We start from the raw sequence: 127180 nt of genomic DNA, 5'->3' as shown, positions 1-127180 counted from the left end.
GGAGAGACCTGTACAAGGGCTTGTTGATTTAGTGGATTTCTGTCTTTGTTTTTTAAGATTTGTTTATTTGAAAGGCAGAGAGATAGGGAGAAACACAAGAGGCAGAGTCAAATGGCTGCAAGGGCTGGGGCTGGGCCAGGCAGAAGTCAGGAGCCTGGACCTCCATCCGGGTCTCCCACGTGGGCGGCAGGGGCCCATGCACTTGAGCCATCGCCTTAGCAGGACACTGGAACTGGGAACAGAGGACTTGAACCCAGTCACTCTGATGCGGACTGCGGGCTTCCCAAGCAACGTCTTGACCACTGTCAAATACCCACTCCCTACTGCCTACTTGCTCGTCTGGTCCTTGGGTGTTGAGTCCGGTCTTTAGGGTGGCCCCAGTGAGTCTCACCCCTGCCACTCAGGCGCCTTCCCCAGTGAGGAGGGCTCACTGTAGGCTGCTGTGGAAAACATGACTCGTGACTGAGGCCGGGCTGCAAGACACTGTGCTCTTGGGTCATTAGGGGCGGGGGCAGGGGGAGCCAGCTGCCATGCTGTGAGGGTGCTCAGACAGCCCTAAGCAGAGGCCACATGGTGAGCACCTGAGGCCTCCCGCCAGGCACTGGCATGCAGGCCCTGGGCAGTCAGCCTTCCACTGCACCCTCAGAGCCCGAGTCAGCGCCCACCCGATGGGCTGCACCCAGACTCCCGACCCACTGCACCCTCGGGGAGAGCCCGAGTCAGCACCCACCCACTGGGCTGCACCCAGATTCCTGACCCACTGCACCCTCGGGGAGAGCCCGAGTCAGTGCCCACCTGCTGGGCTGCACCCAGACTCCCCGCCTTCAGAAACGGAGCCAGGGCACCAGCAGCCACTGTTCCTGGTTTCTGAGCTCCAGGGTTACTGTTTTGCAGCAGTAGATAACTGATAACACACGTGTGGCTATAGAAATCCAGTATGTACATGTTACATCCCGAAATAGAAATGGAAAGAAAAAGATTTCAAAAACCAGCATGTGCAGGGCCGGCATTCGATGCGGTGGTTAAGATACCACTGGGGGTGCCCACATCCCGGAGCGGGGTGCTGGTGTGCGTCCCGGCTGCTCCAGTGAACGTGTGTGGGTGGGCAGTGGCAGATGACGCAAGTCCTTGGGTCCCTGCCACCCGTGTGGGAGACCTGGACAGAGTTCAGGCTCCTGGCTTTGACCTGGCCCAGCCCTGCTTGCTGTGGTGGATGGAAGATGTCTCTCTTTTTCTATCTTTTCCCTCCCTCTCTGGCAATCTGCCTCTCAAATAATTAATTAGAAAAGCAGCCCTTCCCCTCCCAGATGCAACACCTAGTTGTGGAGCCCTGCCTAGGGTAAGCTGGCGCTCTCAGGATAATGCTGTTTAGCAGAGCTAACCTTATTTATGACCATATGTGTACATACATGAAGCTGTGCATACAGATGACCCGCACATATGCATGTGTGTGTGTTTTAAAAAGATTTATTCGAAAGGCAGAGTTATAGAGAGGAAGAGGCGGGGTGTGTGTGTGTCTGTTTCCATCTGCTGGTTCACTCCCCAAATGGCCATGATGGCCGAGCTAGGCCTTTCCAAAGCCAGGAGCCAGGAGCTTCTTCTGGGTCTCCCACATGGGTGCGGGGGCCCAAGGTCTTGGGCCATCTTCTACTGCTATCCCAGGCCATAGCAGAGAGCTGGATTGGAAGAGGAGCAGCCGGGACTAGAACTGGCGCCCATATGGGATGCCAGTGCTGCAGGTGGAGGATTAACCTACTGTGTCATGGCGCTGGCCCCAGATTTATTTATTTATTTATTTATTTATTTATTTATTTGACAGGTAGAATTATAGACAGTGAGAGAGACAGAGAGAAAAGTCTTCCTTCTGTTGGTTCACTCCCTAAATGACCACTACGGCCGGTGCTGCGCTAATCTGAAGCCAGGAGCCAGGTGCTTCCTCCTGGTCTCCCATGAGGGTGCAGGGGCCCAAGCACTTGGGCCATCCTCCACTGCCCTCCCGGGCCACAGCAGAGCTGGATTGGAAGAGGAGCAACCGGGACTAGAACCTGGTGCCCATATGGGGTGCCGGTACTGCAGGCAGAGGATTAACCAAGTAAACCTCTGCACTGGCCCCTCACATGTTTTTTTTTTTTTTTTTTTTTTATAAATATTTTTTAAAGAGTTGCAGAGAAAGAGAGAGAGGTCTTCCGTCCACTGGTACACTTCCCAGATGGCTACAATGTCCAGGGAAGGGGCCAGGCTGAAGCCAGGAGCCAGGAGCTTCTTCCGGGTCTCCCACATGGGTGCAGGAGACCAAACACTTGGGCCATCTTCCACTGCTTTTCCAGTCACATTAGCAGGGAGCTGGATTGGAAGTGGAGCATCTGGGACTTGAACTGGTGCCCATATGGAAATGCTGGTGCTGCAGGAGGCAGCTTTACCTGCTGTACCACAGCGCCAGCCTCTATGTGCGTTATACACACCGATGATGTAAGACTATACGTGTGGGCCCGATCTAATCACACAGCCCCTCTTAAAAGCTCAGAGGTGGTCGGGGTTGGAGCGTGGGCGAGAGGTGATGCGCTGTTGCTGACTTGGAAGGTGGAGAAGACCACCTGACTGTAGGGACCCCCGGGAGCAAAGAGTGGCCTGCGGTTTTCAGCCACCGGGGAAGTCATGTCCGTGCTGGGAAGGGGCTGGAAACTGGATTCTCCTCTGCCCCCAGAAAGGAATGCAGTCCTGCTGGCTCCTGACCCTGCCTTGGCGAGACCCCAGCAGACAATCGACAGTTGGACTTCTCCTTGGACGGGTGCACTGCAGGCTGCGAGCTGATAGACCAGTGTTGCTTTAAGCCACGTAGCGTGTGGTCCATTGTTACTCAAGGGTGCACAACCCACACACGAGACTTCTCCCATGAAGATCTTGCACAATTCAAGCTATATATTCTTAAAGGCATAAACGGACCTGCAGACAGGTCCCCAGAGTGCATAATCTGTTACTGTTGTAGCATAGCTTTTCGCTACTTTTTGCTTTCTCAAGTGTTACTCCTGGTATGTTGCAGAAGGCTTGCTTATAAATTCCTGGCCCCTGACCTACTGGAGCTCAAGGGCTTTGGAGGGTGTGGCTGCTCCCTAGTCAGTGAGCCTGGGGGGAAGCAGTGAGAGAGCAGGAGCTCAGGCGGCTGTTTTGCAAGCTGAACACCACCACGTAAGCAGCATCCAGGCTAAGATGGCAGATTCCATCACCGCCAGAGCCCCTCTTCGGCTCCCTGCCAGTCACCACGGCTAGGAGGGTCGCTGCTCTTCCGACTGAAGTGGCGCAGTTTGTCTGCTTGAATGACCTAGGTTGTAAGGGCCCCTATCAGAAATCCTGCCGCAGGCCCAGGGCATGTACACAGCAGGAGGGTACTGGGGAGCCAGACAGAGGAGCCACCACACTTTACACACGGGCCACGTGGCGGGATATCTCACAGCCACAACTGCTCACTGAAACGGCTTTGTGAAGCAGCACTGGTGTGCCCACGTTAGCATGGTGAATATCGCCCAGTTTGCAAGTTAGCATCACACACCCCTCTATCAGCGCCCCTCCCCCCGGGCCAGGAGGAGCCACGTTCTGCATCTTTTGGGACCCAGGGCCCAGCCGTGTCCGCAGGTGTGGGTCCTGGTGGTTCTAGGGGCAGCACACAGGGCTGGGAGTCAGGATGCCACAGTACCTTGCCACCCTTTGCTGCCCTCTTAGAGTGTGACCCTGTGCAAGCTCTTACCTGCAAAATGGGATCCCTGGATCCCAGCAGAGGCTCCTGGCCTCTCCTGAACCACGCCCCCAGGCCAGAGCTGCAGGGGGCAGGTGGGGGGGGAGGCTGGGGGCTTGGCTTGGCCCCACAGGAAGTTGGGACCAGTGGCTCCAGTGTCAGGGTCACAGGCCCAGATTGGGCAAGAGCAGGGAGCCGCTGCTTCTGATCCTGGTCAGGAATGTTTGGAGGCACCAGCAATTCCGGGCACTGCACAGGCAGGAAGTGAAGGGGGAGGGTGGGGGTAAAAATCGGCTCCTCTGGGCCTGGCTCCTTCTCTCCAGTGGTACAGCGAGGAACAAGGTGACTGGTGTGGGGGGGTAGGGGTGGGGTTCAGCTAGGAAACCCCCTCTCCCTGGGGAAGGGAGCTGAAACCACTCACCCCACTCCACCCCCACCCCAGTCCCAAATCCATTTCTACTTTTGTTTACCGTTCAAAGTCCCAGGCACGGCAGATGCCAGGCTCTGTATGCCGGGACACAGGGACACAGAGCTGGGGTTCAGCACCCTCGTATGGATCCTGCCCCCTTTCTCCCACTGTCCAGGGCTGTCCACCTAGCCCAGGCTTTGGCCCCTCCTTATCCTGGGATCTGCACGCCACTGAGGGAGCCAGGAGCCAGACGTCCAGACCTTCAGCAAGTAAAACGGGAAGATAAGCAGGGTGCCAGAGGGGGTGGGGGGACTTTGTCGAGGTGGGGGAGGGCTGGGTGGGAAGACATCAGAGGATGGATTTGGGGGGGGTCAGGCCTGGGAGGGGACGGAAGAGAGGACAAAGGTGTGCATGGAGCTAGGACTTGATGAGGGACCGCACCCCAAACTCCAGCCCCAGCCCTGTTTAGCCCCAGCCTCAGCCGGGCACCAGTGCTATAATGACAAAGGAGTACCAAGACCTCCAGCACCTGGACAATGAGGACAGCGACCACCATCAGCTCAGGAAAGGTGAGTGGCACCTGTCAGCCACACACACACACACACACACATGCCAGCACTCCATGCTCCTGCTGTGCCTGCAGCCCCTGGTTCTGTGTGGGTCTCTGACATGGGGGGCAGGGACTGAGGGGCCTTCTTGGGGGTTCGGTGCAGGACTTGGGGTTGGAGTCCTTTTCCTGGACACAGGTGCCCTTCCCTGAGTCCTCTGACCTTGGCCATGCCACCTACCTCCTAGGACCCTGGGGAGACTGGACTTAGGGGTGCGGGAACTGGGGAGATGAAGTTACTGTCTGCTTCTCATGGAGGGAACCCCCTCTTCCTTTGCCAACACGGGGTGGGAGCCTGCACCCTGTGCGTGTGTGTGCACTGTGGAGCTGAGACATCTGTCCCTGATCTTTGCCGGCATAAGGACCCCCCCCACCCCCACCCCGCCAACTTCTTTGCCTTGCCAAGGGGAGGTAGGAGGAATGTGGGGAGGGAGGGAGGCCCTCAGATTCCAGCTCATAGGGGACAGGCCTAGAGGGTTCTACTCATCTCCCTGCACGCAGCCCAGGACCGGTGGGATTCAGGGAACGGGAAAAGGAGCCACAGTCCCTTCTTTATCTTCGGTGGGAGCGGGGCAAGGGGAGGAGCGACGCCCCCAGGCGGCGGCGGCTGCCGCTCGCAGGTTCCCCGGACGCAGTGATGCCATCTTGCCACTAGGTGTCAGCAAAGACCCAGCGCCACCGCAGGGCTCGCGGGGGTCGAGGCTCCGGTCCGAGCGCTCCGCTTCGCTCCCCGTACTCCAGCGGCCTGGGGCTCGGCAGGGTCGCCCGCTGCGCAGATTTCATACTCTCTCTATGGCTCCTCGGCTCTCAGCAGCCTTAGCCTGTTCCCCTGCTGGGACCCCGGAGCTGCGCCAGGCTCCCCCGCGACCCTGGCTGAGCTCCCGGCACCCCCTCTCCTCTTGCAGGGCCGCCGGCCCCCCAGCCCCTCCTGCGGCGTCTCTGCTCCGGATCCCGCCTCCTCCTGCTCTCCCTGGGCCTCAGCCTCCTGCTGCTGGTGGTTGTCTGCGTGATCGGGTCCCAGAGTGGGTGCCCAGGGGTGGGCAGCGAAGGGAGCAACAGTGAGAGGGGTCAGGTGGTGCGGCTAGCTCGGTCATGGGGTCCCATCCATGCCTTCTCTTGCCCAGACTCCCACCTGCAGGAGGAGCTCCGGGCCCTGCGAGAGACCCTGAACAACTTCACCTCGAGCACTGGGGCCGAAGTCACGGCGCTGAGCTCCAAGGGTGAGGGGGGCTGGGAGGCTGGGGGGCCGGGGGAGGGGAGGGTCGTGCGGACCCTGAGCCAGCCTCTCCCTCAGGAGCCAGTGTGGGGAAAAAGATGAAGTCGCTGGAATCCGAGATGGAGAAACTGCAGCAGGACCTGAAGGAAGGTTAGAGGGCGAGAAGGGGAGAGAGAGAGAGAGGCAGAGGCGTAGGCGGCCATGGCGGGGGGTGTCCGCTCCTGGATGACGGACACCCCCCCACACTCCCCGCCATGACCCCGTTCTCCTCCTCGCCCCAGATCACTCCAGCCTGCTGCTGCACGTGAAGCAGTTCGTGTCCGACCTGCGCAGCCTAAGCTGTCAGATGGCGGCGCTCCAGGGCAATGGTGAGCACGCAGGTGCCCGGGCCCCGCCTCCGCTCCCAGGAGCGCCTCGGAGGCTTCAGCCGCGCTCTGCCCCCCCACCGCAGGCTCGGCGGGCACCTGCTGCCCCGTGAACTGGGTGGAGTATGAGGGCAGCTGCTACTGGTTCTCGCGCACGGGGAAGCCCTGGCCCGAGGCGGACAGGTACTGCCGGCTGGAGAACGCGCACCTGGTGGTGGTCACGTCCCGGGAGGAGCAGGTGAGGCGCTCGACCGGCGTGGGGCACGGGGCTGGCAGGTTGAAGGCACAGGTCGCCACTTCTCCCCTCTCCCCCAGAAATTTATCGAGCACCACATAGGTTATTTGAACACCTGGATGGGCCTCTCCGACCCAGACGGGGTCTGGAAGTGGGTGGACGGCACCGACTACGAGGCCGGCTACCAGTGAGTGCGCGGACGCCCGGGGTGTGGGGGGGCGTTCGTGGCCGAGGGTGAGACCTCGTGCGGCCCACACTGGCTTCCCGTCCGTCCGCAGGAACTGGAGACCAGGCCAGCCGGACGACTGGTCCGGGCACGGGCTGGGAGGAGGGGAGGACTGCGCCCACTTCACCAACGACGGCCGCTGGAACGACGACATGTGCCAGCGACCCTACCGCTGGGTCTGCGAGACGAAGCTGGGCCCGGCTGCCTAGGCGCCCCCTCCCTGCTAACTTATTTCCTGGGTGCCTCGACCTGCCGCGGGGGCCGGGGCTCCTCCCCATCCTGGGGAGGACCCTCTAGGATTTTAAGGGCTGTGGAAGAAGATGACCCCGCCCCGGGCTCTTTCTGTAGTTGGCAGGTTATTGTCACCAACATTTATTTTTTAGAGTTAGAGAGAAATAAACGTAGCCGTCCTACATTATCTGGTTTTGGGGGCCTAGGACCTGGAAGAAGATTGCCAGCTTTTGGGGGTGCCCTGAGAGCTGACTGGGGGTGGGGAGCAGCCAGGGCTATGATGCCCTCCCGAGCCCTCAGCGCCCTGCTTCCCATCTGAGGCTCCTGGCCGTGGCCATTGTGGCCGTCTGGGGAGTGAAGCAGCTCATGGAAGGTCTCTCTCTGTCTCTGTACCTCGGTCTTTCAGATAAATAGATCAATAGTTTAAACAAAGAGAATTGAATGGGGCTCAGAGCTGGGCGCCCGGGTTAGGAGGCCAGCTTTGTTATCCACAGTGTGCTGGGTTTAGGCAGGCGTCTCTGCTCTCTGTGTCTCAGCTGTAACACAATTGTTGGGGCTGGCATTGTGGTGGGAAAAGCCACTATCTTCGGCAACTGATTTTGAGTCCCAGCTGCTCCAGTTCCAATCCAGCTCCCTGCTGATGCGCCTGGGAAAGCGGCAGAGGATGGCCAAAGAGCTTGGGCCCCTGTACCCATGTGGGAGACCTGGAAGAAGCTCCTGGCTTCAAATCAGGCCCAGCTCAGGCCATTGCGACCATTTGGGGAGTGAACCAAACCAGATGGAAGATTTCTCTCTCTCTCTCTCCCTCTCTGTCTCTGTGTGCCTACCTTTCAAATCAATAAATACATCTTTAAAAAAATATATAGAATTGTGACTGGAGACCATCGTGGGGGAACCACCCTGATTGGTTGTGTGCTTTGGGAACTTGGAAGGAAGCTCTGTGGTGTCTGCCACGTTCGTTATGGTTAGCAGAGCGGCATCCCCAGCACTGCAACAAATACACAAGCAGTATCCCCTGCCGCCCACAGAGGAGGGAAGCCGGCGCCGGGGGAAGCCCGCAGCGGACGGCACCCACAGCCAAGGCGGGGGTCAGGGCGAGCGGAGGAGGGCTTTACAGATGCATAAGAGCTCCTTAAAAACTGGCAGTGTGCTCACCCATGAATGGGACCTCAAGAGGAGAAATACTCTGACCGCGACCAAGTCAGAAATGAACACAAAAGTGAAGCCGAAAATAGACCCCTCACCGGGCAATTTTCTCAATAATTTTAAGAGAAAACCATAGGGGGAAAAGGTCGTCTAGAACTGAGCAGTGAGAGCATACGCTGGAGTGGGGCTGGCCTGGAGCGGCGCTCAGGAGAGAGCACAGGTCTAACAAGACAAGAAAGTGTGAAAACGAACGGCCAGGTAAATCGCCCAAAAGAAAAGGAAGGTATCCGGGCGGGCACAGCAGGGTACGATCCCCCTGCAGCGCCAGCATCCCGTGTCCCAGCGCCAGTTCGAGTCCCGGCTGCACTGCGTCCCATCCAGCTCCCTGCTGATGCGCCTGAGAAGGCAGGGGATGATGCCCAAGCCATGGGTCCCTGCCACGAACCTGGGAGACCCAGATGGAGTTGCAGGCTCCTGGCTTTGGCCTGGCTGTTGTGGGCACTTGGGGAAGTGAACTATCAGATGAAGATCTCTCTCTCTCTAACTCTGCCTTTCAAACAAATCTTTAGAAACAAACAGCAAATATGAAAAATCCAGATCTTCCTGTTCTGCTCACGGGTGGACTTGGACCCCTTGGGAGCCGCGCCTTCCTCCTCCCGGACCCATAGTGCCCCCTGGACCCCAAGGCGGATTGGAGGCCTTCGCGGTGGCGGCAGCGACCCCTAGCGGCGCGAGCCACAGCGCTCTTCCTGGCTTCCAGCAGCCACATCGCTGCACCGGACAACCACACCTGCGAATTAACAGTGAGGTGGTTGGTGGGGGACCCCGCCTTGAGCTAGTCGGGGTTGGAGGCTGAAAATAGCCTTGGTCTCTTAGATGACAACCTGGAGATGACCAGGCCCTTCAAACCTCACGTGACAAGGCCAAGGTGGGCTCCTTGGAACGGGCAGGCAATGCCACAGCCAGCAGCCAGCAGGGTGCCTTTCCCAGGAGAGAGTGGATGTTGGAGGAAATGGGTCTGAGGAGTTGGTGTAGATGACCTGGACCGGGTCAGGGGAGCTTCGGGCCGCACTGGGTGACAACTGGTGTCATCTCGTTGTTCTAGATCAGGGGAATGATTAAAAAAACCCAGATGGGGAACCCCACTGGCCACCTCCCAGACAGCTTAGCAAAAACCAGCCAGGCTGCCCCCTTTACTTCCGGCAGCCTCTTCCCCCGGCCCCGGGTCCTATCTCCCGAGGAGAGAGGTGGCCGAGGAGAGGGGCAGCCGGCCAATGTGACCAGGACCCTGAGTGAGGCAAGGTGGAGGAGGCCGAGCAGGCTGCTCGGTAAAGATTTGGATGCCTGCTGGCCGGACAGCACCGTCGTGGCTGGAGAACGCGAATACCGGGGCATGAGGCAGGTTTTCACAAACCTCAAAGGTAGAATTCTCACTGTAATCACCAGCCACGGAGAATTCCTGTCTCAGGTAAGAGCTCATCCAATTAAACAGTGCATTAAGAGAGAACACGTTCCAGCAGCCCTTGCGCCAATAATTCAGAGATGGCTTAACACCAGCAAAACCTATTAGTGTACGAGATTTAGAAAGTACAGAGAATAATCAAGAGAACAAACAAGAACTACACAAAGCTGAGAAAGCGCGGGGCAAAGGTTCAGTTCCTATTTCTGATAAGGTCTTCTGCCTCGCATTCCCGGGTATCTGCCCCACTCTGCCCATGACCCATCCCATCCAGGACAAAGGGGAAGGGGCCAACGTGGGGCAGTGGGCTAGGCTGCCATCTGGGATGCCAGCATCTCATATGGGTGCTGGCTCGAGTCCTGGCTGCTCCACTTCCAATCCAACTCCCTGGCCGGAGCCAGGAGCCAGGAGCTTCATCTGGGTCTCCCACGTGGGTGGCAGGGGCTTAGACACTTGGGCCATCTTCCACTGCTTTCCCCCAGGTCGTTCGCAAGGGAGCTGGCAGCACGACGCTGGTCCTGGGAGCTGCCATGTCTGCCCTTTGGTTGCAGGCAGGGAAGGAGCCAGGGGAGTCACACCCTCACCTCTTTCTTCCGCCCTCTCAGTCCTTGCTGGGGCTGGGAGCCAGGGGGTGTGGGGCCACCTGATGCCAGCTCAGCCTCCAGACCCCAAAGCGGAGAAGGGTGGAGGGCGGACCCAGAGCCCAGAGACAGAAATAGCCAGCCCTGGCTGCTTGGGCCCTGGGGAGAGAACCAGCGGAGGGGACATCTCGCTCTGTCTGTCTCTCTGCCTTTCTAATAACATGAATAAATAAGAAACTTAAGAAGGAGCAGATAGAGTACCTGTTGAGAAAGTGCGACAGGTATAGGCAGGCAGATCAGACAGCAGGAACACCAGTGGTCTAACGTGCATAGTTCTGGCTGCTCCACTTCCAATATCCAGCTCCCTGCTAATGCGCCTGGGAAAGCAGCAGAGGATGGCCCAAGTCCCTGGGCCCCTACACCCATATGGGAGACCTAGAAGAAGCTCCTGGCTCCTGGCTTTAGCCTAGCCCCACCTTGGCTGTTGCAGCCATTTGGGAAATGAACCAGCAGATGGAAGACCTCTCTCTCTCTCTCTCTCTCTTTCTCTCTCTGCCCCTCTTTTCCCTCTCCCTCTCTCTCTGTTTCTGACTTTCAAATACATAAAAAAAAAAACAAAAAAAAAAAAACAAAAAAAAAACTTCAGAGGAAGCTGAATGCTGGCAAGGATGTGGGGGAAGTGAGAATCTTTTTCTAATGTAATTTAAAATATTTATTTATTTAGAAAGAAAGAGATGATGATGATGATGAGAGCCAGACAAATGGAGAGAGTCCCCTTTTGCTGGTCCACTTCCTAAATGCCCACAATGGTGAGGGCTAGGCCTCGGTTGAAGCCAGGAGCCACGAACTAGGAACTCAGTCCTGGGTCTCCCATGTCGTGCATTGTCAGGAAGCTGGATTGGAAGCAGAGCTGGGACTTGAACCCAGGTACGGAACGTGGGCATCCCAAGCAGTATCTTAGCCACTGCACCAAACGCTGACCCCAGGAAGGAGACTCCTACACACTGCTGATGGAAGCATGAACTGGAACATAGTTGGTGAAGTTACGAATGCTTGTACGTCATGGTTCCTGCGATCCTACACGCTAGAGGAATTCTCCCACAGGTTCCATGTGGAGGCTGAAGATGTCCACCGTGGTGGTGTTCAGGGAGCAAGGGGCTGGAGGCAGCTCAGGGGCGCCCAGAGCCCACGGGCGCCAGTGTGCCTGGCAGGTTATTGGCCGCCGTGGGAAGCAGCGGCCTGATGCACACCAGCAACATGAATCGACCTAAACTCAGCGTTGCACGAGGAGTATGGACCAGAACGCAGTCTAGAGCAGCACACTGACTCGAGTTGAAAGCCTGCCTGCACCTCGCTTATGCCATTTCGACGATCCGCGTGTTTTCAAGGACATCCGTCAAGCCTGCTCCAGCGGTTGCTTAAGGGAGGAGAATGGGTGGGTGCAACCCAGAGGAAAGGGCTCCGGGAAAATGAGGGGAGGGGGGGGACGACTCAGACCCCACCCACAGTGACCCTCAGTGGGCAGAGATGAGAATCACTTCCCTCCAGACAAGGCCAACGTAAGGTGTGCGTTGCCACCTGGACGAGTTCTGGAGGTTGATCCATAGAAAGAAATGCACATGGGCGCTTTAGAAAGGAGGTTGGATTGTACAAGTTTGCCAGGGTGCGGCAGTTAAGATGCTTCTTGGGACACACGCACCCCTTCTCTGAGTGCCTGCTCCATTTCTGATCCAGCTTCCTGCTAGTGAACCCTGGGAGGCAGCAGGCGATGGCTCAGGGAGCCCCTGCCACCTACGTGGGGGAGAGGGACTGAATCGCCGGCTGCTGGCTTTGGCTTGGCCCCGTTCCGGATATTGTGGGCGTTTGGGGAATGAACTAGTGGTTGGAAGATCTCTCTGTCTCTCTGCCTCTCAAGGAAAGTGAAAGTAAATAAATAAAATTTGAAGAAGACATTCTGTGCCTCCTGTGATGCAAGAGGGTCCGCACAACCCTGCTTGTGCAATGTTTTCATCAGATAACCTTGAACCTGATCTGTTAGGCTTCCACCAGTTCACAGGAAGTGCGGTGAGAGAGGAGTGTCCACGTGAGCAGGCCTGAGGGGGAGGAGTTCACAGATTTCTGGTCTCTGCAAAAAAAAAAAAAAAAAAAAAGGTGGGAGAGGGGTGGGCGCTTGCTCAGCGGTTTAGGCACTCGTGTCCCCCATCAGAGTACCTGGGCTCAAGTTCCGGTTTTGCTGCCAGTTCCAGCTTCCTGCTAATGGACACCCAAAGAGGCAACAGGTTCAAGTATTTGGGTCTCTCCCGGCTTTAGCCTGGTCAGGTGCCAGCTGCTGGGGGCACCTGGGGTGTGATCCAGTGAATGCGTGCTTCTCTAATTAAAACAGAGCGGGGAGGGCTCGCCACAGATGACAGGCGGCTTCAGAGGCCAGCAACTGCAGGCAGCGCTCGGACTTTGGATCCCGACCGGATTAAACCAATTATAGAAAGACATTATGGGGAAATCGGGTGCATGGGAATACGAACTGGGCAAGGCCCTCTTGTCGATGTTATTTTTGGGATGATCATACTGTAGCATTTGGTGAAGTTCAAAACCAAAGCTTCTACACTTTAGAGATTCATGCTGAAACATTTCCAGGGGCAACGGTAAGAGATTTGCTCTGAAATAACTTGATGGGGCTGGAGGAGATGGGAGGGGTACAGAAGAAACAGCTGTGCTCCATCTATGCAGCCCTCCCACCAAATACCCCACAGTAGCTGTATGCAGGTGTTGGCCCACTTACAATGGGGTTACTTCCCAATAAATCCAAATATCAAAGGTACCCTTAACCTACCAGGCATCCCAGCTCGGTGACACAACACACAGTAGAGGGGCAGCTGTGTCCCCTAAACCCAGCATCCAATAGAGCTGTCTGGGAAAAGATCCAAATTCAAAACTCAAGTGTGGGGGCTGGCGCTGTGGTGTAGCGAGTAAAGCTGCCACCTGCAGTGCTGCCATCCCATATGGGTGCTGGTTCGAATCCCGGCTGCTCCTCTTCCTGTCCAGCTCTCTGCTGTGGCCTGGGAAAGCAGTGGAAGATGGCCCAAGTCCTTGGGCCCCTGTACCCACGTGGGAGACCTGGAAGAAGCTCCTGGCTCCTGGCTTTGGATCAGCACAGCTCCAGCCATTGCGGCCAATTGGGGAGTGAACCAGCAGATGGAAGACCTCTCTCTCTGCCTCTCCTTCTCTGTGTGTAACTCTGACTTTCAAATACATAAATCTTTTAAAAAAAAAGTGTGGTTGCTACAGAATGCCATTGTTTTTGCACCGTGGCAAAGCTGAAAACCCTACACGGGGTGGGCATTGATGCTTGGAAGAGCAGTGAAGACATTGGTTAGGGTTCAAATCCCACTTCCACTCTGATCCTTGCTTCCTCCTCACGCACACTCCGGGATGCAGAAGGTGACTGGGCCCCTGCCACTCGTGTGGGAGACCCAGCTGGAGCTCCAGCTCCTGGCTTTGGCCTGGCCCAGCCCTGGTGTCGCATGCATTTGGGAAGTGAAGCAGTGGATGGAAATCTGTCTTTGAAATAAATAATGATAAATCTTTTTTTTAAAAAATATTTATTTGAAAGTCAGAGTTACACAGAGAGAGAAGGAGAGGAAGAGAGAGAGAGAGAGAGATCTTCCATCCTCTGGTTCACTCCCTAACTGGCCGCAACGGCTGGAGCTGGGCCAAAACAAAGCCAGGAGCCAGGAGCTTCTTCCAGGTCTCCCACGTGGGTGCAGGGGTGCAAGGAATTGAGCCATCTTTATTATTTTTTTAACTTTTATTTATTTATTTATTTTTTGACAGGCAGAGTGGACAGAGAGAGAGACAGAGAGAAAGGTCTTCCTTTTGCCGTTGGTTCACCCTCCAATGGCTGCCACGGCCGGCATGCTGCAACCGGCCACCGCGCTGATCCGAAGCCAGGAGCCAGGTGCTTATCCTGGTCTCCCATGGGGTGCAGGGCCCAAGCACTTGGGCCATCCTCCACTGCCTTCCCGGGCCATGGCAGAGAGCTGGCCTGGAAGAGGGGCAACCGGGACAGAATCTGGTGCCCCAGCCGGGACTAGAACCTGGTGTGTGGGCGCCGCAGGCGGAGGATTAGCCTATTGAGCCGCGGGGCCAGCCTTTTTAACTTTTATCTAATAAATATAAATTTCCATTGAGCCACCTTCTATTGCTTTCCCAAGGCATAGCAGAGCTGGATTGGAAGTGGAGCAGCCAGGACTTGAACAGGTGCCCATACAGGATGCCAGCGCTTCAGGTGGCTGCTTTACTCCCTATGCCTCAGCGCTATCTCCAATAATGATAAATCTTAGGAGAAAAAAAAAAATCAAAGACCTCCAGCTGACCTCTTGCCCTCCTAATTTCCCCCAGTCCACGGGGCTTTGGGGTGAAAGGGAAGGGCTGCCGTCTGGGTTGAGATGGGGGCGGGGGCGGCAGGCTGGGGCGAGGTGCAGCCTGTGGAGCTACAGTCCCATCAGAGGACAGGGGATGCCTGCGCTGAAAGCTGGCAGTAGGAGGGTGGCGGCAGGACCCGTGTGAGCACGGCTTCAGGTGCAGGCGGCGGAGTGACCCACCATGCTACAAGGCCCGCCCCATGATTTTGCTTTTTTAGGTCGTGGGAAAGGCAGTCAGCCTGGGTGTCACTGTGATGGCTGGATGAAGGACCGCCCAGCAGCCCGGATGCGTCTGAGGGGGCAGGGTGATACGGCCCCGCCTCGCTGTGGGCAGGCACCGTCAGCCCGCTGGGGTCGGCAGGGAATAAATACATAAATACGGAAGGTGGCTCCATCTCTTGCGCCCAGAGTTGGGAGACGCCAGGCACCTGCTAGGACTCCCGTGCGCTCCCCAGCGCCCCCTGCTTCGGAGCCCTTGGGGCTTGGCCTGGGCGGTGCTCTTGGTGTCCCAGGGCCTGCAGCCGGCGGCCAACGCAGGGTGGGACTCCAATCCCCCTAATACTGGCGTGCCTGGGTTTGAGTCCCAACTCTGCTTCTGATCCCCGGATACTAATGTGCACTCTGTGGGGGGAGGGGCAGCAGGTGGTGGCCCCAGCACCAAGTCCCTGCCACATGGGAGACCCGGATGGAGCTCCTGGCTCCTGCTTCAGCCTGGCACAGCCCTGGCATTGTGGCCATCTGGGGAGTGAACCAGCAGATGGAAGTTCTCCCTCTCTCTCTGCCTCTGCCTCTCTGTAACTCTGCCTTTCAAATAAAGAGATTTTTAAAAACCAAAGAAGAATTTCAATCTGCTGGTTCACTCCCCAGATGGCTGCAACGGCTAGAGCTGTGCCAACCTGAAGCCAGGAGCTCCTTCTGGGTGTCCCATGTGGGTTCAGGGGCCCAAGGACTTGGGCCATCTTGTACTGCTTTCCCAGAGAGCTGGATGGGAAGTGGAGCAGCAGAGTCTCGAACCAGCATCCCTATGGGATGCTGGCATGGCAGGTGGCGGCTTTATCAGCTGCACCACAGCGCCGCCCCCTTCCTGTGTTTCTGTTACATAAACATTTAAGAGTATAAGTTCTCTTCTGTGTTCTGCTGTGCTGTGTCTCACAAAGTTTCGATGTGTCGTATTTATAATATTCTTCAAGTCTAAAGACGCGGCTAGGATTTTGTCACTCATCTATTAGACGTTAGAATTGGGCTTTTAACTTTCCAAACGCACAGGAATATTTCTATTCCTGCATGTTAATGACACATTAGAGGTCTGTGATTTTCCTTGTTTGAAATTGGTTGAGACTTGCTTAGCGTGTATTGCAGGTGTGTTTGAGTAGAAGGCATCATCTTTAATCATTTGGAGCAAGGTTTTATAGAAGCCATTAAGCCAAGCTTTTAAATTACGTTCTTCAAATCTTTGTTCACTCTCTTCCTTTTTCTGATTTGACCTGTCAATCATTGCAGGAGTCATGGCGAACTCTCCCACTCTGCCGGTGGATTTGTCAGTTGCTGTCTGTACTTCTATCAAGTTTTTCTTTTATATTTGTGAAGAATGTTTCACTGAGAGGCCAGCGCTGTGGCGTAGCGGGGAAAGCCATGTCACCTGCAATGCTGCATCCCATTTGGGCGCCAGTTCGAGTCCCGGCTGCTCCACTTCTGATCCAGCTCTCCCACACTGGTGGCAGGGACCCGAGTGCTTGAGTCATCATCCGTGGCCTCCCAGGGTGCTCATTAGCAGGACGCTGGATTGGAAAGGGGAGTAGTGGGGACTCAAACTAGGCACTCAGATATGGGGCGCTGGTCTCCCAGGTAGCTTTTTTTTTTTTTTTTTTTTGACAGGCAGAGTGGACAGTGAGAGAGAGAGAGAGACAGAGAAAAAGGTCTTCCTTTGCTGTTGGTTCACCCTCCAAATGGCCGCCGCGGCCAGCACACCGCGCTGATCCGAAGCCAGGAGCCAGGTGCTTCTCCTGGTCTCCCATGGGGTGCAGGGCCCAAGCACTTGGGCCATCCTCCACTGCCCTCCCGGGCCACAGCAGAGAGCTGGACTGGAAGAGGAGCAACTGGGATAGAATCCGGTGCCCCAACCGGGACTAGAACCCAGTGTGCCGGCGCCACAGGCGGAGGATTAGCCTATTGAGCCGTGGCACCGGCTCCAGGTAGCTTTCTGAAAGACCGTGGAGATGGGTACCGGCAGCAGCCCTGCAGGCAGGGAAGGAAGACGTACATGCTGAGCAATGAGTAAGTCTGTATTTTGCATCCTCTGTGATGTGCGATGCCACTAACCTGCTGACCAGGGGTGGGACTGGCTGCTTCTCTCTCACATCCCCATCACCCATCAAGTCCAGCCTTTGGATGAGTTCTTCTACCAATCGCAGGCAATCTCAGGCAGCAGAGACCACCACCGAGGCCAGAGGATTTGAGCCAACCAACCAAACAAGCAATCATTAGAGCTTCCTCAGAGACTGACTAACCCCGTGAATGCATGATTGCTAGGAAGTGCACCGTATTGACACAGTAGCTGAGCGGCATACAGCCCTGGTTCTGTAATGCAAACGGGCAATGGCTGATATCGCCAATGCATTATCAAGGACAGTGGAACAAGATGATGAGCTTGGAAATTTGACCTTGAACAGACTAGAGTCCCTTCACGGTCAGAGCTGCTTTGCCTGTGGGTCACACAAGCGCCCCCTGGTGGCTAGGGGAAGGGCGCGCCACAGGCAGCCCTCCACCACGGGAACAGGTACTGCACATGTCCAGGGAACCGTGGGCAGGTGGAGGACAGCACGGTGTGTGTCTCCCAGGAAGAGTCGGGGTGTGGGCTGGACACTGTGGATTGCAGAGCTGTGCTCCACTCAGAGCGTTTATGACCAGAGATGTTAGGACTGGCGTGCCTGGACTACAGGGTCTGCCTCATTCAGGGGTTGCCTCATTCAGGGGCCCAAGAGGTCAAGTGCCAGTGCTATGTCCTCCAGTGTGGATGCACTGAGTCTTTTTTGGGGGAAGGGTATCAGTGGGGTAAAAGCCAAGGAAGACCTTTGCATCCACAAAGGTCGACCTACACCTCGTACAAACGCAGGTGCTGTCCCGGCCGGCAGACTTTGCTTGTCCAGGAATCCCATCATTGTGTTGGTCATCAGAACCCATGTTCATGGCCTGCATCTCTTCCTGCACTGGTGCACATAAAACACTCGGCCATCCTTAAAAATCTGAACTGTCAAAAAATAACCCAGTTGGGGCTGGCATTGTGGCGTAGAGGGTAAAGCCACTGTCTGCAGCGCCAGCATCCCATATGGATGCTGGTTCGAGTCCCAGCTGCTCCACTTCCAATCCAGCTCCCTGCTAATGTGCCTGGGAAAGCAGTGGGAGATGGCCCAAGTGCTTGGGCCCCTGCACCCATGTGGGAGACCCAGAAGAAGCTCCTGGCTCTTGGTTTCTGCCTGGCTCAGCTCCAGTTATTGTGGCTATCTGAGAGTGAACCAGCGGATGGAAGATCTCTCTCTCTCTCTCTCTCTCTCTCTCTCTCTCTCTCTCTCTCTTTCTGCCTCTCCTCTCTCTGTCTGTAACTCCAACTTTCAAATCAATGAATAAATCTTAAAAAAAAAAAAAAGTAACCCAACCTAGCAATAAAAATTTCTCCCATACCAGTTAGGATTATTATATAATAAAATCCCACAAGGAAAGAATTATCCAGCAAGATTTAGATCTGTGAATTTCTACTCTGGAATCCCTACTTGACTGACGCAGTTCCTCATTTGCCAGGTTTTGCTGTGGGCATGGGAGGCCGGCGTAGGATGCCGTTGCTGCTTCCAGCAGCGGCCCCTGTGTCTAGCATTGACGGTGGTGCTCAGGGCAGCTGTTTGCACAACAGTTAATACACCCACGCCCCACGCCAGGGTGCCTGGGTTCAAGTTTCTGACTCCAGCTTCCTGCTAATGCACACCCTGGGAGACCATCACGTGATGGCGCCAGCTGGCGGGCCCCTGCCACCCGCAGGGAAGACCTCAATTGATCATGGGGCTCCTGTCGGCAGCCTGGCCCCAGCCTTGGCTGTCCTGGACATTTGTGGAGTGAACCAGCGTGTAGAAGATCCCACCTGGGCTTAGCTGTCTTTTTAGGGGGCTGTATCTCTGCAGAGGGGTCCCCGGGAGGAAGGCGCAGAAGCTACAAACAAGCTGCTTCGCTGTCACTGGGTTTTGTCCCAACTCCCCTCTCTTCGCTTCCCCGTGGGTGCCAGGAGGTCCCCCACATCTTCCCTGCAGGGACCCTTTCCTGCTTTTGTGGGGGAGAAGAGAGTGACTTGCATTCTTCACAACTCCTGCAGAAACGCCTTCTGATTCGACAAAGGGCATTCTTTGTGCTCACTGTGAAGGTGCCTCCGGCCGCCAGCGCCAGGGGATGCTCCCGGGTCTAGGGTGATCGGTCGCTCCTGGGACGCCCTAAGTCCTCAGACAAACTTCACCTTTACGGCTCCACTGTGTTTTTAAGGCAAACATTTAAGGACCTCAGCAGCGGAGGGTCATGCTCCCCCTGGCGAGATGAACACGAGGCTTGTTTTGGGAACAAGTCAGCCCTTCATTCTGCCTGCACATTCTGGAGCTGCGAGGCTTCCTTGAGGACGAGCGAACCCGTGACAAACATCTCAAACACGGGTTTCACTCCAGAGGTGCAACCTATTCAGACATCCGAGCCAAATCTGCCAATCTGCCGGGGGTGGGGGGTGGGTAGGTGGCACAGCGGGGGTGGGGCGGGGCGTGCGGGGAGTATTGGGGCCACCCCTGCTTTCTGCGCAGTTTTGCTGTCAGTCTGAAACTGCTCTAAAACACGGAGCCTGTTGGGGGCTGGTGCTGTGGTGCAGTGAGCGAAGCTGCCACTTGCAACCCTGGCAGCCTCTATGGGTGCGCTGGTTCGAGTCCCGACTGCTCCACTTCCAATCCAGCTCCCTGCTAATGTGCCTGGGAAAGCAGCGGAAGATGGCCCATGTGCTTGTGCTCCTGCACCCACGTGGGAGACCTGGATGGAGCTTCAGGCTCCTGGCTTTGGTCTGGACCAGCCCCAGCCTTTACAGGCATTTGGGGAGTGAATGAGCAGATGGAAGATCTCTCTCTCTCTCTCTCTCTCTCTCTCACACACACACACACACACTCTGCCTTTCACATAAATAAATAAAAAATATTTTTAAAAGTCTGTTAAGCACAATTCCCCAAATTCCTACATTTATCATGTTTTCCAAGGTGGAGATTTTTATTTTTAATTAATTTATCTGTATTTAAGAAAAGTCATTTCTGCAAATAAGCCAATACCTTTTTTTTTTTTAAAGTATTATTTATTTTGCTTGAAAGAGTTACACAGAGAAAGAAGGAGAGGCAGAGAGAGAGAGAGAGAGAGAGAGAGAGAGAGAGGTCTTCCATCTGCTGGTTCACTCCCCAATTAGCCGCAATGGCCGGAGCTGCGCCGATCCGAAGCTGGGAGCCAGGAGCTTCTTCTGGGCCCCCCATGTGGGTGCAAGTCCTTGGGCCATCTACTTCTGCTTTCCGAGGCCATAGATAGAGCTTGATCGGAAGAGGAGCAGCCAGGACTAGAACCAGCGCCCATATGGGATGCGGGCGCTTCGGGCTAGGGTATTAACCTGCTGCGCCACAGCACCAGCTCCACTTTTTTTTTTTAAAGGCTCTGGACACTTGTGGTTGTGTAGAGGACCAGAACCAGGGCAGCAAGCAGACGAGGGTTCTCCGGGGAGGGAGGTCCCCAGCCCTGCCAGTCCTGGGCGTCCATGGGAAGCAGTGGAGATGGAGCAGGAAACCTGGGATGGTGCAGGTGTGTGTAGGGGGAGGGCGGAGAAGCAGTTGCCCCAGGCAGCAGGTGCAAGGGTGTGGCTTCCGGGTCAAGCAAAGGGCACGGACCAGAGAGAACACTTCCTGTCCCATCAGCGCTCAACACCTCTGGTCCCCATGTCTGGTGGGGTGTGCGGTTCCATTTTGAGGGTGAGACAAGATGGGGATTCTGGGAGTGAGATCAGCGCACCTCCACCGAGGACTAAAGGATGTGCTGGGTCTGCTGAGGAGCTGAGCAGAGTGGTGGTCCCTGCACTGAGGGCAGGAAGACACTCCTGCCCCCCAGGGCTGGGAGGGCCTGGCGTGCAACACGCACACTATTTATTTAGGTGAAGGTCAGAGTTACAGAGGGGGAGAGACAGACAGAGATCTTCCATCTGCTGGTTCACTCCCTAAATGCCGGCAACAGCCAGGCAGAAGCTAGAAGCCTGGCGCTCCATCCGGGTCTCCCGTGTGTGTGTGGGGGGACCCAGTTCTTGAGCCGTCACCTGCGGCCTCCCAGGGCGCATTTTAGCAGGAAGCTGGGAGGGGGAGCAGAGCCAGGGCTGCGGCTTCACCCTCTGCCCGAGGCACGGTTGTTACCCACGTGACTGCTTCGCCAGTTCGGAGTGAACCGAGGGAACCTCGCTTTCCAATACTGAAAGTTTTGTCCAAGTCCTCAGAAACCTAGATTCGTGGGAAGGCCCTTGCTTAAGTCCTTGAAAAATTGTGGGGACTTTAACACAGCCTACAAGGGTCAGACGGCGCCCCCCGGAAGGGAGAGCAAGCAGTGAGGACCGGCCCCGGGCACCGCCCTCCCTGGTTACCATCTCCCGTGGGCTGTGCCACACCCCTGGCTTCCATGTCCCCTCTCACCCCCTGCTGTGGCCTCCAAAACACTTCTGTCTTACCCATGGGGGTAGGGGCACCTTCAATCTGGTCTCCCTGTGCCCATTCCAGACCTCAGCACTGATTTCAGGGCCTGTGGGCTGAATGTGTGTGTCCCCCCAACTCATCCGTGAAGTCACCACCCCAAGGCCTGTGGGGGAGGGGCCCTCAGAGGAGGTCACGCAGGTGGTGCCCCGATGGGCTCAGACCTTGGAGCCTTTCTCTTCCTCCACGCGTGGAGTGGCCACTCAGCCGGCCGCAACCCAGGTGGGGGCGCCCCCCAATGGTCTGCCTTCGGGGGGCGGGGGGCTCGAGCTTGGATGGGCCACCTCCAGAACCGTAATAACCAAGTGTTTGCTGTTTAAGCCGCCCAGCCGAGCTGCAGGGCCGAGAGCTGTGCTTCCTTTTTCCTCCTGGCAGCATTAGCTGGGGCCTCAGGACCCTGGGGGAGGGGCTGGCGCCTCTGAGCCTCAAAGCAAAGGGGCCGGGGTCTCAGGTCTCTGGTGTGTCTGTGTGTGTGTGTGTGTGTTGTGTGTATCAGATCGATTTATGTACTTATGAAAGGCAGAGAGAGAGAGGGAGAGGGAGAGGTCTTCCATCCGCTGGTTCATTCTCCAGATGGGAGGGGCCCAAGCACTGGGGCCATCTTCCGCTGCTTTCCCAGGCACATTAGCTGGGAGCTGGATCAGAAGTGGAGCAGCTGGGACTGGAAGCGGTGCTCATGTGGGATGCCGACACTGCAGAAGGTGGCTTTACCCCTCTATGCCACAGCGCTGGCCCCCAAAGTTGTTTTTTTAACAAGATGATTTTGCCTTTTTTGTTTTTTAACAGCAATGTATTTACTTTTAAAAAACTTTTACAGGCCGGCGCCGTGGCTCAACAGGCTAATCCTCCGCCTTGTGGCGCCGGCACACCGGGTTCTAGTCCTGGTCGGGGCACCGGATTCTGTCCCGGTTGCCCCTCTTCCAGGCCAGCTCTCTGCTGTGGCCAGGGAGTGCAGTGGAGGATGGCCCAGGTCCTTGGGCCCTGCATCCCATGGGAGACCAGGAGAAGCCCCTGGTTCCTGCCATTGGATCGGCGCGGTGCACCGGCCGCAGCGCGACAGCCGCGGCGGCCATTGGAGGGTGAACCAACGGCAAAGGAAGACCTTTCTCTCTGTCTCTCTCTCTCACTGTCCACTCTACCTGTCAAAAATAAAAAAAAATAAAAAAAAAACTTTTACAAATTTAATTGAAAGGCAGAGAGAGAGAGACAGACAGAATGACATCTCCTATCTGCGGGTTCACTCTTCAAATACTCGCAACAGTCAGGGCTGGGCTGGGGACAGCGCTGAGGCCAGGAGCCTGGGGATTTGGAAGCAGGGCTGGGCCCCAGGCTGAGGCACTCCTGAGGGGCCGCAGGCATCCGAGTGGTGTTGTAACTGCTGAGCCCGAACCACTGCCAAATGCCCAGCTCAGTCACCCACACAGTTTTCTTTAAAGATTTTATTTGGAAGGCAGAGTTACATTGGAGGGGGTGATGGGGAGAGAGAGAGAGAGAGAGAGAGAGAGAGAGAGAGAGATTTTTCACCTGCTGGTTCACTCCCCAAATGGCTGCTATAGCTGGGGGCTGGGCCCGGCCAAAGCCAGGAGCCTGGAACTCCATCCGGGTCTCCCACGTGGGTGCAGGGGCGCAAGCACTCGGGCCCTCATCTGCTGCTTTCCCAGGCACATTAGCAGGGAGCTGAACAGGAAGTGGAGCAGCCGGCATTCGAATCGGTGCCTATTTGTGATGCCGGTGCTGCAGGCTGCAGCCATAGCCATACAGTTCTTCGGCTCCTGTGAAAAGTGCTCACCTCTTAAGGCCCACGGAGGAGTGCAGCTCCCCGAACCCCCGGACACGTCCTGCCTGCCTTCCCCCTGGCCTCTGTGTCCTCTGTGTCCTGCCGGCTTGCCAACTTACCCAGTTGTTCCAGCAGAGAAGGATCTCTGGCCAGGTCACTCAGTGACTTCACTTAGAGACGTCGTTAAAACGTCAGCTTGGGCCAACAAGCAGGCTCGAGTTCCATCTTCTGAGAGGAGACATTGCTGTGTGGGTCACAGGCAGGCCAGGGGCCTGGGACAGCCTTCAGGGAGGGGAGCCTACGTGTTCATGGGAATAGCTCCCAGCGAGTTCAGAAAGGGCAGGGCTTACCTGAAGGAGCACAGCCCCTCCTGCAGGTGTCTGCAGGCCATGGCAGGTGCACCCAGAGGGCAGGAAGGACCCTCCCAGAGCAGGGCAGGAGAGGAACCAGTCTGTCCTCGTTGTCCCAGCTCCAGGACTCAAGACCAGTTTGAGCCTGTCCCAAACACTTGTAAGTCGATGCCCTACAATCCTGATGGGGAAGACAAGTTTGCACCTGCCTGACACAGGGTGCTGTGTCTCCCGGGGCGGGCAGAGTGGGGGGAGGGGGACGGCTTTGATGGCGGCGGGGTAGGCCCTCTCATGTCCTTGCCCGCACTTGCTCGTTCTGTTACGGCACGGAAGGGTGACAAAGATCTGCCGGAGCAGAGAAGCTGAGGTTGGCATTAAGCACTTCTGCAGAAAGCACAACGTAAGAGGCCTCATTCACCGAACTCCTACAAACCCGGGGCTTCGAAATCCACTGGCCTGCTTGCAGCAGATCTGGGTGTGAGACAGGGAGAAGTTGTCGCCGTGTGAGGCCAAGGGGCCTGAAGCCGCCAGCCTGTGCTGTGTGCTCACAAGGGCGCTAAGGTTAGAGTTTCAGTAAGCAGGAAGTGTGGGGCATCGTTCCTAGATTGTTAGTAACAGTTACTAAGAGAAAAATGATCAACCGAAAAAGTTGCCAAGCTGTCTTCAGGAACTGAATTGTTGCAAACCTTTAGCTCTAAGAATGATCTCCTTACTGTTTACCACTTCACTTTAGCTGTTTGGAGAAGGGCGAAATACTGAAGACAAGTGGGTGGAGGCGGAGGTAGCAGACTCTTCGTAGACTCTTTGCCCACAGCTGTGACCACACGGGGGCGCTGCCGTCCTGCGTGTCCAGACCTGAGGAGCAAGAGAAAAAAAGTCAACTGTATTTTTCTTTTTTTTAAAGATTTATTTATTTATTTGAAAGTCATAGTTACACAGAGAGAGAAGAGGCAGAGAGAGAGGGAGAGAGGGAGAGAGGGAGAGAGAGAGACAGAGGTCCTCCATCCGATGGTTCACTCCCCAATTGGCCGCAACAGCCGGAGCTGCACCGATCAGGAGCCAGGAACTTCTGGGTCTCCCACATGGGTGCAGGGGCCTAAGGACCTGGGCCATCCTCCACTGCCTTCCCAGGCTACAGCAGAGAGCTGGATTGGAAGTGGAGCAGCCGGGTCTCAAACCGGCGCCCACATGGGATGCTGGCACTTCCGTCCAGAGCGTTAACCACTGCGCCACAGTGCCAGCCCCAAAAGTCAACTTTCAAAGAGGTGACAGAGCAGACCTCCAAAACACAAAGTGACGTTCAATCCCTGCTGCAATCATTAAACACTTTTAAAAAGTTTGTACTTTTTAAATTAAAAATTTATGCATAGCATAAAATTTATCATTAATTTTTAAAAATTTATCTACTTGAGAGGCGGGGGGGGGGGGAGAAATGGACAGAGAGAGCTCCCATCTGCTCAAATACCCGCAATGGCCAGATCTGGGCTAGGGCTGAACCTCGGAGCTAGGAACTCAATCCAGGTCGCCTGCCTGGTGGCAGCGTCAGCCTTGCCTTTCAGGTGTCCGCTGGTGGGACGCTGGTGTCTGGAGCTGGAGCTGGGTGTGGAACCTGGGTCCCGTGACGTGGGACACGGACCTCCCCACTGGTGTCTCAGCTTCTCTCCATTGTAACCATTTGAAGGCTACAGTTCAGTGACATTGAGAGCACTTATGTTGTGCTGCTGTCCACACAGCTCTGTTCATCTCGCAGAACTGAAACCCTGAACCGTTAAACAAAAACTGCTCACCCTCCCTCCCCCTGGCTTCCGGCTGCCACCATCCCACTCTCTGGCCCTGTGAATTTGGCGTTTGTCTACATAGAGGAATCATCCAGTGTGTGAGCTTTCGGGACTGGCTTGGTTTTCCGAGCCTAACTTCTGTAGGGTTCATTCTTGTTGAAGCATGCGTCAGAATCGCCTTTAAAAAAAAAAAAAAAGATTTATTGGGGCCGGCGCTGTGGCGTAATGGGTAAAGCTGCCACCTGCAGTGCCGGCATCCCATATGGGTGCTGGTTCAAGTCCTGGCTAATCCACTTCCAATCCAGCTCTCTGCTATGGCCTGGGAAAGCAGCAGAGGATGGCCCAAGTGCTAGGGCCCCTGCACAAGCATGGGAGACCCAGGAGAAGCTCCTGGAGGCCAGCTTAATGAGTTAAGGCCACAACCTACAGTGTCAGCATCCCATATGAGCACCGGTTCGAGTCCCGGCTGCTTCTCTTCTGATCCAGCTCTTGCTATGTTCTGGGAAATCAGTAAAAGATAGCGTAAGTGCTTGGGCCCCTGCACCCGCATGGGAGACTGTTGAGAAGCTCCTAGCTTTGGATCGGCATGGCTACAGCCATTGCAGCCATCTGGGGAATAAACCAGCAGATGAAAAGTTCTCTTTCTGCCTCTGCCTCTCTATAACTCTGCCTTTCAAATAAATACGTAAATCTTTTTTTTTTTTTTTTTTTAAAGAATAATAAGAAGAAGTCTTGGCTCCTGGCTTCAGGTCAATGCAGCTCCGGCCGTTGCGGCCAATTGGGGAGTGAACCAGCGGAGGGAAGACCTCTCTCTCTCTCTCTCTCTGCCTCTCCTTCTCTCTGTGTGTAACTCTTTCAAATAAATAAATCAATCTTTAAAAGAAAGGAAGGAAGGAAGGAAGGAAGGAAGGAAGGAAGGAAGAAAGAGAGAAAGAAAGAGAGAAAGAAAAAAGAAAGAAGAAGAGAGAAGTGAGCTAGCCCATCAGCTCTGGTGTGCTCCAGACGGCTTCCTGCAGCCGGGACCCAGCACTTAGCAGAGGAGAGCCAGGTGGGAGGCTGCAGACGACCTGTGTGAAAAATGAAGGCAGGTGCTTCTCAAACCGAGACTGGTCTTGGACACAAGCCATGCAGGATTGCCAGGACGTCCGTCCACGGTTCACTCCCCAGATGCCCACCACAGCTGGGCCTGGAGCAGAGAACTCCATCCAGGTCTCCCGTGCGCGTGGCAGGTACCCAGTCGCCTGAGCCACCACCTGCCACCTCCAGGGTTTGCATTCCCAGGAAGCTGGAGCCAGGTATGGAGCCCCAGGCACTCCGACATGGGACACGAGCATCCCAAGCCGCATCTTGTCCGCTAGCAAAATGCTTGCCTCCTCCGGTGATGTTTTAAAGGCGTGTGTGTCCTTTCAACATACAACCTGCATGCCACAGAAAGTCCGGTGATGTGGCCGCTGTGAAGCAGGCAGGGACAAGAGGCCTCCATCGGCGAGGCCCGGTCCTGTAGGGTAGAACGCGGCCGAGCGTGGCTGACCAGGACTTCTGGGCAGACAGAGAGGAGCCGGAGCCCCGGAGCTGGGAAGCCGGCGGCCCGCAGTCTCGCGCCTTGCCTGGCGGCCGGAGTCTGAGCAGCAGTTCCGTGGTTTTAACAGGGCTTCCTGTCCCGCACTCTGCCTTTCCCAGGGACAGTGGCCCCCGTGGTAGGGGACTCCGGAAGGAGATGCGGATGTGAGATCGGCAGAGCCGTGGTGGGGACCTGCTGGCCGGGGACGCCCCCCACCCCCCAGCCCTGGCCTCTCCCTCGGGCTCTCCCAGGCGCCTTAACCCACCAGCCCGCTGAGCACTTTTGCTTCCCCTCCCCAGCCTGCCCCTCTCAGCCACCCCTCCCCATCCTGGGTTCAGCGTCTGCAGGGCTTGGTGCTGGAGCCCCCGCACATCCGCGGATCCACAGACACCAGCATCCAATATCACAGGGCCTGGGCTTCCTCCTCAGCGCGGCTCCTGCTCCAGTTTCCCGTTGCTGTGCACCCTGGGGGGAGCAGGGGTGGCTCAAGTAGTTGGGTCCCTGGCACTCATATGTCTGACCTGGATTGGGTTTCTGGCTCCTGGCTTTAGCTTTGGCCCAGCCCCAGCCGAGCACCGGCTGTTAACAGGTATTTGGGAAGTGAACCAGTCAATGGGAGCCCCCTGCCCCTACTGTGGCTGGTTTATTTCACTGAGCCAGTGTCTTCGTGGTTCATCCATAGCAGGTGTCAAAATATCCTTCCTTTTTCAAAAAAAAAAAAAAATTAAACATTTGCTTATTTATTCAGAATACAGAGGGACACTCGGAGATGGGCAGAGATCTCCCACCTTCTGGTTCACTCCCCAAATGCTGCCAAGAGCCAGGACTGGGCCACACCAAAGCCAGAAGCTTCTTCTGCATCTCCCACGTGGGTGGCAGGGACCTAAGCACTTGAGCCACCTTCCACTGCTTTCCCAGGCACATGAGCAGGAAGCTGGATTGGAATCGGAGCAGCCAAAACTCGAAGCAGCACCCACATGGGATGCCAGCATTGCAGGCAGCGGCTTTACCTGCTACACCACAGCGCCGGCTCTGCTACCTGGCTTCTTAACCACTGTAGGGTAAACCTGCCCCTTCCCCTCTTTCTACAGGACGGCAGTCCGATTGGGTCCTGCTTTATGACCTCATTTAGAAGCCCTGGTTCCCGAAGCCGCCTGGGGGTACGGCACCACCGAATGGCTTCCGTGAGGGCTTCTTTGAGGGTGTGTCCCAGAACACAAGGCCCTTCAGATGGTTCTAGGTCTGCTCCCTATTGGAACTGAGTGGAGTTTGTCAGAGCTCGGGGCTGACTTCCAAGCATGGAGAGAGTGAGAGGTTGCATTTCCTTTCTCCGGGATGCTCTGTCCTAGAGAGCCAGCAGAGCTTGGAGTAGCCTTTTTTTTTTTTTTTTTTTAAGATTTATTTATTTATTTGAAAGAGATACACAGAGAGAGGAGAGGCAGAGAGAGAGAGAGAGAGAGAGAGAGAGAGGTCTTCCATCTGATGGGTCACTCCCCAATTGGCCACAACGGCCAGAGTTGCGCCAATCTGAAGCCAGGAGCCGGGAGCTTCTTCCGGGTTTCCCACATGGGTGCAGGGGCCCAAGGACTTGGGCCATCTTCTACTGCTTTCCCAGGCCATAGCAGAGAGCTGGATGGAAAGTGGAGCAGCTGGGTCTCAAACTGGCGCCTGTATGGGATGCCGGTGCTTTAGGCCAGGGCGTTAACCCACTGCGCCACAGCCCCGGCCCCGGGGTGGCCTTCTTAAGGCAGATAGGGCCTAATGCTGTGGTGTAGCAGGTGAAGCCACCACCTGCAGTGCCAGCATTCCCATATGGGCACTGGTCGAGTCCCAGCTTCTTCAGTTTATTGTCTGGATTTGTGTGACTCATGTTACGGCCGCAGCATCTCTGCTTTCCTGGGGGCCACCACAGAGGGCCTCAGCCCCCGTGGACTCCAGTGTCCAGGCCCCTGCACCCTTGCAGGGTTCAGTGTGACTGAACTTGAACTTCACTGTTTTCTTAGCTCCCAGAGCCCAAGTGCACAGCCAAGTGCACCCCCAGCCCATCGAGGACTGGGAAGACCCTCCTCCTAAGGGATCCCTCTTCCCTCTTCACCGGGCTTTGCCTTCCCAGTTTCTCACCGGTCCCCCCACCTGGCACTGCGTTTCCTCCCTGTGAAACGGCAGTCTTTGGGGCACCTCCCTCATGGCGGTGCTGACCGGTGACGCTTGACGCTTGAAAGGGAAAACAGCGCAGCTGATCGGGGACAGCGGTGGGCACAAGGGCAGGACTTTGTGGTCCAGAGGGCGGGGCCTCCCGCAGGCTGTCTGCCTCATTTTTCCCCTCTTCGGGAGGTTGGAGGTTTTACTCTCCTGCACAGGGCTGGGCAGGTCAGGCTGAGCCCACAGGAAGCTGAGGCCTGCGGCGCCAAGGCCAAGGTCACAGGTCTGGATTGGGCAAGAGCAGAGAGTCCCCCTGACAGTGGACAAGGGGTGTTTGGAAAGGCAGCAATTCTGGGAAATCAGAGGCAGGAAGTGGGAGGGGAGGGTGAAACAGCCAAGTGCACCCCCGGCCCCTCCAGAGCTGGCTCCCTGTCTTGAGCAGTGCAATACAGAGCCAGGTGACTGGCGTGGGGGGCAGGTGGGGCTCGCAGGGGAGGCCAGAGCGGGAGGCCACCTGCGCTGAGCGGAGGACAAACGAGGCTGTGTCTCCACCTCTCTCCACCTCGCTGTCTGAATTCCAGCCGCGATGGCCTCTGTTTACTGTCCAAAGTCCCGGGGGCAGGAGATGCCAGGTCAGAGTCACCAGGGCCTCAGACCCGGCTCAGGCCCTCACCTGCCCCGGCCAGCCCCGCCTCTCCCGCCTGGGCCTCAGCAGGACCACCTGCCCAGTTCTTCCTCTGCTCCGCCCTGGGGTCTGGGAGTCCGCTCTCCAGACCTCCCACAGGCAGCCGAGGTAGAGGAGGCAGGGGGGCCTGGGGATGCTGGGGATTTCAGGCTCCGTGGGGGCTGGCTGGGGAGACGTGGGGGGGTTCGTACCTGAGTGTGGAGGGCAAGGCCTTCGGCATGTCCTGAGAAGGGACAGGCCCCTGCTGCGTGGCACACCTCGGCCCCAAACTCGCCCCCACCTCAAACCCAGCCCCAGCTGTCGCCCCGACCCCTCGGGCGCCTACGGCGACCCCGGCGACCCCACCGTCAGCATCCTCCGGAGCTTGCGTCTTGGCACAAGCCCCGGCCCCAGCCCTGAGCACAGCCTCAACGCAGCCCAGGTGTGAGCCGGCCCCCGGCACATCATGGCCAAGGACTTTCAGGACATCCAGCAGCTGGACCCCGAGGAGAGCGACGAGGGAGCAGGCGCCCATGGGCAGACTCCCAGGAGAGAGGACGCGTTCTGGAAAAGTGAGTGTCTGCCTCCTGGGACCTCCTCCGTCTCAACCACCCTCCCCCCCTTGGAGGCTTCTGTTACGTCTACCCCTTCCCCGTGTGGGGCAGGGACTGAGCCCTCTGTGGGCTCTGAGGTGCTGGCACCTCAGCTGGCCCCAGCCGCATCTGCCTCTGCACGCCCAGGTGCCTGGGAGGGAGTGAGCGTGCACTGGCGTGGGGAAGGCGCTTCCTCCCTCCCAACCTGAGCCACATGCTCTTCTCGTAGTTTTTCTCTCTCTGTTTCATTTAAATAGTTATTGCTAGGTCTTTAATTATATGTTTACTTTCAAATTAAATATATATACATACATACATACATATATTTAAATGGCAGATATAGAGAGATCACATTCTTTTACCCATGCCCCCAGATACCCAGCCAGGGCTGGGCCAGGCTGAAGCAAGGAGCCAGGAACTTCATCCAGGTCTTCCATGTGAGTGGCAGGGATCGAGCTACTTGCTGTATCACTTGCTGCCTTCCAAGTTTACATTAGGGGCCGGTGCTGTGGTGTGGTGGTAAAGCCATTGCTTGCAGCACTAGCATCCCATATGAGTGCCGGTTCGAGTCCCGGCTGTTCCACTTCTAATCCAGTTCCCTGCTAATGACCTGGGAAGGAATAGAAGATGGCCCAAGTCCTTGGGCCCCTGTACCCATGTGGAAGACCTAAAAGAAGCTCCTGGCTCCTGGCTTTGGATCGTTGTGGCTGCAGCCGTTGTGGCCATCTAGGGAGTGAACCAGCAGATAGAAAATCTCTCGGCCGGCACCGCGGCTCAATAGGCTAATCCTCTGCCTTGCGGCGCCTGCACACCGGGTTCTAGTCCCAGTTGGGACACCGGATCCTGTCCCGGTTGCCCCTCTTCCAGGCCAGCTCTCTGCTGTGGCCCGGGAGTGCAGTGGAGGATGGCCCAAGTGCTTGGGCCCTGCACCCCATGGGAGACCAGGAGAAGCACCTGGCTCCTGGCTTCAGATCAGCGTGGTGCGCTGGCTGTGGCGGCCATTTGGGGGGTGAACAAACGGCAAAGGAAGACCTTTCTCTCTGTCTCTCTCACTGTCCACTCTGCCTGCCAAAAAAAAAAAAAAGAAAAGAAAAGAAAATATCTCTCTCTGCCTTTCAAATAAATAAATAAATAAATCTTTTTTTTTACAAATATTTTTTTTTTTGACAGGCAGAGTGGACAGTGAGAGAGAGACAGAGAGAAAGGTCTTCCTTTGCCATTGGTTCACCCTCCAATGGCCGCCGCAGCCGGTGCACCACGCTGATCTGAAGGCAGGAGCCAGGTGCTTCTCCTGGTCTCCCATGCGGGTGCAGGGCCCAAGCACTTGGGCCATCCTCCACTGCACTCCAGGGCCACAGCAGAGAGCTGGCCTGGAAGAGGGGCAACTGGGACAGAATCCGGCGCCCTGACCAGGACTAGAACCCGGTGTGCCGGCGCCGCAAGACGGAGGATTAGCCTGTTGAGCCGTGGTGTAGGCCATAAATATATCTTTTTAAAAAATATATATTTGAAAGGCAGAGTTACACAGAGAGAGAAGGAGAGGCAGAGAGAGAGAGAGAGAGAGAGAGAGCTTCCATCCGCTGGTTCACTCCCCAATTGGCTGCAACGGCAAGAGCTGTGCCGGTCCGAAGCCAGGAGCCAGGAGTTTCTTCCAGGTCTCCCATGTGGGTGCAGGGGCCCAAGGACTTGGGTCATCTTCTACTGCTTTCCCAGGCCATAGCAGAGAGCTGGATTGGAAGTGGAGCAGCCGGGACTCGAACCAGCACCCATATGGGATGCCGGCACTGCAGGTGGCAGCTTTAACAGCTAAACCACAGCACCGGCCTCATAAATAAATCTTTTAAAAAAGTTGACATTAGCAGGAAGCTGGAATGGGACTGGGGCCCGCGGGCTGATATGCGATGTGGGGGTCCAGGCGGTGCTTTAGCTGCTGTGCCAGACTCCCGCCCCCCGTTTTTCCCGTGCGTGTCTGATTTCCCACCAGAGCCGGCCAGTCTAGTTCTCGTTGCAGGTGTTGTAGACATTTCAGACAGGGGATACGGGTATAGCCTCTGCCTGAACGTCCTTGTCTGCCCATTCTAACGTCTGTGTCAGCCCCGGATCTGTGTGGATAGATTAAGCTCCTGGTTATGTGCTCCTGCTTGCTGTTTGCCTTGTAACCTTTGAATGCTGCGTGCTGTGATTTGAGCTGCTTGGGAGCTCGATGCTCTTGTGCTCCCCAGAAGCATTCCTGAGCTTCATTCTGGGGTGCAGTTCAGTAGGTGGGCTCGGTCTGAGCCTGTGGACACGAATGGTCGTGGCCTCAGACTCTCAGCTCTGTCTGCTCAATGTGGGAGTCTGCTGGGTTCTGCCTGTGTTTCCTCGCCCTGCCCTGTGTCCGGGAACCTGCCCCCAGCAGCACGCCGGGTAATCGGAGCGCTCACCGTGTGTGCCTCCTGTCTCTCGGAGACTACTGCCTGCTGTCCAGGCGCCTGGAAACAGCCGTTTCCTGTGGTGCTCTGGTGTTTCGATTTGGTTGCTCCAGGAGGAGGTGAATCTGGGCCGTGCTAGTCCACCTTAGACTCTTTCTTTTTCCTTCTCTTTCCAACTTGCCTAGGTAGCACCTTGCGTGTTCTAACTCATTTAACCCTCAGAACAACCCACTCTGGTAGCCATGGCTGTCATCCCCATTTTATACACGTAAAAGTGGAGGCACAGTGGAAGGGAAGGCTCGCCCGTGACTGCAGAGCTAGCCGGTGGCATGGCTGGAGGATGCCCAAGGGCAGCCGGATTTCAGGGTAGCTGTGTGCTGGGCTGACCCTGAGTTGAGGGCTGGCAGGTGACAGGTCAGGCTGGGAAACAGGACAGGGACCTGCTGTGTGGACATACTGGGGAGGGCAGGCGGGGGCTCAGCCGTGGACTCCCAGCCAGGTGGAGAAGCCGGCGGCCAGGGAGAGTGCTGGGGGGAGGGTGTCCCAGCCCACACTGTGATGACTTAACACAAACTCAGGATACCTGCATCCGGGCAGTTTACAGTGGAGAGAGCTATCGGGTCACGGTTGGGACGCTGGGAGGTCAGGATTGAGGGGCAGCGTCTCGGGAGGGCCATCCCAAGGTGGAAGAGCAAAGAGCAGGTGCACACATGGGGGGGAGGGGGATGCGAGCCAGGCTCACCCTTCTGTAAAGAGTCCAGGACGGGCATAACAAGATTAATCCACCCACAAGGGCAGAGGGCAGAGCGTTCACCACCCAGCACCCTCCCCGGGCCCATCTCCCAGAACCGCTCCGGGGACCATGAGCCTTGGGGACAGGTTCAGACCACGGCAGGGAAGAACCCACAGGCCATGGCAGAGGACCAACAGCCGGGGGAGGCGGAGCCCAGCGTGGTAGTGGGAGTGGCAGTGGCGGCGTCCAATGGGCCCCTGCGTGTGGCCGCCCCGGTGTGACAGGTTCTGGGTGGCCACACGCAGTAGTGGCCAACTCGGGATGGTGGCCGGCCAGGAGGTATCCCGGTGAAGAAGAGCTTGGGCCCCTGATGTTGAAATCAACCGAGCTGCGGCAGGGACTCCCAGGGCTGTGCAGGGCTGGTGGGGGCCAGGAGGACTCCCAGGGCTGTGCGGGGCTGGGCGGGCGGAGGGTCTTGCTGTCCGCTCAAGCCACCGCCTCTCCACAGGGCCTCCTCCACCCCAGTCCCTCCTGCAGCGTCTCTGCTCCCAGTTGTGCCTTGCGCTGCTGGTCCTGGGCTTCAACGTGCTGCTGCTCGTGGCCATCTGCGTGATTGCATCCCAGAGTGAGGATCACAGGGCCGGCAGCGGTGGGGTGAAGGTGGGGGGGGGCCAGCAGGGGGCATGTGCTGGGGGCACCAGGGGTCGTCCATGGGGGAGATGATAGGGCTGATGGTGGCCGAGTGATGGGTGGCAGGGGACAGGCACAGGGACAGTGACGGATCCAGGAGGCACAGCCCCTGCCCCGGTCCCGTCCTCACCACCTCCTGAGCAGGTGCACGGCTGCGGGTGGAGCTGCGGACACTGAGAGCAAGCTTCAGCAACTTCTCCTCGAGCACCCTGGCGGTGGTCGGGGCCCTGGGCTCCCACAGTGAGTGCCTCGGGCTCTGGCTGCTCTGTGCAGGGGGCAGTAGGTGGCAGGGGACGGGTCCATGCTGGCAGAGACCGGGAAGCCTGGGACAGTGCTGGTGTGGTGGTGGGGGCTGAGTGGGGACCCGCGGGGGAGGCGGAGCAGGGGGTGGTCCGGGCCTCTGCAGCACAGCAGAAGCGAGCAGGGGGCAGCCCGCACGGGGAGACCGAGGACCAGGCCTTGGCCCAGTGGGGGAGGCGGGAGGCGGGGCTGGAGGGCGTGGGGGAGGCAGGGCGGGCAGGCTCCTCAGCTCTGTCCTTCCAGAGGGCGGCCTCACCGACAGTCTGACGGCTCTGGGGGCCAAGCTGCAGAAACAGCAGCAGGATGTGAAAGCAGGTCAGAGACCACGCGTGCGAGTGTGATATGTGGTGTGTGTGTGGTGTGTGTGCGATGTGTGTGGTATGTGTCTTGTGTCTGTGGTGTGTGTGTATGTGTGTTGTGTGTGTGGTATGTATGGTGTGTGTGTGCGGTATGTGTGGTGTGTATGTGTGATGTGTGTTGTGTGTGTAGTATGTGTATTGTGTCTGTGGTGTGTGTGGTATGTGTGGTGTGTGTGGTATGTGTGATGTGTGTTGTGTGTGTGGTATTGTGTCTGTGATGTGTGTATGTGCTATGTGTGGTGTGTATGTGTGATGTATGTTGTGTGTGCAGTATGTGTGTTGTGTCTGTGGTGTGTGTGGTATGTGTGGTGTGTGTGGTATGTGTGATGTGTGTTGTGTGTGTGGTATTGCGTCTGTGATGTGTGTATGTGCTATGTGTGGTGTGTATGTGTGATGTGTGTTGTGCGTGTAGTATGTGTGTTGTGTGTGGCGTGTAGCATGTGTGTATGATGTGTGATATATGGTATTGGTGGTGTGTATTGTATGGTATGTGAGTATTGTGTGTGCAGTGTGTGTGGTGTGTTGTATATAGTGTGTGAGGGGGGTGTGTTTGTTGGAGGATGTTGTGTGTGTATATGTGGTGTGTGTTGTGGGGTGTGTGGCATGTAGTGTATGGGGTGTGTGTATGTGTGTGGGTATAGGTGTGTGTTGTGTGGGTGTGTGGTGTGGTGTATGGGTGTAGTATGTGTGTTGTGTGGCTGTGTTGTGTGTGGGGGTGTAGGGGTGTAGTGTGTGTGGTGTGTGTGTATGTGTGTGGGTGTGGGGTGTGGCGTGTATGGCATATGTGTGGCATGTGTGTGGCATGTGTGCGGTGTGTGTGGGGTGTGTGTGTGCAGGGGTGTCTGTGCTCCCCCAGCTGGAGTGGGGGGGCGTTCCCGTCCGCCCGCCCCCTCGCCGTCCAGCCCCAGCCATCTGTGCCCGCAGACCACGCCACGCTGCTCCTGCACCTGAAGCACTTCCCGGTGGACCTGCGCACGCTGTCCTGCCAGCTGACCTTCCTGCACAGCAACGGTAGGGGAGGGGAGGGGAGGGGAGGGCTCGCAGCCCCCCCCGCGCCGGGCCGGCCGCCTCTCAGCTCCCTCTGCCCCGCCGCCCCGCAGGCACGCAGTGCTGCCCCGTGAGCTGGGTGGAGCACGAGGGCGGCTGCTACTGGTTCTCGCGCACCGGGAAGACCTGGGCCGAGGCGGACAGGTACTGCCGGCTGGAGAACGCGCACCTGCTGGTCATCAACTCCTGGGATGAGCAGGTGAGCCCTCGCGCCCCCAGGCAGGACGAGGCCCAGGCTTGCCATTTCCTTCTGAGCTGAGGCTGAGTCCAGAGGCGGAGGCGTGGTGGAGCAGGGACGGGTTCATGGTGGAGCAGCCATGGACTCAGAGGTAGGAGACAGCAGCCAGGAGCTGGGGCCAGGGGCCCAGGTGCCACGGGGCCGATCAGGAGACAGAATTCCAGCTGGGGAGACCCGGGGTCCAGCACGTGGGAGAGGACGGTGCAGAGCTGAGTCCCCTCTTGCCGTGCTGCCCTTTGGAGGTGGCGGTCACTTGGGTCACTTGGGCGCGGGCAGTGACTTCCTTGCAATGGGTATGGGTCCCCCCCTGGTGCATCTCTGTGTCTCCCTTTCCCACGGCTGCCACCAGACAAGCACCTCAACTCCGAGTTCCCGGGGAAGGAACTGGGACAGGAGGAGGAGGAGGGCTACGGTGCCCACGTGCTGGCTACTGTCACCTATTCACTTGCTTAGTCGACACAGTCCTGCTCTCCCCTCTGCGAGGGAAGGAGAGATGCGGACACTAAGCCAGGTACGGCCGCTCGCTACCCAGCCAGCGAGTCCCGATGGAGCCCTGTAGTCAGCACTTGCCTTGGTACCACGGGTCGGTGCAGGCTCCACTGTGTGTAAGTATTACAGTGCCAAGGCAATCCAGCCATGTGATGCAGAGGCCGGCATTTGTTGACTATATATTGACATTAATGTATATTTGTATTAAGGTCATGCAGAGTGTGTCACGTGGTACAGTGACTACAAACATATTTTGCTCTGCTGGTCAGATTGAAGTTGCCATTATTGAATCTGTGCAATTTAGGACTATGTCAGTTTCATGCTGCTCCACCTAAGATTCCTGAGCTGTGTGGTTTGACCCACGACACACGTGTGAGAGTTGCAGCCTCATGTGGGTGGTGCTGTTGTGTGGTGTGTGTTGTGTGTATGTGTGTGTGGCGTGTGTGTTGTGTGGGTGTGGCGACAGTGATGTCAGAGTCCACTGAATGCTGTTTGCCTGGAATTCTTCCTCATCTATACGGATGCCAGCACGGTCCTCTGTCGGACCCTCACCAGCAAGGGTCCAACGCAGTCACGACACGGTCAGTGTTTCTCGGTTCTCAAGGAACTTTTACTTGTGGGGGCAGAAGGAAAGAGTGAGGGGGAGAGAAGAAAAGAGAAGGAGGAGCAGCCGCAAGCCCAATTCCCAATATCTCTTTATACCCCAAGTCCGTGGCGCATCCGCTCCACAGCCAATAGCGGCTGTCTTCCCATGCAGTTCACACTGGTATCGTCCAATCAGATGAAAGGACGCGTATAGTCTCAGGTTGAAAGTTCATCTGTTTCACCTGGTTCTTCCTAGTTGTTTATGCAGAGTCCATCCTGCCTCAACTTCATCTGTTTCACCGGGTTCCTCCTAGTTGTTTATGCAGAGTCCGTCCTGCCTCAACTTCATCTGTTTCACCGGGTTCCTCCTAGCTGTTTATGCAGAGTCCATTCTGTTTCATCTGTTTCACCTGGCTGTTTCCGTGGGCCTTGTGGTCGACCGATTGCTGCAAGCTATGCAGATGAGGTGGTTTCCACAGGTGGCCAGCCTGCGGTTCCCCACAGTCCTCCATACCTCTCTACTTGCCTTTGCTTGGGCACCTCGGCCCTTCCTTTCTTTCTTTCTTTTTTTTGACAGGCAGAGTGGACAGTGAGAGAGAGAGAGACAGAGAGAAAGGTCTTCCTTTTGCCGTTGGTTCACCCTCCAATGGCCGCCGTGGCCGGCGCACCGCGCTGATCCGAAGGCAGGAGCCAGGTGCTTCTGGTCTCCCGTGGGGTGCAGGGCCCAAGCACTTGGGCCATCCTCCACTGCCTTCCCGGGCCATAGCAGAGAGCTGGACTGGAAGAGGAGCAACCGGGACAGAATCCGGTGCCCCGACTGGGACTAGAACCTGGTGTGCCGGCGCCGCTAGGCGGAGGATTAGCCTAGTGAGCTGTGGCGCCGGCCGGCCCTTCCTGTCGTTCCAGGCTCTTTGATTTTTGGAGCCTCTTAGTTTTAGGTGCTGAGTCTCGGCCTTGGCTTAGCTTCCTCTGGGTGGCACCTCACAGTCCTGATTGGATCTGTGGCTGAGTTCAGCCTGGGCATTCCCTTAAGGGAAGCTGCTGTGAAGTCAAGCTTGTGCTGTTTCTCCTGTGATGCTGGGTGTTGTCTTCTTCAAAGATTTATATATTTACTTTTATTTGAAAGGCAGGAGAGAGAGAGAGGAAAGGGGATGGGAAAGAGAGAGAGAGCGCACTTTTGTCTGCTTGCTCATTTCCCAAATGGTTGCAGCGGCTGGGGCTGGGCCCAGCTGAAGGCAGGAGCCAGGAACTCTATTTAAGTCTCCCATGTGGGTAGCAGGGGCCCAGGGACTTGGGTCATCTTCCGCTGCTTTCCCAGCATGGGGCAAGGTTGGAAGTGGAGCAGCCGGGACTGGAATGGAGCCCGTAGGGGATGCCGGCACTGCGGGTGGCCACAGCGCCGGCGCCATATAATCTGCTCTCAGGATCTACTTTTTACACCTCTCTGATATCACAGTTCTTTCTTCCTCCTCCTCTTCCTCTTTTTTGGCTTTCATTCCACTTGGTTTTCCTCCTTGCCGCTTTCACGACTGGGTGCAGTGCTGTCATCCTCCCACAAGGGGGTAGGAGTCACTCAGGTCACCTGGCACCGAGTGGTTTTTCCCTCCCAGGCTTCACCACCGAGGGCTGGGCGCCAACGACCTGTGTTCTTTGTTCAGCTGTCGGCTTCTCTTGGGGGTGGGAAGAAGGGACGGGGGCAGCCGGTCTCAGTGGAGCATCTGGTCTCCAGGCACCGCCTCGCCGGCCCTGCAGGCTCTGCAGGAACTGTGCCTGCCCTCTGATGGCGCTCCGCGCTGTCTCCAGGGCGTGACGGCGGAGTCAGGCAGTTTCCTCCAGGCCCAAATGCTGTTATGTGTGCATGCTGGCCAGCGCCTTCCTCTGCTTCCTCCAAACCCAGGTGGCCACACCTCCTGCTGCCCCCACCCCCACGGCCCAATCCTGGGGGAAAAACACCCCCGCAAGAGGAAGCCACGTGGAGGGGCTGTGCCTGAGAGCGGGGAGCTGTCTGCAAGCTTAGAGGCCACTTCCCCCCCCCCCCCCCGGCCCCTGCCAGCTGGCGCACGGGCTGCCCCCTCCTCCCCAGGGTGTCCTCTCGCGTTCCGAGCAATGTGCCAGATCCCACGTGGCCGTGTCTCACAGGCGTTCTGGGCAGAGGGCATGAGTTCGGAAGCTCTAGGGCCTGGCAAGACTACACATGAAAGCAACCAGGGGCCCCTGAGAGGCAAGCGAAACGGAGATCCTTAATGGTCTGGCGTCCACGGGGTCCGCGGGAGCAGGGTCAGGATTCCCAGAGTTGGAGGCTGTGGAGAGGACCGTGGTGGGGGCAGCGGCGGTGCTGGGAAGGAAGCGGACCCTGGGCCAGGGCTGTGGACGGGGCCCAGTGGTCATCAACTTACAAGGGGGTTGCCTCTGTGGACTGTGCCACCTCCCTGCAGAATCGCGGCAGCGCCCGACCTAGAGGGCGTCTGAGGACTCGGATCATCCGTGTGGCGCGCCTGGCCCGCAGCCTAGCCCGGCAAACGGTCGCTGGCCAGCAACTGCGCTTGCAGGAGAAAAAGCGAGGAAGCAGTCACCCTGCGAGCTGGGGAAGCAGAGGGCCCACGCGCGATGCCTCCGTGGCGGAGGGCAGCACCGCAAGGGGCCAGAGACTTCCCTTCTGCCTTTTTCTTCCAGAAGTTCATTGCACAACACGTGCGCCCCTTTCATATCTGGATAGGTCTGACTGACAGCGACGGCTCCTGGAAGTGGGTGGATGGGACCGACTACAGGTCCAGCTACAAGTGAGTGGCTTCTCCAGCGCTGGGCACTGTCCCCTGGGGATGCCCTCTGGGCCTCACGCTCCCCAGACGCCCCACCCCTGAGGCCGCAGCGTCAGCTCCCTGACTGTGCCTTTCTGGGGTGAGGGGCTCAGAGTTTGCGCTTTGCTTGCCTTCTTAGGAACTGGGCTCCCACTCAGCCCGACAACTGGCAGGGCCACGAGCTGGGCTCAGGCGAAGACTGCGCGGAGATCCGCTCGGACGGCCAATGGAATGACGACTTCTGCCAGCAGGTGCACCGCTGGGCCTGTGAGATGCGGCGTAACATCACCGGCTAGGAGCGGCCGCCGCGCCCCGCCCCCGCCCCCGCCCATCAGAGAGGAAGAAGCGGGCAGAAAGGGGTGGTTTAAGTCCCAGACTTCAGGAGGCCGAGCCCTCCCCTCCTCCAACAATTCCATGTCATTATTCTAAGTGGCAGCTTCCTCCTTGGAGTAGGAAAAGAAGGAACAAACACCCCAAACTCTGCGTGGCCTCATTATTTGGAACTGGGAAAGGTAGCCTGCCAAGAGGAGGGACACGAGAGGGTCTGGGGGAGACAAGAGAGCGGCAGAAACACTAAGCGGCCAGCACTTGTGCGAGCTGGAGGGTCTGCCAGCCCCCAGGGTTCCTGCAGGAAGCGGCTGTCCTTGCGTTTGGGGTCTCCCCAGACCAAGTTCCGGGAATGCCCCTCTTGACTCTCAGCTCCCAGGGAAAATGTTTGTGAAGAGGAGGGGGATTGGAGCAGAGCTCGGCCAAGTCTTTTTCATTTTTTAAAATGTTATTTATTTATTTATTTAATTTGTTTGAAAAGCAGAGACAGAGAGAGAGAGAGAGAGAGAGAGAGAGAGAGAGAGAGATCTTCCATCTACTGGCTTACTCCCCAAATGCTCACAACAGCCCAGGCTGAACCAGGTCGAAACCAGGAGCCAGTAACTTTGTCTGGGTCTCCCACATGGGCAGCAAGGGCCCAAGAACTTAGGCCATCAGCTGCCACCTCCCAGGATGCGTTAGCAGGAAGCTGGAGAGGAAGCAGAATCGCTGGGGCTCGAACCCCGCACTCTGATGGGGGATGCAGAGGCTCAACCACTGTGCCAGATGCCTGCCCCTGGCTGCCTCTCTTTGACCCCAGTCAGCTCCAGGCATATCTGTGGCACAGGATGTCACCAACAGTGTCCGCGGTTGGCACACTCCCCCTTCTAACATCATTTGGAAATGGCCCTTAAGAGAATCTCTCAGTAATTACTTTTTTAAAAAAAGATTTATTTATTTATTTGAAAGTCAGAGTTACACAGAGAGAGAAGGATAGTCAGAGAGAGGTCTTTTATCCACTGGTTCACTCCCCAGTTGGCCGCAATAGCCAGAGCTGTGCTGATCCAAAGCTAGGAACCAGGAGCTTTTTCCAGGTCTCCCACGTGGGTGCAGGGGCCCAAGGACTTGGGCCATCTTCTACTGTTTTCCCAGGCCATAGCAGAGAGCTGGATTGGAAGTAGAGCAGTTGGGTCTTGAACCGGTGGCCATATGGAATGCTGGCACTGCAGGCGGTGGCTTTACCCATTATGCCACAGCACTGGCCCCTAGTAATTGCCTTTTAAAAAGTTTTAAATTACAAAAGCAATATCTGCTGTACTTTTGAAAGTGCTTCAGGGGCTGGTGTTGTGGAGTAGCAGGTAAAGGCACACACACGCACAGACACACATGCACACACTTCTCCCCAGGGTCACCTGCTCCCGGAGTACCCTGTCAAGTCGTCATCTGTGTCCACCACCGGGCAGCTTGCTCCTGGGGACGTTATTCCAACCTGCGCCATTACCTGATGGGATTTCCCTCACTGAATTTAACCACTGTAGGGAATTCCAAAGCGTGGCTCTGCCATGCATGATTTAATCATCCTCCATGACGGGCGAGTTGGTGCTACTTCTTGTTTATTTTTACAGTCAGGTTTCAAGGAATTCCTTGCCGCGATGCTCAGTGGCTGCATTGTCTAGGGCAGCTTCTTCAGACTGCGTGATGGGCACCAAATGGGAGTGGTCACACATGTGCTGTGAAGTCCTCCAGGGCTGGAAGCAGGCACCGGACTTGCTCCTCTCTGCTACTCCTGCCTCCCAGAGACCCCACATTCCATGTTCTAGCTCGCTCTTCTAGTCCTGATTGACACGTGTCATTCTAAATAATACACATAGACTGACATCCCTTTATCAGTTGTAAATATTATTTAGTCCTCTATCAAGTACATGAGGTAAGATCTTCCACTGTAGTCTATAATTTTTAAAAATGGTTTCTTTTTAAAAAAATATTTTACTTATTTGAAAGGCAGAGAGTTGCAGGGAAAGAGAAAGAGAAACCTTCCATCTGCTGGTTTATTCCCCACATGGCCATAATGGCTGGGGCTGGAACAGGCCAAAGCCAGGAGCCAGGAGCTTCATCCTGGTCTCCCACGTGGGTGCAGAGGCCCAGGGACTTGAGCCACTGTCTGCTGCTTTCCTAGGCACATTAGCTGAAAACAGATCAGAAGTGGAGCAGCCGGGACTCTAACTGGTGCTCATAGGGGATGCTGGCAATGCAGCAGTGGCTTAACCCATTATGCCACAATGCCAGCCCCCTGTAGTCTATAATCCTAAAAATGCTTATCTTTATTTATTTTTAAAGGCAGAGAGAGTGAGAGCGAAAGAGAGAGATCATCATCTGTCGGTTGCACTCCAACCATTCTGGGCTGGACCAAACCAAAACCACGAACCCATAACTCAGTCCAAATCTCCCATGTGGGTGGCAGGGACCCAAGTACCGAAGCCATCACCAGCTATCTCCTAGGTGTGCATTAACAGGAAGCCAGAACTGGAAGCAGAGCCAGACCGCAAACCCAGGCACTGCAGTATGGGTTGTGGGTGTCCCAAGTGGTGTCTTAACTGCTGTGCCAAGTGCCTGCCCCAACGGTTTTTATTTAAAAGTCTTCATTTAGAATCTGTGTTGTTATGCCTGCGTAGTAGTCTAATCTGACTGCCTTTCCTTTCTTGCACAACTTCTATTTCTCCTGAAGTTAGTAATTGTTTTAAGAATTTGCTGCATTGCCAGTGTGGTGCAGCTGGTCCAGCTGCTGCCTGTGACACCAGCATCCCGAGTGAGTGCTGGTTCAAGTCCCGGCTGCTCTGCTTCCAGCTTCCAATCCAGCTCCCTGCTAATGCATCTTGGGGAACAGCAGATGATGGCCCAAGTGCTTGTGTCCCTGCCACTCACAAAGGGGACCAGGGTGGAATTCCCAGGCGTCTGGCTTCAGCCCTGGCCATTGTGACCCTTCCATTGTGGCCATTTGAAAGAGATCTCTCTCTCTCTCTAACTCTGCCTTTCAAATCAATCAATCAATTAATCAATCAATCTGTAAAAAGCCTAACTATAACTTTTTCCACACATGTGAGCCAGTTGTATGGTCAATATTTTATTTCATTATATTTTATTTTTAAAAAGATTTGTTTATTTCTTTGAAAGGCAAAGTTACAGAAAGGCAGAGGCAGAGAGAGAGAGAGAGAGAGAGAGAGAGAGAGAATCTTCCATCTGCTGGTTCACTCCCCAGATGGCTACAACGGCCAGAGCTGCACCAATCTGAAGCCAGGAGCCAAGAGCTACTTCCAGGTCTCCCACGCAGGCGCAGGGGCCCAAGCACTTGGGCCATCCTCTACTGCTTTCCCAGACCACAGCAGAGAGCTGGATGGGAACTAGAACAGCCGGGACTCGAACCGGTGTCCATATGGGATGCCTGTGCTGCAGGCAGCGGCTTTACCTGCTACACCACAGCGCCGGTCCCTGGTCAATATTTTAGTTGTACTTTTTTTTTTCCCCTAGAGCCAGAATACTGAATCCAAGTTTTATGGGGATTGAAATGTACACAATTTGGGGGAGCCCTTTGTAGGAAAAATATAAAGTTATACATGTTTATTTAAATTAGGAAAAAAGTTGCACACTTAAAAAGATGAAAGGTGTCACAAACATCACAAAAATCCAGAAAAATGCAGTAGTACATTCCGTAACTCATCTTTCGACATTCCTCTAAAACCCTTTCTTTTCAGTTTATTGCTTCGTACTCATTGCTTCTGCTATGACAAAGATTTTTTAAAAGATTTATTTACTTACTTGAAATGCAGAGTGACAGAGAGAGAGGGACATGGTAGGAGGAGAGAGAGAGAGAGAGGTCTTCCATCCACAGGTTCATACCCCAAATGCCTACAACAGCCAGGGCTGGGCCAGTCTGAAACCTGGCACCAGAACTCCATGTGGGTCTCCAATGTGGGTGGCAGGGACACAAAGCTTGGACCATCTTCCGATGCCTTCACAGGTGCATCAGCAGGGAGATGGATAGGAAGTGGAGGAGCCGGGACTTGGGTGGGAGCTCTGGGGTAGGATGTGGGTGCCCCAAGCGGTGGCTTAACCACTGCACCACACTGCCAACCTCACGATGAAGATGGTAAAGCTGCTCTCTCTGCAGAGAGGAAGACGACTCGGTGCTTCCTCTAGCACATTTCTCCTATGCCTGCTGGTGTCAGGCACTTCAGGGCACCCTGTGCTCCCCCTTTGGGTCACCCCCCCCACGTCCACCGAGCCCCATGAGTGGTAGAAGCACCCCTGAAAGCCGTTCTTGTGCCGGTGAGGCCACGGCAAAAACCGAACTTCTTAGCTGGATTGTAAAAGGTCACCTGAGACAGGGGGACATGTGATGGAGGGGCCACTGGACTGGAGGGGGACAGTGGTCACTTTAACTGATTATGGCTGAAATGAATTTTGTTTTCATCGTTGGCAAACAACCCTATGGGCTTATGAAGACATAGCCGGTGCCTATGTGTGTGCCCACGAGGGCTCCTGGCGTCATTGGGCTCATGGCAAATCCACCTGTGTCCCCAGCCTCGCCCCGCCCACCAGCCTCGTGTTCTAAGCACCCACTGCAAGAAGGGCTTGTTCCCCAGGCCTGCAACACAGCCTTTGCCCTGGGACTCCCTGCGCATCCTGGGATGTCCATTCTCTCCCTCCTCTCGCCTGGATCCAGATTTTTTTTTTAATTATTATTATTTTTTATTTGAAAGGCACAGTTACAGAGAGAGAGAGATCTTCTATCCGTGGGTCACTCCCCAACAGTGGGGGCTGTTGGTAGGTCGGTGAGTTGGTAGGTAGGTGGGTAGATGACTACTTCACAGAAAAGAAAATAAGCAACCACCCGGGTCACAGAGTCAAGAGTGCGCTGGGTAGGGATCCAAGCCTAAGTCTCTAACTACAAAGACAGCCTTCTTCCACTGTACCACAAACCCCCTTCAAAAATGATCCAAGAGCCAGGAGCTCCATCCGGGTCTCCCACGTGCATGCAGGGGCCCAAGGACTTGGGCCTGCTGCTGCGGTCCCAGGTGCGTTAGCAGGGAGCTGGACTGGAAGCAGAGCAACCAGGACTCGAACTACGCTCATATGGGATGCATGGAGGTTATGAAAACTCTTCAGCAGGTGAGACTCGATGAGCTTGCACGTTGGGGGTCACATCCACGTGCCAGGAAGGGGGTGTACCCCAACTCCACGGGACAAAGGCTGCCATCCTCGGGACCCTGCTGACCCCAACGCCCATACACCCCTTCACCCGGCTGCTCATTTCTGTCAGTTGCAATACCCATGGTAATAAGCTAAGTGTAAGTCAGCATTGCCTTGCGCCTTGTGAGATTTCTAGTGAATCACTGAACCCAAGGTCAGGGTTGTGGGAAGCCCCTGCTTACAGCTGGCTGGGGTCCTGTGTTGTGGCGCAGGGGGTTAAGCCGCTGTTGTGGGCATTTGGGGAGTGAACCAGCAGGTGGAAGCTCTCTCTCTCTCCATCACTCTGCCTCCCAAATAAGTAAATAAATAAATAAATCTTCTACTGTTTTTAACAAAAGGAGGGAAAAGTGTCTCAATGTCTCAAAAGACATTGCACCATGCTCTTCATATCCCAGTGGGACGCACGCTGGGACAGTCACACCAGCTTCTCTTTCCCACGCCCAGTGAAGTGAACAAGCCTCCGCCACCGCTGTGGGGAAGCAGCCCAACCCCCCAGCAGCGCCCACCCTGGAAAGGGCACCGGGCATCCCACACGGACGCGGCGATGTGGACATGAAAGCGGCAAGTCTCCATCCTTTTAGATTTGATCACGGATTCTGAAAGCGGCCGCATCACGGCTCTCCCAGCTCTGCCGTGGGCCTCGCCTGGGCTGCACCCCCAGCAGACTCTCGTAGAGAAGCTGTGAAGTGAGCCCCGGGTCTCACTTCTACCTTCTGGGACGTTCCCTGCTGTTCTGCACTGAGTGATTGGTTTTAGTTACTATGTATGTGTCTCACACTCCCCCAATGGGCCAGTGTTTGCAGTGTGTGTATTTTGATCGTTTAAAACATTTAAAAGAAATAAGAGAAATCCTCACAGCTGAAGGACCTTTGTCCCAGCAAATTCTCTGCAGGACAGGTCAGGAGGGGCCACCGCTGGTGTCATTAGCCACGGAGGGAGGTAAATAAGTAACTGTTTCCAGAGAGGGTGATCACTGACAGGGCAGAATTTCTCAATCAGTAAAAGAACGAAAACAATAACTAATCATTAAAAGTCCAGGTGAGTTGTGTGTGTGTGTGGGGGGGGGGATGGCAAGAAAGTATGGCAGATAGAAAACATGAAATTATTGGACAGTAATAAATCCAACCATAGCAATCACTATCAATGTGAATGGGTTTCATTCCCATAATAAATAATAGAAACTCTTGGACTGAGTAAAAAAAAAAAAAAAAAAGAAAGAAAAGAAAGCTGGTGCTGCAGCTCACTAGGCTAATCTTCCACCTGCGGCGCCGGCACACCGGGTTCTAGTCCCGGTTGGGGCGCCGGATTCTGTCCCGGTTGCCCCTCTTCCAGGCCAGCTCTCTGCTGTGGCCCAGGAGTGCCGTGGAGGATGGCCCAAGTGTTTGGGCCCTGCACCCGCATGGGAGACCAGGAGGAAGCACTTGGCTCCTGGCTTCGGATTGGTGCAGTGCTGGCCGTGGCGGCCATTCGGGGAGTGAACCAACGGAAGGAAGACCTTTGTCTCTCTCTCTCTCTCTCTCTCTCTCTCTCTCTCTCTCTCTCACTGTCTATAACTCTACCTGTCATATTAAAAAAAAAAGAATAAAGAACAATGTTAAATGTTCTGAAGCACAGGCAGGGTATGTCTGTATTTGAGAATTCTTTCATCAGTAACTTGTAGTTTTCAGCATATAGGTCTGTACGTATTTTATTAGTTATACCTAAGCATTCCATGGGTTTTAGTGCTAATTAAATGGTAATATTTAAAAAAAAGGGGGGGGGGAGCAAATGAAACGAGATGACAGACTTTTCAGATGTAAAACATTTAGAAAAGGAAGAGTAGTATCCTATTAATAAATTAATATCATATAAATAAAAGGTATGCGAAATGAGCCAAGGGCACTCGAGTACCTGTAGGAGTAGGCCCAAGTCAGAGCAGAAATGAATGGACATACAAGGAGAATTTGACAATATCACAAATCGCTCAAGAGGAACTTCGTCTTATACAGACACGGGACAACACAACTCCCGGCTTCGAGAAAGGTGAATCTGAAGTTCGAAGAGCCTCTCTCTTTGTTACAGCACTTTGCATCTTAGTAGATGTCACTGAATTTAAAATGATCACTTTGGTTTTCACCTTCCGTGAAGCATTTAAAACTCAGTCCTGTTCCACACACTCTGAAAATCCAGTGCAGGGGCTGGCGCCATGGCACAGTAGGTTAATCCTCCACCTGCGGCGCTGGCATCCTATATGGGCGTCGGTTTGAGTCCCGGCTGCTCCTCTTCTGATCCGGCTCTCTGCTATGGCCTGGGAAAGCAGTGGAAGATGGGCCAAGTGCTTGGGCCCCTGCACCTGCATGGGAGACCCGGAAGAAGCTCCTGGCTCCTGGCTTCGGATCAGCCCAGCTCCAGCCATTGCGGCGATTTGGGGAGTGAACTGACAGATGGAGGACCTTTCTCTCTGTCTCTCTCTCACTGTCTGTAACTCTACCTCTCAAATAAATAAATAAAATCTTTTTTTTTTAAATCCAGTGCAGTGTTCACTGAGTATGAGGATACTTCAAAGGCTCAGGGAAATTGGAATTAAAACTCATGTTGAGGGCCAGGTGTTTGGCCAAGTGGTTAAGATGCCTGTGTCCCACGCGGGAGTGCCTGGGTTCGAGTTTCGGCTCTGGTTCGTGTGTGCAGCTTTCTGATCAGGCAGTAGTTGGGAAGTAGCAGGTGAGGGCTCAGGTCCTGGAGCTCCTGCCACCCAGGAAGGGTCTGGATGGATTTCCCAGCTCCCAGCTTTGATGTTGGCTCAGCCCTGGCTGTTGCAGGCATTTGGGGAGATGGGATCCCTGTCTGTCTCTCCCTCCCTTGTTCCCTCCCTCCCTCTCTCTCTCTTTCTCTGCTCCTTGAATTGAAAAAAAAGGGGAGGAGGCACTAATTTTGTTTCAAAAGAGTTAGAACTCGATGTATAGTTTTTTCATAATATGCATTTTCAATTAACCTTTTTTCATTGAACTTTTAAAAGACCCCTTTAATATCTAAGCATCCCATTATAACCTTAAATATATACAGTTACCTATCAGTTTTTATAAAGCAAAAAAAGTGGACTCAGCATTCACATCTCAGCTTAAACATTGCTTCTGCAGAGCAGGCTCCCCATTCATGTAGAAAAAGGAACTTCGGCCGCTGGAAGCCCCCGTGTGCCTCATTGTTCCCAGCTCTGGCTGCTGTCACCTTGTCATTTCTGGTGCCACTGTGCGTCCTGCCTGGTGGACAGCTCCAGGAGGGGGAGCCCGGCTGCATGGGGGGGGGGGGGGGCTGCAGGGCAGGGGCGTGGGAGGCTGTTCAAGGAGCAGAGCGGATGCTCACAGTCAAGGGCAGGAAGCTTAGGAGCCGGCATTGGCCTCGTGGTGAAGACACTCACGTCCCACGTGAGACAGGACCTGGGTTCAAGTCCAGCTTTAGTCCTGACTCCAGCTTCCTGCCAAGGCGCACCCTGGGAGGTAACGGTGATGACTCAAGTCCTTGGGCCCCTGCACCCGCCTGGGAGACCCAGAAGAGGCTCCTGGCTTCGGATTGTTGCAGCTCTGGCTGTTGCGGCCAACTGGGGAATGAACCAACGGATGGAAGGCATCTCTCTCTCTCTCTCTCTCTCTCTCTCTGCCTCTCTTCTCTCTGTGTAACTCTTCCAATTAAATAAATAAATCTTTAAATAAAATAAAATAAAAGCTACACTTTCATGTACTAAGACAACAGCCCTAAATTTTTCTCCGAGTGGCAAGAATACATTTTAAAAGAAGACTGTTTTTTAATTTTAGGAATCGTCTCATGTTGATTCTGTAATTTTGCAAATGAACCCTCTGTTATTCAAAGTTACACAAGACTCTCTTCTGAAAAAGGATTTGGAAGAGAGAAAATTGCTCTTTGGTGATCATGTAAACTCTAAAAAAACTGCTTCTGGGGACGAAGAATTTTAGGTAGAGAGGGTGAGACCATGGAACAGATGGTGTGGCGCTGGTTTGAACCCTTGTGAGAGTCCTCAACTAGAAAGACTGGTTCTAATTGACAATCTCTGAGCTTAGATATGCTAGAAACCATTCACTGTGTCTCCCACAACCTACTACAGGTTGAACTGTCTCTCCCAAAAGGTAAGTTGACGTCTAAACCCAGGATCTTGGAATGTGACCGTACCTGGGCTGTGGCCGTTGTAGCTAAGCTCAAATGAGATCATGTCGGAGTAGGGTGTGCCTTCAACCCAATCTGGTGGGTGTCCAGGTAAGAGGGGAAGACGCACGTGCACCCGCACCCGCACCCGCACCCGCACCCGCGTGGGCGGCCAGAGGCTGAGATCACAGTCGTGCAGCTGCAAACCCGGGAAGCCCAGGGTTGTCAGCTACGCCCTGGAGGCCGGCCTGCGGCAGGGAGGGAGTCTCCCCCACACTTTTGGAGGGAGCAGGGCCCTGCCAACACTCGCATTTTGGACTTGTCGCCTCCAGAGCTGTGAGGCAACACATTCCTGCGGCTTGAAGTCACTTAGGTCATGGAATTCTGTTACTGGCAGCCCTAGGAAGCCGATACACAAGTCCAGGGCAGGGAAGTGCCTAAGGCGCAGACAGACTGGGAAGCGGGGCCAGCCAGTGTCTCCCCTCTGCTCGCCCTCTTCCCCGCCACAGGCCTTGCTCCCCGCGACTTCCGGTCTGGAGCACCGTAGTCCCGCCCCACTTCACTACCAAGGCCCTAACTATGATTGGTTGAAGCCCATTCGGGCACGCCCGCCCTCTTCGGTTTGTGATTGGCTTAGGGGTGCTCATGTGACTCAGTTTGGGCCAATGACACTTGAGAACCTGGAAGCGGGCTAGGGCTGAGTGAAGAAAGGCGGAAGGGAGGAGCCCTGCTGGCTAGCTTCCTGCTGTGGATGTTTCCTCGTGAGGACATGTTTGGACGCGTGCCAGCTGTCTCATGACTGCAGGGGAAGCCAAGAGGAAGGAGCCTGCTTGGCTGCGGGAGCACCGTGACCCTGCCCTGGCCCGGAAGGCGCAGAGCTGGGCGCCTGGCCGTCCCCTTAGCGGATCCAGTGCCTGTTTGATGCTAGGCCTTGAGAGAGGTTCGGGGTGCATCCTGCTCCTCACCTGGAGTGACAACACAGTAGCCTTCAGCTCACTGGCTTGCAGGTGTGGGGGGAGAAGGACGCCCAGGGTTAAGAGACGCTGGAGAAGAGGTGTGACTCATTGGCTAGGAAGGAAGTGGTGCCTCCAGCAGTGCCCGCGGAATCGGAGGCTTTGAAATGTCAGGTTGAGTCATCGCCAGTCGTGATTTGTGTGAACAAGCAACCCTGTTGTGTGTTATTCCCACGGGGCCCTGTGACTCTATGGGGGTGGGCAGGAACCGTCTATTGCCATTTGGCAGACTGGTTTTAAAGTGAGAAGAGCATTTAGTAAATCAGTGGGCACCCCTCCTAGCTCCGTCAGTTCACTACACTGTGTGAGAATGAGGCAAGACTCCTAGGCCCATGTAGACGCAGGCGGAACCGCCCCCACCCACGGTCAGCAAGTCGGAAGTCAACACGGACACGCTGTTTACCATGCAGGCCGTGGTGAAGCGCCTAAGGTGGGCAGAACCCACTGTGGAAGATTCTAGAAGGTTGGTGCGGAAGTGGATGATTAGATCTGGGAGGAGTTAAGCAGATGGCTTCCCGGGCCAGCATCGTGGCCCAGCACTGGCTGTTGAGACCAGCTGGGGAGTGAACCAGCAGATGGAAGATCCTCTCTCTGTCTCTCTCTGTGTCATCCTGCCTTTCAAATAGATAAATAAATCTTAAAAAAAAAAAAAAAAAAAAAAAAAAAAAGACAGGGGCCAGCGCCGTGGCTCACTTGGCTAATCCTCCACCTGCAGCGCTGGCATCCCATATGGGAGCTGGGTTCTAGTCCCGGTTGCTCCTCTTCCAGTCCAGCTCTCTGCTGTGGCCCGGGAGTGCAGTGGAGGATGGCCCAAGTGCTTGGGCCCTGCACCCACATGGGAGACCAGGAGAAGCACCTGGCTCCTGGCTTCGGATCGGCATAGCTCTGGCCGTAGTGGCCATTTGGGGGGTGAACCAATGGAAGGAAGACCTCTCTCTCTCTCTCTCTAACTCTGTCAAATAAAAAAAAAAAATTATTCTTAAAAAAAAAAAAAAAGCTTCCATGATAAAAGCAAACCTGGAAATGCTATGAGTTGGCTCAGGTAGGAGAGGCACTAAGCTGGGCAGCAACTCCCTGGTTCCCACATTTCCCATCTCCTCGGGGCCTTTGTGTGCCTGGCTCCTCTCCTAGCCGGGACCTAGGCCAATACCCCCAGCAGGGTTCAAGCCAGGTGAACTGGGATGAAATCTTCTTAAAGGCTTAAGTAGGCGCTCAGGGATCGAAAAGTTCTTCTACATCTGCTTATTTAAACAAGCACACCCTTAAGTAGTGCTTACTTGTTGCTAGGAATCGTTCCCGAAACTTGACAAACATGAGCTCGCTTCATCCTCACGACAACCTGAAGAAGTGGTGCCAGCTGTGCCGAGGCCCTGTTGTTATCCTCTGGGTGTTTGGGCTGTTGTCACAAAAATACCTCCAGTGGGAAATTTACAAGCAACGGGCAGTCATTGAAAACTGTCATGGAGGCTGGGGGGGGGGCCGAGGCCCAGGCTCCGGCGGCCTCCACAAGGGTGTGCGCTCTGCTTCGTGGGCACTGCCTTCCAGCTGTGTCTTCCGCACAGTAGAAAGGCAGACAAGCTCCCCGGGCCGTTTTATTATAAAGGCACTAAGGCCACTCCCGCAGGCTCCACCCTCAAGGCCTAATCGTCTGCTAATGGCTCTGCCTCTTAATACTACGTCATTGGGCATTTGATTTTATGAATTGTTGGTGGATGCAAACATTCAGTCCATAGCAGTTGTCACTTTATGTGTGTGTGTATGTTATGTGACAGTCATTGCACAGAGAGGTTAAATAATTTCCTCAAGGTCACAGTAAAGGGCAAAGGTAGAACTTGAACCCAGTTTGCTTCCAGAGTTCCTGCTCCTACCACACCACACTACCTCTCCATATTGAGTGTATTAAACTCACATTCCACACTAAATACAATGTTTTCACCATTAAGATTTTTTTAAAGATTAACTTATTTATTTGAAGGTCAGAGTTACGCAGAGAGAGAAGTCTTCCATCTGCTAGTTCACTCCCCAGTTGGCTGCAACAGCCAGAGCTGCACTGATCCAAAGCCAGGAGCCAGGAGCTTACTCTGGGTCTCCCACATGGGTGCAGGGGCCCAAGGACTTGGGCCATCTTCCACTGCTTTCCCAGGCCTTAGCAAAGAACTGGATGGGAAGTGGAACAGCTGGGACTTGAAATGGTGCCCATATGGGATGCTGGCCCTGCAGGTGGCAGCTTTTACCCACTGCCCCACAGCACCAGCCCCACCATTAAGATTTTTTAAAAGATTTTTCTTAGTACCACAAGGAACTCATTGAATTTATGATTGATTTCCCAGCAATCATGATGAATATTTTAGAAACCCTTGCAAATGAGAAAAATCAATCAACAAATCATTTTCCAAGGTAATGAGGATTTAGGGCTCTGAAATGTAACAAAGAAATGGACTACTATCAGGTTTTGTAGACGTTTACTTAGGCATTTAGAAATTCACGATTTGGGATTTTCAGTTTCATTTTGGTATCTTGAAGTCCATCAGCTTTGTCAGCGGAGGCCGCGCTTCTGTAAGCCCTGGAAGGGCTCCAGCCCAGAGACAGGGGTCGGACCAGCTCTCTTTAAGGATAAGGAAAGAAACTCAGAAACCTCAAACCGCCTAAGAGCAGCCTGATTTCACGTGAGGGTGTGAGTCCAGCACCCGCTGCTCGGACCTGAATCTTTGCCCTACTCCCCAGCTCCCAGAGCCCTGGGCCCGTGGCGGAGTAAACGCCTCTCCCACCACTCCAGACGCCCTCCCCAGGCACCCGGTGGAGGGAGCTGCCCGGGTCTCCACGTGGGTGTGACTTCCCTCCCAGTGAGACACTGACATCACACTGCTGTCAGCACCGCGAGGGACCCCGTGGTGAATTATAGTAAGAGAGCGAGGATGGGAGCTCGAGCTGCTGGTGGAGAAAGCTGGGCAAAGCTGTTTGTCTGAATGGGACAGACAGCCCGCCCTTAGGAAGAGACACTGCCAGGACATAGAACCCTTTGAAGGTGGAGGAGAGGCAGAGGCTTTGCAGAGGGAGGGACTTTGAATTGTGGGCAGGGGCAAAGGAGATTCATAGCTTGGGATCCTGGCATCCCATATCGGCAGAGCGCTGGTTTGAGTCCTGGCCGCTGCACTTCCAATCCAGCTTCCTGCTGGTGCACCAGGGAAGCCAGCAGAGGATGGCCCAAGCAGATGGGTCCCTGCACCCACATGGGACACCCGGATGGAGCTCCTGGCTCCTGGCTTTGGTGTGGCCCAGCCCTAGTTCTTGAGGCCATTTGGGAAATGAGCCAGTGACTAGGAGATCTCTTTCTCCATCTCTCCCTCTCTCTTTCAAATAAATAAATAATAAAAAAATTATTAAAGGAGAGTCAAAGCAGACAAGGGCCCTCTGTGGAGCGGTGATGGCATGGAGGGCTGCCTGGTATTGGCAGCCACCTTGGGACTCTAACAGGGCTTGGCCAGGCCCAGCTCCACTCCCTGCAGTGTCCACACGGGGCGAGGAAACAGGCACCCGTTGCTTCCTTGGCCCTGTGTCACACCCTCCAGGGAGTGTCACTCACTGACTTCCCCGCCGCTGCCAGATACCTGTTGTGTAGTCCCAGCTCCTCCCAACTCGCTTCTGGCCCTGGCCCACGTCGGTCGGCGGGGAAGGAGATGTAGCCACAGCAGGCTGAGGCTGAGCTGTTTGTTTGTTTTAGATTTATTTGCTTGAAAGGCGGAGTTACAGAGAGATCTTCCATCCACTTCCCAGTTAGAGAGAGCCAACAGCCAGGAACTAGGAGCTTCTTCCAGGTCTCCCACGTGGGTAGCAGGGGCCCAGTGACTTGGCCATCCTCCGCGGCTTTTCCCAAGTGCATCAGCAGGGAGCTGGCTGGGGACTAGAGCAGCCGCCTGCCGTGCCACGGTGCCAGTCCTGCGGCTGTCTTTTAAGTCAGCGGCAGAGGTCTCAGGCTGGGACTGGGAAGGCAGATAAATGGGACCAGAAAGCTCAGAGGTGGCTGAAAGGTGGAGCCAGAACAAACAGTACCCGCTGGTACTTTCTGGCCTGACTTACCCTCTCAATCAGGACAGGAGGTGCACGGGGGCAGGAGCAGAGATGGGTCTGGGTAGAGATGGAGGAGTAGGAACACGGGATGGAACGAGGGCCCTGCATCGTGGTGCAGTGGCTTAAGCAGCCTGTGTGCTGGTGTCCCCTTTCGGATCACCAGTTTGAGTCCCAGCTGCTCCGCTTCCCAGCCAGCTCTCTGCTAATGCGCCTGGGAGAGCAGTGGAAGATGGCCCAAGTGCTTGGGGGCCCCTGCACCTGTGTGGGCGACCAGGATGGAGTTCCTGGCTCCTGGCTTTGTCCTGGCCCAGCCCTGGTGTTGGAAGATCTTTCTTTTCTATCTTTCCCTCTCTCTGTAACTATGCCATTCAAACAAATAAAAATAAATCTTAAGAGAAAGGAAGAAATGGGAGGGGGATGACAACCTGGAGGGCTTGCCCTGCATCCGGGGCTGTGCTGGGTCCTCTCCAGGCTGCGCTTCACCCGAGGGTGACCTCAGGGGTGCCTGAAACCAGCGGCCAGACTTTCAGAAACTCACCAGTCCATTGCTTCTCTGGACGCACACGTGCTGTGGCCACGGGGGAGTCCCTTTCCTGTGATAACCGTCTCTGGGAGTTGGGCTAAGCCAGTTTTAGGACATTTGGAGCGGCCTTGCATCTGAACTGCTTCCTTTGTGTGAGCAGCTCCCCAGGGGCGGGTTAGGCCACCACCTGCAGCACCAGCATCACACACGGTGGGCACTGCTTCGTATCCTGGCTGCTCTGAGTCCAATCCAGCTCCCTGCTATGGCCTGGGAAAGCAGCGGAGGATGGTCCAAGTACCCTTCAGCCCCTGCACCCACGTGGGAGACCCAGAAGTTCCTGGTGCCTGGCTTTGGCCTGGCCCAGCCCTGGTTGTTGTGGCCATTTGGGTAGCGAAACAGTTGATGGAAGACCTCTCTCTCTCTCTCTCTAACTCTTTCAAATAGATAAATAAAATGTTTAAAGCTTATTTAGAGCTGCACGCACCCTTCCCATTGAAAAGGAAAGAAGAAATCCCACAGGGCAGGCATTGGTGCTACAGTCTAGCCACCACTTGGCAAGCCCCCACTCCATATCAGAGTGCCTGGCTCAAGGTTGTGCTCGACACTCAATCCCAACTTCCTGCTGATCCACACCCCGGGAGGCAGCAGGTGCTGGCTCAGGTCCGTGGTCCTTGCCGCCCACGTGGGAGACCCGGATCGAGTTCCCAGCTCCTGGCTTTGGCCTGGCCTTGCTGTAATTGTTGTGAATATTTCAGGAGTGAACCAGTGGGAGGGATCTCTCTCTCTCTCTCTCTCTCTCTCTCTCTCGTTTCTCTCTCTCTGCCTTTCAAATAAATAAAATAAAAACCTAATTTAAAAAGGACCTCCCTGAAAATCCACGGTGTTCCCTTTCCTGGTGCTCCTCCCAGCCAGGATGAGAGCACGTGGCCAAGGTTCAGGTGGTCGGCACCCCTGCCCTGGACTTGGACTTGGGGGCTCCAGGCACAGAGGAGCGGCGGGGGCAGCTTCCAGGCCCAGCGGCCGACGAGGGCTGCCAGCAGCGACCTCTAGTGTCCTGTGGGGGCAGCGATGGCTCTAGCAGCCTGGTTAGACTTCTGGCAGTCCCTGCCTCTGCCATGCCTGGTTCGGAAGCCCTCTTGATATTTTGTGAGCTATCCAGCACCCTGTAATCAATCACTTCTTCCCTCAGACATGTCTGATTTAGGGCTCATGGCTTACAACTGAGCCGTATACGTTGGCCACAGTCCCAGAAGCAGAATGTGCCAGAAAAGACACAAATGGGTACTTAAGACCAAAGCCTTCAGCTGGTTACGGCCCCCACTGTCCCTGATTACTGCCCTGGGATCGGGCTATGCACAGAGACCCCCGAGGCAGCCCCTCCAGACCCATAGCAGCTGGGGGTGGTGACAGCCGCGGGAGAGGACTGGGTTGGAGGAGGCTCGGGGGACAGATTTGCTGAGAGGTGGTGGACAGTGAAGAGAGGCGGGCTCGCATCCCGAGCCAGGCCTTCCCCACAGCCCCACCTCTGTTCCATCACCAGGCTGCCCAGCCCAAGTGCTGACACAAGGCTCGGGGACTCAGCTGGGTTCCCTACGCGTCCGCCCAGTGCGGTCATCCACGCAGGCTCGTTCCTGTGCACAGCCAGCGCCCTCACCCCGCTGTCTCAGCCGTCGCCATGGCTGTGCTCCCCGGCCCCAGGCCACACACTTGGAGCCTGGTGTCTGGTGCCCCTTCGCGAGTCTTGTTCTTCTTCCGCCTTTGCAGGGTCTGGGTCTGGGGGCTGTGCTCCGCGCTGGCTTCCCCTGGCCTGGTTTCTGGGTGAGTTGGGGAGATGATGGTGAGGGACGGCTCTGCTAGGACTCAGGGGCCCAACATCAGCTGAAGCAAACACTGGCAAGCCTCTGCTTTCTTTGAGAAAAAAAGATTGTTTATTTGAAAGACAGAGATCAGTAGTGCAAGTCCTCTCTAAGGCCACCCCCAGAGGGGACAAGAGGGTGATGTCACTGCAGGCTGAGACGTCTTGGGGGAGGGGGCAGATGGGGAGCTGTGTGGTCAGGGGGCACTTCCCGGAGGAAGGGGCTCCCTGACACCCCGGCGGCTAACCCGCTGAGATACTAACTCCATATCTCTTCCTAGGGAGTTCATTTTTCTCCTGAAGAGAGACAGAAAAGTTAAATAATTGATTGAGTCACTTACAGTGTTGCTTTCCTATGGAAACATGCATCAGAGATTGTTTTAGAGTGGAACGTGGGGTGGGGGCTTGGTGCAGTGGTGGATACTGCTCAGGAGCCCCCATCCCGTATGTGGGTGCTTGGGTTCGAGTCCTGCCTCTGCTTCCAATTCCAGCTTCCCGCTGATGTGCACCCTGGGAGGCAGCAGGTGATGGCTCAAGTCCTTGGGTCCCTGCTACCCTCGTGGGAGACCTGGATGGAGTTCCTGGCTTCAGCCTGGCCCCACCCCAGATGTTGTAGGCATTTGGGGAGAGAACCAGTGCATGGGAGATCTTTCTCTTTTGGTCTCAGAATCTCTACGTTTGAAATGAAATGAAAGTAAACCATAAAATAGAATGTAAAATTCCGTATGAATGTTCAACCTAAAGCAAGACATTCAGAGCTTCCTGTCACCCCCCAGACTTTTCTGTCATTTGGCAGTGGCCTGCGTCCTCTCCCCTTTGGCTTCAGCTGCCAGGATCGTGGACGCCGCTGCAGTGGACATTTCCACAAGTATTAGCTTCTGGAAAAACAGCCGAGTTTCTCTAACGGCCCCTCTGAGCCCTTCCAGACGGAGCCCCTGCCCCGGCAGCCTCATCCCACATGGTTCTCCTACACACGCTCTGTTCTCTGCACAGCGGCTGTTTCCAGCTCCCCAAACAAGGAGCGCCGTGCCAAGCTGGTTCCTGCCTTTGTGATCTGCCACAGGCGGCTCCCTTTGCCTGAATGCCCCCGCCTCCACATCCATCTGGCAAACTCCTACTCACCCTGCAAGACCCAGCTCAAGGGGCCCCTCTTCTGTGAAGCCACCCAGCAGCCCAAGAAGCAGAATGAGTCTACGGTGTGTGTGGCCCTCTCTGTGTGCTGAGGGTTCTTTATTAAAAAAAAATTATTTATTTCAAAGGCAGAGTGACAGATTGTGCATGTGTGTCAGGAAAAGAGAGAGAGAGAGATAGAGAGAGAGAGAGAGAGAGAGAGAGAGAGAGAATCTTCCGTTTGCTGGTTCCACTCCCCAAATTCTTGGAAAAGCCAAGGCTGGGCCAGCACAATGCCAGGAGCCTGGAACTCCATCAGGGTCTTCCACAGGGGTGGCAAAGATCCAAGCACTTGGGGGTCCCCTGCTGCCTTCCCAGGCACGTTAGCAGGAAACTGGATCAGAAGCGCAGCAGCCAGGACCTGGGTGGGCACTCGATAAGGGACATGGGTGTACCGAGTGACAGCTTAACCTGCTGTACCACAATACCCATAGGTGTCTATAAATACTTTGCATGAAGAATCAAATGAATAAAATGTATTCTGACTCCTTTCTTTTCTCTCTCTCTCTCCACCCCCCTCTCCTCTCCCTCTCATCAAGTTAGGGAGACCAGAAGTAGGTGATGGAGCAATAGTTAATTCACCACTTTGAATGCCTGCACCCCACATCAGAGGGCCTGGGTTCAAGTCCCGGCTCTGCTCCTGACTCCAGCCTCCTGGGAGGCAGCAGGCGATGGCCCAAGTCCTTGTGTCCCTGCCACTCACGAGGGAGATTTGGATTGAGTTTTCTGCTCCTGGCTTTGCCTTGACCCAGTCCTGGTTGTTTTAGGGATCTCCAAAAGATTGAGAGATTTTTCTCTGTCTCTGTTTCTTGCTCTCTCTTTTCTTCTCTAACTTAAAAAAATAATAATATGGAGACCAGCATTTTCTCATAAGCTTTGGAAAACAGTAAGGAAAACATTTATCACAAATAAACCCACAATTTTTTCCATTTAATTTCCTTATAGTTATTTGCATCTTTTAAAAAAAAGATTTATTTATTTGAAAGGCAGAGTTACATATAGAGGGAAAGAGAGATGGGGGGTGGGTCTTCCATCTGCTGGTTCACTCCCCAATTGGCAATCCAAAGCCAGGAGCCAGGAGCTTTGTCCGGTCTCCCACACAGGTGCAGGGGCCCAAGCACTTGGGCCATCTTCTACTGCTTTCCCAGGCCACAGCAGAGAGCTGGATTGGAAGTGGAGCAGCTGGGACTAGAACCGGCGCCCATATGGGATGCCGGTGCTGCAGGCGACGGCTTTACCCCCTACACCACAGCGCCAGCCCCCATCTTTTTTCTTTTTTAAGATTTTATTTATTTATTTGAGAGGTAGAGTTACAGAGAGAGAGAGGGACAGAGAGGAAGATTTTCCATCCGCTGGTTCACTCCCCAATTGGCTGCAATGGCTGGAGCTGCGCTGATCTGAAGCCAGGAGCCAGGAGCTTCTTCCAGTCTCCCACGTGGGTGCAAGCACTTAGGCCATATTCACTGCTTTCCCAGGCCATAGCAGAGAGCTGGATCAGAAGTGGAGCAGCCAGGACTAGAACTGGCGCCCATATGGGATGCTGGCACCACAGGCAGAGGTTTAGCCCATTACACCACCGCGCAGGCCCCATGATTCGCATCTGGTTCTGCTAAGAACTCAGCAGCTCAGCGTGGTTCCGTGACCCCGAGGTATCAGAAGTGAACAGCTGGGGGGGAGGGGCAGTGTGCTACAGGGGCAGCCAGCTTCCTCCGAGTGACAACAGCAGCCACAGGCTGACGCTTCGTGTCTCTTATTTACACACTCAGCTGACCCTTATCACAATCCTAAGGGGAAACTGAGGCACAGAGGGCTAAGGGACGTCCTCACGACCACACAGCTCGTACGTGGTACAGCTGGGATTAAAATCCAGGAGCTCTGTGAGCAAAAGTTGCCAATTTTGGGTGCTGGTATTGTGGCGTAGCTGGGAAAGCCGGTGCTGCCTGCAATGCCCCCATCCCGTATGGACTCCAGTTTGAGTCCTGGCTGCTTCACTTCCAAATCCAGCTCCCTGCTGATGTGCCTAGGAAAGAAGTGGAATATGGCCCCAGTCCTTGTGGCCCCTGCACCCATCTGGGGAATCTGGACAGAGCTCCTGACCCCTGGCTTTGGCCTGGCCCAGGCCTGGCTGTTGTGGCCATTTGGGGAGTGAACCAGTGGATGGAAGATCTCTCTCCCTCCCTCCCTTTCTCTGTAACTGCCTTTGAAATAAATAAATATTTAAAAAAAGAAAAAAAAAGAGGGCGATTTTGGCCACGGTTAAGGAGCTCGAGGTAGAAGAGGACTGCCCTTTCGCATCCGCCAGGTCTGGAGGACGCCTCTCGGCTCACGGGAACGCTGCAAAGGCGCTCAGCGTCACGGCACAGTTTCCAGACCCAGACGCCTGGCTCCTCTTGGACTGCATTTCACCTTCACCACAGAGGGATTCTTCGCACAGCAGAGCGGGGCGGCAGCCACCCCAGGAAGCTGGCCACCTGTCCAGCAGGTGTCTGAGGGCCCGCTGGCCCCACCTCCTGGAGCAGCTTTCAAAACAGGACTTCAGCCTGGGGAAACCGGTGGGGCCACTTTCCTAAGGTGTACGTGGCAGGACCTCAAACCCTTCCAGGAGACTTGCAAGCGGACAGCCAAAATCCAGAAGCCAGCAGACGGATCCACGCAGCAGGTGCAAAGCTCACAGCTGATGGGAGGGTGCATGAGAGAGGGGAAGGGGGTGGAAGGCACAGGTAGCCCAGGTCGACTTTCTTATTGCAAAAGGCCTTAAACACATAGGACAGGCGTTTGGCGGCCCCAACCCCGCAGAGGCCACGCCCCCTCCCCTGGGGGGCCACCCCTCCTCCCAGGGGCCACGCTGTTTCCCCCGGCTTGGAGGTCTGAAGCAGCTGTTGGTCTTTTCCTCCCAGGCGGGGCCTTTCTCAACAGTTAGGAAACACTGCCATCTCGTGGCCGTGCGTTGATAACGCGCCCACCTGCAGGCGGCTGAATTTTGTTGTGTTTAATAATGAAAGCAAGCAACACATCAGATAGGAACAGCTGAAGTAAACCCCATGTGAATCTATTTTTTAAAAAAAATACGTCTTGTCAAGTTTTTTAAGAGGCCAGTACCCGAGTTTTAATTCTGATTTTTTTTTTCTTTGCTTTTTTCCAATTCTAGCCTAAGGCTTTAGAGATTCTAAGGCCAGGGTCTCTTCCAGCCCAGGTTTGAGAGTTACACACTCTTGGCTCTGCAAAGGCTGGGTCTTTTGCAGGGCAGTGTGCACCAAACGCCCCTCAGGCGACTGCCTTCCACTGCCCAGGTCTCTTCTCCCCGTGTGGTCCCGCAGCCGGACAGACCTAAACACTCCCGCCACTTTTGAGCTGAGCGATTTGGGGCGCTCGGGTGCTCTGCCAACTGGGGGTGCCATCTTCGTCCTGGCGCTACTGAGAGGATGAAACCATCATCTGTGTACAGAGAGTGCTTGGCACACCGCGGGTCCCTCTCCCCGTGCCCTGGGGACTTGACCCCGGCTCTGTGATTTGCCGTCGGGGATCTACCTGCTTCTAGGATTTACCTGGTCTTGGGCCCCTGAAACAAACCCACTCATCCCCTCTGGCCTTGGCCATCACTCCGATTTCCGTGCGTTGGCAGCAGGCCCAGGGCCGCCTCGGGCTTGGAGCGAGCACCTCTGCTCCGCGCGCAGCTGCCGGCAGGTGCGTGGGCGCAGGCCGGGCGCGGCGGCGGGCGGGCGGGGCGGGGCGGCTCTCGGTGCCCGCCGCTCCCTATCCTGGCGCTGCCGGCTGCGTGTGGATAATTCGATCCCCGTGGGGCTCGGCGGCAGGCCTCACCCGCAGCCCGGCGGATTGGCTGCCGGTCTCGGCTCGCCCCCGCCCTCCCGTACCCCTAGCGTCCCAGGTGGCTCGGGCCCCTGCGGGGATCTCTGTTTACCGAGCAGGCCCGTCCAGGCTGGGCTCCCGCTCGGCTCTCTCCCCTCCGGGGCCCCGCCCGCCCGGGAAGCGAGGAGAAAACCGAGCCCTCCCCTTCCCCCACCGCCCGGAGAGGTCGGGTAAGGGGGAGAGGGCGTGGGTAGGGGGGAGGGTCCTGCCGTCCAGGCCCCCGGGGCCGCGCGCGCACGGACCCAGAAGTTCTGCCACCTCACGCTCGGGCTCTGGAGTCCCCCACCTGCCCAGGCATGCTCAGGGCCAGCGGCTGGACCCCGGGGATGCCCGCGCCCTGGCAGCCTCCACTCACTGGCGTTTCTCCACCCCGCAGACGGCCATGACCGCCAAGCCGGCCGGACCCCCGGACGGGGGCTGGGGCTGGGTGGTGGCGGCCGCGGCCTTCTTGGTGAACGGGCTCTCCTACGGGCTCCTGCGTTCTTTGGGCCTCGCCCTCCCTGCCCTCGCCGAACACTTTGACCGCAGCGCCCAGGACACGGCGTGGGTCAGCGCCCTGGCCCTGGCCGTGCAGCAGGCAGCCAGTGAGGGGGGGCCCGAGGGGGAGGGGGCGCGGGCGCGTAACGGCGGGAGACTCCCCGATGAGTAGGCGACCGGCACAACCGAGTTCTAGAAAGGAGTGGGGCTGGAGGTCGAGGGGAGGGGCTGTCAGGCCGGGGGGGTCGGGCACACTGGCCGGGACAAGCGCTGCAGAGTTTGGGGGCCCAGGGGCGTGTCTTGCGGTGACTCCGCCCCTTTCCAGGCCCAGTGGGCAGCGCCCTGAGCACGCGCTGGGGGTCGCGCCCGGTGGTGATGGTTGGGGGCGTCCTGACTTCGCTGGGCTTCGTCTTCTCGGCTTTCGCGGGAAGTCTGCTGCACCTGTACCTCGGCCTGGGCCTCCTCGCCGGTGAGGGAGGGGAGCGGGGTGGCGGACGGAGGGCTGGGGGAGCAGGCTGGGGCCGCCGCGCTCACCCCGCCCTGTCCACTCGCAGGCTCCGGCTGGGCCCTGGCGTTCGCGCCTGCCCTGGGCACCCTCTCGCGCTACTTCTCGCGCCGTCGAGTCTTGGCGGTGGGGCTGGCGCTCACGGGCAATGGGGCCTCCTCGCTGCTGCTGGCGCCCGCCTTGCAGCTCCTCCTGGACACTTTCGGCTGGAGGGGCGCCCTGCTCCTCCTGGGGGCCATCACCCTCCACCTCACTCCCTGCGGCGCCCTGCTGCGCCCCCTGGCCCTCCCTGGCGACTCCCCGAGCCCACCCCGCGGCCCCGTGGCTGCCCTCGGCCTGGGTCTCTTCACGCGTCGGGCCTTCGCAGTCTTCGCTCTGGCCACGGCCCTGATCGGGGGAGGGTACTTCGTCCCCTACGTGCATTTGGCCCCGCACGCTTTGGATCGGGGCCTCGGGGGGTACGGGGCTGCGCTGGTGGTGGCGGTGGCTGCCGTGGCGGATGCGGGCGCCCGGCTGGTCTGCGGGTGGCTAGCGGACCAGGGCTGGGTGCCCCTCCCGCGACTGCTGGCTGTGTTCGGGGGTCTGACCGGACTGGGGTTGCTGGCGGTGGGTCTGGTCCCCGCGACGGAGAGCGAGGAGGGCTGGGGGCGCCCCCTGCTGGCCGCAGCCGGTGCCTACGGGCTGAGCGCCGGCGCTTACGCCCCACTGGTGTTCGGCGTGCTCCCGGGGCTGGTGGGCCTCGGCGGTGTGGTGCAGGCCACGGGGCTGGTGATGATGCTGATGAGCCTGGGGGGCCTCCTGGGCCCGCCCCTGTCAGGTAAGGGCCTGAGCCAGCGGAGTTGCTCCTCAGCACCCTGGGTTCCTGGGCTGCGACGCCCCTAAATTCCTTCACTCCTCCCTCAGGTTTTCTAAGGGACAAGACAGGGGACTTCACCGCCTCCTTCCTAGTGTGCAGCTCTCTCATCCTCTCCGGCAGCGTCATCTACACGGGGCTGCCCGGGGCGCTGCCCACCTGCCGCCACCGGGCCTCCCCTCCAGCCACGCCTCCCCCTGAGAGGGGGCAGCTGCTCCCTGCGCCCCAGGTTGCCCTGCTCTCCCCAGGAGGCCCGCAGGCCACTCTGGACACCACTTGTTGATCCGTTTCCTGTTTGAGTCCAGCCCCCAATAAAGAAATTGTATCCCGTTTTCCTGGTAGCTGCAACTGTTAGCCATTCTAGGGCCCTGAGGCCACTGGACTTAGATAACCAAGATGACTGAGGAACAGGATCCCAGTAGGCCCTGGGGGTGGGGAAGGGTGCTTGTCAGCCTGGTCAGTCCATTCATCTTTCTGTCCAAATCTTTGCCATAACAGGGACTCTGCCATCAGTTTCCATTGTTGCGGGCAGGGAGAGATGCTCAGAGGAGCCACCTGCTCCATGCCCCTTTCCCTTAGGGGATGACCCAGTGTCCCCTGGACTGTTTCCCGCATGTCACAGGGCAGTGGGGCAGAGGAGGGAGGAGCTGTGGCCCTGACAGCAGAGTTCGGGGTTCCGAGCTCCCGGAGCCCTGCCTGGTACTGCCGGGCTGTGACTCCATCCGGTCCCCCTGCTGTTTCTGAGGTGGTGGGGCTCATCTGGGTCCCCTATTCAGTCTCCTCTCAAAGGGCCGACCTTGTTTCCCACACACACGTCTTCCGAGGAGAAACGGGACACAGCAGCAGAGGTCATATGTAAAATGAGTCCAGTCTCCTGGCCGTGGAGTTTTGCAGTGGTTTCGTGGCTCAGTACAGCGGGAACTCCTGGATCCTTCAGGGAAAGTCGAGGGAGCCAAGCAGAAGAACCCTACACAAAATACAAAGGGTTGGCACACCCACTGCGGGAGCCCGGGGCCTGCTCGGAGGGGAGGTAGGCCCAGACTACGAAGGCATCACGGTTCTGGAACAGGGCACTGTCGCGCCCTGGCTGTCTGCACCCGGCACCCTCTGGGTGGCCTTTAGTCCTCTCCAGGCCCCTCCGCCTTGGCCGGGGGGACTCTGGTCTCCAGCGCCTCTGTTCCAGGGGCCTGGGGCCTGGAGGCAGCCGCTGAGAAGCAGAAGAAGTGGGGCAGGGTGAGGAGGACGCCACTCCCAGCCAGGAGGAAGGCCCCAGCCGCCACAAAAGAAGCCGTGTAGTTCCCTGTCATGTCGCGGAGGTAGCCTGGGTCCAGGAGGAGAAGAGAACACAGGTGGGTGAGCTGTTGGCCAGGGTGGAGGGCTCAGGTTCACGTTTCTGGGGCAGGGGAAGACCCAGCAACTCCGAGGAGCTGCGACTCCCAGGGTAGGGCTGGGTGAGCTCGAGAATTCTGGTCACCACCCCCCCACCTGCCCCAACCAAGGGGCCTAGTGTGGTCATTACAGCCACTCTCCTGTCTTCAGCAAGGACTTCTCAGCCAGCCCATGGGGATCCTGGTGAGTTAGCTGTGCCTGTGGCTTTGTTTCGGGCAGCTCTGGCCCCTCTACTCCTTCAGTTAATAGTTAAGAGGGCAAGGCTGTAGGTCTTGGTGTTAAGAGCCTGGAGAACTTTGGCCAAATGGCTAAGAGACCTGGACTAGGGCCCAGTGGGCCAAAGGAGGTGGGAAACACTGGAGGGTCAGGCCTGGCTTGGTCCAGCCTGGTCCCCTGGCAACCCACGCAGTAGGAACCCTGGCAAGGGTTCCCCACGGCTCCTGGGTTTTCACCCAGCCCTTCCCAGTCCCCAAGGACCCATTTCGGGGCTGCTGCGCTTGGTCACGCAGGCTGGAGGCTGTGCCACGTCAAGGGCACATGTCCCCCACGATGAGAACAGTGCCCACCCCCAACTGTGCAGCCCTGGCCCGCCTGGTCACCCCATCCCCTTACCTGACAGAGGAGCCCCCAACAGCCCCCCGATGCTCTCTACCATCTGCACCAGTCCCAGGCCACAGTAAATCCTTGCCGTCCCCACCAGTTCTGGCAGCACGGAGAAGGCCACTGGGGTCAGGGCCCCTGATGAGAAGCCATAGGCCACAGCCAGGACGACCAGGGCTGTGGAGGTGTGGGCCACAGGGAACAGGGCTAGTGACACCCCAGTGAGGGCGCTCCAGAGCATCAGAAGTCGTGTCACGGGCCCTGGGATTGCATCTCCCAGCCAGCCAGAGGCCACGCGCCCCACGAGGTCAGCTATGGCAGCCACGGAGAGCAGGAAGGCAGCAGGCAATGGGTCCCAGCCCAGGTCCTGGAGATGAGCCACCAGGTGCACATAGGGGATGAAGAAGCCGGTGTTGATCAGGGTGAGGGCAACGGTGTAACGGAGGAAGGGGCCTTCGTGGAGGAGGGACATGAGCTGGGCCCCAGGGCCACCCACAGCAGGGTCCTCGGCCAGGGAGAGCGGGCGGAGGAGAGCCCCACAGACCACCAGGTGCAAGGAGAGGGCAGACACGAGCAGCAGGGCCCCTCGCCAAGCGTAGCAGCTGAGCAGCCACTGGAAGAGGGGAGCAAATGCGAATGAGGAGAGGCCCACGCCTGTCAGGGCCAGCCCGGTGGCCAGGGATCGGCGGCGAGAGAAGTAGCGGGACAGGCAGGCCAGGGTTGGCGTGAAGGTCAAGGCCCAGCCAGAGCCTGTCAAAAAAGGAAGAAACGGGGGTTGGGGACTCGTGGTGAGTTTAAGCCACCAGGTCCATGTTCCCAGTGCCCAGTGTAGCCCTTGCTTTGGATCCACAGACCCGGCGGGCGGTCCTGCCTTTGACACCTGCTGGCTGCGAGCCTTGGTGCATTCTATCTCCAACCTCAATCTCCTCTTCTGCACGGTGGGGTTAATATATACTTCCTGGGCTTGTGGAGGATCGGAGCTAATATTTGTAAAGTAACCACAGAACTTTGGAGTTAGACCTGGGCTATGTGGCTCTCACATTTTGAGTTGCATAAGCTTTGAGGGCTTTTCTTTGCGAACAGGATAAAGATATCCATTTACAGCCACATTACCTAGAAGGATTGCATAGTACATTCTGCCTTTTCTCTTCCTGTCCCGCTCGCCATTGGTTTGTATGGAGATACTTCAAAAAACTCATACAAAAATGTATATTATTAAAAAAAAAAACTATACATGAGCTTCCAATTATTTTGTACCAAAACCTATTTTTTAATTTAATTTTTTCCCCTGGACCTTCTGAAGTACCCTTGTATAGCCTAGATTCATCTACTTTAAAAAACAACTTTTATTTGGTTATTTACTTATTTTCATTTTATTTGAAAGGCAGAGGCCCACTACAGCCTCGCTGGGCCTGGCAGAAGCCAGGAGCTGGGAACTCAACCCAGGTCTCCCACGTGGGTGGCAGGGACCCAAGTCTTGAGCCATCACCTGCTGCCCCACAGATGGCTTCCTCCTCTATGGATTAGGATCCCCTAATTTCCCTGCCCTGTTTATCAAGGTAACTTTACCACCTAAGAATTCCCTTCAGGGCACAGGTGCAAGGCAAACTTTCAGTCGCCCCTGGGAGGATCCCCAGGAAGGTTAAAGGACATAGGCCCAGGGGACTCACCTGAGAGCAGCCCAATGCTCAGGTACAGGTGGGTTAAGGAGGTAGCAAAGGAGGCCAGCAGCATCCCCAGCGCGGCCAGGAGGCCGCCACTCATCACCACGGGCCGGGGCCCGAACTTCGTGCTCAGGGCACTGCCCACTGGGCCTGGGGAAGCGGAAGGGGTTCTGCGAGGTCTCAGGCGTCCTCCCCGGCACCCTCCCGCCCCTTCCCTGCCCCGCCCCGCCCCCCATCCTCTCTCCCCTCCGAGGGTCGCGGGGCGCCCGGCCCAGGCGCCGCACTCACTCCCGAACTGCTGCACGGCGATCCCGATGGAGGCGATCCAGGAGACGCGCGCCGCCGGCTCCTCAAAGGCCGCCACGAACTCCACGAAGAAGACGCCGAAGGAGCGCAGCACCCCGAACACCAGCGCGGACTGGAAGAACGCCGAGAGCACCACCATCCAGCCCCAGCCCCCGTCGGGGGGCCCGGCCCTGCGCGCCATCGAGCGGGCGCGGGGCTGCGAACGCGCCCCCCACCCCCGCCCCCGCCTGGCGGCTCGGGACCCAGCGGGCGAAGGAGGCGGCCTGAAAGGGTCGGCGCGGGAGGGCTACCCCCGCCCTAAGCGCCCGGGGGCGTGGAGCAATGGGGCGGACCTCCGTGCTCAGTTAGGGGCCGGGGGGCGTGCCAGTCTCGGGTGCATTATCTGTTTGATCCCCGGAGATGTCACCACCTGGCCACGCCGGCCAACCTCCCGGTCTGCAGCTCGCCAATGAGAACGCGAGACTCCCGGACAGGGGGCGGAGCCAGGAGGGCGGGGCGGGGCTTACAGCTTTGTTCTGGAGCCTGGCGGTAAGCGGGGCGCATGCGTAAGGAGGGGCTTTAGGGAGCCGGAGAGAGTCCCACGTGACGCGGGGACCCACCAGGAGGGTGCTGCCGTCTCCCGATCACTTTGCGGGTGCACTCGTCCGCGGTTCAGCTCCGAGACCCGCAAGGTCAATTGGCGAGTCCACTGGTCCTGAGGCAAGCACTCATTCGTCTAATGAGGGATTCAGGACTTGCAAGGCCACGTGGGGACGAGGGAAGAGGCTGGGAGAGAGGCAGCGTGTCCGTGGCCACTAACACGGACTCCCCCTGCCCCGAGCTCGGATCCCTGAAACGTTCAGAGGCCCAGGGGAGCGGGTTGTGGGGATCCCCGCGTTCATTTCTGCCATGGGAACCCTTTCGTGTTGCTTCTGTCCCCACTAACAGGAAACCTACAGGCCTCAGAGACCAAAAATAACCTGAGAAAGGAAGGGCGGCCGCGAGCTGGGGGTTGGGGGGGAACCAATACTCACACCACCCACCTCTTCCTCATTGGGGCTGCAACCTTTCTAGCCACAACCACTTCCTAGCTAGAGGTCGTTGATCTCCTGATGGGAGAGATTACAGGGGAAGGCTACGACTGGCCACTGGAGCAGCCACCCCTCCCAACCAACCAGTACTCCAAGACCCCCGGTCCTGGAGTCCACCGGCCTCCCTGAGTCCACAGCCGGAGCCACCTGAGCTTCCGCCTCCTTCTAAGTCAAGCTCCCTGGGACGCTGACCTTGAACCGTGGGCTCCAGAAAGGGCAAACGAGAATGGGGGTGAGACACAGCCTATCATCTCCTATGTGGGAAATGGAAATAAGCATCTGTAAATCTCTCCCTCTCTCTCTCTCAGAGATGCAGCAATCAGTATGGCCATGCAACAGTGTTTAACAGCTCAGTCTTTGGAACCAGATCACAGTTCCAGTCTCCACGTCATCACTTATTAACCTGGTCAGGATACTGAACCCTCTCAATGGGTTTCCTCATTATCTGTAGATTACAGATAATAGTACCTACCTTTTACCAATGTTGGGGGGGGGGTTCAATTAGAAAACGTGAATTAAAATGCTTCCTTTAGCAGGTGATAAAGAACATCTCGTGTTGCAGGAGATAATATTAGCCGGTCTGATTTTCAACAGGCCATAAGCTGGAGTGGAAGGTTTTAGTTTAGTTTTTTTGTTTTGTTTTGAAGTCTAATCCAGGTCATGGGTTTTAAAAGATTAAGAAACACAACCATGAGCTAAATGTTGGCGGGAATTGCACAGACCATGGTAACTGGCTTTTTCCACAAATGAGGAATTTAAGGCCCAAAGGGAGCCCAAAGGGAATTAGTGACCCTGGCCATGGGGGCAGAGCAGAGTGTGCACCCAGGACACAAGTAAGACAAGGTAAGAGTGGGAGGGCTGCATGCCTTGGACACTAGATGGAGGCCAAGATCTCATTCCTGGGGAAGGGTGGGGTTGACATGTTGGCCCTGGCTGCATAGCTTTCTCACTGCTGCCTCCAGCCCCTGTTGTTCTTTTGGGACCCAACTCCTATGCATTTTTCTTGGTCACAGGGGTGGAAATGCGGGTGTCCCAAGCATTAAGATCCTCAGCACAGGGGCCAGCACTGAGCTTAGCAAGTTAAGCCTCTGCGGCACTGGCATCCCATATGGATGCTGCTTGAAGACCTTTCTTCTCCAATTCTGATCTAGCTCCCTGTTAATGCACCTAGGAAAGCAGTAGAAGATGGCCCAAGTGCCTGGACCCCTGCATCTACATGGGAGACCCAGAAGAAGCTCCTGGTTCCTGACTTTGGTCTGGACCAGCCTTAGCCATTTCGGCCATCTGGGGAGTGAACCAGTGGATGGAAGATTCTCTCAATCCCCCACTCCCCTGTAACTCTTTCAAATAAATAAAAATAAATCTTATATTAAAAAGAGATCCCCAACACAGATGTATCCCCTAGTCTCTCGGCATAACTAGTGGCTGTTCGGTCCCTTCCTGCCACCTCCACACGTCAGGCAGGAAGTGACTGGAGAGCAGCAGGATGCAGGTGCCTCCGGAGAAACTTCATGAAGTCACTGATTCCTACACAATGAGCCGGAAGGCAAGAGCAGCGAAAGGGAGAACAAGGACCATTTAAGATGTCTGCTGGGATGGGACAATGGCATGGATTCGAAGTATTCCCCCTTAGGCAAGAACCCAAGACACAGCAGGTGGCACAGAGAGGCTTCTTTATTCCAAGGATCTGATTTTGCAAAATCTAACATCTTTGCCCCCAGGAGCTCTCCACCTCCCCATCCAGTCTGCTAAAGAGAAATCAGGCTTCCTTCTCACACCACCCTTCTTCTTCCTCCCTCAATTCTGGGATGGGGTGGTGGGGAGTAAGAGGGGAAGAAGAAGAGTAGCCTTCTCACCAATCCCCAAGTGACTTATCTTGAAGTTCTGGCGCACAAAGTCAAAAGTGCTTCTTACCTTCCACTCCTCCCCCCCAGTCTTATCATCAAATAGGCCCCAAGGACTCAGAGCATTACCTAACATCCAGACGCTCCAGCCAGCCAAGAGACAACCCCATTCCTAACTTTCTACCTACTTGGCCTCCACCAAAAACCACAACCCTCAGCCAACTTCTTACTCCTAACCTGGAAACTGTCAACTTTCGGGCCTTTGACCCAGCCTTTCCAATCTCTTACATCTCATCCCTCTCCAGTAATCCCAAACCACAACAAACCCAGAATGGAACTCAGCCCCTTGTCTTCCTGCGGAAGGCACTAGACAGGAATGCAGGGATGGGAAGACTGGGTCACAGACCCAGCTTTTCCATGGTAAGAAAGTGACCAAGCACCTGTGACTTCTAGAGGCAAAGGAGTTTCTGGAATTCGGACACTTGCCGGAAGATGTCCAAAAACCCATTAAAGGAAGCAAGGGCCCATTTCAGGTAGAGAGAACCCCAAGGAACATGCAAATGCGGATGCCTCTGCAGCAAAGGGCGGCTCATGATGCGTTACCACCCAGTGACGGTGACGAGTTGTGTGATTCTCCCCTAAGTCGTGGGCACTCAAGAGACTGGGCAGAATCTGAAAAGCTTATATCGTGTCTGACAGGGAATTCCAGCTCCCTCCCCCAGGGAGGGCTCAACTCAGCACTAAGAACGGGTCCTGGTGATTGTGGGCTCAGCCCTAGCCCTTGGGTGAGCTCTACCGTGAGAGATGGCTACTGTGGAAACAGACCCAGGTGACCGGTTCAATGGACAGCATGGGTTCTGGGCCACCCTTCCAGCCTCCACTGGGGGTGACACAGAATCCAGCCTGCACCCCCAGTCTTCAGGAGGCATTTCATAGCTCCATAGAGGTTCCTATCACCTGTGAAGAACAGGGAGGGTAAAAAAAAAAACAAAAAACAACAACAACAACAAAACAAAACTACATCCATGTCTAGCCAGCTAGAGAACCTACAGCACCTAGAACACCAGGGAGGGAGCCTGACCCAATCCCACAATCCCACATGTTCCCAGAGCTGCCCTCAAACAAAGGTTCCAGACCTCGAACAGGAGGGCCAGGACACAGAGAACCCCTTTCTCTGTTTAAAGCAAACAGACAGGAGAAAGGACAATTCTAAAGATAAAAGTTATGACAAGAACAATATAAAGCACTTCAGCCAGGAGACAGAGCCAAGTGCTAATCTCTGCCAGCAGAGCCGTGACCTCATCTTCTGTGTCTTGGGTCACGTTTGATCACACTTGTGGAACAGGGAAGTGGGAGACGCCATAGAGACGGCCCTGGCGCCACCCAAAGGCCTCAATAAATTATATGTACAGAGAAACCCAGCGAGACAGAGGCTGCAGCTGGAGGGCTGTTCCCTCTAAGGAAACCAGACCGCCAGTCTTTCTCTTCCGCCAGCCCCTGCCTAGACAATCCGCATTGTGGGGAAGAGGTTTTGACCAGCAAAACAGAGGCAGATCTAGCCAGGACCTGCCACCCCTGCTCTCCCCAGCAAGGAAGGAAGGTGGCAGCAGTTTCAGATACCAGAAGTGGCCTTGCCCACCCCCTCGCCTGCGCCTGCAGCCTTCCTGGCTCTTAGGAAGCAAGTGGGGTCCAGGCCCGCGCTCGGCTAGGGGCCCCCCAGAACGTGGTAGTGCACTTTGGTGTTGGTAGCGGCTCCATGCTTCTGGCGCAGATGCAGCCGAAGTTGACTCTTGTGCCGGAAATGCAGGCCGCAGGGGTCGCACTGTGGAAGAACACCCGGGTCAGGTCCCTCCCCCTCCACAGCCACCTTTTAGGTGTTGAGTGCAGTAGAACTGGCCAGCTCTCCACCGAAAGATAACTCACTGGTCTTCAGGTCCTCCCACATCTTTACGCCCTGCCTTATCTGGCCAAGGTTTTCCCATTAGTCCCTCCTCTCCGGGCAAATAACATCAACCCAGGAGCTGTAAGTCCTACACCTGCGCATTCCGACCCCCGGCCCCGCCCTTTATCCTTAGGGACCCGGCTCATTGCAAGAGCTGCAGGACCGGCAAGGCCTGCCTGTCTCAGAGCCCTGTGCCTCGACAAACGGTCAACAGTTCCAGGGCCAGCCATGCTGGGTACCCACATGGTATGGCTTCTCTCCTGTGTGGATGCGCACGTGGCTCTTCAGCGTCTGCAGGTGGCGGAAGCGAGTCCCACAGGTGGGGCAGGGATAGGGCTTCTCGCCGGTGTGGATGAGGACGTGCGCGCGCAGATGCGCCACCTGGGAGGGGAGGGGACTTTAGACGGCACGCCTCGGGATGGCGAATCTGGCGATTTTGCCTTTGAAGCGTGTCGGGGCGGGGCGGCCGCCTACCTGCACGAAGCGCGAGCCGCACGTTTCACACTTGTAGGGCTTTTCTCCCGAGTGGATGCGGCTGTGTGTTTTCAGGTTCGCCGGCCGGTTAAAGCGGGCCCCGCAGATGGAGCAGTGGTAAGGTTTCTCCCCTGCAGGCGAGGAACAAGTGCGCTCAGGGGGCTTGGGCTGCCCAGCGCGGTGGGTGCAAGGCCCGGGGCCCTCTCCTCCTTACCTGTGTGCACCGTGCGGTGGCTGGCCAGGTTGCCCTTGTAGCGGAAGGCGGAGCGGCAGAGCTGACACTTGTAGGGCTTGTCCTCCTCCCCGGGAGCCAAGGGGTCCAGCCCCGATGAACACCCAGCCACAGCCTCGCAGTTCTGGCAGCTGAAAAATTCACTTCCTGCGAAGGGCGAAGGGGTGGGTAAGAACCACCATTGTTTCACGGAGGGCTTCCTAGGTGCCGGTGAGCCTAACACCCCGTTTACTGTAAAGGCCCCTGGGGGCTCATCTGGCCTTCTTGGGGCCCAGAGTGGGTCAGGTGGGCCGGGAGAGGCTCCTGCCAAGCCCTGGATGGGGACAGGCCAGAAAGTCCCAACCTCTGCACCTGGAGAGCTTGAAACACACTGGTGTGGGGTCGGCATTGTGGCACGGTGGGTGAGGCTGCCACTCATGATGCCAGCATCGCTTATCAGAGCCCCCGCTCGGGTCCCGGCTGACCCACTCCAGCTCCCTGCTATGGCCTGGGAAAGCAGCAGAGGATGGCCCAAGTGCTTGGGCCCCTGCACCCACGTGGGAGACCCAGATGGAGCTCCTGGCTTTGGCCTGGCCCAGTCCTGGCTGTTGCAGCCATTTGAGGAGTGAACCAGTAGGTGCGGGATCTCTTTGTCTCTCTGTCACTTGCCTATCAAACCTTAAACAACATACTGATGCTTGCTCTCCACTGCCAGGTATTCTGATCTGTATGGCGTGACCTGCTGTTTACAAGCTTCCCAAGTGATTCTAATTTGCAGTGAAGTTCGAGCGTCACTGGGAGAGGCCTTTTGGCCCAAACTGGCCTGCAACAGCCACAAGAAAAAAGCCAGGACATGGCGGGGGGCGGGTCTTACCCGGCAGTGGACGAGCCTGCTCAGAGGGTGATCGGGTGGTCTCCTGAGCCCGAGGAGTGAGCAGATGCGGGGTACTGGCTGGTGCCCCACATTTGAACTGTGCAGTGGCCGCAGACAGAGACAGCCTAGGCAGAAGGCAAGGCCCAGAGAAAAGGATCAGGGGAGATTATATGGACAGAGGTTTTCTCCTGGAGAATTTGGAGCCAAAGTCCATCTTCTGAAGGTGAGCCAATGCAGGTCCATGAGCCGCTGTGCTGCCACAGCCCCAGCCCACTGAGTCCGCACCTGGCCTCTGGCCAGCTTCCCTGGGTGGGCGAGAGTCTCTGCACACTGCCCCCCACCCATTCTCCCTGCTTCATACCGCCCGGGTTTAACGGTCCTGCTCCCCAGTTCCAGACTCTGCACCTGCTCTGGGGACCGGGAATGGGTCCTTCCTCGCTGCTGCTGCTGGAGGCCTCGTCTCCACTGGGCAGCCTGGCCTGGGGGCAAGGCTGCCCGGAACTCCTCTCGCCCACCAGGCTCCCTGCTTGGGAAGCCTGAGAGTTCAGCACGATGAACTTGTACTTCTTCCAGTTGCAGGCCTTGGGGTCGGGGCTGGCGGGACTCGGGGGACCTTGGCTGCAGCTACGAGACTCCGTTGGTGGGTCTGGGTGTCCTTCGGAGCACCTGGGGCTGCCCGGTGGAGGTGCCGTCGAGGGGGTGGGGGGTTCCGCCACCAGGGGCCGCAGCGAGATGCCCAGAGGGTCACAGCTGGGAGAAGGAGGAGGGACATTTAATGGATTTGCTAATCTGTGACTGCCAAGGTGCCACCTCACACTCTGAGAACACCCAGCCAGGGTCCCCTCACCTGCTCTGGATGAAGCGGTGGCACGCCTGGACCACATGTTCCATCTGCAAGTAGGTGGCCGCGGCAAGAACAGCAGGTGCAGTGGCGGGAGAGAGACGGAGGCGCGAAGTGTACATGAAGTCCAGGAGAGGGGCGAAGCCTCCGGCTTCGGGGCCTCCAGGCAGGGACAGCACGTCCACCCCGACGCCCGCTCGGCCCCGGAAAATGGAATAGAAGAAGCCACTGGAGAGAAAGACACAGAGGTCACGCTGGGGAATAGAGGGCACGCGGTGGTCTCCCCGCTATCACTGCCCCCCAACTCCGGGACGCTCCGCCTATGGCTTCTGGAAGGTGTGACATCAGATTCCCTCCCGACAGCCTTATTGCCCCGCCTCCCCCTCCCCTCGAACCTGCAGGCGATCAGGACCGCCTTGTGCGCTCGGAGGGGTTGCCCGCCAACCAGCAGCGTGACGTCAGTGAGGATCCCGCGCAGGCGCAGCTCGTTCAGGTTGCCGAGCACGTCGGACGAGTGGCGCGTGAACTCGCGGACGTAGCCCAGCGCGCCCTCGGGGGCCGCGGGGGATCCCATCGCGACGCCGGCCTGCGCGGGAAGGGCTTGGGGATTCAGGCCTTCCAAAGACGGCTTCCTCCGCCCGCGAGGCGCAGCTGCAGCCGGGGCCTCCCGCCCCGCGGCCCCGCACAGGCCCCCATAGCTCAGGGCATCCTGGGCATTCCGCCCCGATCACGGTGTCGCTCTCTCCCCTCCTCCAGACCCGAAGTGGCCTGGAGCGGGTGGAGGGTTCCTGCCCCACCGCGTCGATGGCTGACGTGGGAGGGCTGCGGCGCGAGGCGCCCCGAGTTCGATTCCTGGCGCCTCCCTTCCCCAGCACCTCTGCTTTCCCTAGCTTCGCTGCGCTCCCGAATCTCACGCGTGGGACCTGCCTGGGGACCCCAGCCCAGGCCCATACCCCTCCCAGTTGCCGCTATCTCCCCCCAACCACAGAAGTCCGCGTCTCGTGCTTACCCCCGGCCTGCAGGGGCCGCGGCTCCTCTCCTCGAGGGGGCGGGGTCTCTCCCGGCTCTCGGCCTGGGCTCCTTTATCTGGCCGGGATGGCGGGGGCGGGGGTGGAGGTGGGGTGAACGCCTGGGTCCGTATCCTTCCTTCCTCCCTCGCTCCCCAGATGGTGAGCCCTGGGCGGGGGCTCCGTCTCGAGGGCGGGACCTCAGAAGCGCAGCGTGGTTGGAACTAGTGGGTCTAGGGTCATCGAAAGTGGGGTCGAGGGTGGGGACACTGGAATTGGGGAGGGGGCTGGGGATGTCGAGGCGACCGACAGGATCTAGGTCGTCGGAGGGCCGCAGATAGCAGAGAGTTGGGGGGGGGGCTCTGGCGGGGGGGTCGCCAGGAGCCTGTGACAGGGTGGAGCGAAGACAGCCGCGCTGTCCCCCTTCCGAGGTACCGCGTTACGGGAGAAAAGGGGGGAGCCCCAGGAGGCAGCGGGTTTGGGGCGGGGGCTGCCCTGGGGTCCTTGACAGCCACAGGGTGTGGTGTGAGCGACAGGCCCCTCCAGCGCGGCCGACAGAGAGGGGGGCTGTGGCCGGGCGGGGTGGGGAGAGGGCGGATATGATTTCTAGTTCGTTTCCTTCCATTGTCCTGCGACCGGACGGCTCCGCCAGCTGCTTCCCCTCGAGGAGGTGGGGAAAGCCCCGGGTGGGGACCAAGAGACGCTCGGGGGGCCTAGGCGTCCGGCCTCTCACTGCCGACTCGCTTCTGGATCCTTCTGGGAACCCAGAGGGACGGACTCCCGCCCAAAGGCCGCTCGCTCTCCCCGGGGCCGCGGGCACCGGCCCGTCGGCTGCGGCCGGAGGCTGGCCGGACGCCGGGGTCCAGCGCGGCAAGCCGGCGAAGCTCGGCAGTGTCCTGCTCCTTCCACGAGGGGGCGGACGAGCACCAGACTCGCTTCGCCCCGTAGTCCCCACCCGGCTGGGGCCGAGCTCAGACCCGCGCGCTGTAGCGCGTCGGCCTGGGCGGCTGAGACCTCCGGCTTCCTGCCCCATGCGCCGCGGGGTTATTTTGGCGCCTCTGTCTCCTGGGTGCCAGGGCCCTGGGGTGCGGCGGAGGGCTAGAGTTAGGGTTTCCGGGGCGGGGGGACTCTCCTTCAGGCTGGGGTTCCTACCTGAAGTGAGGCATCGTGGACTTCGGGACCAGGGGAGTGGGTGAGGGGGAGACCAGAGCACACGGTTGTCCCGCCGTCTTTGGGGGCGGAATTTTAGCTTGCATCAGTACAAAAGTTGGGCGGGGTGAATGGAGAGAAATGGGAAACGGAAGACGGGGAGAGGGCTGGAGAGGCCTGACAGCCCTAAATTCAAGTTCCTGGCGCTGGGGAAGCCCTCCGAGGGCGGCGAGGTTCATCTGGCCGAGGGGTGGGGGCACAGCTGGGTCCTCGGACTTGGGCTCAGGAGGTAGACGGCGGACCGGGAAACACTCACCGCCGCGCCCGGAGCTGCACGGCCCGGCGTGGGGCGCTCCCCTTCTGCTCCCGGTGCGGGAAAGAACAGTGGGGACCTGGGCACTGGGGGCGAGGAAGGGAGATGGCTTTGGTGACTTTGCTCTCCGTAAAGTTCCAAGGGGGGAATTGCACTAGGGGCTCCCTTCAGTGTCAGCGTGCACTGTTATCTGATCAGTTGTGGGGTGCGTGCTTATTATGGGGTGTCGAGTTGGGGCCTGTATCCCCCTGAAGAGTTTGTGGCAAGTTGGAGCAAGGCAAGGGGCTGATTTGGATGCTACATTAGTTCTGGGGGCTCTGACCCCCGCAACTGGGAGACTGTGCCTTTCTCTGTTATCTCTCCATCTCTGGAGAGCCAGAGTACTGCTGGGGGTTTTGGGGGTGCCATGTGCTTTGGGGTGTCACATAAGTTTCAAGGCTCAGATTCAAGGTTGTCAGGAACATGATTTCCATCTGCGGGATTTTAGTCTGAAAAGGAACACAGTAGGATGCTAAGAGCACGTTAGAAGGCTTTCTAGGATGGGGGTGTGGGAAGTGGGGAGCAAAGTTCCAGAATGTCCTGGAAACACTCTCAGGGGAGGCTCTCCTTGTGTGTGCGTGGACAGCCACACAATATATCTCCAGAGCGGAAACAAGGTGAGGGCCCCCAGGGTGGGGGACCAAAGTTTTGGGGTGTCCTTAGTTGGGGATGCCTTGCCACTCTTTGGCTGCATTTGGTGAAGGTAATGGATGGATAAGGGGAGGCCGATTTGGAAATTTACTTAATTTGGAGCACGATTCTGGTTTGGGAGGTCTTTTGCTTATAGCTTGCTTACTCCAGCTTCTAGAACTTTCTTTCGTTAGTGAACCCCCAAATAAGCCCAGGACTTGAAGGGCGAGATTTGAGAAGGGCGCAGTGTCTCTTCTTAATCGCTACACGGCCTCGATTGATCTGAGCAGAAAAGGTGGTATCAGGCTCCGAACCCCGATTTATTACGGGCACCCACTTCGGTTGGAGGGAAGGTGGAAGAAAATGGGGTGTCTCTTGGTCAAGTGGACACCCCTGGCCAGGGCAGTGCTGTTGGAACTGTGGCAAGAAGGGGTGGCGGTGGGGTTCAGGAGGTGAATCTCTGCCCTGATGTTCCAGGATAACAGCCCCAAACAGAAAGCAGAGTGTGGCGAGATGAGGGGGGAGGGGCTCCCCACGGCGGCAGGGGCTAGAGGGTGAGCCAGGCCAGCTCTTCCCGCCTGGGTCCCGCTCTCCTCGGCTCTCCTCCCCTCTCTCCCTCCCACCGCCCACCCCCCCAACCCAAGGAAAAAAAACTGCCTGTGCAACAGCAATGGCAGATTCCAATCCTCCAGGCTTTCCTAAACCACCACGGAGACCAGCCGGGGGGAGGGGAGGGAGGATCGGACTTTCCTGCTTCCTCGAGACTGGGGCAAATAGCTTGACCTCCTGGCCCCTAGCCCTCTGAGGAGTGCCCCCCGGTCTGGAAGCCAGGTGTCCTGGACCCTAGCCCCCGGGCGGGGGGGCCTGGAGAGACGGGGAGGAGGAGGGAGGGAGTGACTTCCAAAATTGGCATCGGGACAGAGCAGGGCTGGCGGGAGACAGGCGAAAGACGGAATTTTCCTGAAAAAACGGGGGTATCTGAGGACCCCAAATTTGGGGAGCTAGTCCAGGACCGTCCTCCCAACATCCTAGATTTTTTGGGGATTTTTTGGGGGCCCCGGGACCCCTCTAGATGGGGTGAGGAATGTAGTGTTGGGGGAATCTGACTGGGGCATTGCAGCTGCCTCTCCCGCCGAGTTGGAGACGGATGGGCTGGGACGGGTTTTGGGGGGGTGTCCCCAATTCTGACTGGGAGTGGAGGAACCCCCCCAGAGCTGTCTTGTGGGGGTCCCCCCTCCCCAGGGCACTCCCCAGTCCCTGAGCCAGCCGAGAGGAAGGAGGCCAGCGATGCGACTGGGGCGGCTCCTTTCTCCTGCACCCCAAATGTGAGGGATGCACCCCAAATTTTGCTCCTTTCAAAATAGGGGACCAGGATCTCAGGGGAGAGTAGCTGAGGTAAGTGGGGAGGAAAAAGTGTCCCCTGTTTTCAGGAGAGACGTGGCGGTTGGGGGGAGGTTTGGAGGTGCGTGCTGGGGTGGGGTTGGCTTTGTCAGTTTGGGAATTGGGGGGACGATCGGAGAGGCTTTCTCTTGTACCCCTAAGCTGCAGCCCCCAAGATGGAAACCAAAGGCGGAGACCGTAGGGCCCCCCAACATCCTAGCTGTTAGGATAGTGTTTGCTTTCTCTCTCACCCCCACAAAGGCTCTGCCGAGGGTGGGAGCCGGGGGCAGCTGTGTGAGTTGGGGGCTCTGGAGGGTGGGGTGAGGTGCAGAAGACCTTGGCAGGGCTTGATGTGGCGAAGGCAGGGGTCTTTGGGGAGTGGTCCGGCATCTTTGGGTGCCTAAAAAGATATCTTACATACACCATCTTAGATCTTTTAGATTGCTAAGAGTTTTGGGGGGTGTGTCGGCCGGGGGGGCGGTAAAGGGTGGCATGGGATATGGGCTGATCACTTTTGGGTTCCACAGGGGATGATTCTGACTTGCAGAAGGGATTTTGATCCTTGGATGGGGGTTGCTTTTTAAAAATCGAGTGCTGGACAGGAGAAAAAGGCTGAGGGAAGGCCTAGGGTGGGGGGTGGGGAGAGGCATGTTTGTCTCAGCTTAAACGTGGCTCTCTGGGGTGGGCCCGCCTGCCTGGGCCTGGTGGATGGCTGATGGGTGGCATTGGGGGGCTGGGGCTCGGGTCCCGGGGGGGCCCCGGGGACTTGCAACAGCACTGGGGGCCGAGTTGCTGGCCCCCCAGGTCCAGATGGCCTTCTTCCTGGGCCCTGCTGCTCCCCTTTCCCCCTGGCCTCCATTTCCTGCCTTTGGCCTCCATCTTGTGGCAGGCCCAGGGCCCAGGGCAACTTCCGGCCCCCCTCTCCCAACCGTGTTCCGGCCCCACCACCTCTGGACTGCCAGCTCCCAACCCTGCTGTCCTTGGCCCCGAGTCTCTCCTAGCTTTCCTCCTGGGTTCTGACCCGGGGAGGGAGGGATGGACACAGGAAGCCTCGGGTCCCTGGCCTGGCTGTCGGAGGCAGACTGTTGGTGTCCCTGGTCATTCCCTGTTGCCTCTGCCCCAACCCTGGGGATCCCCTGAGCAGAGCTCCCACCATGGGAAGATGGCTCCAATCCTACAAGTGTCCCTTTTTCCAGTTGCCTTCCCAACTCCTGTGCCTGGTTTGCCCCCATCATCTCTGGGGGCCATGTTTGCCTGTAAACCTCTCTTGCTGCTCTTGGAGGTTGGTGGTTTGGGGGTCTTCACAGCGCTGTCTTGCGACCTCTTCCTCTCAACCCACCCGAATCCTGCTCCCGCCCCAGCAGCACACTGTGGTTTGTACGGCACTGTGGCCACGTCCAAACCACACTGTGGTGTTAGAGCGAGGGTGGGGGAGGCACCGCCGAGGCTTGGCCCTGGGAGGCCACCCTGGAGAAGTGACTCAAAAAACATCTGGGGCCTTGTGATAAACTTCTCATGACTTGGTGGTGGTGGTGGTGGTGGTGTGTGTGTGTGTGTGTGTGTGTCGGGGGGGGGGGCGGTGATGAATGCGCTGCAAACAGGCCCTTTAAAATCCCCAGGGAAGTTTCAGGACTTCTGCCTGCCAGAGGCCCTGGGACTATGTCCTGGCTCCAGAGAGCAAAGTGGAGTCTTTGTTGCCTACACCCCGCTCCCCCGGCTCTAGCAGCACAGAAATATTGGCACCGGGAGGCGAGTCTGCCAATATTGGCTGTGCTGCTCCAGGCGGGGTGGCGAGAGCTACTGGGAGGGGCTGGGCCCCTGAGGGCTGAGGCCAGGAGAGGGAATGGCCCTCTCCTGTTAATAACGTGAGCCCGACAGCACCAAGCTGAGAGACAAATCTTTATTGTTTTCTGTATAAAAATGTCCATCAGACAGAGGTCAAAGGGCTTGGGGCGGATGCTCGTCCAGGACCAGCCAGGCGGCCAGCCCCAGCAGCCTCTGCGCCTCTCTCGGGCAGGCCTCGCTCAGAGTCCCAGGCGATCCACAGGTCCAGGCGAACGGTGAGAGGGCTCGGAGGTGGGAGGTCAGCAGGAGAGCAAAGGAGCTTCAGCGCAGGTCTTTAGGCGGCCAGAACCCAGGGTCAGGCTGTCTGGAACAGGAAGGAGAACAGACCGAGATGGAGCGGGCCCCAAGTAGGCCTCTGAGACAGTGTCCCCGGGCTGAGTGCACAGGGAAGGGCTCCTGCTGAGATCCTACCCCACCCCCAGCTGGTGTGGGAGGAGGGGGACTCCTACCCTGGTGGAAGTTGAGTTTCTTGGCCGGAGTTTCTCCCAGCCCTTCAATATCCACCAGGTCACTGTTGGCGTCCGAGTCGTTCAGAGCACTGAGAGTCACGTCTGCGAAGGGGGGCACAAGCTAGGCTGTAGGTTCCCGACCACCCCGAGGTCTGTGCTCACCCCATCCGCCCCATCCCCTCCCCTCTCTGCCCACCCAGGGGAGAGGAAGCCAGAGGGAGAGGAAGAGATGTGTCTTGCTTCACCTGAGGCCCAGTTCTCTCACTGAGCCTCAGATGGGACCTCTCGCGCCGAGGCAGCGACTCCACCGCCCTCACCGGACTTCTGTTTCTTTACAGGGGGGGCCCCGGCATCAGGGACGCTGCAGCTGCTGGGCGGGGGGGCAGCCGGGGGAGGCGACAGGACCCCAGAGGCCACCTTCTTGGGCCCTTTCTTGGGTGACTCAGCTGGAAGCGCAACGCCAGAGTCTTCATACACCTTGCGTTTCACAGTGGCCTTTATCTGAGCCCTGAAGAGAAGACAGCCGGTTAGGGAAGGAGTGATCCGAAAGTGGGGAGGGTGGGGGAGGAGGGAGCCCCTTCGCAAGAATTTTTGGTGGGGTTCTTTTTCCTGCAGCTTTGCCCTCACACCGGGCAGATGCATGTGAGGAGTGGGCTCCCTGAATTGAGTATGGGGAAAGGCCCATCCCCGAGTCTCTCCTGGGAGAGAGGTGTGGCTGCAGAGGGCCACCAGGTAAGATTGAGACTTATTCATAGATCCCAAGCAACTAGTTCAGAACCGCAATATTCCTGGAAACACTGTGGGAGAATCTCAAGAGATCTGTCGGATTACCCAGGGAACCTCCTGGGTCAAATGCAGCAATCGAGTCTCTCAGACAACCTAAAATCAGATTCTTGGAAGGCCCTCATTGCCAGGGCATTTCAGGGATGTCTGACCAACGTGACCATTCTTGTGTGTTTGGAGGACTCAGAGCTGCAAGGGACTTGTGAGGAGGGTGGAAGGAGGGGTAAGGGGAGGAAAAGGGCCCGCCCCCCGTTCTCTGCCCGCCTCCCTCCCTCACACGGTCCGTTCCTTGATGACACAGCTGATGTGATTAAGATCGTCCCCAAATCGTTTCACAGCAGCCCTCAGCATCTCTATCTCGGTCTCCGTCCACTTGGCTCTGTCGGGAGGGGAGAGGGGTCAGCAGAACGGGGAGAGGCGTGGAGCGAGCCGGCTGGCGGGGCCACAGCCGGCCAGTCGCCGCCTCCCGGTCTCTGGGGCCCCCCATCACGGATCCATAAAGAGGCCCTCTGTAAGGAGAAGAAAAGCTTGGAGGACCCCTCCCCGGCTGCGGAAAATCGGGGACACCTCGGAGCACCTCTCTCTCCCATCAACGTGAAAGCCTTCCGAACTGCACCCTAGCAGCCTGCAGCAGCCCGAGGAACGGGGGTGGGTGGTCGTGGCGGGGGTACCACGGGGAAGTAGTGCGGGGCGGGGCCTGTCTACATCTGTCACTCACTCACTCGACGATCACTTATTAACACCTGCTCCGGCTGTGCCAGCCACAGGGAAACTAGCCGCTGTCCCTGCGCTAGAGAGGGTCCGCGTCCGCGTGGAGTCCGAGCGTCCGCCCTCAGCGTCCACGTCCCGGCCCGGGCTCACGTACCCCGCGGGAGAAGAGTCGGCCACGGGATGCAGTTGCATCGTCAGCTCCCCGAGCTTCGTGAAGGCGGCGCCCGCCGCAGAGAAGATCTCCCCGACCTGGGGGCGGGGCAGCATGACGGGGGGCCGGCGCACACCCCCGCGCCGGCCCGCCCGGAGCCCCTAGCCCCACCCCGGCTCGGCTCCCGCCCGCCCCCCGCCCGCGGCGGAAGAGCCGGGAGCCAAGCGGGGGACCCGCCCTCCCGTGGCCGCCAGGGAGCGCTGTCCGCGAGGGAGGTCGAACCTTTGTGGACGCTGACGTCATGGCCCCGCGCACCCCCTCAGGGAGACGCTGCCGCCGCCGCCGCCGCCGCCGCCACGCGAGCCGGGACCACGGAAGGAGCCTGGCTGCCGCGCCGCTCCGGGCCCCGTGCAGGAAGTCCCGCCCTCCCCGCCGCTGATTGGCCCAAGCCCTGCCGCTCCCGCCTCACCGACCTCAGTCACTGGGGCCGCCCGGGCGCGCCGAGGGAAGGAGAGGTGGAAGGCGTCGCCTCACTTCCGGTCAGCCCCATTCCATTTCCGCCCGGGGGTCGGGGTTCCCGTTCTGAGTCTGCCCTCCGGCCCGCCCCCTCACGCAAGCACAGACACAAGTTTTAAGAGAGCAGCTTCTCTTTATTGTGGTACGGGACGAGGCGGGGAGGGCTGGGGAGCCAGGGAGCGGCCAACCCAGGCTCCCTCCGCTGGGGCTGCCAGAGGCCGGCGGACAGGGGTTCAAGACTGGCCGAGGGGGGCACCCAGTCCCGCAGAGCGCGCCAGTGACCTGGGCCGGGGAGAGTCTTATAAATAGAGGACGGGGCTGGCGAGGGCAGCAGGGACCCTGCTCTAGCGCACCATGTATTCCTTGCGCTTATTGAGCCGGACTTGGCAGAAAGAGAAGCCTCCCAGGAGGAGGTAGAGGCCCGCGGCGATGAAGCAGTTGTAGCTGACTTGCTCATAAAGCTTGTATATGTTCTGGGGGCCGTTCCTGGAGGCGGGGATTAGGCAGAGAAACGGCGAGCGTTAATAGCAGCCACCACTCAACGGCGCAGTTCCTGAGCGCCTTGCTGTCAGTCCTACGCGGTGAGTGCCACAGTGCCCGCTTTGCAGCGGGGGACGGAGCTGGGCGTAGGATGGCCGCTGAGGCCTGACCCCAACACGGCTGGCCAGCTGCTTCCTCCAGCGCCCCAAGCATCCCGCCCTTAAGTCAGACTCTAGCCACCTGCCCACCCGACTACTTACTCAAAGTCTTTCTCCGTGAAGGGAACGTCCTCGATTAGCACTGCGGAATGGACATTGAAAAATATCCCGAGCATTATCTTAAAAAAAAAAAAAAAAAAAGGAATGGGTAGATTGTAGGACTCAGGCACCTGACTTCCTGGTCACCCCCTAAACCCCTTCTATTTCTAATATTGCCACAACACCTGGGCCTGGGACGAACCAGATGAACCAGGATTAGGAGCGGCTGCTGCCGGCTTCGGACTCAGCCACCTGGAACAGGGCGTGCGGTGGCGACGCCGAGACGGGTGATGGAACAAGCGCTTTCCCAGGAACCCACACTGTCCTCCTCCCCAGAAGCGTCACCCTCACGGGACAGGGCGGAAGACGTGGGGGAGGACCGCCACTTCTTCAAATCATTTCTTCTGGAAGTGGGGGCGGGTGGAGTCCGCCACCCTCTTCGGGAACGAGCACCCCTTATCCCCTGTATCCTCCGTCCGACCCAAGCATCTCTCAGGACCCCAACCCCAGCTCCCATTCTACGCTCCAGTCCCACCACCCGCTTGGCTCCAGCTCCCCCTCCTGCAGCCTCAGTTCGGTCCCGTTTCGCACCCGCCCCTCCAGCCCGCCTGCTGCTGGCCCAGGCCCGGAGCTGCCTAGCCTCCGGCCCCGCAGGCTCGCCTCCGATTCACGCCGGGCGGCCCCCTCACCAACATGATCACTCCCCAGGCGCTGAGGACGATGCCGCAGGCGGCCAGCTTCGGCCCACAGCACAGGAGCGACGCCATGGAGACGGGAACGGGAGATCGCCTAGGAGCGAGCCGAACAGAGGGGCGGTAAGAAGCCCTGGATGCGCCGGCGGCCAGCGAGCTGCGCTCCGGGGCTCTCGCGGCAGAGGACGGCGGAGGGGGCGTGGCCTCCGGCCTCAACCACCCTCGTGGGGGCGGCAGGCGGCGGACGCTCGGGGTCCTCTAGGGAATTCGGCGCGAGAAGGAGGCCTCTAAACTAGAGTAGCCTTTCAGAGTTCCTTCTTGACCCGTGTAGCTCGGAAATATTGCAAGAGCAGGACTCTCGTGTCTTGGCTCCCCCTCCCCAGGCTGGAATGGTAGGCGCCGCCCCGCCACGTGACCAACTTTGGCCGTCACGTGACGAGGAAGTAGCCGCAACCAGGCCTCGGGAGAGAGTCTGACGGTGGCAGAGCTCCCGGGAGTCCGGGCTGTTGTGACCCGAGGGCTGGAGTCATCTACTTTTCCCCCTCAGACACTTAAGTTTCGGGTGATACCTGTGCAGGGGAAGTGGTAAGTGAGACAGAGATTCCCTTCGAGAGAGGCCGTTCCCAGCTCTGCTCACCTCTCCCCTTGAAAATAGGTGTTGGCACAGAGAAAGGGGGTCGGAGCCCCTTCCTGAGGCTAAGCGTGCTGTCGTGGCTAGGACGCCGCGTTTAGGATACTGTTAGCGTTTTTATCATCACACTCGGGTGCGGTTCAGGATGGGGTTAGGGAAAGCAGCAGACCCCCTGAGCAAGCTGTGAGGGTGAGCAGCCCTGCGGTCTACCCCAGAGCTAGGGGTAAGTACACAGGAATGCCTCCTTGCCCCCTGCTGCAAGCAAAGGGAGTGGGTCAGAGGTTGAGTAAGGTCGGGGATGAGATAGTAAAGGAAAGTTTGCATGCTTGGTAGAGACAAATTTGTACCGGTTTTTTTCAGGAAGGTTACGGAAGCTTGGGGCACACAATTTTCTAGTGAACTTGTATCCATTCTTGTGAGGACAATGACCACAGTAAAATTGAGTGACCATTTGGTCCTGAGACCCCAAAGACCAAATGGAGAAATACTGTCTTTATCTAGAGTAACTTAGTACATACGGGTTTTTTTTTTTTTTTTTTAATTTATTTATTGGAAAGTCAGAGATAGAGAGAGGAAGAGAGTGAGATCTTCCATCCACTGGTTCATTCCCTGAGTGGCTGCAGCAGCCAGGGCTGAGCTAGGCTGAAGCAGGAGTTTCATCCAGGTCTCCCACTTGGGTGGTGGGGACCCAAACTCTTGGGCTATCTCCCACTGGTTTCTCTAGGCCATTAGCATGGAACTGGATCAGAAGTGGAGCGGCCAGGAATTGAATTGGTGCCCATATGGGATGCCAGCATCGCAGGCAATGGCTTTACCTGCTATGCCACAATGCCAGTCCCCACACACTGGTTTTTAAAAAAAATTTTTTTAAAGATTTATTTATTTGAGGGCCAGTGCCACGGCTCAATAGGCAAATCTTCCACCTTGCGGCGCCGGCACACCGGGTTCTAGTCCCGGTTGGGGCGCCAGATTCTGTCCCGGTTGCCCTTCTTCCAGGCCAGCTCTCTGCTGTGGCCCGGGAGTGCAGTGGAGGATGGCCCAAGTGCTTGGGCCCTGCACCCCATGGGAGACCAGGATAAGCACCTGGCTCCTGCCATCGGATCAGCGCGGTGCGCTGGCCACAGCACGCTGGCCAGGATAAGCACCTGGCTCCTGCCATTGGATCAGCGTGGTGCGCTGGCCACAGCACGCTGGCCGCGGCAGCCATTGGAGGGTGAACCAACGGCAAAAGGAAGATCTTTCTCTCTGTCTCTCTCTCTCACTGTCCACTCTGCCTGTCAAAAAAAAAAAAAGATTTATTTATTTGGAAGAGTTATTTAGAGAGGTATTGACAGAGAGGCCTTCCATCCACTGGTTCACTCCCTAAATGGCTGCAACAGCCAGAGCTAGGCCAACCTGAAGCCAGGAGCCAGGGGCTTCTTCTGGGTCTCCCATGTGGGTTCAGGGGCCCAAGGACTTGGGCCATCTGCCGTTGCTTTCGCAGGTGCATTAGCAGGGAGCTGGATCTGAAGTGGAGCAGCCGAGACTCGAACTGGCGCGCATGTGGGGTGCCGGCACTGCAGGCTGGGGCTTTAACCCTCTGCGCCACAGCCCTGGCTCCTACATACTGTTTTTGAAATGGTTGAGAAAGAGAACTTGGAATTTGGGAAACACGTGGAGATCCCAGGCTATTAAAGGGGCTGGGGAAGTGGAATTGAAACATGAATTTTGTTATCTTTTCTGTTTGGGACTGTCTAGGGAGGGAAGGCGTTTTGAGGCCAAAGTTTGTATTTTGCCCCAGGAGCACCACTCTTACTCAGGGACTTTGGGGAGTACATGTATGAATGGGAGGAATAGGGGTCAGGAATTTGTAAGCTGGTCACCAAGCAGCTAGCTAGTTCCTGGGAAAGGAGAGTAAATGGAAGTAGCTGATTTCTCTGATAACTCTCCCTGTACACACACACACACACACACACACCGGCTCTTGGATGTTTTGGAATTACCGTCAGAGACCCAAGTTAGTGCAGGCTACCAGGGCCAAATTCACCTTGTAACTTGTGCACATCCCTCAAGCAAAGCGCACTTAAAACATGTTTTTGCATTTTATTATTAAAGATTTATTCAGTTATTTGAAAAGCAGAGTTATGTGTGTGTGTATATATATATATATGTATATATATATATATATATATAGACAGAGACATCTTCCATCTGCTAGTTCACCCCCCAAAATGCTTCAGTGGAAGCCAGGCACCAAGAATTCCATCTGGGTCTCCCACATGAGTGGCAAGGGCCCAAGAACTTGAGTCATCTTTTTGCTGCTTTTCCCAGGCCATTAGCAGGGAGCTGGATCAGAAGCAGAGCAGCTCGTACTGGAACCGGTGCCCATATGGGATGCCGGTGTTGCAAGTGGGAGCTTTACCCACTGTGTCACAACAGCAGCCCCCCCCCCTTCATTTTAAAATGGCTGAATAAACAAACCTAAATCCGAGTACTTGGAGACCTGTGAAGTTCATATATTGGTGTATTCCACGAATCGAGTTGTACTGGCACACAGCCATGCTTATTTCTGTATCGTCTGTGCCTAGCAGTTGTGATGGAGACTGTGTGGTCTGCAAAGCCCCAGATCTCACTCTGTCCTTTACAGAGTTGAGTGTCCCCCAGACTAGGCATTGCTGATGTCGAGGGCTCACCTGGGGGAGGACACGGAGTCCCGGCAGCGGAGTTGGGACAGCGGGTACCGCTCAGGATGGAGAGGCCTGTCCTCCTGGGGGCCCGCTTTCCGGCTCAGATGGTGATGCTGTTCTCTATGCGGCTGGGCTTCAGGTATTCATAGGGAAGGTCAAGGGGCTCGTTCCGGGCTGTGATCTCTTTTTCAAAGTTTTCCAGATCTGTTTGGAATTGGCTTAGCACGGCTTTGGCCTTGGGATCTGAGAAATATTCTTCTTTGTGATGCCCCAGAGGCACCTGAGACAGAACAAGGGGTCAGGGAGTTTCTGGTCTGAAGACAGAAGCCCCCAGAGCCCAGCCCCTCTCATGTTTCCTTTCCTGCCCTCATCTCCCTCTCCCCAGAATCCCCTCTCACCATGTCTGGCTGCTGGCGACCCAGATGCCACGTGATGGCCATCTGAAGTGAGGACTGCCGGACATCAGGTAGTGACCCCATGACCGTAGCCATTGTCACATTGTCCTTGGTGGTAGGTGGGGGCATCCGCATTGTGCATGGGGCATTCGGGACCCAGCCATACCAGTCCAGCTGTAGGAAGAAACTGAAACCCTAGAACCCTGATACTTAGGATTTGAACCCGCATCTCTCCTGTGCGCCTCCCAAAGGTCTAGATGTCCAGATGCTTGCCCTCTGGGACCTGGGGTTTCAGCTGCCCATACCTGGCCCTGGTTGATGGCCCCATGCTGGACTGTGCACGTGAAGACACACATGGTCAGGAAGTGGCAGAGTTGAGTCTGGGACTGGAAGGAGATGGGGAAACCTGGGTGGGAAAGAAACACCAGCTAGAGGCTGTAGCTAAGAGAGACATAGAGGCTGATGTCTTGGGGTGTCCATATTTTAGAGTTGATTAGTGTGTACTGATTTGTTATTTACTTAGATACATTTGCATTAGACATAGGTTTCAATCCTGGTTCAATGCCTTAGAGCTTGGTTACCTTAGGCTAATTACTTAACCTCTCGGAAGCTCAGTTTTTGTCACCTATAAAATGTGTCAAAATCACCTGTTATGTAGTAAACACTCAGTGAATTATTACTATGGTAGAGTTAGGTGCTGAAGCAGTTGCAAATTTAGGGATGCTTCCTCTTGTTCCCAGACAGGGAATTTCAAGTCTCTGAGTTGTAAGGTGGGAATGAGAGAAGTCGTGGATTTCCAGTATGACTGATAAAGAGGAGCTTCTCACAAGGTTGACCTCGTGCCATTCATTTGCCAGTGGAGGTCACGGGACCTACCCAGAGCCCCAACAATCCCTTTAGTTAAATGTAACAAATGTCATTAGATAAGAAAATCAAGGACCAGAGAGATTGAACTGCCAGTCAGGTTTGCCTAGTTGGGCAAAGGCACAGTCTGACCTTGAACTCAAGCTCCTGACTACTGACTAACCCGATATAGTTTTAATTTTAGCAAGCTTCCTCTGTAAAGTCTGTGGAGAACATTAGAGGGGAGCTGTGAGAACTGAGGAAGAGCTAGGGGAAGGGAGGATGAGAGGCAGTCAGTGGAGGTTACAGTTAACGTGTGTGGTGTTAGGATTGCCTGCAGGTCCCTCCCAAGTGCATATGTTGCAGTCTAACTAGCAGGGTGATGGAAGTGGAGACCCTGGGAGGCGTTGGGGTGGGGAGGGCGGAGTCCTCATGAGGGGGCTTTCCAGAATAGGCCAGGGAGCCGGCTTGCTCTCTTTGTGCCATGGGCTGCTTTAGGAAGTGGGCTGTCTCACCAGAACTTGGAACGTGCTGGTACGCTGGTCTGGGAGAAGTACGTTTCTGTTGTTTAAAAGCTACTCAGGCAGCAGCCAAACTGACTAAGACAGTGTATTTATTGGGGCAAAGATACCCAGGGAGAGGAAGAAGGGGTTCTGGGGACATGTGGCACCTGGGGGACCAGAGCACAGGTGTTGGCGGCATCCACAGGGCCTGGCCATAGTGGCTCCCCAGTAAATGTTTGTAGAGGCAGAAGATGGGATTCAAGGTGAGGGCAGGGGCTGAAGGGTGATTCAGAGCAGTCCAGGTAGGCCCCTGTGTGTCAGAGAGGAGAGCACGCAGCTAGGAAGAGCTCAGGAGAGGCTGTTTCTTCTCCACGGACTACTGCATAGGGCCTGGTGGGACTAAAGGTAGCGGTTAGATCTGGGACGGGGGCGGTGGGGAGGGAGGCTGGATTGGCCGAAGAAACCTGAGCCCCACACATGGGTCAGGGCCCTGAGCTCGGGTTTGAGCCAAAGCGTGGACAGTACTCAGTTGGCACCTAGAAATGACCTTGTACTGTGGCCACTGTTGCTGGACAGCAGCAGGCGGGAGGAGAAGGAAGGGAGAGCCGGGGTGGGAAAATCTCCTTGTGTAAAGCCTCAGGTAGAAAACTAGGGAGCCGCGCGAGAGAATGTGAGCCCCAGCAGGCCCCGGGTGGAAACTCTTGGCTTGCCCAGTGCCACACTACGGCAGGTGAGCCTAGGGTAGGGCAGAGTGGCGTCTGAGGACCAGGGTCTCCCAGGAGCACAGTCCCTGGGGTTTTTGGCCGTTGTCCTGAGTCTTAGCAGGTGTGAGTGGGATTCAGAAGCTGTCCTGTCTTGAGTGAGGGGTGTGGTGACAGGGTGGCATCCCGGCCCCAGGGGGGCAGGGCTGGGAAGGGCTCTGGTGGAGTCTCCCCAGCGCTCCCGTCCCTGGGTTGGATCTTACCTCGGTTCTGGGCCTTGCGCAGCCCCACCTCAGTGATCTCCCGACACCAGGCCTGCAGCTCTGAGTCGCGCCTCACGACGTCATCGCTTTGGTAGAAGAGGAGGACGATGCCCTCCACGTACCTGCCCAGAGGAGGAGGGAGCCGAGCTCTGAGAGTAGAAGGCCACACCTCTGACCCCTGCTCCTCTGGGGCCTCTGCTCAGCTGACTCCCCTGTGCCTGGGGACCTGCCTTTGGGGACACTGCCTACCCTTTCAACACACCAGGGTGCAGGGTGTCACAGCAGGAAATGCGGGTCATTCATCCTCGGAATTCCCCATGCACAGTTGCTTGCTCTCCTTTCTGACAAAGTCCTGATTCTTCAGTTCCCTGGCTCTCTCCACAGCTTCCTCACCTCTGCTCTCTGACGCACCCCAGTGTCTGTTCACTGTTCCTCATCTGGCCCCTGCGCCATGCCCTCTGCTCCTCCTGTGTGGAGCTGCTGCTTCTCACTTTGCCTTTGCCCCATGCTGACCTGAAGCAGAGCCCCTCCCTCCCCCACATCCCCCAGTCCTCAGCTCCTTCTCGATCACCTGGTGATGATCTCCCAGAGCTGTAAAGCATCGTGGGCGTAGAGGGCACTTGGGATTCCCAGCAGGCCCCGCTCAGCCAGGTCATGCGGAGGGCAGAGGGAGTGGTAGGTCAGCTGAGCCACTGCCCGGCGTAGCAGCTGCACATGGCCCCCTCCACCTGTGCTCACTGCCTGGGACAAGAGAGGCGACAGCTCTTGAAAGATGGAAGCAGGGCTGGAGAACCCTGGCATCCTGTAGAGGGCTTTGGAGGTGGGGTTTCAGATTAGTCAAGGCTGTAAAAGGCGCTGGGCTTGTGAGTCTAAGGGTCAGGACGTTACACCGGCGGCTCCGGGGGCCTGCGGGTAGTGGAGGGTCACGGCTTAGGTGGCTCCATCCCCCTTTCCTCCTTACCTGATCAAATATTCCTCCATCGGAGATGAGTTGGCTCCGGGCCCGGGTGTTGATTTCCATGGTGTAGCGGATATGGGGCATGAGGAGCTGGGGACAAGGAGACAGAGCTGGGTGGTTAATGGGGTCATGCTTGGATACTTCCTTGTAGGGCTGGGCGCCCAGCTTCTCACTCCCTGCTGCTGCCTTGACAGGCTGGTCTCCGGCTTCTCCCATCACTCAGTCGCGTGCTCCCCAGCTTCCTGTGAGTGGTGCTCTGCAGCCCCAGGGACCAGGATTTGACGCTGCACTGTGCTGCTCTGATACTTGGGCAGCAGCCTCCTCATCTGTCAACAGGGGGCAGTGATGGGATCTCTTATGCCAAGGAGTGGTGATGACCCTGTGTCAGTGACGTGTCCTCGAATATCGCTATCACTGCGCCGAGTGTAGGTGTCTGATAGGAATCAGACCCTCCTGGTTTTCCTTTAAACTTCCTTCCTCTGTCGTTCACCCCCTTGTGGCTTAAACGGGCCTCTCTACTCATTTTTCAAACTGCACTTCCTGGGTCCCATGTTGTGGCACAGTGGGTGAAGGTGCGACTGGGACACCTGCATCCCATATTGGAGTGCCAGTCCAAGTCCCAGTTGCTCCACTTTCTGCTAATGCGCCTGGAGAGGCAGCAGATGATGGCCCAAGTGGCCGGATCTCTGCCACTCATTTGGGAGACCTGGATGGAGTTCCAGGCTCGTGGCTTTGGCCTGGCCCAGTCCTGGCTGTTGTGACCTTTTTGGGGAGTGAAGCAATAGATGGAAACTTTCTCTGTCTCTCCCTCTTTTTGTGTCACTCTGCCTTTCAAATCAATCAGTTGATTTTAAACCAAGAATGTTTGAAAGAAAAAATGAACTCTAGGGGCCAGTGTTGTGGCACAGTGGGTTAAGCTGCCACCTGTAACACTGGCATCTCATATGAGTGTGGGTTTGAATCCGGCTGCTCTGCTTCCTATCTGGCTCCCTGCTTATGTGCTTGGGAAGGCAGCAGATGATGACCTGAGTACTTGGACCTGTGGGAGACTCAGATGGAGTTCTAGACTCCTGGCCTTGGCCTGACACAGCCCTGGCCATCATGGCCATTTGTGTGTGTGTGTGTGGGGGAGTGATGAACCAGTGGATGGAAGATCTCTCTCTGTCTCTCCCTCTCTAGTTCTGCCTTTCAAATAATAATAATAATAATAATAATAATAATAATAAAATAAACTCTGCATCTTCATCCTTTGGTCGTTTTACTGTTGGGTTTCTGTGGGAGATGGGTAGGGAGGGTACTTTTAGTCAGAATTAGGGGTGCAGTTGGGCAACCTGCGGAAGCAGTGGAAGGGCTGTGTCAACGTCCGTCTGCACCCACTCAGGCTCTGGGAGGCCCCCTCTCTCCGCTTTTCTTCAGCCATTTGAAGAGCTACCCGAGTCTCATGTGTGTTTCTTTTCTTTCTTTCTTTCTTTTTTCTTTTTCTTTTTTTTTTTTTTTTGACAGGCAGAGTTAGACAGTGAGAGGGAGAGACAGAGAGTGAAGTTTTCTTTCTATTGGTGCATCCCCCAAATGGCGGCCATGGCCAGCGCGCTGTGCAATCTGAAGCCAGGAGCCAGGTGTTTCCTCCTGGTCTCCCATACGGGTGCAGGGCCCAAGCACCGGGGCCATCCTCCACTGCCTTCCTGGGCCACAGCAGAGAGCTGGACTGAAAGAGGAGCAACGGGGACAGAACCGGCGCCCCAACCGGGACTAGAACCCGGAGTACTGGCGCCACAGGCGGAGGATTAGCCTAGTGAGCTGTGGTGCCGGCTTCATGTGTGTTTCTTGTCTTGGACTATTTGTCTTCCAGGTTGCATGCAATTCTGGCATTCATCTGATTTGTTGATACTGGACATAGCAACAGCTCAAGTGACACTTTGGAGTTGAGCTATCAAAGCAGCTCACATCAGTCTGAAACTTTTCAGAAGGCTCATCACAGATGCTTAATGTGCTAGAAAGCTCAGAGTCCACACAAGGAGAGAAGACGCCCGAGGACACACAGCCTCTGATGACAACTGCAAGCACTCATGGTGCCACAAGAGTGTGTTACGTCACCTGACCGGCCCCACCGTGGAGGCCATGTGGTGAGTAGGTTCAGGATGCAGAGCGGCCTGCACACCTGCAAGCCCCGCCTCCTGTGTGTCTGAGCACAGCTCAGCTGTTTGCCGCTGGAGGGCGAACGGAGGCAGGGCAAGGGCAGGGCTGGACAGGGGTTTGTGCGCTAGAGGTTTCCACTTGCTCAGGTTGGGCAGAAGATGGTGAGGCGGGAGGCGTCCTGAAATAAGTGACATCCAGGATTCTGCTAATCAGACAGGGCGCTGTCTTGTCCATGTATCCAAAGGGATAACCTCTCTGGGGTCCCAGCTGTATCGGTCAGACTTGAGGGATCCAGGCCAAGGCCTTCAACAGAAACACAGTTTGGTTTTCCTCCTTGCCGGGTAATTGCCGATGTTTCAAACTCCGCATACTTAAAACTGAACACTCATTTTTACTCCCAAGTTGGTTTTTTCTAACTTCTCTGTTTCTGTCAATTATTCTTTTTTTTTTTTTTCCTGTCAATTATTCTTGCTGTGGGCCGGTGCTGTGGCATAGTGGGCTAAGCATCCACCTGTGGCACTGGCATCCCATATAGGCGCCAGTTCATGTCCTGGCTGCTCCTCTTCCAATCCAGCTCTCTGCTCTGGCCTGGGAAAGCAGGAGAGGATGGCCCTAGTGCTTTGGCCCTTGCATCCGAGTGGGAGACCTGGAAGAAGTTCCTGGCTCCTGGCTTCAGATCGGTCCAGCCCTGGTCATTGCAGCCATCTGGGGAATGATTTAGAGGATGGAACACCTCTTTCTGTCTCTCCCTCCTTCTGGAACTCTATCTCTCAAATAAATAAATAAATAAATATATCCTCTCTGCCATGTTCCCTAATAAAGTGTCATCAAGATTTTGAAAAGATTTTTAAAGCAAGTCTTATTTTGCTGCTTCCATCTATCGACATATAGAACTCATCATTTTATAAAGTTACTGTGTTTCTAGGTTGTACTGTACAACACACCTTCCCTGCGAGCTTCCAGGTACTGCAGAAACTTGCTGTCTGCAGCCTTATACCCTAACATGCTGTAGCTACTGTTTCCTCCCTTCACCAAGTCTTTTTTTTTTTTTTCTTCCCCTTTTCATTCCTGTCACCACCACTCTAGGGTGCGTCCTTATCCACCCTACTCTCTGGCAGGTCTAAAAACCCTGCAGGGCAGCTCTTCTTGCCTTTGAATCTGTTCTGTTCCTACTTTGCTGCCTGAGTTGGGATGGAACATTCTCTGTAAATGCCATAAACCACCTGTAGCCTGATCCCCTGTGAATTCAAACTCTCATTCCGGTTGCTGTTCTCCGGTTGATTCTTATGGGGACTGCTTGTCTTCCTGGCCAAATGCTAACTATCCTAGGGCAAGAATAAGGCTCTTGTTGAACTGATAACATCCCATCGGTATTGTGGAGTATCAGATCTCTAAGAATTTCAGAGGGTTCCCCTTATAGTGTGTCTTGTAAAGCACTAAGAGTTTCAGCTTAATTAGAATACAGTTCGCAAGATGTTGATAAGTCTTATTTTCTTGTCCCCCTTTTCAATCACAAACAGCTGTACGTATGTTTTTTGCTGCTGCGTTGTCCTTTGGGTCTGAGAGAAATGAGACAGAGGGCAGAGCTTATACCTTGAAGACAGGATGCAGTCCCGGGAGGCACCTCATGGTGGCGACAGCGATGACCTCAGCCACCAGATGAGTGTTCAGCAAGTGATACTGGAGCTCATGCAGCTGGAAATCTGAATTTCGGACCCAGGACTTGGCCAGGAGCCAGGCAAGTGGGGGATCTGAGGGCAGGAACAGTGTTGGGGTGGGAGAGCCGGCGTTGGGAGGCTGAATCTGGGAGAAAGAGAAATGAAGTGTTTATTAACCTCCCACTCTGTGTGATGGGATCACCATTCTTGGGACAACAGAGGTAACTGAGATGATTGCCTTCCAGGGGATTATATACATGTATATTTTGAAGATTTATGTATTTATTTGAAAGCCAGAGTTATGGGGAGGGGGAAAGAAAGAGAGAGGTCTTCTATCTGCTGCTTCACTCCCCATATGGCCTCAAACCACCTGGGCTGGGCCAAGCTAAAACCAAGAGCCAGGAGCTTCTTCTGGGTCTCCCACATGGGTGGCAGGGGCCCAAGCACTTGGGCCATCTTCCCCTGCTTTCCTCAGGTCATTAATAGCTGGATCAGAAAATGAGCAGCTGGGACTTGAACCAGCACCCATTTGGGTTGCTGGCATTGTAGGCAGAGGATTTACCCGCTGTACCACAATGCCAGCTCCATCTTACAGGGATTATAATATGGTAAGAGGAACAAGAACTATACTAGCTTGCCTTTCAATAGCTGTTCCATCGTGGTGGGTTGAGTGCAAAGACTGGAAGCAAGGAGTCCAGTAAGAGGCTTGGGGGAAATGAGCTGGAGGTCAGAGCTCTGGGGGCAGAGTGGGAAGCAGAAGCTGGGTGTGTAAGGTTATCGCTAGTGCTCGGTGAGGAAGTAGATACTCAAGATGGACAGTGGGTGTTCAGGAGGCAAATACGGTGTGGTCTGAAATAGCAGCAGCATTACTTTGGAACTTGTAAGAAATGCAGATTTGGTTCCCACCCCAGACATAGTGAACCGGACAGGCTGGTAGTGGGCATGGCGACTTGTGTTCTTCACAGGCCCTTCCGGAGATCCTGCTGCACACTGGAGTTGGAGAACTGTATGGGATGCAGACTCCAGGGGGCCGTTATGGCTCTTGCACCTGTATTGCCTCTTGAGTGAGTCAAGGGAGAGCAAGCTGCAAGCCAAGAGATGAGGACAGGTCTCTGAGGGAGGATGGGCTTTGGGAGCTGTGAGCCAGGGGTTGGGCCCCTGGGAGCAGAGGCTGTGGTGAACAGAGCACAGTGTGGGAGGGAGACGCCCAGGGTGCCTCACCTGGATGACCATGGGGAGCAGCTTCCCATCGGGTTCCATCTTCAGCATGACGAGGGGGGCAGCCAGGTACTGCTGCTCTCCTCGGATCACATTGGCTGGGATGCCATCCAGCAGGCTAAAGTCAGCCTCAAACAGGGAGCCGTTCTGGGGAGAGGGGGACGGTGTCCATTTTCAGAGTGCAAATGTGTGAAGGCGTTCGTTGGCTTCTTGCCATTTTCCTCCATCAGCACCAGAGTTCTAGGATAGAGCTGTGGTACCTGCTGCAGTCCCTCTCACTGTAAACAGCCTAGTGAGGGTAGATGTCGTGTGCATGGGAATGTGAACCAGGCCTGCTCCATCCAGTTTGCATCACAGGCATCATCAACGGACCTCTTGTCAAGATCGCCAGGCCCCTGCCCACTTCATCCCTGATGATCTGTTTTCTGCTCTTGGCTTGCATCGGTTTAGCAAACCTTCCTCCATGCCTTGTTCAAACTCATCTCCTCTGTCCGTTGTCTCACAGAGCTCCCCCTGATTACACATGCACACACACATCCCACCTAGGCTCACTCTCATGTGCAAGTCATCTCTTCCAAATCCAGCTCTCTTTTTTCCAGAAAACCTCTCTGTCCTCACCTGATGGCCCATAAACACTGCCGTTCAGAACACTGACGTCAGCCAGGGAATGTCACCGTGTCCGTTCCTGCTGCTGGCCCCCATCTGTGGGCTGGGAATCCACCTTTCTCCCTCATGCTGGAACCTCCTTGGAGTTCGTCCCCCTACATAGTTGATCATTTCTAGCATTTTCTAGCACAGGACTCTGCATCAAGCGTCAGTGGTTACTGCAGCCTCCTTACCTGGAGTTCTTTCTCCAGTTGGACGCGAAGCACCTCCATCCCCGATGGCAGCATTAGCCTAGAGGGCAGGCAGGTGGAGCGTCGCAACAGCATGGGGTTGGCACCATTGAGGAACTGGTAGCCAAAAAACTCATCGTCCTGCCAGCGCTGCCGAACCTTCTCTGTGGGGTGGGGTAAAGGAGGGAGGGTATCTACCTTGGTACCACTCTCCTCCAGACCCTACCCCAGGGAAGGAGGCATACTGCTACCCTGTGCCCAGCCCTCTTCATTCTTGAGTCTCTCTGAGATGGCCAGACAGGATGAGGTCTTGTCTTTCAAGGAATTATGGGAAATGTGGTGTGTGATGCATCGGTCATGAGAAGGGGTTATCAGACCTGGAGGAACCACTGACCAGCCAGGGCACTCTTCTGGCCCCAGAAGATCTGATCGAAGTCTTCTAGACGGTCCCAGGAGCTCAGGAGAGTGTAAACACGTTTGAAGATCATCTCCAGAGCCCTAGGGAGACATATTGGGGCATGGACTCCTGCGCCTGTCCCTCAGCTCTTTCCCATATGCTACCATTCTGGATCTCCCCACCCCTTTTCTGCTCTGAGCCCCAGCCTTTCTCTCACACTGTCTTTAGCGTCCATTCAAAGTCCAGCCTCTTATCCTCGTGGAATCTCATATTGGGGGGTAGATCGTCCTTCGAGTCTGCTGCTATTGTCAGGAGCAGGCCTTCCTTCCAGGTGGCCCACCTGGAAATTGGGGACAAAGCTTCAGGGAGGTGGGGGGTCTGATGGGGCCGGGTGAGGGAACGGGTGGGACGACTGGGAGGCCCATGGGTGGGTTGTTACCGGTACATCTGCTGTCTTTCCTCTAGTTCCTTGTCTCGATGTTTCTGGAAGATGTCCGAGGCATTGTCTACTGCCAGGCGGGCTGGGGAGACGTGAAGATGATTGGCCACGCAGCTTGGTCTGGGCCTGTGCTTTCCCCGGCTTGTCCTCATCTTGTTTTCTGTTACACCCCTCTTCTCAGCCCTGCACTGATGCTTTTATCTCTGGCGTTGCCTCTTGATTGAGCCTCAGGTGCATTTATCCCATCTCTGCCAACTGTATGCTACTGATCTCACTGACACCCGCCCTCAGCTCTTGCCTGGAGACGGAAATCTCATGCCTGTCACCTTTTCTTGTTCCTTGACTCATCGTCCCCTTCCTGCCCACTTCATCAGTATGTAAGGTTGGGGAAAAAATAATCATTTGAATCATGAGTCTCTGCTGCTCTGCTTCCCATCCAGCTCCCTGCTAATGGCCTGGGAAAAGCAGCAGAAGATGGCCCAAGTGTTTGGGCCTCTGCCACCCATATAGGAGACCTAGAAGAAGCTCCTCGTTCCTGGCTTTGGCCTGGCCCAGCCCTGGTTGTTGTGGCTATCTGGGAAATGAACCAGCAGATGGAAGATCTCTCTTTCTCTTTGCTACTCTGGCTTTCAAATAAATACTAAAAGAAAAAAAAAATACCCTCATTAAGTTGATAAAGTCTGGATCACCTGTGTGCTCACACGTCTGTATTTTGCTTTGGCTAATTTTGTGCTCCTTCAATCTCAGTTGCCACACCTCCATCTGTTCTCCAAAGATTCTTTTTTTTTTTTTAAGATTTATTTATTTATTTATTTGAAAGAGCTACAGGGATAAAGATATTTTTCTGTCTGCTTGTTCACTCCCTAAATGCCCAGCCCTGACTGAAACCAGGAGCTTCTTTCAGCTTTCCCGTGAGGGTAAAGGTCCCAAGCACTTGGGCAGTCTCTGCTTTTCCCAGGCCATTAGCAGGGAGCTGGATTGGAAGTGGAGCAGCTGGGATTCAAACCGCAGCCCTTAAGGGAAGCAGGCATGGCCTTTACCTGCTGCTCCACCACAGCGCCTGCCCCTGTTTGCTTTCTGTACCTGCCTTCACCTCTCTTGGACTCGCCATCATAATCTGTGTTTATTGAGTTGTTCCTTCTCCTGTCTAAACTTGGGGTCAACATTGTAGATAGATCCTGTTTCCAACCTTGCCAGCCCTACTCTCCTGTGTCTGGATTTCCCATCATACCAAGAAAAAGTCAACATTTGTGGCTTGCTCATCCCCTCCTGCCAGTGTGTCCTCTGTCCTCCTGCTCCCAGGGAGCCACGCAACAGCATCTCCCTTCCCGCACCGTCTCCTGCTGCGTGTGGTCCCCTTGCGCCTCCCTGCCCTGAGTCACACAGAGCTCTCCTTTTCCCCAGGACTTTGCTTCTCTGTTTTCCATCCTCGCCCGCAGCTCCCCCACCCCCCACTCCCCGCCTTCCCGTGCGCCTGACATGGCCTTCAGCCGAGCTTCTTCCCGTCGCCAGCCCTGCACCTGGGCGTCTCCACCCTTTACCCGCCGTGACCCTTCGCAGCGCCCGCAGCGCCCGCCCACCCGCCGCACGCCGCTGCCCGCTCACCGCTGCCCTCAGGCAGGCTCAGGACACCGTCGCCGCGCACCCAGCGGTAGCACGGGAAGGTCGCTGTCTCGTGGGCTCCGGGGCCCCGCACCATGATGCGGTCGCAGAACCACGCGTCGTCCACCAGTGAGTGGAGTTTGCGCAACTTCACGAACTGCAGCGGCCCCAGCTCCTCGGGGACGTCGTGCTCGAACTCCTCCTCCTGTGGGAGCATTGCTCAGTAGCTGGGCCCGGGGGCGGCCGTTTGCGGGGGGGGGGGGGGGGCGTGTGTGGGCTGGGGTCGGGGAGGAGGACGACGAGAGGACGACTTGGGAGGGGGTCGCTTGTGCCTCAGTGGACCCAGGCCGCGAAAGGCAACGTCCCATCACTCGCTCCCTGCACGGCCTGCCCGGTGGGTGTCGGGCGGAGTTTGAGCATCGTCCCATAGTCGGCGCCCGTTCCCCGAGCGCTCCCCGAGCCTCTGCTTGCGGGAGCCGTTGTCGACCACAGGGCGTGCATTGGAGAAGGAAGTGGGGGCTACCAGGACAAGGGTCGCGGGCAGGAGGCGGGGGCCAAGCCCCAGCCTGGGATCTGGGCTCCCGACGCCCCTCACACCTCCCACCCATTCTGGGATTCGCAGGAAGTGGAAGCCCCCGCTGGCCTCCTGCCCCTCGCCGCCCACCCATAATGAGCCTAACCCGGGCCCGGGGTCCCTCCTGGCTTCCCGCTGACCTCGCCCCGCGCGGGCCGCAGCTGCAGCTCCAGCTCCGCCTCCCCGCGCGCCCCGACCAGCCACAGCCGCACGCGATTGTGCGACCCGGAGAAGATCCAGGCCCCGGTGGCTACGCAGATGTGGTAGCGGCCCATGGTGCCCCTGGCAGCGTAGGTGAGCGGACCGCCCAGGGCCTCCCGGCGCCGCGGGGCCAGTTGCAGGCCTTTAAAAGACCGGCCTACGTCCCCGCCCTCTGCACAATTTTAGGCGCTCGCAAGTCCCCGCCCCGGACTAGCCCGAACCTGCTAGAGGAGCCATAGAGCAGGTTGTGGGAAGGGCCGTGCCTCCTGTGCGTGGTTCCTGGGAGATGCAGGGGCCCCGCCAGGGTAGGGCAGCTATGGACTTCGGGGAGGGGGACCTGGGGTAGACCCCTCCTACTTGGAGGGAGCAAGCGTAAGAACACCCTCAAAGGTCTCTAGGTCTGGGGAGGAGCTGTGAGAAAGAGTGGATGATCCCTCAGCTTCTCTGGGCTGGGAACGGGTTCTGCTTCTGTAGGCTGGACTGGGCTAGGGGCCCAGTAAGTGCTCCCTCCCTTGGCTTCCTGCCTGTGAGCGCTGTCCTTCCATCAGTGAGCAGGGATTCTCTAGGTAGGGTATCCAGGCTGCCTAGAACCTGGACCAGTGACAGCTCAAGACTTGCCCCTTCCCAGGTCCCCCAAAACCTTCTCAAAAACTGACTACAGTTTGAGCCACGCTGGTGTGGTAGAATGGAAAGTATGGTAGGATGCTGCTCAGCATCCCGGTGTTAGGGTCCCAGCATCACCAAATACCATGGACCAGACATCTTGAGAGAGGCCTGAGGCAGGGCAGGGAAAGCTTCATTTTGTTTAATCTCCATGAGGGATATGGAGACAGTATGTTAGGCTACTGTGGGGAATCACTTAGGCACCCGTGAACTTGGTGCTCTCCAGGTGAGTGAGCCGGTTCCCCTTCAGTAGGTTTCAGATTAATTTTTGTTCCTGGGCTATTTCCTGGTCTTAGTGGGTCTCAGGGTAGGAAACCCAGGAGCAGCAGTTCCTCCCATGCTGGTTGGAGGTTTGCAACCATTAGAAGGGTGAGTCAGAGCTTAGACACCATCACCCATCCAGAAATCAATCAGATGAAGCCTGCATGGGCCCCTATCTAAGTTCTAGATCCACATTGATATGAGCATCTGGCTCCCCGTGGCTGTGTCTGGCAGCCTGGGCAAAGGTGAATCTCTTTCCTGAGCCAGACCTGGAAAAGGACTCGTTGCACAGTATCTGATCTCTTGTCCTCTGGGCCTGCTCCTGCCTCCAGCCTCTGCGTATACCCTCGGCTGGTCTCTGGTTCTGTAACAGCCAAAAAAATGGCTTACATGCTAGGTAATAGCAGAAACTGGCCTTTTCCACTCACCTTCACCTCAGCAAAAAGTTTGTTTCACATTTATTTCCAAAGTCAGTCCCTACCTCAGCCTGCCCTTCTGCCCATGCTGGAATACTGTGAGGCCACAGGCACAGCGCGGGAATGAATAATTGAGAAAAAAGTCGTCCAAGCTGTTGCATACGCTAAATGCTAGAGTATGTTGAAGCACTTAGAACAGTGCCTGGCACATAATCTCTCTCGGTACTAGCTACTATTCTTTTATTACTTTATTCCCCACCCCTGCAAAATCTCCCAGGAGTACTCAGCCTCTCAGACCCTCCCTCCTACTTCATTTTTTCTTTTGCCTGTCTCAGCACATGCACTGTTTTTTAAATACAATTTTTAAAAAGATTATTTATTAGACAGAGAGAGCAGAGACAGAGAGAGCTTCCATCTGCTGCTTCACTCCCCACTCAGATGGCTGCCATGGCCAGAGCTGGGCCAGTCCAAAGCCAGGAGCCAGGAGCTTCATTTGGGTCTCCCATATAGGTGTAGGGGGCCCAAGTACTCTGGCCATCTTCCACTGCTTTCCCAGGTGCAGTAACAGGGAGTTGGATCAGAAGTGGAGCAGCAGGGAGCTGCTCAAACCAGTGTCCTTATAGGATGCTGGCGCCTTAGGTATCAGCTTTACCCGTTATGTCACAGCACTGGCCCTGAGAAACACTATTGTTATTGAAGAAGCATTGCACCAGAATGTGATGAACATTCCAGGCAATTGCTAAGAAATTGCAAAGACAGCTAGACAGCCAGGCATATACAACGATCATGTTTTCAAGATAAATAGCTCGGGGCCGCCGTTGTGGCATAGTGGGTTGTGACGTAGTGAGTAAAGCCACCACCTGCAGTGCCAGCATCCCATATGGGCACCAGTTCAAGTCTCGGCTGTTCCACTTCCAATCCAGCTCTCTGCTATGGCCTGGGAAAGCAATACAAAGTGGCCCAATTCTTTGGGCCCCTGCACCTGTGTGGGAAGACTTGGAGGAGGCTCCTAGCTCCTGGCTTTGGATTGGCCCAGCTCTGGCTGTTGCAGCCAACTGGGGAGTGAACCAGTGGATGAAAGACCTCGCTTTCTCTCTGCCTCTCCTTCTCTCTCTGTGTAACTCTGACTTTCAAATAAATAAATAAATAAAAATTTTTAAAAAAGATAAATAGCTAATCCTTAAGTAAGAGGACTTGATAGCTGCATTTATCACACAGTGTATACTAGACTGACCTGGTAACTGGGGTGACCTCTGTGTTAGCTAGTTGGCTTAATCAAAGGAAAAAAACAAGCTTCTCATATCTTTGGGAGGAGACGTAGATTTGCAGCATAAGCAAAATGCCTCTGCAAGTTAGGTTCCTGCCCTTCCATGGAAACTGGGAGGTGGGACTTTCAACGAGCTGGCTCCCAGGTCCTCAAGAAAGACATTCTTGGGTGGTAAGGTTGGCAAGACACGTGTATAGCTTTTAAAAAGATTTGTACTCATTCCAAAGAGACAGCAGGAACTTCCTAGTTTGCTAAAGCAAATGCTCTATGAAAAGGAAGAAAGTCTTTCCCCATATTTTCAACAGATTAAGCCTCTTGCTTTTGAATTTTGATTTGTCTTTACAACAACCATTTTGTTTTTACATGTGCCATGGAAAGCCAGGCTGATTGTGAAGCCCACACTGGCACACGCGCATGCCAGGGCTGCACTCTTCCCCTTCCTGCTCCCCGTGCCCTGCTGTCTGTGCCTGGTAGCCAACTCCCACATTCCCATCACTGTTCTTGCAGAACATTTAATTTCTCATCAAAGCTTCTCCCAGTAGGTTATGCCCCTGGGCATGTAGATGGGGGGGATGGACCTTACTTTTCAGCCAAAAGGCTTGCTAAAGAGTTTTTCTAGATGCAAGACTGATTCTTTTACATTTTAACATAGTAGTGTGGCTCAAACTGCAGTCAGGTTTTTTTGTTTTGTTTTTTGTTTTGGAAGATTTATAATTTTGTCTGAAAGGCAGAGTTACAAAGAGGTAGAGAGAGAGGTAAATCTTTCATCTGCTGGTTCACTCCCCAGATGGCCACAATGGCTGGAGCTGGGCTGATCCAAAGCCAGGAGCCAGGAGCTTCTTTCAGGTCTCCCATGCAGGTGCAGGGGTCCTAGCACTTGGGCCATCTTCTACTGCTTTCCTAGGTCAGAGCAGAGAGCTGGATTGGAAGTGGAACAGCTGAGACTCCGGCACCCATATGGGATGTGGGCACTGCAGGCAGCAGCTTTACCCTCCACACCACAGCGCCAGCCCCTGCAGTCAGTTTTGATGATAGCTCCATTGTCTGCTAGGCAAAGAGACTTCAAAACCTTTGTGGGCAATGGAATTAAAAGATAAGTTTGTTTTGATGCAAACATTTTTTAAATTCCTGCATAAGTGTTTTGGGCCCTTGCTTGGCACTGGGCTGTATAAATTGGTATTTGTTCCTTGAAGCGCCTATACATTGGACACACAAGCATGGCATTATACACCATGTAATTTTAAACCATATAATCATAGGATGTGAGTTCAGGGCAGACATTGTATCATTTGTTTTTCCAATTAGTAATTTGGGTACTTACCTTTTTTTATTTGCTGGAATCCGGCACTTCCCTTTCTGCATGCTGTCACTTGCTTCTGTCATTGTCTTCCGGTGTAGCTGGGGAAACCTTGTCCTGTGCCGTCCAGTGGGTCATTTTGCAGTGCTGCAAGGATCCCTGCAGAGGCCCCAGCGCTGACATAGATGTGAGCTTCCAAACTCTTTGTTCACGGTCCCTAACCATGTGTGCAGCCTCAGCCTCCTGAACCTTCAGACCCTGGAGTTGAGCATGGTTCTTTTTTTTTTTTTTTTTTAAAGAAATATTTATTTATTTGAAAGGCAGAGTTACCGAGAGGCAGAGGCTTAGAGAGAAAGAAAGAGAGGTCTTCCATCCGCTGGTTCACTCCCCAAATAGCTGCAACGGCCGGAGCTGGGCTGATCTGAAGCCAGGAGCCAGGAGCTTCTTCCGGGTCTCCCACGTGAGTACAGGGGCCCAAGTACTTAGGCCATCTTTGCCTGCTTTCCCAGGCCATAGCAGGAGCTGGATCAGAAGTGGAGTAGCTGGGACTTGAACCAGTGCCCAAATAGGGGATGCCGGTACCATAGGTGGCAGCTTTACCCACTAAGCCACAGTGTGGGCCCCTGAGCATGGTTCTTAGAGCAGACCACACTTCTCCCAGAGGGCTCCCTCTTGAGATCCTGGGTGTTTCTTCCTGCTCGTGGCCCTCTGCTGGGACCATCTCAATCTTTCTGAGAGGATTTAATTAATACTGAGCAAGGTCTAAAACCCTCGGGTCTCAGTCTCTCCTCCCACAAGGTTAGTGCCTTGGGCCATTTAGTCAGTTACCCTCTGCTCCTCTTGCTCCAGCTCCGCATACCAACTGAGTGTTGGGGTGGGGAGTGGGAGATGGACAGGCTGAGCCTTTTCATGCCTGTCAGAGAAGAGACCAGAAACACTTGTTCCCAGGTTGCTGTCTGTGTCTATTCAGAGAGAAACAAATGCCTGACAGATTCTTGCTTGTTTTCTGCGTGTCCCTCTCATCCCCTGCCCTCCTCTCACTCAGTCACTCCAACCTTAGTAGGTATCCCTAAGCCAAGCCCAAAGAGTCTGCTCATGTTTCTTTTTTCTTTTTCTTTTTCTTTTTCTTTTTTTTTTTTTTTTTTTTTTGACAGGCAGAGTGGATAGTGAGAGAGAGAGACAGAGAGAAAGGTCTTCCTTTTTGCCGTTGGTTCACCCTCCAATGGCCGCTACGGCCGGCGCATCACACTGATCCGAAGCCAGGAGCCAGGTGCTTCTCCTGGTCTCCCATGGGGTGCAGGGCCCAAGGACTTGGGCCATCCTCCACTGCCTTCCCGGGCCATAGCAGAGAGCTGGCCTGGAAGAGGGGCAACCGGGATAGAATCCGGCGCCCTGACTGGGACTAGAACCCGGTGTGCCGGCGCCGCAAGGTGGAGGATTAGCCTGTTAAGCCACGGCACCGGCCTCTGCTCATGTTTCTATGCATTTGTAGATTATCATTAAATATGAATACATATATAAGGGTGGTTGGTTTTGGTCGTTTAAAAGAATCTGTACCAGGGTGAGTGTTTGGGTTAGTAGTTAAGATGCTGGTCAAGATGCCTGAGTCTCATATTGGAGTGGCTGGGTTTGGTTTCCAGCTGTGGCTCCTTATTCCAGCTTCCTGTTAATACATTCTCAGAAGGTAGTGGATGATGGCCCCTGTCACCCACAGGGGGAACCTGGTTGGAGTTCTGGGCTGCTGGCTTTGGCCTGGTCCATTCCTGGCTGTTGTGAGCATTTGGGGAAGGAACCAACAGATGGAAGATCGATCTCTCTCTCTCTCTCTCTCTCTTTCTCTGACACTCTGCATTTCAAGTAGAGGGAAATAAATAAATATTTAAGAGAAGATAAGTTGATTTTGTTGCACAATTTTTGAAATCCATGTGTAGTTTTTTCAATTATATGTATTTTCATGCAATTTAAAAAGATTTATTTATTTGAAAGAGCTGCAGAGAGAGAGAGAGAGAGAATCTTTCATCTGCTGGTTCACTTCCGAGATGGCCACAACAGCGAGGGGTAGTGAGTCTGGGCACCAGCTGGTGATGCAGCAAAATCACCATGATCTTTTTGAAAATATTAATTATACTTATTTTTTTTAAAGTTTATTATTTGAAAGGCAGAGTTACAGAGAGGCAGAGGCAGAGAGAGAGAGACAGAGAGAAAGATTTTCTATCTGCGTTCACTCCCCAGATGGCTGCAATGGCCAGAGCTGAGCCAATCTGAAGCCAGGAGCCAGGAGCTTCCTCTGGGTCTCCCATGTGAGTGCAGGAGCCCAAGGACTTGGGCCATCTTCTATTGCTTTCCCAGGTCATAGCAGAGAGCTGGATCGGAAGTGCAGCAGCCAAGACTCAAACTGGCACCCATGTGGGATGCCAGCGCTGCAGGCTGTGGTTTTACCTGCTACACCACAGCGCCGGCCCCAGTTATATTTATTTCAGTCCTATTGTAATACCTTGTTACTTCTATTTCACTGGGCGTAAGGTCCTTCAGCTTTTCGAGTTTGTGTCCCTTTACGGTGTTAGACCCTTCCCAGCTGTTGGGCAGTAGTTTTGTGCAGACTTCATGGTCTAGACCGCAGTCCTGTCTTTTCCCAGCCCAGCTGGGCCCGAAGCTGCTGTGCTGCTGTCAGGGCCACACTCTGTACTCGCTCTTCCTGGAAGTTGGGAGACGGTGGGTTGTGCTGCCCCTAAGGTACATGGGGAATTGGTGTGCAGGGTGTGATGGTTCCATATTCCCTGTGGAAGCTTCCATGTGGCCATCTCTGAGGGAGAGATCTGTTATATGGTCCCGTTGATGTTCCAGGTTACACTTTCTCACTTCAGTCTAATCTAGAATAATTTCTGTCTTTTAAAGAGTTCTCTCTCTCCATTCCACCATTTTCATTTGGTGCATAGTTGGTAATTTATGTTTCACATATGTTCTGTTGTTTTTATGGTTAGAATTTGGTGTGAAAGCTTACATTCTAGTACTTAACAGTTCATCATCTTTTAAATTTATTTGAGAAGCATAGAGACAGAATGAGAGATAAGAGATAGATAGAGCATATTCTATGTTCCTCCTCAGATGCCTTCAGTGGCCAGGGCTGGAGCCAAAGCTAGGGCCTGGGAACTCAGTGAAGGTCTCCCTTATGGATGGCAGAGACTCAATTACTTGAGCCATTACTGCTGCCAACCAGGGTCAGCATTAGCAGGAAGCTGGAATCGGAATAGAGCTGGGTGTGGAACTCAGGCACTCCCGTGTGGGACTTCAGTGGCTTGACTGCTAGGCACATCCCCAGTCCACCATCTTGTAGTGAGTTTTGCACACTTATTCTATATCAAGTCCTCTCATATTGGTATCTTATAACTGAACATATTTTAAAACAGTCTTACGATTGTTCGACTAGGAATCAAAGAAGCCAGAAGTAGCTGAGCACACATACCCTGTTCCACCAGGGTGTTAGAGTTAGGCTGCATTCCTTTTAGTGGTTAGATCAAACTGTTCTGAGCTCCACCTGCCAGGGAGGGTGTGTTCTTTTTCCTTCTCCAGGGTCCTTCCTCCGTGATGCTAGCTGACAGTGCACAGTGCTTACTTTGGGCCTTAGGAAATCCCTTTTCTATATCTGAGTTCCTAGCAGCTCCAGACTCCTCAGGGAGGCTAAGTTTAGCGAGTTAGTGCTCATCATCCTCCTGGGGAGAAGCGATTCTGAAGTGCTGCTCAGTCAGCCCAAGCACCCTGTCCTCTCTGTCTGTGGTTGCTGTTGCTCACGTATGGTCTTGCTGGCGACTCTCAGTCTGCCTGGTGATTTTACCCCTCGTTTACTGCGAAACACTGCATTGACTGCTGGGGAACAAGAGTAGCACCTTCCCGGACAGTGGCTGGTTCCGAGTTGGACACGTGGCCCAGGGTGGGCTGATCAAAGCCAAAGAGGGTTTTTCTGGGACTTTGATGGAGATAGAATGGGTGAAGTCTTTGTGTTTCCTCCATGGCTGCCTAGCTAGGAGACTATGGGCTTGTTGACTCAGTGGCTCCCGTGGAGAAAGATCATCAGAGGACAAAACCAATGAGCAGGAAAGCAAAGGTGGATTGTGAAGGGGAGAGAGGATGAGAGAGCCTGAGTCCTGAGGATACTCAGGAACTCCTTGATCCAGCCATGCCTGAGTTCAGACTAACCTGACCTTTTAAATAGCAGGAACAAGTGCCATTTTTATTTTTAAAATGCACACGTGTGCACGCACGCACGCACACACACAACTGTATTATTCCTTCGTAGTTGAAAGTGTCAATCCTCTGGTGTTTAGTTTTTCTGGAGAAATGATGTTGATGATGGTGGTTTTTGTCCCGGTGCCTGCCCACTAAGGTGAGAGGTGAGAGGTGAGAGGGGTGAGAGGGCGGCTTGGCTCTGTCCCCCAGTTCTCCCAGCAGAGGTACTTTAAGGTGCATTATGTTGATGCTGTGTCTCCTGTTTGCTTTGCATTTGTTCACAGGTAATATTCCAAGTCTTTCTGTCACTCTGCAGGGAGCACCTTTCCACTGGCCATCTTCTGTGTGTCCATTCACAGTAACATTTGTTATCTTTTCTGTAGTTCTTGATGTCCGGGAGTGTTGTTGTAAGAAGCAGTAATAGTTAGTCAGTACTTTCTTTTTTTGGGGGGGTTTTGTGTTTTGTGTAGATTTTTTTTTTTTTTTTTTTTTTTGGCAGGCAGAGTGGACAGTGAGAGAGAGACAGAGAGAAAGGTCTTCCTTTTGCCATTGGTTCACCCTCCAATGGCTGCCATGGCTGGCACGCTGTGGCCGGTGCATTGCACTGATCCGAAGCCAGGAGCCAGGTGCTTCTCCTGGTCTCCAATGAGGGTGCAGGGCCCAAGTACTTGGGCCATCCTCCACTATACTCCCGGACCATAGCAGAGAGCTGGCCTGGAAGAGGAGCAACTGGGACAGAATCTGGCGCCCCGACCGGGACTAGAACCCGGGGTGCTGGCACTGCAGGCGGAGGATTAGCCTATTGAGCCGTGGTGCCAGCCAGTGTGGAATTTCTAAAGTTTCTCTTCCTCAGCTCCACTGTAAAGCACTGAGCAGTGAGCAGTCGTCTACACCTGACTGGGTCAGGGACATCAGTTACATTTCCAGAAATGTCCCAATTTCTGCTCCTGCAACAGTGTTACCAACATTCCAAAAAATAAATTCAGTGACTTATTCTACAAAATAACAGTTTAGAAAATAATTTTGGAATCATTTTAGATTTATAGGAGCATTGAGATGCCGGTGCAGAGAATCTGTCACCAACATTTTGACATGTGACTTAAAAATTTTAGGTTGGGGATCCTGTCTGAGGTTATTTGATAGCTGTCTCATACATTCTTTTTAATCCTACACTTAGAAATATTTATTTATTTACCTGAAAGTCGGACATACAGAGAGAGAGACAGAGAGAGAGAGATCTTCCATCCACTGGTTCACTCCCCAGCTGGTCACGATGGCCAGACCAGATGCTTCATCCAGGTTTCCCGTGTAGGTGGCAGGAACACAAGCATGTGGGCCATCTTCTACTGCGTTTCCCAGGCCATTAGCAGGGAGCTGGATCAGAAGTGGAGCAGCTGGGACTTTGAACTGGCACCGGATGGGATACTTGCATCACAAGTGGTGGCTTAACCTGCTATACCACGATGCTGGCTCCAAAATACTTTGGTTCTGAAGGGCCATATCAGTTTATTCCTTTCTCAAAATTTTAAATTTTAAAATAATTAATATTTAATTGAAATTAATAAGCTTTATAGGAAATTACAAGGATAGTGTAAAAAGTTTCAATGTATATTTTAATGTATCTGTAGTACAATATCAAAACCAGAATTTACATTGGCATTATATATGTATATAGTTCTTTCTACACTTCTTGTCTGTTTGTCTTCCATTTTGTCACATTTTATTATATGTGCATATTTGTGTAACCACCATTGCAAACAAGATAAAAAAAAAAAACTATTCTACTACTTCAAGGATCTCCTTGAAGGATCCTTCAAGGATCTCCTCTTCTTTTGTTTTGCTTTATTAAAGATTTATTTATTTATTTGACAGGCAGAGTTAGAGAGAGGGAGAGATAAAGAGAGAGATCTTCCATTCACTGGGTCATACCTCAGATGGCTGCAACAACCGGAGCTGGGCTGATCCTAAGTCAGGAGCTTCTTCCGGATCTCCCACATAGGGGCAGAGGCCCAAGGACTTGGACTGTCCTCTGCTGCTTTCCCAGGCCATAGCAGAGAGCTGGATCCAAAGTGGAGCAGCCAGAGGCTTAACCTACTATGCCACAGCACTAGCTCCTCCACTCTCTCTTCTTACCATCTTTAACTGTCCCAACCACTAATATGTTCTCCATTTTAATATTTTTGTCATTTCTAGAATATTTTACAGATGGAATCATTTATATATTATGTTTTTAATTCAGCATAGTGTCCTTGCATAGTTGGGCTGTTTAAAAAAAATTCACTTTGTCATCGTCCTCTCTTAATTGCTTAATGTAGATTATTTATATTTAATGCAATCATCAATATGTTATGACTAAATCTGCCATTTAATTTTTAAAAATTGTCTCTCTGGTTTTCATTTCAGATTGCTTTTTTTTTTAAAAGATTTATTTATTTTTTTAAAAGACACAGTTATGGAGAGGCAGAGGCAGAGAGAGAGAGAGATCTTCCATCCACTGGTTCACTCCCCAAATGGCTGCAGTGGCTGGAGCTGGACTGATCTGAAGCCAGGAACCAGGAGCTTCTTATTTGTCTCCCATCAGTGCAGGGACCCAAGCACTTGGTCCATCTTCTATTGCTTTCCCAGGCCATAGCAGAGAGCTTGGTAGGAAGTGGAGTAGCCGGGTCTCAAACTGGCACTCATTGTCAGTTCCAGTCCCGGCTGCTCCACTTCCAATTTACTCTCTGCTATGGTCTGGGAAAGCAGTAGAAGACGGCCCAAGTACTTGAAGTCTGCACCTGTGTGGGAGACCTGGAAGAAGCTCCTGGCTCCTGGCTTTGGCCTGGCCCAGTCCCAGCTGTTGCAGCCAATTGGGGAGTGAACCAGCGGATGGAAGACCTCTCTCTCTGTCTCTGTCTCTCTCTCTCTCCTCTCTCTCCTCTCTCCATGTAACTCTGACTTTCAAATAAATAAATCTAAAAAAAACCAAAAAAAACAAAAACCTGGCACTGCAGGCCAGGGCTTTAACCTGCTACACCACAGCACCGGCCCCCATTTCAGATTTCATTTTCCTATCTTTCTGTTAATTTCTTTAACAATTTTTAGAAATCCATTCTTATTTATTTATCATGTTTTTATGTGTATATGCATAAGTTATATATACATAACTTATCACAGCCTATTGATGTTGACATTTTGCCAGTTTGAGTGGAGGGTAGAAAACTTAACTCCCTTGAATACTCTTTACCTTCCCTTGTTTATAATACAGTTGCTTTACATATTTCTTTTACGTATTTGACGGACCACTTCAAACAGTTATAATTTTTATTTCAGCCATCAAGCATAATTTAGAATACCCAAGAGGAGAAGGAAACTCTATATGGGCCTGCTGGCACCAAATACTCTTAATTTTCCTTTACATACGAATATCTTTACTTCCTCTTATTTCCCAGAGGATTATTTCACCAGGCATAGTATTTAAGATTCTAGTTCCTTTCTTTTTTGTTTGAAAAATCATGTGCCACTTCTTTCTGTCTTCCATGGTTCCTGATGAAAAATCCATTATTATTCAGGTTTTTCTATCTTTTGGTATAGTATTGACTTTCTCTTACTGTTTTTAAGATTTAGTTTTCAGAATTATTGATTTTGATGTGTCCTGGCATGGATTTGAGTTTTTCCTGTTTGAAGTTTGCTTGATTTTTGTACATTTAAGCTTTGGACAAATTTGGAGAAATTTTGGGCTGATGCTGTGGTGTAGTGGGTAAAACCACTGCCTGCAGTGCTGGCATCCCATGGGTGCTGGTTCAAGTCCTGGCTACTCCACTTCTGATCCAGCTCTCTGCTGTGACCTGGGAAAGCAGTGGAAGATGATCCAAATGCTTGGGCTCCTGCATCTGAGTCTGAGAACCGGAAGAAGTTCCAGGCTCCTGGTTTCGGATTATCTCAGTTCTGGCCGTCTTGGCCATTTGGGGAGTGAATCAGTGGATGGAGCTGGGCCTATCCGAAGCCAGGAGCCAGGAGCTTATTTCAGGTCTCCCACGCGAGTGTAGGAGCCCAATGACTTGGGCCATCTTCTGCTTTCCTAGGCCATAGCAGAGAGCTGTATTGGAAGTGGAGTGGCCAGGACTTGAACTGGCACCCATATGGGATGCTGGCACTGCAGGCAGCGGCTTCACCCGCTATGCCACAGCACCGACCCCCATCATTCAGTCTTAGAAACAAGAGCGAGGGAAGCCATGGGGGTGTCATTCCTGAGGTCCAAAGATTCCTAGTGTATCCGTGTTCTCTCAACCTTTGAGAGTCTTATCATACTTGCTTTATATTGACAGTGTCTGTGGTTTTTAGCTACACTTGGTGAGAGATACAGAAGGAAGTTCCAACCTCTGTGTAACCTTCAGTTTCCTCCTTTTTGTAGATGAGCAATATTCCATTGTATGCAAATGCAGTTTATTTTTCCATTTACCTGTTGATGAACACTTTGATTGTTTCCAGTTTTTTGCTTTGTGAGGTGATGCTGCTTTGGACATGATTTTTGTTTTATGAATATGTACTGTTAGCGCTTTATGTGGACGTGTGTTTTTGTTTATATTGAATAAATAGGAGTGCAGTTGCTGAGTCACATGGTAATTATGTGTTTAAGTTTATGAGAAACTGTCAAACTGTTTTCAGCAGTAATTGTATGTTTCACTTTACCACCAGCAATGTTCCAGGTGTTCTACATCCTCACCACTGCTTGGAGTTGACAGTCTTCCAAGTTTTAGAAATTCTAATTTTAATACCTGTTTCTCTGGTGACTGATGATGTTGAATATCTTTTCATGTATCTATTTGTCATTCATGCATCTTCTTTGGTGATGTGTCTGTTTAAAATATGTCTTCCATTTTTTTTTCCAGTGGATTTTGTGTCTTGTAAAGTTGTAAAGTTGTTAAGTATCTTCTGAATACAGTTCTTTCATTAGACATATGTTTTACATATAGTTTTTCCCAGTGTGTATCTTGTATCTTAGTTGTCCTAACAATGCCTTTTTAGGAGTATAAGTTTTTCATTTGGATGAAATCTGGTTTGTTAATTTTTTTTTCTTCTGTCGTTTGTATTTTTTAAATTAGTTTTTAGCTTTAGGTTTTTATTATTTTTATTTGAAAGGCAGAGAGAGAAAAAGAATAAGAATGAATGAGAATGACCTTTCTACTGGTTCACTGCCCAAATGCCTGCAACAGCCAGGGCTGGGCCAGGCCTGGACCAGGCAAAGCTTGGAGGCAGAAAGTCAGTCCTCATCTTCCTTGAGGGTAGCAGGAACCTGAGCCCTGGAGCCATTACCTGCTGTCCACCAATGTGTGCTCAGCAGGTCGCTGGAGTCAGGAATCACCAGAGCCAGGCCTCCAACCCAGGCACTCCAATAGAAGATGCAGGTAGCTCCAAGCCATGTCTTAACCACTACCTCAAACACCCACCTCATGTAGTTTGTATTTCTGTGTTCTATCTAAGAAATCTTTGCTTACTCCAAAGTCACAAAAATGTTTTCCTCTGTTTTTGTCTAAAAGTTTTATAAACTCAATGAATATGTTGAGATTATCACTAATTTAGAGTTATTATTCAGATAGTATGATTTTAAGTGTTGAGATCTGTTCTTTTGCCTGTGGATGTCCAATTATTCTGGCACCTTTTGTTGAGAAGAGAATCCTATAACCTTGGTGTCGTTGTTGAAAATCAATTGACTAGGTATTGCGAGTCCACTTCTTGACTGTATTCCATTGATCTACATATTTATCATAAGGCCAATAATACACTGCTAATAATATATATTACTATTATTATATTAGTATATATTAATATTTAATGATAGAAAGAACTAGCTTATTGTCAGTTCTATTTAAATCTTAAAGATCAGGTAGCATAAGTCCTCCAGCTTTGGTCTTAGTTTTCAGTTTGTTTGGCTATTCTAGATCCTTCATTTCCTTGTTTAAATATGAGACGTTGCTTTTCCATTTCATTTTGGATTTTGATTGGTATTTTGTTAATCTACCAATTAATTTAGGGAGAACTGATACATTTGTTATATTGAATCTTCTGGACCATGAACATGGGATATTTATTTATTTAAGTGTTCTTTAATATTTCTCAGAGTTGTATATTTTACTTTTTAAAAGATTTATTTATTTATTTATTTATTTGAAAGAGTCACGCAGAGAGTGAAGGAGAAGCAGAGGAGAGAGAGGTCTTCCATCTGCTGGTTCACTCCCCAGTTGGCTTCAATGGCCGGAGCTGCACCAATCCAGAGCCAGGAGCCAGGAGCTTCCTTCAGGTCTCCCACATGGGTGAGGCCCAAGGAGTTGGGCCATCTTCTACTGCTTTCCGGGGCCATAGCAGAGAGCTGGATTGGAAGTGAAGCAGCTGGGACTCGAACCGGTGCCCATATGGGATGTCAGCACTGCAGGTTGTGGCTTTACCCACTAAACCACAGCGCTGGCCCCCAGAGTTGTGGATTTTAATTTTCAGTTTTGATCTTTTTTTGTGACTTTTTTTTTATTCCTTCTTTCCTTCCTTTTAGTTTTTCATTCTTTTTTCCTTTTTGAGTTCAGCTTGCAGTACATATTAAGGGTCCTTATTGACATTTTATCCATTTATTCTCATTTGAAATGAATTCTTCGGCAAGTGCGTTTGAGGTATCTGCAGACAGAATCAGGCAGAGGTGGCAGCCGAGTTCACAGCACGCAGTGGAGAGGCGGTGTGGACTGGTTTTTAGAGGCATAGACTGGATCACTGCACATGCAGTAATTGAAACGGTGCCTTGTAAGCACCGTGCTGGTGCATGATGGCACCACCGTACTGGTGGCCCACTGTCTCCTGGGAGGATCAGTCCTTTCACGGCCACACCAGTGAAATGTCCTTGTAGGAGAATTCTTACTGAGGACTCAGAACACAGAGCTCGCAAAGGTCAGAGAAGTTTTCAGTGGGAAAAACCAACTCTTAAAAAAAAAGTACAAGAGCATTTTATTATTTGGCCGGCGTTGCGGCTCACTAGGCTAATCCTCCGCCTGCGGCGCGGGCACCCCAGGTTCTAGTCCCAGTTGGGGCACCGGATTCTGTCCCGGTTGCTCCTCTTCCAGTCCAGCACTCTGCAGTGGCCCGGGAAGGCAGTGGAGGATGGCCCAGGTCCTTGGGCCCTGCACCCGCATGGGAGACCAGGAGGAAACACCTGGCTCCTGGCTTTGGATTGGCACAGTGCACTGGCCGTAGCGGCCATTTGGGGGGTGCACCAACGGAAGGAAGACCTTTCTCTCTGTCTCTCTCTCTCTCACTGTCTAACTCTGCCTGTCAAAAAAATGAGAGCATTTTATTAAAGCATGATACACATATCAAAAGCTGTTAATATTTATATGTTTTGATGAGTGTGTGGGTAAATATACACCTTTGAAACCATCACACCATCAAGTTCATAAATATATTTATCACCTCCAGGTTTCCTTCTACCCCTTTATTATGATGATGATTATGTGGTTGTTTAGAATAGTAACACTTAATGTAAGATCTACCTTCTTGGCAACTTGAGTGTACAGTATAGTAGCGCTCCATGGGCATTATGCTGTAGAATAGATCTCCAGGACTTACTCATCTTCTGTGGAGGAAACTTTGTTTCCTTTACTGTTCCCCTCAGCCCTGACAATCATGGTTCTATGCTATGCCTTTACAAGTTTAACTATTTTAGAGTGCACATATATGTGGAATCATGTATTGTGAGAATATTTTTAAAAATTAGTGGAGAAATAAAAGTTTATTTTTAAGAAAATATTTTAGATGGCCGGTGCTGTGGTATAGTGCATAAAGCCGCTGCCTGCAGGCGGAACCGGGCTAGTGGCACTGGAGAGCAGAGACGATGGACCGAAGTTGCTCGGTCATTGATTGGGAAGGGGTCTGCAGGACAGGGTGGGGTCAAGGTGACAGGCCTGGGTGTCTGGGAGGATGGGGAGTCCACTGGTGGGAAAGGGGGCTGCTGGAAGAGGACTCTGGGCTGCGTGAGGTAACTGGGGGGCATGCAGATACACATGTCCAGATCGTACTGGACACAGGGCACTAGATCCTGAAGGCGGCGCTGGGCTGCAGCCAAAGGTGCGGGAATCATTGGCAGACAGTAACTGTAGCCAACATCATGGATGAGGTCACCCGCGAAATGTGATCCAAGCACAGGGCTTGGGAGGAACAACACCCAAAGGAAGGGGGGGGGGGGGATTCAAGAGGAAGAGCTGGGGGCTGGCGCTGTGGGGTAGTAGGTTGGGCCGCTGCCTGCGGCGCCAGCATCCCATACGGGCACCGGTTCGAGTCCCGGCTGCTTGGCTTCCGATCCAGCTCTCTGCTGTGGCCTGGGAAAGCAGTGGAAGATGGCCCAAGTGCTTGGACCCCTGCACCCATGTGGGAGACGTGGAGGAGGCTCCTGGCTCCTGGTTTCGGATTTACTCAGCTCTGGCCATTGCAGCCCTTTGGGAAATGAACCAGCGATGGAAGATCTCTCTCTCTCTCTTTCTCTGCCTCTCTGTAACTTTGCCTTTCAAATAAATAGATAAATCATTTTTTAAAGGGAAATATTTTAAAATTTTATTTATTTATTTGAAAGAGTTACACAGAGAGAGAAGGTCTTCCATCCTTTGGTTCACTCCCCAATTGGCCGCAACAGCCGGAGCTGTGCCAATCCGAAGCCAGGAGCCAGGAGCTTCCTCTGGGTCCCCCATATGGGTGTAGGGGCCCAAGGACTTGGGCCATCTTCTACTGCTTTCCCAGACCATTAGCAGGGAGCTTTATCAGAAGTGGAGCAGCCGGGACTCAAACCAGTGCCCATATGGGATACCACCACTGCAGGTGGCGGCTTTACCCACTGAGCCACAGCGGCGGCCCCCAAAAATGTATTTGAAAGGTAGAGTCGCACACACACACAAGAGAGAGAGGGAGAAAGAGAGAGGGGGGCACAGAATAGGGGAGAGGGTAAGGGGGAGAGAAAAAGAGAAAGAGAGATTGACCAATTGTCCATTCTCTCGTTTACTCTCTAAGGCTGAGTCATGCTGAAGTCAGGAGCCAGGAACTACACCTCCTGGGTCTCAAGTGGTGGCAGGTGGCCATCGTCTGCTGCTTTGCAGACACATTAGTAGGAAGTTGGATCAGAAGCAGAGCAGCTGGAACTCAAACTGACACTATGATAGAGGATGTAGGCATCCCAAGTGGCAGTTTAACCTACTTTACCATAATGCCTGCCAAAGAAAATTTTATTTTGGTGCAAATACATTTTGGAATCCAAGTACAGTTTTAAAATAAATTTCCATAAACTTTTTGAAGACCTTTCATATGAATGGATTTCAAAAGTTTTTTGTACCAGAATAACCATAACTTTTAATTTCATTTTTCATTAACTTTTCAAAGTGCCTGCATTTTTGCCTTCCCATGCCTTGTTTATTTCAATTAACATAGTGCCCTTTAGGTCCCTCCAACTGTCACAAATAGAAACATTTCTTTCTTTTTAAAGGCTGAGTAATGTTCCATATTATGTATATATCACAGTTTTGTTATTCACTCCTCCATCAATGAACATTTAGGTAATTTACATATCTTGGCTTTTTATTTTTTTAAACATTTCTTTATTTGATGCTGGCGCTGCAGCTCACTAGGCTAATCCTCCACCTGCAGTGCGGATACTCTAGGTTCTAGTCCCGGTTGGGGTGCCGGTTCTGTCCTCTTCCAGTCCAGCTCTCTGCTGTGGCCCGGGAGTGCAGTGGAGGATGGCCCAAGTGCTTGGGCCCTGCACCCGCATGGGAGACCTGGAGGAAGCACCTGGCTCCTGGCTTCGGATCAGCGCAGTGCGCCGGCTGTAGCAGCCATCTGGGGGGTGAACCAACAGAAGGAAGACCTTTCTCTCTGTCTGTCTCTCTCACTGTCTAACTCTGTCAAAAAATATTTATTTGAAAGGAGAGATACCAATCTTTCATCGAAGAGTTCACTCCCCAATTGGCTGCAATAGCTAGGGCTGAGCCAGGCTGAGACAGGAACCTGGAACTCCATTCTGGTCTCCATGTAGGTAGAAGGGGTCCAAGTACTTTGACTATCATCTGCTGCCTTCCCAGCTGCATTAGCAGGGAGCTAGATTAGAACCAGTGCAGATGGGACTTGAACCAGTGCTCTGCTGCAGGAAGCCAGCATTGCAAGCTATGCCACATCACCTGTCCCTTGGCTATTGGTAGTGATGCTGCAGTTTATGTGTACTGATTTCATTTCCCTTGGATATATACCAAATAGTGGGATTGCCGGAGCATATGGTAGTTCTATTTTTAATTTTTTGAGGACTCTCAGTACTCTTCTCCATTATGGCTGTACCAATGTACATTCTCACCAACAATGTATAAAAGTTCTTTTTTCTTCCCATCCTTGCCAACACTTTTTTTTTTTTAAATCTGTTTATTTACTAAGAGGCAGAGTTCCAGAGAGAGAGAGAGAAACAGAGAGAATGGTCTTCCATTTGCTGGATCACTCTCCAAATGGCTACAATGGCCAGAGCTATGCTGAGCCTGGAGCTGCTTCTGGGTCTTCCATGTGGGTGCAGGGGTCCAAGCTCTTGGAACATCTTCCACTGCTTTCCCAGGTGCATTAGTAGGGAGCTGGATTGGAAGAGGAGTAGCCAGGACATGAACCAGCAACCATATGGGAAGCTGGCACTATAGGTGGAGACTTGACCTGCCATGCCACAGCACCAGTCCTACTAATACATTTTTATCTTTTGAATTTTTTGGAAGATTTATTTATTTGAAAGGCAGAGTTATAGAAAGACAGAGAAAAAGATCTTCCATCTGCTGATTCACTCCCCAAATGGCCGCAGTGACCATGGATGGGCCAGACCGAAACCAGGAGTCAGGAGCTTTTTCTCCTTTGTGGATACAGGGACCCAGGGACCTGGCCATCTTCCACTGCTTTCCCCAGCACGTTAGCAGGAAGTGGGATTGAAAAGTGGTGCTGCCGGGACTTGAACTGGTGCCCGTGTGAGATGCCAGTGCTTAACATGCTGTGCCACACAGCACTGGCCCATCTTTGAATTTTTGATAATGGCTATCCTAATAGATGTGAGGTGATAACTCACTGTGGTTTGATTTGTATTTCCCTAATGATTACTGATGTTGAGTACCTCATATGCCTGTTGGCCATTTGTGTGTCTACTTTGGAAAGATGTCTGATAAGATAATTTACCCATGTTCCAATCAGGTTTTTAAAATTTTGTTTTGCCGATGAGTTATTTGCATTCTTTATATAGATCAAATATGTGGTTTGCAAGCATTAACTCTGTCTACCTGGGTGCCATTTCTATTTTTTCATTGTTTCTTCTGCTGTGTAGAAACTTCTTGCTTGTTTTCACTTTTGTTTCCTGTGTGTTTGGTGCCATATCTAATATATCATTGCCAAGATCCATATCATGCAGCTTTTCTCTATGTTTTCTTCTAGAATTTTTGATAGTTTCAGATCTTACATTAAACCTTGAATCTAACTTGAGTTGATTTTGTGTATAAGATTTTGTGTATAAGATTAAGATCCAACTTCATTGTTTTCTTTTGTATATATCCAATTTTCTTTTGTATATATTCAGTTTCTTCACTGGTAAATTCTATATTTAAAGATGAATTAATAGGGGCCAGCACTATGGAATAATGGGTAAAGCCACCACCTGCAGCATTGGTATCCCATATAGGCGCCAGTTCAATTCCTGGCTGCTCCACTTCCAATCCAGCTCTCTGCTATGGCCTGGGAAAGCAGTAGAAGATGGCTCAAATCCTTGGGCCTCTGTATCCATCTAGGAGATCCGAAAGAAGCTCCAGGCTCCTGGCTTCGGATCGGCACAGCTCCAAGCCATTGCGGCAGGTTGAGTAGTGAATGAACCGATGGGAGACCTCTCTCTTTCTGCCTCTCCCTGTCTCTCTGTGTAACTCTGACTTTCAAATAAATAAGTAAATCTTTTTAAAAAAGAGATGAATTAATACTAGTCCTTCTCAAACTGTTCCAAAAAAAAAGACAAGAGAATACTTTTTTTTTTTTTTTTTTAACAAAAACTGCTGCTGTGTTTTCCTGTTGCAACATCTCAGGAGGAATGTGGTGTCTGATTGAACCACTCTTAGTGATGCTAAGATTTGTCACTGCTTTTGGTGTCATCCATTGTTTCTTGGGAGCCCCGTCAACCGTTCATCTAATGATTCTAACAGTTACTTATGGCCACCACCTAGATCTGTTATTCCATTAGGATTACAAAGTACTGATTTTCTAACTTTGTCATTTCTTTTGCATTTGTAATTGTAATTTTAATATTTCAGTCTATATCAGCAAAATTCTTTGCTTGCCAAACTTGAGTCAGGCTTCTGAGTCTTCTGCTAGGTCTCTGCATTTTTTGGTAAAATCCAATTTTAGCAATGAACTCAGTTTAGTAACAATTTCCCATCCTGTGTATCTGATCATCCTCAATATTTGTCCATGTTCCTCATCCTCTACCATCTACTAGGTGATGTTTGGTCACCCCGGCCTGTCTTCAGCAGGATAGGTGTAGTAGAATCCCTCTGATGTTTGCTCTTAGTCATTTTCCATCCTTTGACCTCCAACCCTGCTCCTTGGCTACCAATTCCCACTTGCCCATGCTGTATTCAGAGTCGAGCCCAATCTCTCTTCTCTACTGCAAGATGTTGTGTCTCTGTGGTCCTAAATAGTCTTCTTATGCTTGAACAAGTATCATTGAGTAATACTGTCTTTATTTTTTTAAAAGATTTATTTATTTATTTGTAAGTCAGAGTTACACAGAGAGAGAAGGAGAGGCCTTCCATTGTGTCCACAGCCCGAGGTAGCCAGGGAAACACCTATGTATAACTACTGGGAAATTGTACCTTGAGAGTTGCAAGCTGGGGAGTAACACTTGAGGACATTCACTGCAGCTGCTCTGGTGCAGATCGGAGGAGGCCAGTGGAGTGAGGGCGGACCATCAAGAGGCTGTTGTGGAAGTTCAGGTTGGATGGAGCTCTTCATGGGGAAGGGGATAAAGACACCCATGTTTATGCCTCCAGCCCTGACCTCTCTTCCGCAGATCAGATCTCTGTACACAATTGCCTGCTGTGCGTTAACTTTCAGATAGTAAAACTCGCCTCAAGGTAGCACATTCAACCTGAGCTCACATTCTTCTCCCCCAAACCTGATCCTATTCCAGTGCTTCCCATCTCGTGAGTCACTTCCATAATGTAAGTAAAGCAAGCTAGGATCTAGAAATCTCCCTCACCTCCTCCTCCCCATCGCCAAGCCTCGTGGATCTTATTTCTTAAATGCTTCTTTAGTCTTTTGGTTACTCTGCGTCTTGATCATCTTTGCCCTTTTGAAGTGGTCTAGGCTGTCCTGAGAATATTCACTTTTGCTCGCTCTAATTGGCTTGCAATTCATTCATCACACTACAGCCAGAGTGAAGGATTCTTATGGTTGGATCCAATCTGAAGCATTTTTCTTTTTGGTTACCTCCCAGTACATTCGGGCTTATGCCTTGTTCAGTGAATCCACTGTCAGCATAAATAAGGCAATGTCGGAAGTTTATGGAAAATGGGATTAAAGATACATTTTTATGTTGATGTAAAAAATTTTGAACTTGCATAGTTTTTGCATAATACAGATTTCCATGAAGTTTTTGTATGGATGGCTTTCAAACTTTTTACACCAAAATAAACTTATCTTTTAATTTTATTTTATCCCAAACTTTTTGAAGTATACCCATAGATAATATTTGAAGGCATTGTAAAAATGAGTTTCTCCAGGGATGATTGTGAGAAAAGAATACGACCAAGGACAGAATCCTGAGGGTTCTGGCTACACCTGGTTCTAGATACAGAAATAGCAGGGTGATTGTGCTGTTAGGATCCAATTCCAGCCACATTCGTAACACTCATAAGAGAGTATTCAAAACATTTGCTCAAATTAAGAAATTTGACCATCCTCTATTTTTTCCCCTCTTCTTTAACTTTTATTTCTGTATGTCCTAGGGGCTCTTAGTCACCCAAAGCAATCACACGTCTGTTTTTTTGTTGACACCCCCAGCTTTCTGGGAATTTCACTTGCCTCCATCAGCGAGAGGAGAGAGAAGAGCCAAGTTCACACCCTTTCCCTGGATATAGTAGGTTGCTCCATAGGAGAGCACCTAACTGGCTGGGCCAAACATCCCCAGGAATTTAGAAATAAAGAAATTTCAGCTCATACTGACACTGTATTGAATCAGAAAGTTGTAAACTTAGGACTTGCAATGGTGTTGATTTTCATTAAGTGGATTGGAAAATTAAAAAAGCCAATTTATGTGGAGATAGAAAAATAAGCAGTGAGCAGAGAGAAGCAGAGATGAAAGATGAGATGAGAGAATTTTCCAAGTTCCATGAGTTGCTCTAATCCCTCAGTTTTTCATCATAACCATGAAATACCTGAAGCAACTCACTTTACTTAGCTCACAGTTTTGGGAGTTCAAGTCCAAGATCAAGTGGCCTGGCCCAGCCCTGGCCATTGTAGCTGTCTGCTATCGGGGGAATGAACCAGTGGATGGAAGATCTTTCTCTCTGTAACTCTTTCAAATATACGTGTGTGTGTGTGTGTGTGTGTATAGATATATAAAATACATATTTTTGAAGTTGAGAGAAAGCAAGATCAAGATAAAATGAGGGGGTGGGCATGCAAAAAAACCATATAGAAAGGAGCGGGAACCTGACTTGCCTTGGTACACTTCAGCAGACAGCCACAAACCAAGGTGCTCTAGAACAGTGCCTTCAGAATTCTGAAGAAGAATGACTCCCAACCTAGAATTCAACACCAGCTAAATTATTCACCAGATAAGAAGGTAAACTGAAGACGTGTTCAGACATGCAAGATTTACTGCCTGTGCGTTCTTTCTTAATAAGATATAGGAGGCTGTTCTTCATGGTTCTTTTTTTTTTTTTTTTAAGATTTATCCATTTATTTGAAAGGCATCGTTATAGAGAGGCAGAGGCAGAGAGAGAGAGAGAGAGAGAGAGAGAGGGAAAGAGAGAGATCCTCCATCCACCGGTCCACTCCCCAGATGGCCATAATGGCTGGAGCCGATCTGAAGGCAGGAGCCAGGAGCTTCTTCCAGGTCTCCCACATGGGGTGCAGGGGCCCAAGGACTTGGGCCATCTTCTACTGCTTTCCCAGGCCATAGCAGAGAGCTGGATCAGAAGAGGAGCAGCCTGGTCTTGAACTGGCGCTCATATGGGATGCCGGCACTGCAGGCGGGGGCTTAACCTGCTATGCCACAGCACTGACCCCAAGGCTGTGCTTCTTGAATGAAAGAACAGAACAAGACAGAGGAAGACATGGTGCACAATGGGTAGGAATCTGACACAGGGGAACATGAAGGGGATCCTCAGGATGAGGGTGATGAGGGAGTCCAGGATGACAGGTACCCAAGAGTTGCAGACGGCAGCAAGGTGAGCTTTGATCAGTGGGACTGCAGAACTCCAGGACTCCAGGAAGAGACACGCTGCGTCTTCCATCACTATTCTTGTCACCACCACCAGGCTGACTTTGAAATCACAGACAAGATACCAAGAGTCTGGCTCAGGTTTTTCCTCTGTACTTACTCTGCCCTCGTGTTCCTACCTGTTTGTGCACGCCCTGCTGCCTGATCTGCTGTGGATGTTGTCTAGATATTTGGCCTCTTGTTGCAGGTGGAGAGGAAGTCACAGTGAACAGAAAACACGGAACAGCCCTCTCCCTCTGACTGTATCTTTGCTAACTATCTAAAGCCCGCTCCACGCTCCATGCGGCTACATGCCTCAGCTCTGCTGAGCCAGTCCTCTCCCCGTGTTACTCATCCTCTTGCTCAGTGATTTTCCTATGATTGGCTCTTGTGCATGCGCAGGGAGGCTGCAGCTGGGCAACCACCTCGACAGTGTTCTGTCTCTTCTCTCCCCTTGAGTGTTCCCCTCGCACAGGTAACATCATCTCCTCCTTACTCCCCTAGGTAGGTGCTTGCAGGTTTTCCAAAACTAAGTATCATATTTGTTTAGGGGTGCATAATTAGGCAGAAGGCTATGAAAGAAAAATGGCAGTGATTAACAAAATAGTCATCACGGAAGTGATCACAAGGGATAGGGAAGAGGTACGACTGGGGGAGAGCGAACACTTCTAAAGGACTGTCCACATTTGATATCGGAAACCGGGCGGTGACTGCTTACCCAAGTGTTATATTTAAGCTGAGCAAGTGATTTTGTTCATGCTTCTACTTACGTGATGCATTGCACAGCAGACCACTTGAAAATCAGGAGCTGTTCCCAAATAGAAGGGGAAAGGAACAGGGGAAGGGGTCAAGTGGAAAGAAGAGATGTTTATGCTAAATCTTTGGGACATAAAAATATCTGGAAGGATAAAGGAGAGGAAGGGATATTCATTCTGGTTCTTTTTGCTTCGAGGACAGAGACCTGTTCAATTTAACTCAAGGAAGGATGGGAGGAGCCAGCGTTGAGGTGTAGCAAGTAAAGCCACTACCTGTGATGCTGGCATCCTATATGGGCACCTGTTCAAATCCCAGCTGCTCCACTTCTGATCCAGCTCCCCGCTAGTGCACCTGGGAAAGCAGTGGAGTATGCCCCAGGTCCTTGGGTCCCTGTAACCAAGTGGGAGACTCAGAAGAAGCTCCTGGCTCCTGGCTTTGGTTTGGCCCAGCCCTGGCAGTTGCTACCATTTGGAGAGCGAACCAGTAGATGGAAGATCTCTCTCTCTGTCTCTCCCCCTTTCTCTCTATAACTCTGCCTTTCAAACAGATAAAACAAATCTTTTTTTTTTTTTTAAAGGATGGGAGTTATTTTGTGCCTATAGATGGAATGAACTCAAGTTGTTTACTCTCCCTTTATCTGACCGCCCTGTCCTGTAGTAGCTATATAACACATCTTCCCCAAAAGTCATTGACTTTAAGCAAACACCAACATTTATGTATTGGCTCACAACATTGATCAGGGAATGAATTGTCAGGGACAGCTTGTCACTGCTCCATAAGATGGTAGTTGGCCAGCTTGCCTGGGGCTGGAGGGTCTGGTTGGCTTTCCTCCATGTAGCTCCTCACTGAGAGACGCAGAGTGGTCAGGGACAGGCTTGCCCAAATGAGGTCTGTTGTACGCAGTGGCTCGGGCTCGCAGAGGAGGAAAGTGGAAGATCTTTGGTCTCTTAGTGGTCAGAACTGGCACAGTGTCACTTTTGCAAGTCATAGAGCCAGTCCAGAAGATTGGGAGGAGACTTCACTTCTTAATGGAGAAGTGGTGTGTGCTCAAAGAGATGCAAAGGATTCTTGGCAGCTGTTTTTGCAAATCATTCGCCAGATCTTTTTTTTTTTTTTTTTAAGATTTATTTATTTATTTGAAAGAGTTACACAGGGAGAGAAGGAGAGGCAGAGAGAGAGAGAGAGAGAGAGAGAGAGAGAGGGGTCTTCCCTCTGCTGGTTCACTCCCCAATTGGGCAC

At 54.3% G+C, this 127180-nt stretch overlaps 8 protein-coding genes and 1 long non-coding RNA gene across 22 annotated transcripts; 4 read left to right on the top strand and 5 right to left on the bottom strand.

The window, feature by feature from the left end:
* Positions 1-3944: 3944 nt before the first annotated feature.
* LOC133776728 (asialoglycoprotein receptor 1-like) lies at positions 3945-7880 on the top strand. Of its 6 annotated transcripts, none has more exons than XM_062215934.1 (10): positions 3945-4072; positions 4315-4404; positions 4609-4708; positions 5652-5768; positions 5871-5966; positions 6041-6112; positions 6244-6330; positions 6414-6565; positions 6643-6749; positions 6841-7880. In XM_062215934.1, exons 3-10 carry the CDS (start codon positions 4639-4641, stop codon positions 6995-6997), a joined length of 858 nt encoding a protein of 285 aa, XP_062071918.1. In that variant the 5' UTR covers positions 3945-4072; positions 4315-4404; positions 4609-4638; the 3' UTR covers positions 6998-7880. The 6 variants fall into 6 exon arrangements, with proteins under 6 accessions (XP_062071918.1, XP_062071917.1, XP_062071915.1 ...); XM_062215933.1 differs by having other exon boundaries at positions 3946-4072; positions 4315-4430; positions 4593-4708; XM_062215931.1 differs by having other exon boundaries at positions 3947-4072; positions 4315-4408; positions 4593-4708.
* Positions 7881-29637: 21757 nt separating this feature from the next.
* On the top strand, positions 29638-40420 carry ASGR2 (asialoglycoprotein receptor 2). Of its 3 annotated transcripts, none has more exons than XM_062216481.1 (9): positions 29638-29806; positions 30120-30249; positions 33923-34039; positions 34249-34344; positions 34648-34719; positions 35688-35774; positions 35864-36009; positions 39796-39902; positions 40060-40420. In XM_062216481.1, the coding sequence occupies exons 2-9, from the start codon at positions 30144-30146 to the stop codon at positions 40214-40216; spliced, it is 888 nt and encodes a 295-aa protein (XP_062072465.1). In that variant the 5' UTR covers positions 29638-29806; positions 30120-30143; the 3' UTR covers positions 40217-40420. The 3 variants fall into 3 exon arrangements, with proteins under 3 accessions (XP_062072465.1, XP_062072463.1, XP_062072464.1); XM_062216479.1 differs by having other exon boundaries at positions 30115-30249; XM_062216480.1 differs by having other exon boundaries at positions 29990-30249.
* Positions 40421-62169: 21749 nt separating this feature from the next.
* SLC16A11 (solute carrier family 16 member 11) lies at positions 62170-64263 on the top strand. Its single transcript, XM_062174974.1, has 5 exons — positions 62170-62273; positions 62480-62687; positions 62906-63049; positions 63135-63902; positions 63989-64263. Exons 2-5 carry the CDS (start codon positions 62486-62488, stop codon positions 64219-64221), a joined length of 1347 nt encoding a protein of 448 aa, XP_062030958.1. The 5' UTR covers positions 62170-62273; positions 62480-62485; the 3' UTR covers positions 64222-64263.
* On the bottom strand, positions 64168-68078 carry SLC16A13 (solute carrier family 16 member 13). Its single transcript, XM_062174973.1, has 4 exons — positions 67880-68078; positions 67598-67741; positions 65940-66677; positions 64168-65259 (listed from the first exon to the last, which is right to left on the bottom strand). The coding sequence occupies exons 1-4, from the start codon at positions 68076-68078 to the stop codon at positions 65057-65059; spliced, it is 1284 nt and encodes a 427-aa protein (XP_062030957.1). The 3' UTR covers positions 64168-65056.
* A 2567-nt stretch (positions 68079-70645) lies between these two features.
* On the bottom strand, positions 70646-76192 carry BCL6B (BCL6B transcription repressor). The gene is made up of 9 exons (XM_062216155.1): positions 76163-76192; positions 75549-75739; positions 75160-75381; positions 74718-75062; positions 74313-74437; positions 73442-73606; positions 73228-73358; positions 72997-73134; positions 70646-72633 (listed from the first exon to the last, which is right to left on the bottom strand). The coding sequence occupies exons 2-9, from the start codon at positions 75725-75727 to the stop codon at positions 72517-72519; spliced, it is 1422 nt and encodes a 473-aa protein (XP_062072139.1). The 5' UTR covers positions 75728-75739; positions 76163-76192; the 3' UTR covers positions 70646-72516.
* A 5365-nt stretch (positions 76193-81557) lies between these two features.
* Positions 81558-83997, bottom strand: C18H17orf49 (chromosome 18 C17orf49 homolog). 6 transcript variants are annotated; one of them, XR_009868422.1, is made up of 6 exons: positions 83893-83997; positions 83614-83708; positions 83026-83127; positions 82231-82473; positions 81966-82067; positions 81558-81820 (listed from the first exon to the last, which is right to left on the bottom strand). XR_009868422.1 is itself a non-coding variant. In XM_062215476.1 (6 exons), exons 1-6 carry the CDS (start codon positions 83911-83913, stop codon positions 81756-81758), a joined length of 576 nt encoding a protein of 191 aa, XP_062071460.1. In that variant the 5' UTR covers positions 83914-83997; the 3' UTR covers positions 81558-81755. The 6 variants fall into 6 exon arrangements, 4 of the variants coding, with proteins under 4 accessions (XP_062071460.1, XP_062071461.1, XP_062071462.1 ...); XR_009868423.1 differs by having other exon boundaries at positions 81558-81816; XM_062215476.1 differs by having other exon boundaries at positions 82283-82473.
* Positions 83998-84239: 242 nt separating this feature from the next.
* RNASEK (ribonuclease K) lies at positions 84240-85745 on the bottom strand. The gene is made up of 3 exons (XM_062215480.1): positions 85553-85745; positions 84867-84943; positions 84240-84612 (listed from the first exon to the last, which is right to left on the bottom strand). The coding sequence occupies exons 1-3, from the start codon at positions 85628-85630 to the stop codon at positions 84471-84473; spliced, it is 297 nt and encodes a 98-aa protein (XP_062071464.1). The 5' UTR covers positions 85631-85745; the 3' UTR covers positions 84240-84470.
* Positions 85746-85993: 248 nt separating this feature from the next.
* LOC133776530 (uncharacterized) lies at positions 85994-96384 on the top strand. Of its 2 annotated transcripts, XR_009868429.1 has the most exons (4): positions 85994-86140; positions 89238-89318; positions 94365-94638; positions 96172-96384. It is a non-coding gene; the product is annotated as an uncharacterized LOC133776530 (long non-coding RNA). The 2 variants fall into 2 exon arrangements; XR_009868428.1 differs by lacking the exon at positions 89238-89318.
* Positions 88953-101650, bottom strand: ALOX12 (arachidonate 12-lipoxygenase, 12S type). Its single transcript, XM_062215475.1, has 14 exons — positions 101516-101650; positions 100805-101006; positions 99200-99281; positions 98978-99100; positions 98758-98861; positions 98367-98527; positions 97531-97674; positions 96245-96454; positions 92519-92605; positions 92129-92298; positions 91558-91679; positions 89553-89653; positions 89251-89421; positions 88953-89132 (listed from the first exon to the last, which is right to left on the bottom strand). Exons 1-14 carry the CDS (start codon positions 101648-101650, stop codon positions 88953-88955), a joined length of 1992 nt encoding a protein of 663 aa, XP_062071459.1.
* Between the last annotated feature and the right edge of the window lie 25530 nt (positions 101651-127180).

Source organism: Lepus europaeus, chromosome 18 (genome assembly GCF_033115175.1).
Source record: "Lepus europaeus isolate LE1 chromosome 18, mLepTim1.pri, whole genome shotgun sequence".
In the NCBI taxonomy this organism is placed as follows: domain Eukaryota; kingdom Metazoa; phylum Chordata; class Mammalia; order Lagomorpha; family Leporidae; genus Lepus; species Lepus europaeus.
This window is presented reverse-complemented; position numbering and strand designations above follow the sequence as displayed.

Excerpts from the sequence above, each read along its gene's own strand:
- SLC16A11 (XM_062174974.1), top strand. The coding sequence starts at position 62,486 with ATGACCGCCAAGCCGGCCGGACCCCCGGACGGGGGCTGGGGCTGGGTG. Across the intron at positions 62,688-62,905 it reads GGCCGTGCAGCAGGCAGCCA|GCCCAGTGGGCAGCGCCCTG; the intron begins GTGAGGGGGGGC and ends GCCCCTTTCCAG. Across the intron at positions 63,050-63,134 it reads CGGCCTGGGCCTCCTCGCCG|GCTCCGGCTGGGCCCTGGCG; the intron begins GTGAGGGAGGGG and ends GTCCACTCGCAG.
- ASGR2 (XM_062216481.1), top strand. The coding sequence starts at position 30,144 with ATGGCCAAGGACTTTCAGGACATCCAGCAGCTGGACCCCGAGGAGAGC. Across the intron at positions 30,250-33,922 it reads AGAGGACGCGTTCTGGAAAA|GGCCTCCTCCACCCCAGTCC; the intron begins GTGAGTGTCTGC and ends GCCTCTCCACAG. Across the intron at positions 34,040-34,248 it reads CTGCGTGATTGCATCCCAGA|GTGCACGGCTGCGGGTGGAG; the intron begins GTGAGGATCACA and ends CCTCCTGAGCAG.
- C18H17orf49 (XM_062215476.1), bottom strand. The coding sequence starts at position 83,913 with ATGACGTCAGCGTCCACAAAG. Across the intron at positions 83,128-83,613 it reads GCCGACTCTTCTCCCGCGGG|AGCCAAGTGGACGGAGACCG; the intron begins GTACGTGAGCCC and ends CCCTCCCGACAG. Across the intron at positions 82,068-82,282 it reads TGTAAAGAAACAGAAGTCCG|ACGTGACTCTCAGTGCTCTG; the intron begins GTGAGGGCGGTG and ends CCCCCTTCGCAG.
- LOC133776728 (XM_062215929.1), top strand. The coding sequence starts at position 4,225 with ATGCCAGGCTCTGTATGCCGGGACACAGGGACACAGAGCTGGGGTTCA. Across the intron at positions 6,331-6,413 it reads GGCGGCGCTCCAGGGCAATG|GCTCGGCGGGCACCTGCTGC; the intron begins GTGAGCACGCAG and ends CCCCCACCGCAG. Across the intron at positions 6,566-6,642 it reads TCACGTCCCGGGAGGAGCAG|AAATTTATCGAGCACCACAT; the intron begins GTGAGGCGCTCG and ends CCTCTCCCCCAG.
- BCL6B (XM_062216155.1), bottom strand. The coding sequence starts at position 75,727 with ATGGGATCCCCCGCGGCCCCCGAGGGCGCGCTGGGCTACGTCCGCGAG. Across the intron at positions 75,382-75,548 it reads GCGGTCCTGATCGCCTGCAG|TGGCTTCTTCTATTCCATTT; the intron begins GTTCGAGGGGAG and ends CTTTCTCTCCAG. Across the intron at positions 75,063-75,159 it reads CACCGCTTCATCCAGAGCAG|CTGTGACCCTCTGGGCATCT; the intron begins GTGAGGGGACCC and ends TCCTTCTCCCAG.
- ALOX12 (XM_062215475.1), bottom strand. The coding sequence starts at position 101,650 with ATGGGCCGCTACCACATCTGCGTAGCCACCGGGGCCTGGATCTTCTCC. Across the intron at positions 101,007-101,515 it reads TGCGGCCCGCGCGGGGCGAG|GAGGAGGAGTTCGAGCACGA; the intron begins GTCAGCGGGAAG and ends ATGCTCCCACAG. Across the intron at positions 98,862-98,977 it reads GAATGGACGCTAAAGACAGT|GGCTCTGGAGATGATCTTCA; the intron begins GTGAGAGAAAGG and ends ATGTCTCCCTAG.
- RNASEK (XM_062215480.1), bottom strand. The coding sequence starts at position 85,630 with ATGGCGTCGCTCCTGTGCTGTGGGCCGAAGCTGGCCGCCTGCGGCATC. Across the intron at positions 84,944-85,552 it reads CCTGGGGAGTGATCATGTTG|ATAATGCTCGGGATATTTTT; the intron begins GTGAGGGGGCCG and ends TTTTTTTTTAAG. Across the intron at positions 84,613-84,866 it reads TTCACGGAGAAAGACTTTGA|GAACGGCCCCCAGAACATAT; the intron begins GTAAGTAGTCGG and ends CCCCGCCTCCAG.
- SLC16A13 (XM_062174973.1), bottom strand. The coding sequence starts at position 68,078 with ATGGCGCGCAGGGCCGGGCCCCCCGACGGGGGCTGGGGCTGGATGGTG. Across the intron at positions 67,742-67,879 it reads CGCCGTGCAGCAGTTCGGGA|GCCCAGTGGGCAGTGCCCTG; the intron begins GTGAGTGCGGCG and ends CCGCTTCCCCAG. Across the intron at positions 66,678-67,597 it reads GAGCATTGGGCTGCTCTCAG|GCTCTGGCTGGGCCTTGACC; the intron begins GTGAGTCCCCTG and ends CTTTTTTGACAG.